This window comes from Halichoerus grypus, chromosome 5, assembly GCF_964656455.1.
Source record: "Halichoerus grypus chromosome 5, mHalGry1.hap1.1, whole genome shotgun sequence".
NCBI lineage: Eukaryota > Metazoa > Chordata > Mammalia > Carnivora > Phocidae > Halichoerus > Halichoerus grypus.
In genome coordinates this window covers 162,720,129-162,861,416 of record NC_135716.1, presented here as the reverse complement: position 1 = coordinate 162,861,416, position 141,288 = coordinate 162,720,129, and the positions used below count along the sequence as shown (strand labels likewise).

At 49.6% G+C, this 141,288-nt stretch overlaps 3 protein-coding genes, 2 long non-coding RNA genes and 1 other non-coding gene across 14 annotated transcripts in view; 3 read left to right on the top strand and 3 right to left on the bottom strand.

Moving 5' to 3' along the window:
* AK2 (adenylate kinase 2) overlaps positions 1-14,452 on the bottom strand; it is a 20,248-nt gene extending 5,796 nt beyond the window's left edge. The window contains exons 1-4 of one of the 3 annotated variants that reach the window (XM_036065249.2): positions 14,248-14,452; positions 5,920-6,045; positions 3,483-3,593; positions 3,259-3,353 (exon numbers count right to left, since the gene is read on the bottom strand). In XM_036065249.2, the coding sequence (XP_035921142.1) occupies positions 3,259-3,353; positions 3,483-3,593; positions 5,920-6,045; positions 14,248-14,346 (431 nt within the window). In that variant the 5' untranslated portion in view covers positions 14,347-14,452. The remainder of the gene's footprint in view (positions 1-3,258; positions 3,354-3,482; positions 3,594-5,919; positions 6,046-14,247) is intronic. The other 2 variants (XM_036065250.2, XM_036065252.2) reach the window with 2 other exon arrangements.
* An 11,427-nt stretch (positions 14,453-25,879) lies between these two features.
* Positions 25,880-30,616, top strand: LOC118518450 (uncharacterized). The gene is made up of 2 exons (XR_013448281.1): positions 25,880-26,754; positions 28,539-30,616. It is a non-coding gene; the product is annotated as an uncharacterized LOC118518450 (long non-coding RNA).
* Positions 30,617-36,173: 5,557 nt separating this feature from the next.
* AZIN2 (antizyme inhibitor 2) lies at positions 36,174-79,317 on the top strand. Of its 6 annotated transcripts, XM_036065244.2 has the most exons (11): positions 36,174-36,313; positions 36,437-36,580; positions 40,086-40,258; positions 41,786-41,959; positions 50,237-50,409; positions 51,363-51,497; positions 52,278-52,443; positions 53,614-53,776; positions 54,987-55,099; positions 73,631-73,845; positions 76,449-79,317. In XM_036065244.2, exons 3-11 carry the CDS (start codon positions 40,154-40,156, stop codon positions 76,585-76,587), a joined length of 1,383 nt encoding a protein of 460 aa, XP_035921137.1. In that variant the 5' UTR covers positions 36,174-36,313; positions 36,437-36,580; positions 40,086-40,153; the 3' UTR covers positions 76,588-79,317. The 6 variants fall into 6 exon arrangements, with proteins under 6 accessions (XP_035921137.1, XP_035921141.1, XP_035921140.1 ...); XM_036065247.2 differs by lacking the exons at positions 36,174-36,313; positions 36,437-36,580; positions 40,086-40,258 and adding exons at positions 39,058-39,203; positions 39,295-39,415; XM_036065242.2 differs by lacking the exons at positions 36,174-36,313; positions 36,437-36,580 and adding an exon at positions 39,079-39,415.
* On the top strand, positions 62,497-62,601 carry LOC118518487 (U6 spliceosomal RNA). The gene has a single exon (XR_004908648.1). It is a non-coding gene; the product is annotated as a U6 spliceosomal RNA (small nuclear RNA).
* On the bottom strand, positions 78,622-82,879 carry LOC118518453 (uncharacterized). The gene is made up of 2 exons (XR_013448282.1): positions 80,113-82,879; positions 78,622-79,336 (listed from the first exon to the last, which is right to left on the bottom strand). It is a non-coding gene; the product is annotated as an uncharacterized LOC118518453 (long non-coding RNA).
* A 14,971-nt stretch (positions 82,880-97,850) lies between these two features.
* Positions 97,851-126,584, bottom strand: TRIM62 (tripartite motif containing 62). Of its 2 annotated transcripts, none has more exons than XR_004908637.2 (6): positions 125,511-126,584; positions 114,319-114,414; positions 109,765-110,021; positions 108,891-109,006; positions 99,514-100,169; positions 97,851-99,033 (listed from the first exon to the last, which is right to left on the bottom strand). XR_004908637.2 is itself a non-coding variant. In XM_036065255.2 (6 exons), exons 2-6 carry the CDS (start codon positions 125,916-125,918, stop codon positions 99,619-99,621), a joined length of 1,428 nt encoding a protein of 475 aa, XP_035921148.1. In that variant the 5' UTR covers positions 125,919-125,945; positions 126,483-126,566; the 3' UTR covers positions 97,851-99,618. The 2 variants fall into 2 exon arrangements, 1 of the variants encoding a protein (XP_035921148.1); XM_036065255.2 differs by having other exon boundaries at positions 97,851-100,169; positions 125,511-125,945; positions 126,483-126,566.
* Positions 126,585-141,288: the final 14,704 nt, after the last annotated feature.

The following is a 141,288-nucleotide window of genomic DNA, read 5'->3' as shown; positions in this document are numbered from 1 at the left end:
CATGAGCCCGTGGACCATGATTCTTCACCTTCTGGAGAGCACAAGGCACACAGCAACCACAGCAACCAGGCTGCGGCAGACACGACCCTTTCCTTGCCACATCCCTACATCTCTCGCTTACTCCGATTCCCTCAGCCCTCCAGTTACATACAGCACACTGCTCCTTCCCCACTCAGACTTCATTTAAAGGCTCATTCCCTTGAAGGGAAATGAAAGTAAGTCCAAGATCCAAGTTTTCAAAGTGGGATCGGCCTCAGCACCAACCGCAATAGCTCTAAGAGCCGGACCTAGCGATGGAGGGCGTGATGTGGAGGGATCAAGGCTGGGGTTCTAGAGCCACTGCTGTCTTGAGTATCACACTTCAGATGCCTGTTTTCTCAGCTGCGAAGTGGGGATGACTTGAGACATCAGGACAGCCAACTGGTAGGATAATTAGTAGCCAACAGAGAGCCAACACTGAAAAAGTTAAAACCAACAACCGCCAACCATAGGTATTCAAAACATAAAGTAATGACTCATAATATTGTCAGAAGTGAGGTCAGAGCTAATCAAAGATATTTACAGTGGGGTTTAATCATGTCAGATTTAAATAAGATCCAACTAGTTCCTGCCTCTTTGTCTTCCAACCATCTGTAGTGGACTAGAAGGCAGAAAGTGGGCTTTCAGTGCTAGTTCTTCCACTGACCCATAGAGGGAATTTGAAAACAACTTTACCAGCCTGGCGTGTCCTGTTTCTTCCTCTGTGAGGGAGAGGGTCACACCACACCACTCACTCCCAAACCTAGACCCTGAGTCTTCTTCATCCTCTACAACAATCCTGTAGTTTGCTCTTCAGTATCTCTCTGTTCCCCACCAGCCAACCCCAGTTAAAAGCCTCCACATGGGGATCAGAATCAGCCTCCTAGGTGGGCTCTTGTCCGTTTCTCCTTTCCCCCAGTTTAGCCTGTATGCCAGGGCCAAACTAATGTTCTTAGAATGCTGTTCTTGCCATAACACCTCATGGCTTAAGAACATCCCATGACTGATATGCCTACCCTCTTCACCTTGGCGAATCTTCCCCAGTCAAGCGCCCATCCGACCTCCCAACAGCACTTGTTCTGCCACCCAGCCCTCCAGATCCTGCCTCCAACTGTGGACAGACATTCTGCCACCAGCTCCAGCTAGAGGCCCTCCCCTAACCCATACTCATTCCCGCCTCTACTCTCTTCCCGGAGAGCCTCACCGAAATCCTCTCCATCCAGGAAGGCCATGTTTGACATTGCTCCTCCCCTAGGCAGCCTTCCCTTCCTGTTCCCAGGCTCGCTCCTTAGGACTACCCACTGCGCTAACAAGCCCAGGTTTCTTGTATGGCTTGTAGACTCTGAGGTCAGAGATGGGCATATTATTCTTCTCTACCCTCTCCTGGTCCCCTACCCGAGTCTAGTACGGTGCTGCACACAGAATGGGCACTCAGGAACATGGGCCAATCGATGCAAAGGCCCCCAGGGTCAACTAGTACTGCTAACATCTGCTTTGTACATCAGGGACCCCAGCCCTGGTGATGTCCCTCCCTGTCAACCTTACCACTTCTTGGCCTGCCTCCACTTTGTCTGCTCTGCCAGTGGGGACGCAAAAATACAGACGTTCCTGTATTGAAGGTGCCTATGGAATAGCTAGAAACAGGAAACCTGGACATTTGAACAAAAAATTAATATAAGGTGGATTCACTGTATCTAATGTAGCCTCTCAGGAAAACACCTGTAACACTCACCCCGCTGTCTGTTTACATGTCTACCTCCCGCCTTGAAGATACGGACTGCAGGCACATGGAAAAAATGTGCAACCTCATGAGGAAATCAACTTAATAAAATTTACAACAAGGAAACATTTTCCCTCTAATTAAATCCAAAAGTTTACATGTACTATGATGGTCACAGCATCAAATTAACAGCAGACAACCATAAAAAAACACAACTGTACCACAATAAGGGGACAAGTAAGTAAATGATGGCTCGTCTACTGTGAAATACCAAGCAGCAATTAAAAATAATGGCCATGGGTGTCTGGTTCAAGACGGTAGGCTGACCACCTTCCTGAGACTCCATTAAAATGACTAAGGGATATAAAAGCCATAGCCCACAATAAAGATGAGAATGGGAGGAGGGTCTATTAGTGGCCGAGAGCTTCCCACATATTTCTGGAAGGCACAAGGCAGATGGCAGAGCGGACAGTGATACAGCGTAGAGGAAATTATAGCCTAAAACAGTGGACCTTCCAGAGCAAACTTGTTCAGAAACAGAAGCATGTCTGTGTTCAATGGTGACTACTACAGAGAAACAAGTACTTTAAAGATTTTATTTATTTACTGTTTTAAGTAAACTCTACACCACTTAAGGGGCTCCAACCTACAGCCTGAGATTAAGAATTGCATGCTTCACTGAGTCGGGCTGGTGCTCCAAGAAACGAGCACTTTATTTATTTATTTATTTTTAAAGATTTATTTATTTATTTTAGAGCGAGAGCGAGAGAGAGCAAGAGAAAGAAAGAGTGAGGGGGTGGGCAGAGGAAGAGGGAGAGAGAATCCGAAGCAGACTCCATGCTGAGCGCGGAGCCGGATCTCACAACTCTTGAGATCACGACCTGAGCCAAAACCAAGAGACAGACGCTTAATGGACTGAGCCACCCAGGCGCCCCGAAATAAGTATTTGAAAGTGAAACATGCAGCAAAGCAATAGTGGGTTTGGCTGAGGTGGCTGTACCATGAGCAAAATTTTCCTCCATTTTCTAAACTTTGTGTCAGTGGTCATATTATTTTCACACTACAAAACCTACAGCAAGGTATGGCAACTCCCAACCGAAACCAGATTTCAGGGCCCTGGAGATAACCATGTAAGGAATGGAATCTTTCTGAAGCACCTACCGTAAGCAAGGCTCTGAACCATGCACGTCATGGTATCTAAAATGCGCAACGGTTCCTCGAAGCAGGTCTTATTAACCCCACTCTACAGAGGAGGAACCAGCCTTGGAGAGGTTAAGAAACTTGCCTAGGGTCAGGGTTAAAAGGTGACAGGCCTGAGATGCTGTCTGACTTCAAATCCCTTGCTCTTCTTTCCACATATCCCTATCCCATGTCACCATTTCAATGGATGTCATCAAATAAGACCAACCCATGTTAAAATGGCAGTACGCTGCCTGGCTGGGATTGGGCAAGAGCAGCTCTGCTGGTCTGATAAAGCTCAGAGGAGGCAGGCCCAGGAGAGATCTTCAGAGGACAAATACCTTCCTGTGATTCTTCGGATCAGCAGAGAGTCAGGGATGCTGAATTCAATCACAGAGTCAAGATTCTCTTTCCTCTTCTCCATGAGGTCATCGAGCTGCAAGAGAGTATATGGCCCACCTAAACTACCAGAGCTTGACTGGAGCCATCTCCCTCAAAGTGATTAAGAGATAACAGGTCAAGAGTTCATTTTCATGCATCAGTGACACAAATTCAAGGCACCCACCATTTCTGCCTGCCTCACAGTCCGAGGGAAGCCATCTAGAAGAAAACCATTTTTGCATTGAGGGGTCTCCAAATTCTTCTCAATGAGCTCCACTACCATTTCATCGCTCACCTGGAAGTTAAGAACAAGACAGCCTTGGGCTTAAATCTGTTAATTAGGTGACATGAGCCTAACTCCAGGGCCACAAGTTTGTGTCTGTATAACCTGATTACCAAACAGCATGTTTTCTTGACCCCAAAGAAGCAAAAATTAGAGCAAATGTGGAGTGGCTCCACGTTCCAAAGAAAATTCAGTTTCATGATTTTTGTCGTTGCCACATGTGTTCTCTTCACTTGAGATTTTTTTTGTGTCCCAACAATCTGGGTGAGGGAAGAGGATCCCACTGCCTGTCACCTGGACAGGAGGCTTCCGTGTCTTAGGTCCTGAGGCCCTCTCTAGCCATTTGTCAGGATCCTTTCCATCAGATAATAGGTCATCAGCAAGCAGCTGTCTTCAAGGCACAAGAAAGATGAGGGCCTCTGGCTGAGAGATCACTGAGGAGGGCTCCATGGGAGAATGGGGCTCAACCAAAATGCAGAAAGGTACCAACTTTCCCTGTTTCACAATTCTGATTAGGCTAACAGTAAAGTGGTCCAGGCCATCCTGGACATGAAGTAACAGAGAAGGTCACTGAATTGGCAAGACTGGGTCAGAACCAAGGAAGTGAGGCGCTAGGCCAACACACCTCTTGGTCTCTCTAAAAGCCCCAATGAGGACCCTTCTCAGCTTCCGAAAACTGGTTTTCCTCCTGAGCTTTCATAGAAAGAGAAGTTCCCTACCAGCATGACAGTGAAGGCTGCTAACGCTCTTATCTCCTGGGACTGCCTGTGAACTTGGGGACAAAGTACAAGCTCTGTGAGGAAGTGAAGGCTGGAGATAAGCAATCTCATGGCCATAAGCCAATTTTTTCTCAGTACAAGATCTTCTCGCAAGACCCAAAGTCCAAAATATCTAGCTTTCTGGCTTAGCTCAAGGTCTCACAAACACGAAGGGAAAGCTAGAGTAAAGGGGCAGGTGGGCGGGAAGGGGTACCCCGGATACAGCTATGCAATCTCAAAGCCTGCCAGGAGGTAATTCAGAGATAAAGGCAAAGCCCAAGGCCTTCCCCAACCAACATTCGAAGATATGAGAAGACCAGAGGGCCAAGCACAAAATGACTTCTGAAGGTGATTCCCAGATAATAAATATACCTTTTTCTCCTCTCATTCCCCCAAAATGGTAAATCTGATCATCTTCATGTATGAACTTAAAAGAGGGAAATGTTGGGTGCCTGGGTGGCTCAGTCAGTTAAGTGTCTGCCTTTGGCTCCAGGTCATGATCCCAGGGTCCTGGGATCAAGTCCCACATCAGGCTCCCTGCCCAGTGGGAAGTCTGTTTCTCCCTCTCTTACTCTCTCTCTCTCTCTCTGTCAAATAAAAAAATCAAATCTTAAAAGAAACCAGGGAAAATGTTAAGGAAGCAAATGATTTGTAACTTTGTAAGTACTTGTAACACGGTGTATCTTCTTGCTCATGAATATTCTATACTATAACCATTGTTTCTGTAATTTAAATGTTTTCTTGGTGTTCTAGTTTATTAAAATGCCTGAAGGTGACTCCCAGAGGCCAAGTCCCAGAATAACTCAGTTACAACTAAGCTCTGGCACTAATCAAAGAAGATTTAGTAGATAATAGATTATAATAATCAACCCATTGGATCAACTGGACTAAAAACGTAAGAAAATGCTATTATATCCCCCAAATAGGAGGAATTACTTTTGTCAATCGCCAAGCAATCCACTGTTAGAAACACAGAACACAGAACCACAAAAATAGAGTTAAAACACTCTGTGGTTTCCATCCTCTCTCAGATACATCCTTGAGTTCTGGCCTAGGGATGGCAGTTTCATTTTTGACTCTAAAACCAGGGCGTGTTACAAAAGGCATCAGCACAAAGGGACCTCAAGAATACTGTAAACAGGGGCACCTGGCTGGCTTAGTCAGTAGAGCAAGCGACTCTTAATCTCAGGGTTGTGAGTTCAAGCCCCACATTGGGTGTAGAGCCTACTTAAAAATAAAATAAAAAATATACATATAAAAAAAGAATACTGTGAATAAAATAAATGCCACACATTCAGAATGTACCATGTAACCTGCTACTCTAGAAGTTCATGTAGTTTGTGTTTGTTAGAACAGCCCGTAGCATAAGGCTGTCCGACAGAACTTTCTACAATGATGGAAATGTTCTAAATCTGTGCTAACAAACCCTTGAAATGCGGCAAGTGAGACTGAGCAGCTGAATTTTCAATTCAATTAAATCTAAATTAATTTTCATGGTTCCACGTGGCTGGTGGCCACCAAATGAGGCAGCAGAGATGAGACTCAGGAATATCCACATTCACTGGTACCACCAAACCTACCAGTTTCCCGGCATCCATAGTGGCCTTCAGCTTTTTCCCCAGTTCTGAGCCAGACGCCACCATGGCCCTCAGCATGTCCCCAGTAGCCAAATGGCAGACACAGAAGTTTTCGGCCAATTTGGGTGCCTGTGGGGGGGGGGGGGAGATGAAAACCAAGATAGAGTTAACACTGAAGGCCCTGGCATCAGGCTGCCCAGGTGTGAACCTGGCCCTCTCACTCACTGGCTCTGTGAACTTTGGCAAATGCTGATTTCCTTACCTATAATAGAGATTAAGAGTACCTGATGTTACATTCTAACGTAGAACGACTACAGGGTTACAGTAAGATTTCTACGACCTCATACCTGTAAAACACTGAAAACTGTGCCTAGCACACAGGAAGTGGTCATAAATATTAGCTATTCTCACAACTTCCACTAGACACACACGAGTGACACAGAAGCCTCAGTTTATAAATGGGAAGAATCAAAATAGCAGTATCAGTACCTCACAGGGTTGCTGCGAAGTTTGTGGGTTTATTTATTTATTTAAGATTTTTATTTTGAAGTAATCTCTACACCCAATGTAGGGCTCAGACTTCTGACCCCGAGATCAAGAGTCACATGCTGTATTGGCGGAGCCGGCCAGGTGCCCTGGCTGCTGTGAAGCTGAAATGAGTTCACGTATGTAAAGCACTCAGCACAATGCCTGGTATATAATGTGTTAAATGAATACTTCCCAAAGGAATGAATGTGCCACTGTCAAGGACGGTGGCCACGGGCCTGGGAGGCAGCTGGGGCCGCGTGAGGAATGCGGGTTTCCCCCCAGGCACGCCTGGTTCTTCCTCTTTCCTCTCAGAGCCTCAGTTTCCTGGTCCGTTTAAAATGAAGGCAAAAAGGCTCCATCTCAGAAAGTAGCTCTGAGGATCAGATAGGATACATAAAAAGAGCATTTGGCTAACAGTATATACTTACATAGTAGTTTCAGGAGGCAGAATAGCCTTTGGTTAAGAGCATGGGCTTCAGAGTCAAAATTCTTGGGGTTCAGACACCAATCACTAGATAGGTGACTTGAGAAAAATTATATCACCTTACTACCTTTCAAATTTCCTCTAAGTCAAATGGAAACAGTAGCAGGACCTCCATCACTGGGTTGTCGGGATCAAATGGAGTTCGACATATGTACATAGGGACAGGCAGAGTAAATACTCAATGAACATTAGCTGGTACTGTAACCCCTGCCCTAACTCCATGTTCATTCATACAGAAAGAAAACACGGGTGCCTCTTCCGAGAACCCTGCTGGGAGCCAGGAAAACAAAAGACATGGACCCTGGCCTCTACAGGCTCCTAGTTTGGTGGACAACACAGCAGAATAAAGACTAGAACAGGAAGAAACTCTGGACAGTCCAACGGGGATGGCAACCCCACCCCCACCCTGCCCCGCAGAATTCACAAGGAATAGAATCAGTTCAAGAAGCTTAATACTTAGCATTCTGGTTCAACTGTTTTATAAAATAAGTAGGGTTGGATTCTTTTTTTTTTTTTAAGATTTTATTTGACACAAAGAGAGAGAGAGCACAAGTAGGCAGAGCAGTAGACAGAGGGAGAGGGAGACAGGGAGCCCGATGCGGGGCTCAATCCCAGGACTCTGGGATCATGACCTGAGCCGAAGGCAGACGCTTAACTGACTGAGCCACCCAGGCGCCCTAGGGTTGGATTCTTATTCAAACCAGTGCACTGGGAGTTTTCTTAGTTGCATACAGAAAAGGGAAATAGATGGGGCTCAGTGCAGCAAATTCTAGTTTGTGATTCATGGACTGGTTCAGTTCAAGCAAAGACATGAGTTCATAACAAAATGGAATCCAGATGAAGAAGGTGTTAAAAACTGCACTTTGGAAAACCAATGAAGATCAGGACCCCCTGGCAGTGGTGGTCCTCCAGGCTGGCATGGTGGCCACATACCCAGAGAACTGAGTTCTTCTGCCAATCTTTCTCCTTGGTTGTTGAAGTTAACTTGGGTGAACATTTTGGAGATCAGGCTTGTTCAAGGAGGAAGGCTGACCCAAACACCATAGATGAGCTCTTACCACAGAACCTAACTGTTCTAGTTTCATCACCCCCAAACTGCAGGATTCTTATGTGCTGTTCTGGATGATGGGATTCTACAGCTGTGTGGAAGAACGTTCCACTAGGGGAGACATGGCAAGGCAGAAGAATAATTCCTTCATGCTCCCGGCTGCACGGGAGTCAATGTGGTGACTTTGGAGTCAGATTTACACAGGAATCCTGGCTAAGGCACTCAACAGCTGTGTGACCTTGGGCCAGTTACTTAACGTCTTGGCATCTGTTTCCTCACCAGTCAAATGGGGATGTCTACTTCATTGGGCTGTTGTGAGGATAAAAGGAAGTAAGTACCCAAAACATTAAGACACACAGTAGGCATTTAATAAAAGACCTCCTTCCATGGTCTTTCTTTTTTGCGTTACTCTTTACTTGCAAACTGTAGAAGCAGCCTGACGAAATAACTTTATTATATTCCCCTCACACGTCAAGCTTATGCTTTAGAGCACTGCTTCTACTCCAAATCACCTGGTTCCACAGGGTGGGGCCTGAGCACCTGCGTTTTTAACAAGCTCGCAGGCCTGGCTGTGCTGTTGGCCCCTGGCCCACACTCCTGGCTGCTGAGGCCCTGAGCCACTGTGTCTCACTGACCACCGACCGAGAAATAGGCTCATCACCTCTGTGAGAACCCTGTGGGGGAAGGGGGGGCTTTTGGGGTGCACGGGTAAGAATGGCTAAAACCACCAGAGAGGCAGCATGGAGGGTTTAATGTTCTTGGTCTTCAGTGTATTATCACCATCATTTGGGGCACATGCTAAAAATACAAAACCAGGCCCGCCCTTAAAGTTTATGCCTGAGCGGTTCTCAGGCGGCACCCTGGGGATTCTAATGCACAGTTCGTGAAGCCCTGGGGCGGTGGCACAAGACTGGGTCCTTGGTGGTACAGATCTGGGTTGGAAACTGGGCCCCACAATTTACGCACTGTGCCCCCCTGAACAAGTTATGCAGCCTTCTTAAGGCCTCAGTGTCTTCATCCCTGGAGTACAGATAATGACGTCTACTTTCAGTTGTTATGGGGATTTAATAAAATTATGTATGCAAAAGCATTCAGCATAGTGCCTGGCATTTAGGGAAATAAAGGGAAACTATTAGGTGTTGAGGTCTGATTTAATCTCAAACTCATGTATTTTTTCACCTTGAAATTATTTCTCTGCCTCCAGTCTTTCCCACTCCCATGTCCCATGCTCCTGAATAGGTAGCTGGGATCATCTCCTAATACTGTCAGGCGTGGGGGCCCCCCCTGCCCGTCCCCAACACACACACACACACACACACACACACATTCAGAAGCCTTCCACGTCTCCTTAGTGCAATACGGGAGAAGTCCAAATATCTTAGTCTAGCGTTCAGTATCCTCCATAATAACTTCCTACACCTCCAAGCTCTTCAAATTTACCCCCACAGATCCCCCCCATCTATATGCCTTGCACCACTGCAAACAGCAGCTCTATGTATGATTCCCAAATACATAACATAAGTATCTCTGAGGACTTTGGCTTCTCTCCCTTCTACCCTTCCCTGTAGGCAAATTCTGAGCATATCTCTCCCCAAATACTCCCAACTCCTTCTTCCTCTGATAAGGACTCATCAACATCAGCTAACTTTGAGTGTTTGCAACATGCCAAGCAATTTTCCCATGCACTGTTTTACTGTATTTAGTATGCATGACATACAACAAACCCAAGAGGTAGGAACTATTTTTAATCTGTATTATATAAATGAAATTCAGAGGCTAAATTGCCCAAGATCACATAGCTAGTAACAGCAGAGCTGGCAAGCCCTATCTCTTATCCATATTACAGGGCCTTATTAAAAACACAGTATCGACCACAGAGCCTGAATGGCTGTCCTTGGAGAAAGGGTGTGTGTGTGTGTGTGTGTGTGTGTGCGCGCGCGCGCGCGTGTGTGCGCACGTGCGTGCGCGCGCACGCACACGTCTGTGCACACATGTGCCTGGAAGGGAGCACAAGGAGAACTTCACCACGCTGGCAACATTCTGTTTCTTGATATGGATGTAAGCTACACAGGTGTAATTGTGAAAACTGACATTGTGAAAATTCATCAAGCTGCTCACTTATGATATTTGTACCTTTCTCCACGTATCTTATACCTCAATAAAAAGCTTTTTAAAAAGCACCGAACCATGAGAGACGATGGACTCTGAAAAACAAACTGAGGGTTCTAGAGGGGAGGGGGGTGGGAGGATGGGTTAGCCTGGTGATGGGTATTAAAGAGGGCACGTTCTGCATGGAGCACTGGGTGTTATGCACAAACAATGAATCATGGAACACTATATCTAAAACTAATGATGTAATGTATGGGGATTAACATAACAATAAAAATTTTTTTAAAAAAAGCACAGAAACCTGTGTTTGAATATCAGCTCTGCCTCTTAACTTACTATGTAACCTTAGGCCAGTGATTCTTTGAGACTATTTTCTCATCTATAAATTGGGGATAATATTACCGACATTCCTGGCTGGGTAGGAGGAAGAGCGGAACACTCTTGACAAATTATAGTTCTTGTTCTAACCCTGAACTACCCTAGCATTTGTCAGAGTCACTCATCTGACACTTTGCACATGGTACTTTGCACTGGTATACACTGTGTGCATGCATATTCATTTCTGCCTCTACATCCAGACTAATATCAATAGTGTAAGATGGCGACTCTGCTCAGGAATCAGTCATGAGTTCAAATCCGACCTTTGCTACTTCTTTATGTATATCCTGGGGCTAGATCAGCTTTTGGGCCTCAGTTTATCAGTAAAAAAGGCATGGATAACAATAGGACCTACCTTCTAGGGTTGTAGGGTTAAATCAGACGACACGTGAAATCTTTGACTAGGGGCCTGTCACATAACCGAGCAAAGGGTGACTATTTTGTTCTATTTTGTTGTATTGTATCCTCTTGAGGGCAAGGGCTGCTCTCTGCATCTCTAACACCAAAACTATAGGGTAGGAGAAAAATCTAACCCAGGGTAGGAGATAGCAACAGAAAGAGCAGGGGCTTTGGAGCCATTCAGATGGAGGATCTGCCAATTACTTGCTACGTAAACTAGAGAACAGGCCCTTTGAACTTTAGTTTCTCTAACTGTAAAAAGGGGAATAAGAGTATGGGTCTCACAGAGGTGTATCGCTGCACTGACAGAGCTGATGGAGATGACCTGCAAGATGAAGAACTGGTATAAGCTGGACGCATGGAAAAAACTGTGAACAGGGCTGGCAGAGAAAGCAGGAAATACACCTTGGTCATGCTATCTGGGAGCTGCTTTAAAATAATTTGTGAAGGGAGAGTGGGTGGGGAAGCAGTGGCCACCAGCTGATGGTTGTTGGGGCTGGGTAATGGGTACATGGGGACCAGTCCTCTTTTGTATTCAAACTCGGGGCACCTGGGTGGCTCAGTCAGTTAAGTGTCTGACTCTTGATTTCGGCTCAGGTCATGATCTCAGGGTGGTGAGATCAAGCCTCGTGTTGGGCTCTGCACTGGGCATGGAGCCTGCTTAAGATTCTCTCTCTCAGGGCGCCTGGGTGGCTCAGGCATCAAGCGTCTGCCTTTGGCTCAGGTCATGATTCCAGGGTCCTGGGATCAAGCCCCACATCGGGCTCCCTGCTCAGAGGGAAGCCTACTTCTCCCTCTCCCACTCCCCCTGCTTGTGTTCCCTCTCTCGCTGTGTCTCTCTCTGTCAAATAAATAAACAAATCTTAAAAAAAAAAAAAAAAAAAGATTCTCTCTCTCCCTCTGCCCTACCCCACATGCCCCCCCATCTCTCATGTGCTTGCTCTCTCTCAAAAAAAAAAAAAAATTAAAAAAAATTAACCCCCCCCCCCACAAATTCTTCATTAAAAAAAAGTTAGGGGGTGCCTGGGTGGCTCAGTCAGTTAAGCATCTGCCTTTGGCTCATCTGCCTTTGGCTCATGATCCCAGGGTCCTGGTATCGAGCCCTGTGTTCTCCCTCTGCCCTTGGCACGCCACCCCCCCATCTTGTACTCTCACTCGCTTCCTCTCTCTCAAAATAAATAAATAAAATCATATATAATATATACATATAAAAAGTTAGGCAGTGGCGCCTGGCTGGCTCAGTTAGTGGAGCATGAGACTCTAGATCCTGAGGTTGTTGAGTTCAAGCCCCATGTTGGGCGGGGGGAGGGTAGAGCCTACTTAAAGAAAAAATAAATTAAAAAAAAAAAGTTAGGATGTGTCTGTAGACTAAATGCTTCTGGAGGCTGCCACTTTGCAACCTCTGATTTATGAACACTGCTGTTTTTTTAAAACTCCATAAAACTACAACCATTAGTATTCCTATTATCCCACTTATGAAAAGAAAGGTGTATGGAGGTTAAAAGACTTGTTTCCTCAAGTCCCAGTTACATCCCCTCCACTTCCGGAAAGCCTTCTCTGACCAATGCCTGCTGTATGCACACCCTTATAAATCAGCTCATAAGTATAATTTCCTTCAAAACTTCCTGAATACATCACCCTTTACACTGAAATACATCCGAGTTGGGGGGAGAGGAATGTGTAAGATGAGGAAGTCAATAATTATTGAACGCCTATGATGTGCCAGGTTGTCATTTAGGTACCTAGGGGTGCTCTACACATGTATATAACACAATCTTCCAATATCCTTATCAGCTTTTGGTCTACATGAGTAAGGACCTTATCAGTCTTGTTCACTGCTCTAGCTCCAATGTTTGGTACTCATGAAACGTTGAGTAAGTAAGGTAGGTATTATCACTATTTTTCAGGTGAAGACATTTAGGCTTAGAAGTTACAAAGCTTGCTAGACTATAAAACCCTTGTCTCAGCACTGGGATGGGTTGTTCATTATGCAACTAATGAAATTATTAACTTCCGTATGAACTAAGAAAAAATAATTGATGCATTTGAGCTATCCTGTTTATACTCACTCACAGCAAATGTTTGTAGAGTCTGGGATTAAACATTCCTAGGCTGCAGTTTCCCTAATAACGGAGGGTGGTAGCAACGGGAAAAAGACTTCAAAGTTACTGAGGTCAAGGGGATTAGGTAACAGTGAGTTCCGAGGAGGAATCAGCTCCAGCTATAGAAAAGGGAAAGTGGTCGTTCTTGACCTAGTGCCCAAAGCCAAAAAGCAACTATCACAGGAATGAGCTGAATCTCCCAGACTTCCCTTGTCATCACCCCCATTAATCTGTGTCCTTCATCTATTTCCAACCCCATCAAGTGCCAAGTGATGTGCTGGGTACCAGAGGGGTCCCAAGAATGAGTAAGACAAGATCTTTTCAAGTGCTAGGAAAAGTGGGCCCACAGCTGTCCTCAGAACACTATTCACTCAGGCGCTCAGACTTTCAGGAATTCCCTCTTAAGAACCTAACAACCAAAAAGAACCTGTGGCCTGGGGAGCAATGCCAGACCTTATGCAGGAAGGGGACACTGATAATCCAACCTATGGGCTTCCAAATCTTAAAATGAGATCATAAATTCCAACTCTGATCTATGAGTCCATTACAGCCCAGACACCAAGTGAGGCCCCACAGTCAGCTAAGGTAGAAGGTAACTTTAGACTCCATACTCCTGGAGTCCTATGATTCCTGAGGTTCCAGACTGCATGAAGTCATTTTCGCTATCTTGGGAAAGCAACCTGACCTCTCTGGGCCTGTTTTCTTATCTGTATATTGAGGTGCCCTCTCCCATTTCACCAACTTAACTGGCTCACGCAGGTCATACCTCATTTCTCTTAGAACTCCTAATCAGCACATACCAGCTGCCCCCCTGCCCCACGTGCCGGAGATGCTCCTCCACCTTCATCATTAATCCTAACAAGCAAGGTCCCCCTACCCCGAATGCCTGGAACATAACCCTGGACAATCCACTCCCATATCGCAGGGAATCTGGGGTCCCTGACTCCACTCAGGCTGTAATCTAGATGCCTCAACCGAAGGCTCACCCTACCACTCAAACCCTTTCTGCTTTTAATCCCTTAAGGGATCCGTCCTTTGATTTTCCCAACATGACACCTCAAGTCTAGATCCCTCCAGTACGCTAATCCTAACTCAGACTTCCCCCGATCTCCAGTTGGACTCTCTCCCAAACGCCTTAGCAGAACCCAGACGCCGGCCAGGAGCCCCCCCACACCCTCCCCAGGCCTAGGCCCACGGTCGCGCTCCAAGGCGATCCGGACCTCCGGCCGTCCTGACCTTGGAGTTCCACAAGCCCCGCCGCCAAGCCCGGCCCTGCAGCTCACCTGGGTACCCTTGCCGGCCCCGGGAGGCCCCAGCAGCACGGCCCGGATGCCTTTAGGACACTCCGGGGCCGCTTCGGTCGCGGGGACGTTGGGAGCCATGGCCGCCAAGCCTCTCTCCGCTCAACCCGCCAGCACACACCTCGCAGGTTCACCGCTTCCAGTCTAGCTCGCCGCGCACGCCACGCACGGCCCGCTCGCCGCTAACACTGGTCCGCCGCCACGTCCGTCAGGTCGCTCCGCCCGCCCCTGAGGGTGACGGACACTTCAACTTACCAACCATGCGGCGATACTGGAGAAGGCTGCTTTTGATTGGACATAATCGGAACGGGAGTAAGGAAGGGGCGGGCCATCATATTCGCCGGGAGGGGGGGTGGGGGGGTTGGGGCTCGCGGCGGGTGTGCAGAGTGGGCGGGAAAAAGTGAAGCAAGACCAAAGGCCCGGCTGGGAGTTCCAGGTTGGCTTTGACAGTTAATGACACTGGCAACTCCCGTGAACTCCTATGAAATTACCTCTGGGAGTGCAAATGGGTGAAATCAGTCTTAGAAGACAAATTGATAATATGTATCCAATATCCTTTGGCCCAACAACTGCACTTCCAGGAATTCAAGATATAATCAAAGAAAGATATGCGTGAAGATTTGTGTAACAAAGATACTACTTGTAACACTTAAGTTGGCCAAAAAGCCTCAAATAAACAAACCAAAGAACAAAACAAAAAAAAAGGCAATATCCCAAACGTTCAACAAGAGATTGGTTAAATAGATTGCAACAAATTTGTATACTGAATTCCCCCCATTGTATAAAATATTTAAACACATGGGAAAATGTTCACCAAACAGGATACAAAATTACAATTACAACAAAATCCCACCTTTGAGTTACAAGCGATGATCTCTGTACACTGTGATTATAGGAGCCTCTCCCCTTCTTTGTGCATGTTTATATTTTCGTTCTATAATAAAGTTCCATAATAAACAGATACTACTTTTATAATAAGAAAACAACCTTTTTAAGTCAGGAAAGGGTAGTTTTTCTCAAAAGAGATAAGCTTCTCTTGGATAGGAAAAGCATTTCTACAGCTTTTTGGGTGCGGGAGTTTCATCCACACCCCCTATGAAGCAATCCCTGAGAACCTGGCAAGACCAGCCCCAAGGGCCCCTTTGGACCTGTAGTCAGAGTGTGATTATGAAACAATTATGTTTCCCCACAGGCCCTTAGCAACTCATTTTCTACATCCTGGTGGTGAATTTGCTCTCCCTTCAGTGTGGTCGCTTCTATTTTACCTCACAAAAGAAATGAACATTTATTCCCCCTCTTCACACTGGACTTCTACAAGGTGCCTGACCTTGAAAGAGGCAGAGATTGTTAAACCCATTTTTCAGGGAAATATGCAGTGGTTAGCCCAGAGCCACATAGTGGCAGGGTCACAATTAAGACTGTGGATGATGAGCTGGTGCCCCAGAGAGCACAGGGTTTGTGGGGTGAGGGGGAGGGTAAGGAACAAGCACATTTTTTTCTGGTGGAAGCTCCTATGTAGCCAACATTCACTTCACTCCAAGAAAGCCAGAGTTTATCAAGGTTTGCTGTGCCCAGGGCACCAGGCAAAGGGCATAGGAGCAGTCTTCCCTTTCTACCCCCAGTCCCTACAGTGATTTCTACCAGGCACGGATCCCTCAGGAAGGAAAGCAACTGAGACGATACAGAAACAACACAGTGTAAAGTTTACTCATTCGAATTTTAATAATGTCCTAGTCTTTGGGGGCATACTAAAGACCATAAGGGGGATATTGATAGCCCTGGGGAAGGAAGGAGTACTTCATTCATTTATTCACTCAACTTAATTTGTATAATAACTGCTACCATCTACTTATTATTGGGTACTGCATGCCAGCCCTGTGCTGACACTTTACATGTATTACCTCATTTAATTTGCACATAAACTATATATGTAATTACTTTATTTTCTGCATTTGCACATAAACTATATATGTAATTACTTTATTTTCTGCATTTTTTTAATAGAGGAAATTAAGACACAGAGAGGTGAGCCTATGGCTGAGCAGATCTGAGCTCAGGTCTGTCTGACTGGCTGGTGCCCAGCAATGCCAGATAACAAGTCAGACAGTTTCTGCTGATGTGGGACTCACAGTGTAGCTGGGATCCTGGATGTTTCTGTGAAAGAGATGGACCTTGAAAGATACAGAGGATTTGGCTTTGGGGTGGAGGACATTTCAGGCTGAGAGAACATTCAAATCAAACCATCAGAGGTGTGTGTGAGAGAGAGAGAGAGGGAGAGTAGAGTGTGCTGTAGATTTTATCCAGTGCGCTTTGGGGAATTGGAAAGTTTCTTAGGTAGAACCATCATGACCAGATTCACATTTTATAAGGATCAGTTGCAGGACAGACTGGAGAGGAGAGAAAGAGATGAATGCAAGACAAGCTAAGAAATATTTCTGTTCGTGTTTTGTGGTAGGCAGAACAATCCCCTCTCCACTCCCTCCCAAAGATGTTCACGTCCTAATCCCTGAAACTTGTGACCATGTTGCCTTACATGGCAAAAGGGACTTTGCAGATGTGATTAAGTTAGGGATTTTGAGATGGAGAGGGATTATCCTGGATTATCTGGATGGACCCAATATAATCACAAAGGTCCTCATAAGGATAAGAGGGAGGCAGGAGAGCCAGAGAAGGAGGCGTGATGACACAAGCAGAGGTCAGGGTGGTGTGATTGTTGGCTGGGGACCACAAGTCAAGGAATGATGGCAGCCTCTGAAGCTGGAAAGGCAAGGAGATGGACTTTCCCCTAGGGTCTCCAGAGGAAACACACCTCCTGCTGATACCTTCATGTTAGCTCCATAGGACCCATTTTGGATTTCTGACCTCCCGAACTGTAGGATAATAAATTTGTGTTGTTCTAAGCCACCAAATTTATAGTAATTTGTTACAGCAACAATAGGAAACTAATAAATGTTCTTTGGGTACAAGGAACAGAAACAGACTCTGGCTACATCAATCAAGGAAGGAATCCGCTGGGATGATATAGTTGTACAACAGGTGGCCTCTGGAATGATAGGAGCCAGAGCTGCTTTGGGTAATCTAAGTATCAGGAATACGTGGACAAGGCGGAGGGGATATTTATTCCCTCCTCTGGCTTTTTCCATGTGGAGGGACCTCTTTTAGAGTAATATTCTTTTTTTTTTTTTTTAAGATTTTATTTATTTATTTGAGAGAGAGAGAACGAGAGAGAGAGAGCACATGAGAGGGGGGAGGGTCAGAGGGAGAAGCAGACTCCCTGCCGAGCAGGGAGCCCGATACGGGACTCGATCCAGGGACTCCAGGATCATGACCTGAGCCGAAGGCAGTTGCTTAACCAACTGAGCCACCCAGGCACCCGTAGAGTAATATTCTTGCCTCTTGCCTCTCCAGAGGAAGAGGAGGAGTGACTTATCTATCTGATTGTTGAGTTTAGGGAGAATAAACAAAGCTCAGTGCAGCTCTCCCCCCCTTTTTCTTTCAGATCTACCTGCCCACAAGAACCATGTTTATTTTTTGTTTTCTTCTTCCATGCTCTAAATTTCCCAGGATCTGACCCTCACAGGGAAGATTATGATTTCCCAGTGCTGCCTGAGACTGGGTGGAAAAGATTGTTTTCTGGGGTTCAGTATTAGTAATCCCACTTGTCTGTCAGACCTAAAGGTGCATCTCCAACAGCTCTGTCAGTAATAAAGGTGATATTTTGATCTCCTTCTGCCCTACTTCTGTAGCTACCTATCATTGGGTTCTAAACTTGGGAGAGGCTACCCTTAAACCCAACAAATGAGTTCTCCTTTTTAAAAAAATTTTTAAAGATTTTATTTATTTATTTGACAGAGAGAGACATAGTGAGAGAAGGAACACAAGCAGGGGGAGTGGGAGAGGGAGAAGCAGGCCTCCCGCTGAGCAGGGAGCCTGATGTGGGGCTCGATCCCAGGACCTGGGGATCATGACCTGAGTCGAAGGCAGACGCTCAACCAACTGAGCCACCCAGGTGCCCCAAATGAGTTCTGATGCTGTGACTGGAATGACTCAGCTTGACTGTTCCTGTGTCTGTGTCATTGTACTCAAGATTCAAAGCTCTGGCTTGGCTTGGATCTCATGTTCAGCCCTTGGCAAAGGTGGAGAGTACCTTGATTAATAGTTCCCTCAAGATGGCAGGAGCGGGAGAAGTAGTCCCCAAGCCCATGACGACAGTTTCTGAAATAAGAAGGAAGAGCCATTGGGCATGCAGAAATGACAGATGTCCACAGCAGGGAGTATTGCAAAAGTCCAGGAGAAAGGCGATGAGGGACTGGCCTATGGAGGTAGAATTAATGGGAACTGACCCCAGACCAGATAGGGATAATAATGTCCAAGTCTTGGGGCCAGGTGACTGGGGGGAGGGTGATGTCATTAATATTCATCTCATTCATTCTTTAATTGATTCATTCAACCTATATTTACTGAGCATATATTATGTGCCCAGCATTGTGCTTGGTGCCAGGGATCTGGTGCTGACCAAGGAGGGCAGGGTATCCACTCTCATAGATCTTGCAGTCAAGGGGGGAACAAAACTCAAGTAAGATGGCGATTTCAGTACAGGGATGAGGGCAAGGCTGGGGAAGGTACAGGCTACAGTGGGAAGACAACGGAGGGGCACCAGTCTCAGATTTGAGGCGGAGTGACATCTAAGAGACATGAAACCTCGAGGATGAGGAGGGTTTGCCTGGAGAAGAGGAAGGGGACACAGGGAGCAGCGTGTGCCAAGGTCCAGAGGCAAAGGAGCTGGTTGCAAGTTGAGGAGAACCATGGTACTCAGCAGAGGAATGCCTCTCCTATGTTGAAATCCTAAACTGTAAAGGGCGTGGGGGGCAGGGGACAGCCACGTCTCCTCGTCTCCTCATCTAGAAGCTGAAAGGGCAGAATCTTGCCTGCCTTTCTGACAACGGAGCAGTGAGCACATGAACTGGCTTGCCCAGTGGGAGGTCTCTCCCCAGGACTTTGACCTTTGAGGGAGAGAGGCAACGTGGCAGGGCTGTTCTTGGAGGGGACCCGGGAGTCTTGCAGCAGTGGGTGGTCAGTGGCCAGTAGTGGCTGTCTCCTGAGCCATGTCTTTGCCTGTGTTCTTAGCCTAAATGCTTTGGGTTCCATGTTTGGGACTCATGAGCAGCACACGTTCAACACAACCCTTCACTCTTTAGGTTAGCCACCAAACAGAAGGTATAGAGCAGAGAGGGGGTCAGCCTGGCCGGAGTTACAACTCGAGAGGGTGAGGGAAGAAGCAAGAGGGTGGGAGGCGGGGCTTTTCCTTCCGGTAAGAAGACAGATGCCTCAGAGGAACGGCTCCCTTCCTGCCTGCCTTTAGATGTTGAGGGGGAATGCAATGCTTAATCTAACAGCCATCCTGGGGTTGTGAGGGAAGAGCTACGAGATTCAGAGAGAAGCTGACCCAGAGGTGAACATCACTGTGCCGCTAAGTGAAACAACCTGGTATCACCTGCCTCTAGACTTCTTGTGGTGGGGGCCACGTTTATTTGTGTATTCTGATTCCTTTTGCTGAAAGTGCCTCATGTGACACCACGAGTCATCTAAGCCCTCTTGGCCTCAGTTTCTCTTTGTGAAGTGCAGATGGGGGCCCCTGGGTGGCTCAGTCGGTTAAGCATCTGCCTTTGGCTCAGGTCACGATCTCCAGGTCCTGGGATTGAGCCCCACATGGGGCTCTTTGCTCAGCGGGGAGTCTCCTTCTTCCTCTCCCTCTGCCTCTCCCCCTGCTTGTGCTCTCTCTGCTCCCCTGCACCAAATGAATAAATAAAATCTTAAAAAAAATAAAGTGGATGATGATACCCGCCTCATAGGATCAGAGTGAATATCAAATTAGATAATGATGTAGAGTATTTAGCACAGTCCTTGCTTGTGGTAAGCACTCAGGAAATGTTATCTATGACCACCGGCATCAAAACCACGGGGCAGATGGGTTTTTTCCTAGCATAGAATGGAGAGAAGAGAGAGAGAATAAAGACTAAATCTGGGGAACCGACATCTGAGGGGAGAGAGTTGACCAGCAAAGGGGTCAGAGGATAATTAGAGAGCCCAGAAGAAAACCTGAAGTTTCAGTCTACCCAACACACTCTTTTTTCATCTGGAAACTCCTACTCATCCTTCAAAGCCCAGCCTAATTATTCCCTTCTCTATGAAGCCTTCCTGTGCACTCGACCCACAGTCTTACACTCTGAGGTAGTTGTCCTGATGCTCTGGCTCCCACAGCCTACCCTTCTTTTCTTGCACTTATCACGATTTATTGTGATTTTCTGCTTTTATATCTGTCTCCTGCTCCAGACTGTGAATGAATTCCCTAAAAGCCGAGGTGTCCTGACTGTATCTTCCAACCTATCCTAGCATGGGGCTTGGCAACTGGTGGGAATAACAAAAGCTAATGTTTGATGACTGATTATTCTGTACCAGGTGCTATGCTAAGTGCTTTACATATGGTAAGTCATTTAATCCTCATGACAACTTTATGAGGTAGGTGCTACTATTAGTCTCAATTTATAGATGAAGAACTGTAAGAAGTGAGAAGTTATTCAAACTCAGATGGTCTGGCTCTCTAGCCTGTACTGTTACCTACTATGACAGGCTGTCTCATATGTAGTGGCCACTGATAAATGTTTATTGATTGAAGTGATAGAAGGAGTGTTACCAAAGCCAAGGAAAGAGTTTCAGGAGTACATTAGTCAGCTTCAGCTAAGTTATGCTGCAGTGACAAATAATCCCCAAAATATCAGCTTACAGAAAAGTTTACATGTCAGCTGCAGGTCAGCTATGGTTCTGCCACATATCAGGGGTGCTGGCTGAAGGAAAAGGCCCTATCTAGAGACTTGCTGCCCTTGGGGGAAAGAGAAAAGATAGGATGCTGGAGTGGGCTTGTACTACGGAGAGCTGATAGTACACATCTCTTTCCAGCTCCATGCTCAGTGGTACCACATTGGCAGCTTGAAATCAGTCATAATGGGGGTATTTACACTATGGAAATCAGCAAATTCTTCCCTCCCCCTCCCTCAAGAACCTGTTGTTAAGCATTTACCAGCACAGCACTAGAAAAGGACTATGAGGTTAGCCCTTAAAGCTTCTGCCCAGCTATGGCTCAGGTCATGGAAGTACCACAGGTCGCATACACTCACATTTTACTTGTCAAAGCAAGTCTCATGGCCAAGCTGCAATCAGTGGTACCAGGAATATACTTCTCCCACTGGGAGAGGCCCACTAGGAAGGGCAGTAAATTATTCATGAACGATGAATAATGCAGTCTGCCTCTATGAAGGAGTCCAAGATGAAGACTGAAAAAAGCCCCTTGGAATTGGCCTTGAGGAGTTCGTCCATGACCTTTAACAAGGGAGTAGTTTCAGTAGAAGCTGGGGTGGGGAATTGGATTGTGAGGGGGCGAGGTATGAGTTAAGATCCCTCATTCCTGAGGCTGTCAGGGGGAAGGAGCGAGGCAGGTGAGCTGGTAACCAGACGGGGTGGCCAAGTGGAAGGCAAGGGGTCTTCTAGAAAGAGACAGCCTGTTTATCAGTGGGCCTGAGTGTCATTTTTAGTAGTAACCAGTCTCTTTCTGCAATCGTTCTTCCACCTTCAATGCCAGGGATGACACTAGGGAAGGCAAAGAACAAAAGAGAAAGAGTCTCATTTTGAGGGTTCTAAAAGCACAAGAGGGAGAGGGGCAGAGGGACAGGGAGGGGGAAAGAATCTCAAGCAGACCCTGTGCTGAGTGTGGAGCACCTTGTCGATCTCATGACCCTGAGATCATGACCTGAGCAGAAACCAAGAACTGGACACTTAACCAACTGAGCCACCCAGGCCCCCAGCATCTATCACTTTTCTGGTGGTAGGGAAGGTCCAAGAAAGCACAGGATCTCAGAGCCCCACCCCCACCCCACGATGCAGGGCAAGGCCAAGGACTTGAGACACCCCCGAGGGTTCCCTCATGACTCCATGTGCTGTAGGGGGCAGCAGAATGTGTTGCATCCATTGTGGTTTGGGGGGTGGTGGGCACTGGTGGCAGGTGGCCTAGGAGAGACCTCGAGGAGGGGACAGGGAGCTCACAGCAGGGACCTCTGTGACGTGCCCGCATGCCTTCTTGGGAGGAGCCAAGTGCGGTGGTCAGCTGCTGCCACTGTTGTTACTACCGGAACAAGCCCACAGCCCTTCTCTAACACCAGAGCTCATTCAGAATTTGGAATTCTTTCGGACTTTAGACATAGGTGATCCGGGGCACGTGCAATGTGTTATGTAACACTGCTTAGTATGGTCCAGGGGCAGCCCCGTGTACTGACATAAAAGAATATTTCTGCAGCAAAGTGTATGGGATACATAAAGATTCTAGAGCCTCGTTTAAATCAGAATGTCTTTCAGGTCAGATTTTGCTGTCAAGTTACTTTTGGTGCCAAATTTTAAGAGTCTTTCCAGTTCAGTCCTGGGAGTCACCCTGGCTCCTTCCTTTCCCTCCTTGCTCTCCCCCAGATCCAAGGGGTCAGCTAATGCTCCCTATCCTATCTCCTTAACACTTCTCACGTCCGTCTCCTTCCTTCCATCCCTCCTGCTGCGTCCTGGTGCCGGCCACCTTCCACTCTCACTGGGATCCGCACACCCACCTCCTGCCCGACCTGCAGCCTCCAGTTTCTGCTCCATACTGCCCCCAGAGGAGTTGCTCTAGAATGCAAACTTTTGGCCTGGCCTGGGTGTCCCATCAGGATAGTGATGTGTTTACCTGAGAAATACCAGCAGAATTGAAGAATGTTAAACTTTCTTTTTTTTTTTTTTAAAGATTTTATTTATTTATTTGAGAGAGAGAGAACACAAGCAGGGGAGAGGCAGAGGAAGAGGGAGAAGCAGGCTCCCAGCTGAGCAGGGAGCTCGATTTGGGACTCGATCCCCAGGACCCTGGGATCATGACCTGAGCCGAAGGCAGACGCTTAACCGACTGAGCCACCCAGATGTCCGAATGCAAACTTTCTTTAATGGTCGTGGGTGTGGAAAGTTACTTTTTGGAGTCCACTAAGTAAGAAACGGTTGCCGGCTCCCGGATGGAGGTATAGGTGGCTTGCAATGTTCCACACTGAGGTGTAAGCTGCCGCTGCTTCCCAAGGAAGGAGGGTTCTTCTGGGCCCAAGAAGCTCCCCCCCCCCCATTCTCAGGAGTCTGGTTCCATTCTGGACCCTCCTGATTGCTCAGGCTGGGTATGTGCCTGCCTGCTTGTCAGGTCCAAGTAATTTGTGCAAAACATACATCCCAGTGCCAATTTCTCAGGCATAGGAGGACCAGGCTTCAGTTTGCTGAGAGTCCTCACTGCAACTCCAAAATCCAGTGCTGACCCCCAGAGAGTCTGGTTGGTCACATTCATGGCCCTGTTCCGTAGGCTACCTTGGCCACGCTGTCTAGAACGAATGCAGACCCCAACAGGCCAGCTCTCCTTCTTGTGCTCACAAAGGCCAAACAAAATCACAGGCCTTCTCAGGCCCGGGAAGCAGCCCCTGATCCCAGTGGTTGCATATATAAGAGAAAAAGGAGGGAAATGGCAGCTCCAGGTTCTTGCTGTTCGAGCTGCAATGAAAGAAGTGATCACAGGACACCTGGGTGGCTCAATCGGTTAATCGCCTGCCTTCAGCTCAGGTCATGATCCCAGGGTCCTGGGATCGAGTCCTGTGTCAGGTTCTCTGCTTGGGGAGTCTGCTTCTCCCTCTGCCTGCCGCTCCCCCTGCTCGTGCGCTTTCTCTCTCTCTCTCAAATAAATAAATAAAATAAAAAAGAAAGAAGTGACCACGAGGCTTTCCTTTTACTCTTGCCTTTCGGTGATCAAGGTTTTCCATAATTTAATGTTTAAAAAGTTACCATTTATGGAGCAAGCCTTTATAGCGGGCCTGTGTTCAGCTCTCTCTATACACTCTCACTGAGTCAGTACAATCCTCCTGCTCTGTCAGAACTGTCACGATCTCTACTTTCTGGTTGGGAAACCTGAGTCCCAACCTGGCTGGTTGGCTTGCCTGAAATCATACAGTTAGCGAAAGCTCCCATCACATAGCATTTTCTTTTGTGATGAGTTAGTGTTTTCCACAAATACTTGATGTCCCTCCCTATTGATATCCTTGCTCTCTTAAACTTAGGCCAGAGCATATGACTTGCTTTGGCCAGTGAAATATGAGCAGAAGTAACACGCATGCTGCGTCCGGGTAGAAGCTTTCGAGAGCCGGTGCAGGACTCACATACTCTCTTTTCCCTGCCTCGGCAGTTTTAGAAGCCTGTGGTGAGATGGAGCATTTATCAGCCCAGGTCTCTGACAGCCGACCTTGAGCAGAGACCACTAGTTGATTCAGATGAGCATCAACTATGAGCAAGGAATTTATTTTGTTGTTTTAAGCTCCTGGGATGTTCCCGGTTGTTTCTTACCGTAGCAAAACCTAGCCCGTCTTAACCAATCTCTCCTTCATGTGGGGTCAGAATGGAGAGGCTAGCCATGGGGGCCAAGACCCACTTACCTTAAGCTCTGAGTCCAGCTTACCTACACGGACCAAACCCCTCCCACCTGCCACAATGCACCCCTTCTTCTGCACCCTTCCTGGCTTCACAACCCCACCTGACCTGGCACCCACTTCCCAATTTGCGTAACACGCTTCCTGCTCTTGCCACTCAGACCACAACGCTGAGATGTGGTTTTCTAAAAAATTGGCTAAGCCCAAGCCATCTGAAGAGACTTTCAGCTACTGTTTTGAGGTCACTGTGGCCACATGCTGATTTCCATATAAGCTGCCAGTATTCCAAGAAGATGTTAGCGGTGACAAATACACACTTTGTTGGGAAATGCTGCACCCTGGACACTGCATGTGAGGAAATCTTTGCGGAATGAACCAGAAGTTCTGTTGGAAAACGATGATACAGAACAGAGGGCACTGGGTTGGAAGTGCTCCTAGAACAACATTTATTGAGCACCTACCATGGCTGGCAATCAGAACTCTGCTGTCCCTGTGTCAGGGAACTCAGATGAGACAGACAAGTATGAGCAGAGGGTGATGATGATACAGCACGATAAATGAGGCTGGCTGCCTCATCTAGTCATTTATTCATCTAATGCGTATGTATTGAGTTCTCCTGATATGGTAGGGACTGGGCATTAATTGCAAACCAGACAAGGACCATCTTTGCCCTCCCAAAGTTTGTAGTCTAACAGGCCAAGAGAAATAGACACAGAGTGCTAAGGGAGCATCTAGCCGAGGCAAATAACCTCCTCAGGGGTGGGGGTGTGGTTCTAGGATAACTTTATTAAGAACATGACTCCAGAAGAGAGTCCTGAAGGATGAGCAGGAAGGAGGCAGGAAAGAAGGGGGAAGGGCATTCCAGGCAGAGGGAACCCTTGAAGCAAAGGCCTGGAAGCATGAATCAGCTTAGCACATTTGCTAAGTGCAAACAGTTTAGTCTGACTAAAGCAGAGAGTTTAAACTAAAGAGGAACAACAGAGAAGGCGAGAGACCAGGCTAACAGGGGTGACATCTCAAAGGGTCTTGGATGCTGGCTTTCGGTGCTTGGACTTAACCTGAAGACAGAAGGAGCCCTTGCAAGAGTTTTGAGCTGGAGTGTTTATTAGTTAGGAAACAGGCTGAGGTACAGTAACAAAAACACTAAACTAACAGTGGCTTAAACAAGATAGACGTTTACTTCTTGCTTATGTAAAAACCCAGATAGGCAAGCCAGAGTGGGCATGGTGGCTCCACAATGGTGAGGGACCCTGGTTCCTTCTGGTTTGTTGCTTTGACATCTTATACAACACACGGCTTCCTTCTTGCGGTCCAAGAGGGCAGCTCCGGCTCCCACCATCACTTCTGCATTTCAGGCAGCAGGCAAAAGCACGAGGGATGTGGCAGACCTACCCCTTCCTTGGAAAGGCATAACCCAGGACTTGCCCACATCACTTTCATTCACATTGTACTACCCAGAATTCAGTCGCACGGCCTCGGCTAGCGGCCGGGCTGCTGGGAAATGTAGTTTCTATTCTGGGCAGACATGTGTTTGGCTAAAAGGCAGAGGCTCTATTACTAAAGGAAGGATGGAGGCTGGGAAACAACTAGCTGTCTTCAACAGGGAGCGACGATCCTCTTTGCCTTTTGGAAAGATCTCTCTGGGAAAGGGAGAAGGAGGAAGGTCTGCATGGCAAGGGACCAGGGCCAAGGAAATCATCCAAGTGAGAGCTACCAAGGCCTGAACCGAGGCAGAGACATCTGCAGTGGAGGAAGTGGACAGAGGCTTAGGAGAGAGTTGGAGGTTGAACGGACCAACTGTACTTAGACACACATCTAATTCACTGTACTTAGCACAGGGCTGTGACCAGCATATAGTAAGTGCTTATGAGAGCGTGAATGTACGAGGTGAGAGCAGGAGCCAAGGACAACAAGAGTAATAATAATGGCTCCTGGAACTAACTTGACAGAGGAATATCAACACTTAAAGGTAAATATCAAATAATTTTTTTTTTTTTTAGAAAAATAACTGCTACCCACTGGTCCTCCAGCTGGTTCCGAAACTTTCAGTCATTTTTAGTTATTAATGCAGTCTCTTGTTTTGGGCATTAACTTGGTCTTTCTAATTCCTCCCTCCTCCTTCCTTCCTTCCTTCCCTCCCTCTTCCTCCTCCTCTTCCTCCCCTTCCTCCTCCTCTTTCTTCTCTCTCACTCCTTCCTCCTTTCTTTATCCTTTTTTTGCCTATTTTCAAATATTAATCTCGTACTGGACTCCAAGTCCCAGCAGACAGGACTTGTGGTGAGAGGGGAGGTGGTCATGGTCTGCCCTCTCCTCTCTGCCCTCTGGTGGGGAGGAATAGAAGGAAAACTTAGGTGTCCCCTGCTGACCCTTGGCGGGCCCCTTCTTCACAGCTTGTAAGGGGGCTGATTTCCTGTCGTCCCAGCTGCTCAGCTCATTGTCTATAGACACGGAGTGTGGGGCTGGGCCCCGCACAGGCCATGCTGAGAAAGGACTCGGTGCCAAAGTGCTCTCCTCCGCTGGTGGCCTCAGGCTCACCGCTTTACCCCCAGCAGGCCTGCTGCGCCCATCACATCTACCCTCTGTGGCCCCAATCCCGGAGCCTATGGACAAGGTCTCTCAGAAAGCTTACTCTACAGACACTCCTTCTCACCCACTGGCCACCCAGTCACACCCTCGGCCTTCTCTTTCTTGGGTGCCCTTTGCCCTACTTCAGTTAGCACCGAGGCGGGTCAGAAGTACAGTGGCTTCAGCTGACACCCACGGGAATGTGAGGCCATTCCCCCCATGGCACCCCAAACTTGAAGAATACTTCTCTGAACTCTGCTCCACTTGTCCCGTGCTGTGTACTAGACCACCCCGAACTTCGTGGCATAAACAACCACAAATTTTACCATCCTCGCAGATTCTGTGGGCCAGGAATTTGAAAGGATGCAGGGGGCATGGCTGGACTCTGATGGAGGTAGGCAGCCTCCGAGATGCCTCCCAGGACTCATGCCCTTGTGTGTTCGTCCACTCTCGCTCTGTATCAAGGTGGGTCTCTGTGGCCAGTCGAATATGGCAGAAGGGATCATATGTCACTTTTGAGGCTAGGTTATAAAAGATATTGTGGTTTCTGCCTTTCTGTCTTTTGGATCACTTGGGGGGAAGCCAGCTGCCGTGTCATTAGGACACTCATCCATGGAGAGGCCAGTCTGGAGAGGAACAGAGGCCTCCCACCAGTGGCCATGTGAGGGAGCTTGGACGTGGTCATGGCTCCTCTGGCCCTAGGGAAAGTCTAAGACGACTGCAGCCCTTGGCTGACAGCCAGACTGCGACTCTGTGAGACAGCGTGAGCCAGAACCACCCAGGTATGCCGCTCTTGGATTCCCGGCTGTCAGAAACTGTGGCAGAGGATAACTGTTTGTTGTTTGAAGTTGTTACACTTTGGAGTCATTTGTTATGCGGCATTAGGTAGCTGATACACTGTTCTAGGATGTCTGTGCCCTGAGCTGAGAGGACTCAAATGGTGGGGAGCTGGGATCTCTTGGAGGCTGCTGCATTCGGGTGGCTGGAGCCTTAGCTGGGATGGCTCGAAGGCTCTGTCGGCCTTGTCACCTGGAGGGTTGGCATGTGGCCTGTCCACGTGGCATGGCTTCTCATGGCATAGTAGCTGGGCCATGAGAAGGAGTGTCTGTAGAGTAAGCTTTCTGAGAGAACTTTTGGCCTTGCCTCCAAGTCAAGCAGGGTAATTTCCACTGTATTCTGTTGTCACAGGTGAGTCACCAAGGCCAGTCCAGATTCCAGAGGATGGGATTTAACTGGTTCTCTTGATGGAGGAGTGATAAGGTCACATTGCAGAAGAACAAGTGGGATTGGAGATATGATGGCCATCCTTGCAAAATACAGTTGGGGCCCTGCCTCAGGGGAGGAGCCAGTCCATTGGTCTGCCTCTCAGGAGAGAGGGATACGTGGTTTTTTACTGGCAACACGCCTCCAACACCCTTGGAAGAGTGCTGGTTCTGCTGAAGTGGCGCTTCCTATCAAGCCCTGGGAGGAGCCAGTCATCCTCTGAGCTTGGAAGGTAGAGCAGTGCATGCCTTTTCTTCTCAACTCTGGATTCTGGGGCTCATTTCCCTTTCTGGATAAACAAGGAAGGTCCCAGCAGGCACCTTCTCCCACCAAGGCCCACCACCCTTTCCCTACCAGCCACAGTGCTAACCAGTTTCCCTCAGTCAGTCCTGTACTCATCTACTAGCTGAGAATTAGGACTTCCTGCTTTTGCAGAGCAGGAAGTAATCTGACCAAGGTCACATAGCCGGAAGTGGTAGAGCAGGGACTCGGCCCCCTGACCCCAAAGTCCAGGCTCTAGGGCTCTGGGATTCCAGAAAGCCTACCGGGCATCAGGCATCGGAGCCTTAGCCCTGGTCTCCTCGGAGCCCTGCTGAGGGCGAGGCCAGTGTGAGCAGTGTGAGGGGGAGGGGATGGACTCTGCCAGAGGGTTTGGGCTAGTTGTCAGGTGTGCTGTTGGGTGAAAGGGCAGGAGAAACAAGTAAAGGAATAATCCATTTTTACCTTCTTTTCAGGCCTGTCCCCAGTTAGTGAGTTTTCCAGGGGCCAGAGGGTGACCTCCAGGGTGACAGCCTTGGACTCACTACCCCTCTGCATTTGTAGGACTGAAACCCCCTCTCTGTCCTGGAGCATCTGGTCGGAGAGCCCTCTGAGCTCCTGGGACCCATGGATGCTGGGTCTCGGAGTGATTTCCGGCCCCAGGGAACATGTCTCTGGCCAGTGTCCAGCTTGCCTGGCCCCTCCTTTCCCTGTGACCCCTACTTCCCATCCTGCCGCACCTCCAGATCCCAGAATGGGACAGTTCCCAGCGCCTACTGCCTGCCAGACACTGAGCTCGTGTTGGGGATCCAGAAATAAGTGAGATACAGCCTCTGTCCTCGAGCAGGTCACAGTCTAGCGGGAGGAGAAACGTGAAGTGTTAACTGCCCGGTGTCAGGTCAAGGGCACGTTGAATAAGGGTAGGCATCACAAAGGTGAGAGGGGCAAACTCAATGATAAAAAGCAACAACATGGATGAATCTCAGGATCATCATGCAGAACAAAAGAGTCCAGACTGTATGATCCCATCTTTATAAAGCTCCAGGCCAGGTAAAACTACGGATTATAAAGAGATATAAGTAAGATCAGTAGTCGCTTGGGGGTGGGGGTGGGGTGCTGGGACGAGGCAGGAGGTGATGGATGTTCTGCAGTGTTCTGAGGATGAGGAATAGTCTGAGGTGGTGAAAATGTTCTAAACCTTGATAGGAGTGTGGGTCACATGAGAATATTTGCTTGTTAAAGCTGAGCGGTTCGCCTAAGATCTGTGAGTTTCATCATGTGTAGATTATACCTGTGGTGGGCAGCATTCAAAATAGCCCCCGGGGACCCTTGCCTCCTGGTGTGCATGCCCTAGTGCAAACCCTGTCCCCTAGATGGTGTCAGGTTGGTCTCTGTGGCCCGTAGAATATGGCAGAAGGGATGGTGAGTCCCTGCTGAGATTGGGGTATAAAAGACCTTGCTGTTCCATCTTAGTCTCTCTCTCTCTCTCATGGCTTGTTCTGGAAGAGGCCATGTGCTGAGCATCTCTATGGAGAAGGGCGTGTGGCAGAGGAATTGAGGCCTCCTGCCAAGAGCGATGTGCGCGAGCTTATGGTAAGGGGGTCCTTCCGTCCCAGTTAAAGCCTTCAGGTGTCTGCAGCCCTGGCTCGCTGCTTGACCACAAACTCATGAGAGACCCTGAACTAAGCTGCCTCCCGATTCTGCCTCTCAGAAGTTGTGGGATAATAAATGCTTATTGCTTTAAACCATGACGTTTCGGGAGTTATTTGTTCTGCAGCTATAAATGATGAATACGGTATTTCAATAAACTAAACATGTGAGGAAAACAGCTTCTAAGTGCTCTTGGCCCAGCTGGCTTTCCCGGGGACTTTCAAGCGCTTTCTGTGACTCAGACTTCTGGGCTCAGTCTCCGGAACAGGGAGATGAGCGGCCTGGAGCTCTGTCTAGACATCAGGAGTTGGCGTCTTCAACATAGCTACAGCTTCTACCCACCCACCGCACCAGCCCCGAAACACCTGCACCCAGCGCCCCGCCCCCCACACCTGCCATGGGGAGAAGACCCCAGAACTGCTCCTCCATCCCCCTCCCACACCCCAGCCTCATACCCAGGTGTACTTGCAGGAATCCACACAGGGCTCTGAAGCTAATCACAGCTACTATTTTTGGAACACTTTTTGTGTGTCAGGTGACATGCAAAGTGCCTGGCGTGCATCTTTTAATTTACTCTTCCCACCATATTAGGTATTTCTAAACCCATTTTACAGCAGAAAAAACTGAGCTTGCCACCCTGAAGCCAGCTGCCCGGGTCCTAGAGCTACTAGGGCGTGGCTGCTCTAGACTTCAATCCAGATTTATCTAGTTCCCCTCGCTGAGAGGCCGGGAAGCAGCAAACCCCAGACCTGAAAATATTTTTCTTATCTACTCCCTGTGAGAAAAAACCCACGTGCATTCTTCTGTCAGAGAAAAGGCCACAATCTCAGTCCAGATTCCCCAGGGCAATGATATAAAGAGACGGGGGCGATGGTGATATCCCGGCGCCAAGAATCTCAGAGATCACGGGAGTCACAGAGGAGGGAGCTGAGATCCAGAGAGGGAAGCGACTTTTCCAAGGACTCCAGCCCTGTGCTCTCTGTACGGCACTGTCCTGTCTCTGCCAGACAGAGGGGAATGGTCACCGTGTGGGAGAAGCATAATAGGGTAAAGGAGGGCTTTGGGGGAGGGGAATGAGAGAGAAAGGGAAGCCAAAGGTAACAATGGCAAAATTGAGGTCTGCTAACTTTGTCTTGGGTCAACCCCGCAATGGCTAGGGGCTCTGTGAACCAGCATCACAGATGGTCCCATTGAGAGCCTCGGAAGCCCCAGAGGACATCACAGAACAGCTCTGAGAACGTGCCTGGCTTGTGGCAGGACCTGCTGAAAAGCACTGTGTTACTCATTTGCTCTGACATTAGATTGCCCTATTCATTCATTCATTCCATAAATATTTGTTGACCACCTGCTATCTGCTAAGTACTGTTTTAGGAGCATGGGATATTTTAGTGAACACAAGATCCTCGTCCTTATGAAGTTCACCATACATAGACAATACATAAATTCCAATGTATCTTAGAAAGTGAAAGGTGTTGTAAAAGAAGAAAAAGTAAAGAGGGGGTAGGACCTGAGAGTGAAGTCAAAACAGTGCATATGGAGGGGGTGGGTTGACATCTTTATAAGGTGGATTGCGTCGGCCTCCCTGAGGAAGTTTCTTTTGATCGAAGACTTGAAGGAGGTGAGGTGTGCCATATCCAAGTGAGCCCCACGGACAGCTGGACAAAGCACATTCCTGGCAAAATACACACTGATATACTAGGGGTGAAGGGAAATTAGGTCTGCAACTTACTCTCACACAATTCAGAAAAAAATAAATTATACGGACACGTAGGTACAGATACACAATGTGCATGTGTATGGACACATATATAAATATACATGAGAAAAAGAATGATACAAATAGTGTTAAAATGTTAATATTTGGGGAGTCTGGGTGAAGGGTATGTACTATTTTTTAGAATTTTTCTGTATGAATTTTTAAAATAAAATATTGTTTTAAAGGATTTATATTCTTTTTTGGGGGGGATTTCATTTTATTTATTTGGGTGGCTCTGGACCCAGACCCGGCCAATCAGAGGCAGAGCCGAGGAGACAGTCCTGGGGTCCAGGGCTGGTGGTGGGGTAAGAGCCCGCCTGAGGAGGAAACCAGTCCCGAGGAAGGCAGAGCCGAGACCTGACGCGAAGTCTGCATCTGAAGTTTTACCCTCCAGTGACTTCGGTACGTGAGGCAAAAAGGAATTCCCTTTCTGCTTGAGCCAGATTTTTTCTTAGTCGCAACAAAAAATGTGTTGACTGCTCCCAAGTGTCAGGGACAGCCTCTCTGAGGAAAGGACGTTTACGCAGGGACCTGGAGGATGAGCAGCCGTGGCACAGGTGAAGAGGTGGGGAAAATGTTCCAGGCCGAGGGACCTGCGAGTGGGAAGGCCCCAGGAAAGGAAAGGGCAAAGCAGGTTGGAGGAGCTATGGGACAGTGGGCATGGTGGGGGCAGGGAGAGTGAGGAGCTGGGTCCCTCACGGAAGGCCTCACAGGCGTTTTCAAGGGTCCAGGCCTTGATCCCATTAGCAACCAGGATAGTCTGGCAGTGTTTGAAATAGGGACTGACTTAATTTGCATTTTGACATTATTTGCATTTTAATAACACTCTGGGGGCTGTGTGGGGACTAGATTGACAGGAGGGAAGAGTAGCACAGGGGATTACTTGGAAAATTATTGCAGACCTCCAGGCTAGAGATGATGGGCACGACTCAGAGTTGGGGCAGTGGGCAGGACAGAGACTGGATGGCTTTGGGGGCAGCTAGTCTCCCAAGATGGCCCCAATGAACCAGCCTCATCCCACATTGAATCTGGGTCAGCTCAGTGACCCATTTTAGCCAATAGAATGCAGAGGAAGTGACACTGTGCCTTTCAAGGGCAAGAGGCCTGGTGTCCATGTCATTAAGGACGCTGCTATGTGACCTCTGTGAAGGAGCCTGCCCAAAGGCCCCAGAGTCTCTCTCAGACTCCAGGAGGGACTAGAAGCCTCTGGCTCCCTCTAGAGTGGATTCCATTGACCCTGGCTCTGACCTATCACCTGAGCACAGTCTCTGTGTCTTTGATTGGTGCGTTCGTTGGAGGCCTAAGGCTGTGGGGATGTTTAGTCAGCAGCGGGGGGAGGGGAGCAGAGTGCCCTGAGGTACAGACATGGCCTCCTGGCTCCACTCTTCCTGGGGGTGAGTGAGCAGTTTTCCAGAGGAGAACATGACTACTACAGTAATTTAGAAAGAGGCCCAGCTTGGGTCAGGCTTGCATGACTCAGTGCTCAGCACATGGGCCTCGGTCCCAATTTCTTGGGGAATGGAATGGAATTCCACCACCCACCCCCTCACACTGGGCTGACTCTCCCTGAGCCTCTGACCGCTATTGGGCTGGGTGTCCCTCAGCCCAGGTCCCCAGACAAACCTCCCTGTGGGGCTGCTTCTCCCACTCTGCCCCAGCAATGTCCTTCTGATACATTTCTGGATTTTCTCCTCTGGCCTCCTGCACCCCTGACTCAGGGTAATAATACTAATTGCTCCCACTTAGGATGCATTTGTGAATGTATGTGCCAGGCACTAGGCAAAAGCTTTTACACGCTCGTGAATTCCTTACACCAGTTCTAGGAAGTAGGCATTCTTGTGCCCATTTCACAGATGAATAAAGGGGGTATTCACATAGGATAAGTAAGTTTGCCAAGGTCACACAGCCAGGAGATGGACGGAAGCTTATCCACCCCTGAAATGTGTTCTCTTGTTATCCAGAGATGGTACAGCCGTTCAGCCCGGGTTGGTTTTTGCCCCATCCTACCTCTCGGGATGAGAACCTGATGCTCTTCTTTCAAGAGTACTCAGCTTTGACCTCTTTGCTGGCTGTGCTTCAAGTTCGTTGAAGCAGGGGTTCTCAAAGTGTGGTCCCTGGGCCAGCAGCCTCAGCAGGCCCTGGGAACTTGTCAGAAATGCATACTGTCGAGCCCATCCCAGACTTACCGAATCTGAAACTCTGGGGCGAGGCCCAGACATTTGTTCGAACAAGGCCTCCAGGTAATCGTGATGCGCATCCATCTGAGAGCTACTGGAGAAGGCGGGGGAGGCCACAGCCTTTTCGGTCCCCTCCCAGTGGCTGCGGGGACAGCAGCTGGAGAAAGGGAGAATTTTCAGCCGAGTAGTTTTTATTTGGTTGTTATTGTTTTCCTATCACATTTGTCAGAAATGACTCAGGTCCGGCTTGAGAGAGGGTGTGTGAATTCCTTAATTGTCACACACTATTACTGTTTTTTCACATTTGTGTTCAGCCTAAAAGAGAGTGAAAATAAACGTAAAGAGATCCAAACTACCAAATTCAGCCTCTCAACACCTTGTCTGTCTAGGGAAGGGGTGTGACGATAATCCCATCTTCAGTCAACACACTCGAGCTTCTGTGTCAGGGGACACAGACACCTCACTAATAACTAGAATTCTGCGTTCCCAGGGTTGGGGTCCAAAGTCTGCTCCCACATGACCCAGGGCTACACCGTTCCAATTTCCTCACTGTACAGCCTTGAGCTGGAGTCAGGTTCTGCCATCTGTCAGCTGTGTGGTCTTGGGAAAATCACTTGGCCTCTCTGGGCCTCAGATTCCTCCATCCATGAAATGAGAGTAATAATTCTCACCTTGCAGGCTTGTGGTGAGGTTGGAGGAAATGTATGTAGCCTAGTGGTGCCACACACACGCTGTGTGACCTTGAGGAGTTTAGCGTCTCCTGCATGTCGCCTCCCCTCTACTACCAACAAGCACACACCGTATAGGGCGGCTGCGAGGTTAGGGGTTATAACCATCTTACCACAAGGCCTCGTGATGGCAAGTACTCTGGCAATGTCAGCTATTATTGTCATTAAGCGCATAATACCATGCCCGGGGCCTAGAAGATGCTCAATCCATGGCGGCTACTGGTATTATTCATTTCCATCCTCAACTTGAAGACAGCTCTGACCTTACTTCCAGCTTCTGCTTGCTTCAGAGTCTCCATCTCACTGATGCCTCCTGGGAGTTTGCAGTTCGTGCCCTTTCTGCCAGTTCATCTTGTGTCTGACTCTCAGTCCCAGCCTCTCTTGGGTCTCCTGTTGTTTGCTCTTGGCCTGGTCTTTGCCTTCTTTGTTCTGGCTTCCTGCCCCATTCCCGGGGCCAATTTCATAGGCATCAAATTTGCCAGACCAGAGTTGTTAAGTCCCAGCTCTGTTACTCACTAGCCGTGTGACCTTAGACAAAGGATTTAACCCCAATTTTCTCATCTGTAACATGGGACTAATAGGGGCGCCTGGGTGGCTCAGTCAGTTAAGCGTCTGCCTTCGGCTCAGGTCATGATCTCAGCGTCCTGGGATCCAGTCCACTTGGCTCCCTGCTCAGCGGGGAGCCTGCTTCTCCCTCTCCTTCTGCCTCTCCCCTTGCCCCTCCTCCCTGCCCGTGTTCTCTCTCTTGCTCTGCTCTCTCTCTCTTAAATAAATAAAATATTTTCTTAAAAAATATTTTATTTATTTATTTTTTCGGGAGAGAGAGAGAGAGAGGGAGAAAGAGAGCGAGAGAGCGAGTATGGGGGGAGGGGCAGAGGGAGAAGCCGACTCCCCGCTGAGCAAGGAGCCCCATGCGGGACTCGATGCCAGGACCCTGGGATCATGACCTGAGCCAAAGGCAGACGCTCAACCAACTGAGCCACCCAGGCGTCCCGCTTTGTGAGTTTTGACCTTTTATTTTCCTCAGCCAAGACTAAACTGAGCCGATGTCCAATCCCGTGAAGCACTGGGAAGCCTGAATGACATGATGAACCAGAAAGTATTTTGTAAACTCTCCAGTTCTCTACACACGTAAGGCATTTATATTTTGGCAGTGGTTGTGACCGTAATTATGATTGGTTTAGGAAGAATGGGTTGAAATTGCCTGACACGATCCTGGCCAGAGATGAGAGGCTCTTTGTTCTGCTTCAGCAGCGTGTTTCTGAGGGCTGTGCATGGGTAACAGCGGTACTGGATACTGTCGGGAGAGGAGTCACCAGCCTCTGGTCTGGATGCCAGCAGCATGACTGCGTGACTTTTGTTGAGCTGGGGCCCAAACGCTCAGGCACCGGCTGGCAGGTAAGCATAAAGGCTGAATTGGGACGGATGGGTTTAAATCCGGGCTCCCCCTTTACTTGCTATGTAACCCTGGGCAGGTTACCAAACTTCTCTGAGTTTCAGATTCGTCATCTCTAAAATGGGAACAATTATAGCCCCTATGACATAGGGTTGTCATGGAGATTCAGTGACATCACATACCCAGGAGGGAAAAAGATAAATCTGTATGCAGTGCAGGGTTACAGATTCTTCTGCTCTGACTACTAACCCTTGACAAATTACAAATGTACAGAGTAGATTCAGGCTTGTTCCTTCTTACCTTTTTTGATTCATTCAGTAAGAATACTGAATGGGCCCCACTATGCACTTAACTATGTACCAGGTGATGAAAAAAGCTAGTGAGGTGGACTTAGACCATGGCATCCAAATACAGCTAGCTCAAAGAATAATTAAAAAAAATAGAGCCAGTTTTTTTGAGTGCCCCTACTCTTCTCTTACTGTCATCTTTTTCTTGAGGGCTCCCTTTGAGGTTTCTGCCATAGCTATGTCGGTCTACCCCCTCCTAATCAGTAGATGTTTGGTCTCAGGAAGACCTCAGTCATAATTCATATTATGGTGCAAATGACTACAAATCTCTCAAAGCATGGACCTGCCAGGACCTGCAATGACCCATCCTGTAAAGCGGACTGCCCCTGAAAGGGTGCTCCAATGCATAGAAAGCAAGAAGTTTCCAGGCAGAAGGGCCTAGAGAATTCATTCAGTCTGAACCCTCTCAGTTCACAGCGGAGAAACCAAGCCAGGCAGAGGGAACCTTGGTCGAAGCAGGATGACCCAACCAAGGACACCCAGCAGTCATGTGGCCAGGCTGAGTGGGGAGCAGAAAATGGATCTTCCATACTCTCATGGTCTACACCATATATATGCTAAGCACCTTCCGATTAGGTTGCGCACAATGCCCTAGGGAGATAGTGAGGCAGGATAAGAAGTGCCTCCAGCTTCCAAGAAGCCTACAGCCCGACAGAGAACATAAACACATATGTTAGACTAAAGAGCTCTTTGGCCCCACGGATTTGAAATGCTGCCCCCATTACCTATCAAATTCTCCAATATGCATGAGACTATTCTAGATTCTGTTCTGTTTTACTGCAGTCTCTTCCTGCAGAGCACCATGATGGTTTAAAGACCATAGCTTTGGGCGCCTGGGTGGCTCAGTTGGTTAAGCGACTGCCTTCGGCTCAGGTCATGATCCCGGGGTCCTGGGATCGAGTCCCGCATCGGGCTCCCTGCTCAGCGGGGAGCCTGCTTCTCCCTCTGACCCTATCCCCTCTCATGCTGTTTCTCTCTCTCTCTCTCTCTCTCAAAAAAAAAAAAAAAAAAAAATCTTAAAGACCATAGCTTTATAAAATATTTTGATATCTGGTCGAAGAAATCCTCTTTCTTTCTTCTTCTTCTTTTTTTTTTTTTCTAAGATGTCTTAGCTATTCATGTACAATCACTGTTTCAGATGAACTTTTGGATTAGCTTTTGAGTAACACACATACTGAATCTTCTTCAGCCAGGCACTGGGCACTCTGAGGAGTCAGGCACTCAGTTCCTGCCCTTGGGAGCTCACAAAATAGCTGGGAAGTGTAACCAAACAAGAGGTGTAAAGCAACAACAGGAATCTCCTGCTCTGGGTAACAAGAGCCAAATGAGTGAGGAGTCCACACAGATATAACCGCTGTGAGTTCCATTGTCCCTCCAGGCTAGGAAAGTCATGGGACGCTCGACAGGGAAGGTGACATTATACTGTACTTTGATAGGTGAGCAGGAGGAGTTTGTCAGGTGTAGAAGAGAAAAAATGCTTTGAGTTGAGGAAGTCAGAGAATGCACCTTGGAGGAGACATTTTATTTGAAGGTGAGTAGGAGTTTGCCCCATTCAGAAGGTGGGATGAAGGGAAAGATTGCCCTGAGCTGGGAAAGTCACATCTCTGAAGACATTTTAGCTGGGTTTTGAGTTGGAGGAATCAGAGAAGATGCTGGGAGAGGTAATTAAATAAGAAGGATTTTATTAGAAAAGTAACAGAAGGAGATGACATTTGACATGGGCTTTGAGGGATGGAATGAGCAGATCACCAGAGTAGAGGTGAGAGGCACCCGGGAGAGGAGGTAGTCAGAGAAGATTTCCCAGAGCAAACAGGAAACCTCCTGGCTTCCTGCCCGCTCGCTAAGATGCAAGATCCAGGAGCTGAGCTTCCCAGCGTGTAGGCGCTCGGGATTCTGAGGCGGCGGCTCTGCAGGTCCCACTTCACGGTGTGGGGTAGCGGTGGAGCCCGCCGGGCTGGGAAGATTGAAGCTTACTCAGGTTTGCCGAGCAGGGTGGCAGAGCTGAATGCTTTATGTCGGAATCGACCAATGGGGTGGCGGCACCCGGTTGCCAGGGCTACGGAGCGGGGCGGGGCCTGGGCGCCAGGGGCGGGGCCTGGGCGGGGCTTATATAAGCGGGCGGCAGGCGGCAGGCGGGGCGTGGGGTCGGTGGCTGCTGGGCGGGCGGGGCGCAGGCCGCGGGGCCCGAGCCAGGGGGAGCGGGCGAGCGGAGGCGCCGAGGATCCGGTTCACTCGCTGGGGAGACCTATGGGCCGAAGCCGTGTAAATGCGTTTTAAGGCGAGTGCGGGGAGTGGCTCGGGGAGCCTCCGGGGGCAGGCGCCCTCGGCTCCAGTGCTGACCTGCCCCCGGCCCCCTTGCCTCCTCTCAGCAGGAGCCTCGGCTCCGCAACTGCCACTCCTCCTTGGGGTGTTGCACAAGTTTCGAGGTCACCGGCGACCCCCCCTAGCAGCGCGCCTGGCTCTGGCCCCCGCGAAGGAGGACGGGGCTTGGTAAGGGGGTGTGGGGGGCGGGTCCTCGGCCCTGCACTCGGGAAGGCTCACCCCGGCAGAACCTCAGCCTTCGGTTCCCGCCCGGGAGCCCACAACCCCTACCCACCATGTGGCCCCATGCACGCTTAGAATCCTAGCACGTCAGGACCTGCCCCCCCCATTTACAAATGGTGAAACTGAGGCTCGGAGAGGGGACAGGGCGTACCCAAGGTCACGGAGCGGGGGCGGACTCGAACCTAAACTCCTGCTCTGGGGCTGAGACTCCTTGGTGGGGCCACTCCCAGCCTCTTTAGTTGGGCGTGGTCAAGACTGAGGGTCCCCTGAAAACTTCCCCACCCGAGCTTCTTGGCTTTCCTGCTCCCTCTCGTTCTTTCCCTTTTTGCTAAAACCCGAATTTCATAACTGGAAAGGATCTCCAAAATAATCCATCCATTTTATAGATGGGGAAACTGAGGCTCGGAGAGGCAGTGACATCTTAGGCATGTTATGCCTTGTCCCAGTCAAGATTCCTGGTCGTCCCCACCCTTCCCAGGGGACCTAAACTCCCCAGGCTTGTGCTGGCGGCGGGGTGTGTCAGGACTGGGCGCCCCGGCTTGGGGAGGTCAGAGGGGCAGCGGAGGGCAGCCCCCCCAGCCGGCCCCCTCACTTTACCCACCCCCTTCCCCCGCAGTGTGTTGCATACTTTCTAAGGCGGCCTGGCGGCGGCTTCATCCAGCCCATCGGCTCCTCCTCCTCGGCATGGCTGGCTACTTGAGCAAAACAGACTTTGTGATGGTGGAGGAGGGCTTCAGCACCCGAGACCTGTTGGAGGAGCTCACTCTGGGGGCCTCACAGGCCACGGCGGTGAGGGACTGGGAGTGGGGGTGGGTCTCTTGTTCCCTGTGCAGGCCCAGCTGCCTTCTCTGGAAGGACCCCTGTGGCCCTCATCTTCTTTCATATTTGGCGTTCAGTCCTTGCTGTTGGCCAGAGATGGGCTCATTTGACCCCCATTTCCTTGTTTTTGCCCCAAACTTTGTCCTTCCTGCCTGCCCTGCCCTGATGAACTGCACCACCACTATCTACCCAGCCCTCTAGGTCAGAAACCTGGGAGTCCGGCTTCCCCCTGTCATCAGGGCACCACCAAGCTCCTTACACCACCTGCCGGGGTGCTCTGCCCAGCCCTGGCTTTGTAGTTCAGACCTCATCTCTCGAGGGGCCCACTGACCTCCTCCCTGCCTCATCCCACCGGCTCCGACTCCATCACAGCCATGCTCAAGCTCAGAATTGTCTGGCGGTCCCCCACCGCCTGCAGGGTCAAGCCCGAGCTCTGCCTTCACAGCCCCGCTCCCGGCTTTGCCCACAGCGGACCATGCTCCGTGGGAGCCGACCAAACGACCGCTCTGTTTCCCGATGACACCATGTGCTGTTATCACCCCTCTGCCCAGGCTGTTCCCTCTGCCTGGAATGCCCTTCTGCCGGCCTCTCTCGCCCTTACCTATTTCTGTCCTTCCTCATTACTCATCAGTGTCACTTTGTCCTAATCTCCCAGGCTGATTTTGTATTTCCTTTTCTCTGTGGCCTCCACTGCCTTGTGGAGGAACTCCCGCGGAGCATTTATTGAATGGGCCTGTCATTGCTCAAAGCGTTGGCTGTCTTCAAGACCCAAGCCCCTTCAGGGCTGGAGCCCTCTCTGGTCAGCTCTGTCCCTTAGCATCATGTCAGACACCAAGTGGGCTTCAGTAAAAAGAAGTGTAGCATAAAAGGGAAACAGTTCCAGCGAGGGTTGAAGTAATGCTGTCTCACCCAGAGCCTCGTACATGTTTTGCCCTGAGCAAATCTGTGATGACCGGTTGCTCACGGGCATGGGTCGCAGTGGCGGTGGGACTCACGCAAGGCTTCAGCGAGCGCCTACGTGTGGAAGGCCGTGGGCGGCAGGCCATAGCTTTGGCCTGCAAGGAATCTATCTTTTTCTGGAGAAGATGAATGTATATAAAGTTCCGATTCTTTGAAAGCATGTGCAAAATGCAGTGAGAGCATTAAAGGCAGAGTTAACGGCCTTATTGTTTGGGGGAGGTGAAACTTGAAGGTAGACTGGGAATTTGCCAGACCCGAGTGGGGGCAAGGGGATTCTGCGCGAAGGGCATGGTGGCAGTAAGAGCTTGGAGGGGGGGAAACGCAGCAGTGTGGGGCTGGAGCTGGAGCTGCGGTGAGGGGAGGAGGGGCGGAGCCAGATCACAGAACCCCGAATGCAGGCCTTCTGTGCAGAGGATTGTGGAGCCGGGTGGCTTGGCGGCCAGAGCCGGGCCTGGGGCAGGTTTGCCGGGAGGACGGCGGATGGCACGCACCAGGAGGGAGCCGAGCGGGGGTCTCACATTCACTCTTCTCGCGCAGGGTGACGTCGCTGCCTTCTTCGTGGCCGACCTGGGTGCTGTGGTGAGGAAGCACTTCTGCTTTCTGAAGTGCCTGCCTCGAGTCCGGCCCTTCTACACCGTCAAGTGCAACAGCAGCCCCGGTGTGCTGAAGGTCCTGGCCGAGCTGGGGCTTGGCTTCAGCTGTGCCAACAAGGTGAGCCCCTGCCCCCGCCGGCACACTGGCCCTCGCTGCCTGCTCAGCACGCACGAGGTTGGGGTGCTGCCCGCGGGCCCTGGGGAAGCAGGGGTGACATGCCATTGGCCCCTGCCCCCTGGGACGGGCCACCCACTTGGGAGGGGGGTTGAAGGGATGAGGGAGGGAGAAACAAGCATGGAAGTTCTAAACGGGAAGCCGTGTGTGTCTCTGGGTAGGTGGGTCACCTTTTTAATGGAGATTTTCAAGCTTCTTGGCATAGAGCTATACATGGTATTCTTCTAATTAAAACAAGACAAAACAAAACAAAAATACCTTCTTATCATTGTTTTTTTTTCTTTTATAGTCTTAGTAATGTGCGACAGTACATTTTCTCAACTAATCCTTTGAGAATTCTGTTGTGTTGCCAATTTTTCTGCCTTTCTAATGAGATTAATGCTGTTGACTTAATTCCCCTCCTGCTCTCTCTAGATTTACTTTGCTTATTTACTGTCGTTCTCTAGTCGTTGAACTCCAGCGTGCGGGTCAGTGTGTAACTAGGTTGACAATACAGTGTTGAGTAAGACAGCCTCTGCCGTCTTGGAGTTGAATGCTTCGCTCATCTATTTTCTTCCTGTTCTTAGTTGATGAAAGGCTTCAAGCTTACAAAGTTTCCTCAGAGTACCGCTTTGGACATATTTATTCATTCAGCAAACCTTTTTTGAGCACCTACCAGGGGACACGTTCTATTCTAGGTGGGGATTTAGCAAGTGAACAAACCAAACCAAGTCAAACAAAAAAGGCTCTTCTTTCAGGGAACTTGCTTTCTAAAAACCAAATAAGTTAAACAATGAAAATCTATATTATTTTAGATGGTCAATGGTAGGGAGAAAGTTAAAGTGGGGAAGGGAAGTAGGAAATGTTGGGAAGGAGGATTGTACTTTTATGTAGTTTGGCCAGGGAAGGCTTTGCTGAAATTTGAATACAGACCCGAAGGAAGCAAAGGATCAAGCCAGGTGGATAACTAGGGGAAGAGCTTCCAGGCAGAGGGCACAGCAAGTGCAAAGGCCCTGAGGTGAGAACAAACCTGGTGGGCGTTGCTTTGTGATATTGTCATTACTGTTATTTTTTTTAATGGTTAGTAATGATTGTTTTGAGGGGAACTCCTTTCAAATCCTGGTCAACAGCATGGTTGAGTGTTGTGAGGAGGATTCTAGAAAGGGACCCTGGAGGAGAAAGGAGGAGAGCTAGCCTGGGCAGGATGACAGGGGTGGAGGGATTCTGGGTGGGAAAGAGGTGTGCACCATGGTGGGATGGTGAGAACAAGCAGGTTAACCTTTCTCAAAGACTACGTTAACGCTCTTAGTGATAGGTGAGTCTCTCCCCATTGTCACCTCAAAACCCCCTTGCATTAGCCCTTGCTTTGCACACCTAGATTCATGTGTGTCTCACATCTAGCCCGTGAGGTGCGTAGGGAGAGAGATGGCCATTTTACAGTCGAGGAGACTGGGGGCCAACCGCACGCAGCTCGCTGGTAGCAGAGCCTGGACGTCCCCCCGCGGGCATGCCGGGGCTCGGCTCTGGGAGAGGAGGGAGGGGCTCCTTTTCCAGCCTTCTTGGTCTAGGGGTGAAGAACAGGACCCAAACCCCCTGACTAGTCCTGTGTGTCTGGAAACCCAGAGGTGGGGCCTTGTGCGTGGCCGTCTGGCCTCAGGGCTGGCCTCCAAAGAGCAGAGTTAGAGGGTGTTAAGGGCTTAGACCTTGAAGTCCGCAGGGATGTTAAAAGCACGTACTGTTGCTGAGTGCTTCTGTCCTGCCAGGCACTTTGCCGATCGTTTTCTGTATATGATCTCATTTTATTCTCGCAACAACCCTGTGAGGTAATTATTACTACCCTGATTCTGACAACAGCCCAGTGAGGAAGCATTTAACAGACTGGCAAGGGGGCGCAGGGGGAGAGCGACTCGCTGGGAAGTGGCCACGTGAGTAGGGCCAGCGGCAGTGGGGTCTCCAACTCTCTCGCTGCATCTTTCCCTTGGGGAGGGCAGGGCAGAGCTCAGCCCCAGCTGGTGACGATTGCCTTCCTAACCCCCAGGGCCGACAGAGGCCACGCCCCCTCCCCGCAGGTGGGAGGAGCCGGCTTACTGAGAGGTGGATCGAGATGCACAGCTTCTCTTGAAAGGCCGACGCTGCCCTCTTCTGGTTGGCCATCACTAGTGGCTCCGCTTAACATTGGCCGACATTGACCCAGGGCCGGTGTGAGCGGGGCGGTAGTTATGCCATGGACAGGTCAAGGGCACAAGCCACACCTTACGTGGGGCTCTGGTCCACCCACCCACCTTCCCAAGGACTTAATGTCACCTCCCCTGCCCCCATCTTGCCTTCTCTTGCTGTCTCTATCAGCATCCTCCCATCCCCTAGCCCAGTCCCATGCTCCCTCTTTGGGGCCAGAGTTGTCTAGACTCGCCTGTATGTGTGCACCTGGCTCTTTCCCTTAGCCCCAGCATCTGAGCCATGCGTCCCCATTTCCACTGTCACTACTCCAAGGAATCTCTTACTAACATCCCAGCGATCTCCAAGATTCAGTAAGTACTTGATTTTAAACATGCATTTTGAATTATTCAAAGAATGCATTGATTCATTCACACACACATGTAGGCCTTCAGCTTTCTGTTTCCAGAGATAATCACCGTTATGAGTTTGAGTTTGGTGGGTATATGGTGTTTAAAAACTAGGTACAACTATGATCCATAGAAAATGTATTAAATGTAAAAGATGTTTATGTGGTGGGTACTGTGTCGCAATAGCTTTAAACTCAGCAGGTGTTGAAGATCTGTCCATCGTGTCCATGCATTTAGACCTTGTCAGGGACACTCCTTGGTCCTCTTATTTTCCGGACTCTCAGTAACGTTCAACACAGCGACTGTTGTTGTAGTAAGAACATTTAATGTGAGGGGCGCCTGGGTGGCTCAGTCATTAAGCGTCTGCCTTCAGCTCAGGTCATGATCCCAGGTCCTGGGATCGAGCCCCACGTTGGGCTCCCTGCTCAGCGGGGAGTCTGCTTCTCCCTCTCCCTCTGCCCCTCCCCCTGCTTGTACGTGCACATGCACCCTCTCTCTCTCTCTCAAACAAAATCTTAAAAAAAAAAGGAACACTTACCTTGAGATCTACCCTCTTAACACATTTTTGTGTGTACAGCACAGTATTGTTGACTATAAACACGGTTCTGCAGATCTCTAGGACTTCCTTCATCTTGCAGGACAGGAACTTTATACCCACTGAAAAGCAACTCCCCATTTGTGACAGAGTCTTTTTAAAGACACTCAACAATAACCTATGCTGCTAGTTTTAAAGACTTCAGACGTCAATCAGCTGAATGGGAGTGCTGCTCTGTACATGCCCCCCGACCCCCGGCACCTGGGAGAGTCGACACCTTCCCTCTGTACAGACACGGGTTGCCAGACAAGGTTTGCCATGACAAGAATATATATATATATATAATTTATTTTTTTTATTAACATATAATGTATTATTTGTTTCAGGGGTACAGGTCTGTGATTCATCAGTCTTACACAATTCACAACGCTCACCATAGCACATACCCTCCCCAATGTCTATCACCCAGCCACCCCATCCCTCCCACCCCCCTCCACTCCAACAACCCTCAGTTTGTTTCCTGAGATTAAGAGCCTCTTACAGTTTGTCTCCCTCTCCGGTTTTGTCTTGTTTCATTTTTCCCTCCCTTCCCCTGTGATCCTCTGTCTTGTTTCTCAAATTCCTCCTATCAGTGAGATCATATAATACTTGTCTTTCTCTAATTGACTTATTTCTTTTTTTTTTTTTTTTTAAAGATTTTATTTATTTATTTGACAGCGAGAGACACAGCGAGAGAAGGAACACAAGCAGGGGGAGTGGGAGAGGGAGAAGCAGGCTTCCTGCAGAGCAAGGAGCCCCATGCGGGGCTCGATCCCAGGACCCCGGGATCATGACCTGAGCCGAAGGCAGATGCTTAACAACTGAGCCACCCAGGCGCCCCTGATTGACTTATTTCACTTAGCATAATACCCTCTAGTTCCATCCACGTCGTTGCAAATGGCAAGATTTCATTTTTTTGATGGCTGCATAATATTCCATTGTATATATATACCACCTCTTCTTTATCCATTCATCTGTTGATGGACATCTAAGCTCTTTCCACAGTTTGGCTATTGTGGACCTTGCTGCTATAAACATCGGGGTGCATGTGCCCCTTCGGATCCCTACATTTGTATCTTTGGGGTAAATACCCAGTAGTGCAATTGCTGGGTTGTAGGGTAGCTCTATTTTCAACTTTTTGAGGAACCTCCATACTGTTTTCCAGAGTGGCTGCACCAGCTTGCATTCCCACCAACAGTGTAGGAGGGTTCCCTTTTCTCCGCATCCCCGCCAACATCTGTCGTTTCCTGACTTGTCAATTTTAGCCATTCTGACTGGTGTGAGGTGGTATCTCATTGTGGTTTTGACTTGTATTTGCCTGATGCTGAGTGATGTTGAGCACTTTTCCATGTGTCTGTTGGCCATTTGGATGTCTTCTTTGCAGAAATGTCTGTTCATGTCTTCTGCCCATTTCTTGATTGGGTTATTTGTTCTTTGGGTGTTGAGTTTGATAAGTTCTTTATAGATTTTGGATACTAGCCCTTTATCTGATATGTCATTTGCAAATATCTTCTCCCATTCTGTTGGTTGTGCCGTGACAAGAATATATAATCTATGTGCTGTTCCCCCTCTTCTGGACGTGTCCTTCTTCCTCCCCTCTCTGCAGGTCCTGGGTACCCGACTTCCCTCTCTCTCAATGAGAGAGCTCCTCTGGATTCTGTCTCAGGCTCCCTTTCTCTTGTAAACTCTCCCTCCTCTTAGGGAATTTCATCTCCTCCCACCACTGTAAATACCATCAGTATGCCGCCACCTCCCACATTTTGATCTCCAGCCCAGACCTTATATCTCCAGCAGCTGCCGGGATCCCACAGGACGCCTGGAACCCGGTGTGTTCCAACACGCTCACCATCTTCCCCTTGGAGAAGGGCTGCTTGGCCTGCTGGGCATGGAGTCAGACAGCCCCACAAGCCAGCCACCACCAGGCTTGCCGGCCCTGGCCCCAGATCACCTCTCCCCCGTCTGTTCCCTCACCCCAGACGATTGCGACCAGTCCCCCCAGAATCTTCTCGGCCCTTCCTGAGTCCGTGTTCACATGGTAGCCAGAGTGATGTGCGTTTAAACCTTGCAGTTAAAGTGCAAATCTGACTGTGCCATTTCCCTCCTTGAAACCCTTCCAACGGATTCCCTTGACTCGCAGGATGAAATATAAATCCACATCAGCCATCTTGGTCTCCCTGTTGGCTCTGCCCACCTCCCTGCAACCTTATCTTCCCCCGTGGTGCTCCCTCTGCCCAGGTCACTCCAGTGTTCCCTGTTCCTTGACCAGGCTGAGCACATTCTGCCTCAGCCCCTCAGCCCAGACTGCTTCCTGCTACCAGAACCATTCTTTCCTTACCTCTGGGCCTGGACGAGGCCTCCTGTGGAGCTCAGCTTAACTTTCTGACCCTCAGAAAGGCTGTCCTTGGCTCCTCACATCCGGGTCCCCCATCCGGTTCTCTAGTATCCTGTGCTTTTTCCTCAGGGCTCTGCGTTTGTAACTCCTTCATTATTTATCGCTCATTTGTTCTTACCTATTTTCCCCACTGCCTGAAAGTTCCACAGGGTCAGAAATTTGTCTACTTTACTCAGCATTTGTTTTCTTTAGCACCAGGACAGAGCCTGGCATCTCAATGGATGCTCAAGAAACACTTGTCAGCTCAGCTTCGAGGTTGAATTCTCCATCACAGTACTGTGGTTAAGAGCTCGTGTGCTGAAGTCTGACAGTCCTGGGTTAGAATCCCAGCTGGGCCACTTACAAGCTGTGTGACTTTGGACAAGTCACTTCACCTCTGAGCCTCTGCTTCCTGCCTCATAAAATTATCATGAGGATTAAATAAAGATGTACATAAAATATTTAATGCTATGGCTGGCATATGGAAATCCTTCAGTGAATAACACTAGTTATCGTGTAAGTGTTTCTAATCAGAGCTAAATCACAAGCCCCAGATTGCTACCGTGGCTTCCTCCTCTTACCTCATATGGTGAAGCCGGGAGCAAAAGCGCATTTGCACATCCACTCAGACTCAGGGACTTTGGAAGCCAGCTGTGGGGGCAGCAACTCCAGCTTCGTCCCACTCTGCTGCTTGCTGGCTGTGTCTCTGCAGGCAGGTGGACTTCTCTGAACTCAGTGTGGTCCTCTGTAACGTGTGGCCAATGCATACCTCACGGGGCAGTTCAGGCATCACGTGAGAATGCATGTAAGTAGCCCGTGCTGAGAAGTTGCAAAATTAAAATTAGTCTTATTAGAAACTCAGGATGGCTAAAGATGGCCCTGTGTCTCCCATGGTGTTTCAGAACAGGCTTCCTCTTGACTTCCTGCCCTCCATCATCTCAGACTTGACTTTGCAAGCTGGGTCTGCCTCCTCCCTGCTGTGTCGTCTCGCTGAGTACCAGGTTCCTTCTCTCTAGAGCGGAGCCAGGACCCCTCTGACGGGGTTACTGTAAGGAGTAGATAAAGCAGTGAATCCAAAGCAAGAGTTCGCAGACGATGGATGGTCACCAGATCCAGGCCACTGCGTGATTCTGTCAAGTTCTATCGGATCACAGCCATGCTCGTTCACTCATGCACCCTGTCTGGCTGCCTTAGTGTTGAATAGATGTCATGGAACCTATATGGCCAGGGCGTCTGGGTGGCTCAGTCCGTTGAGTGTCTGGCTCTTGGTTTTGGCTCAGGTCATGATCTCACGGTTGTGAGATCAAGCTCCACGCTGGGCTCTCTGCCTGGCATGGAGTCTGCTTTGGATTCTCTCTTCCTGTCCCTACCCCTCTGCCCCTCTGCCTCCCCCTCTGCCCCTCTCCCTCCCCCTCTGCCCCTTTGCCTCCCCCTCTGCCCCTCTGCCTCTCTCCCTGCTTGTGGCTTGCTCATAAGCTCAGAGGTGCTCTCTCTCTCCCTCTCTCTAAAAATAAATAAATAAAATCTTAAAAAAAAAAAAATAAAAGAACTTATATGGCCCACCAAGCCTAAATAAACTACTTGCTCTCTGGCCCTTTATAGAAGAAGTTTACTGACATCTCATTCAGTGCCTGCTTGTGGTAGGTGCTCAGGGACAATGGTTGCTCTCATCATCATCCTTGTCTGTACCATTAATGCAGCAATCAGGTGGGACGGTGTTCTGTAAAGGTGAGGAAGAGGAGGCCCTGGGGGCGGAGGGGCTGGCCAGAGTCACCCAGTGCAGCGCCACGCGCACAGCAGGCCTTGGGATGTGGGATGACCTGTGTCAAAGACTCTTGGTCTGGTGAACTTTACAATACATCAAGGAATATTCTTTTTTTTTTTTTTTTAAGATTTTATTTATTTATTTGAGAGAGAGAGAGAGCATGTGCAGGTGGGGGGAGGGGCAGACAGAGAGGGAGAAGCAGACTCCCTGATGTGCAGGGACCCTGAGATCATGACTTGAGCTGAAGGCAGATTCTTAACTGACAGAGCCACCCAGGTGTCCCCAACAGGGAATAGTCTTTATTTATTTATTTTTTAAAGATTTATTTATTTATTTATTTGACAGAGACAGAGCGAGAGAGGGAACACAAGCAGGGGGAATGGGGGAGGGAGAAGCAGGCTTCCCGCTGAGCAGGGAGCCCAATGTGGGACTCGATCCCAAGACCCCGGGATCACGACCTGAGCCGAAGGCAGATGCTTAATGACTGAGCCACCCAGGCGCCCCAGGAATATTCTTTAAACATTAAATCTGTCAGGAAAATGTGTCAGGTGCCTATTGTTAGGGCTATCATGACTCCATGTAATGTCTTTGAGTGAATTAGAAAATGTACCCATCCTTGAGGCACTTATTATAATGAATATACTGAATTTGTGAGACTGAGATGCTTTACTGCCAGGAAGTTGTAACAAATATATAAATCTATAGTGGATCCTCTATGAATGGGACCTCCCTCCTCTCAATTGTACAGTGCGCCACCTGCACAGCTGTCTACGGCAGACTTGTCTGTCAAAGAATGGTGAACCGGCGTGAGTCCTGATTTTCACATATCTGTTGTGTACAAATGAGGCCCACTTCTTAGGGACCTCCCCCTGCATAGCTATGACTCTGCCCCTCATTTGTGCTTCCTCGACTTCCGTGGGCCTGGTAGGCCCTGAGCCTCCTCACCATCACCTTTGGGACCCCACAGGGAGAGATGGAGTTGGTCCAGCGTATTGGCGTCCCTGCCAGTAAGATCATCTACGCCAACCCCTGTAAGCAAATCGCACAGATCAAGTATGCTGCCAAGCATGGGGTCCAGCTGCTGAGCTTTGACAACGAGGTGGAGCTGGCCAAGGTGGCAAAGAGCCACCCCAGTGCCAAGTAAGCAGAGAACCACTCGTGGGGAGGGCTGCGCTGAGTGTGAGGGCAGAGGGGGAGGGAGGAGTGGCGCTGGAGCAGAGGACCCTGCCCTGGACCCGGCCACAGTCCCAGGAGTCTGGGGCGGGCGCTCCTGGACTGGACCCAGTGAGCCGGGGCCTGATGAGGGCCAAGGCAGAGATTCTGGGGGTCAAAGTCACAGGCTGAGGGAGCAAGAGGAGGGTGGTCAGGAAAGCTGCATGGAGGAGGTGGCCTTCAAGGTGGGCCTGAGGAGGGAGTGGAATTAGCGGAGCACATCAAAGCACAGAATGCGAGGAGGTCGGAAGCGGCCGGGGGCGTGTGAGGGATGAGCAGAAATTTGGTGTGGCCGGAACAGACCCTGTGCGAGGGGTGAGGGCAACCGTGATGGCTGGTGGGTCACGGTCCCAGGGCAGGGACCTGATGCACAGGGGCTTTGGCGGGGGTCAGGGCTGGACGTTTTGCTCTGGCTGAGGCTTTCACGTGGTCGCCTGATGCCGTCGGGGGCTCCAGGGAGGGCCTCCTCGGGGTGATGGGGAGGCCGGGGGGGCCACTCTGGTTCACCCAAAGCAACTTCCATTTTGTCGGTTTTACGTGATATTGGGGTTCTCAATAAGACTGTGTTTAAAAAATGGTTCCCCTCATACAAGAAAAGTTGGAAAAGCCTGGCCGGTGTAGAGGCTGATTCGGAGGAAGTGGAGCTGCCGGGGAGAGCTGGTGAGGTCGGGACCAGGGCAGGGGCCGCGGGATGGGCCCAGAGACGTTTAGGGAATGGAAGGGACGGGCCTCGGAGGCTGACTGGCAGTGCAGGGACAGGAAGGGGTGAGGGCCCCGTGGGGTGGGCGGCTCTGAGTTTATACCCCTGTTCTCCGAGAGGACATGGTTGGGGTCGGGGGGGTGGGGTCCACGCGGCAGAAGTGCGCTGTGTATCTCCTCAGGATGGTTCTGTGCATTGCTACCGATGAATCTCACTCCCTGAGCCCCCTGAGCTTCAAGTTTGGAGCGTCGCTGAAATCCTGCAGACACCTGCTGGAAAATGCCAAGAGGAGCCACGTGGAGGTGGTGGGGGTGAGGTGAGTGCCCGGAAGCCCCACCATCCCTGTCAGGCCCACTGCCTCTTTCCCAGGAGTGAATCCATTCTCTATGAGACCTCCCTCAGGGCCTCCAAGGAAGGCCTGTCCCTGGGCCTAGAATCCTGCCATTGGAGAGTTTCCTCTCTTTGGAAAGAAAGTTTGGAGTGTCCCATTGCCTCAACCCCATGGTTCCCCAGAAGATCTTGTCCCAGGAGGCCCCAGGAGGTACCTGGATTTGCAGGAGTTATACCAACTTATTATAGGCTAAAGGTTGTGCAGCCAGATCTTTGCTGCGCTTCTTCGCTTGCAGGGATAGGGACGAAGTCGTGATAATGACCTAATAGTATAGCTTTCATTTATTCTGTGCTTAGGATATGCCAGGCACTGTGCTAAACGATTCAGGAACATTATCGCACAGCCTTGTGGGACCTTATCCCTACTTTATAGATGGGGAAATGAAAGCACAGCGCTGACTGAGAGGAACGTACGGACCTGGCTGACTCGGGCCCTGCTCCTCATCCCAGAAGGCTTAGCCCCAGTGGCAGCATGAGGGGATGGGAGGGACACCAAGTGCTAAGGGACCTCGGATCTAGTCTCTTGTCCACCCCTCACTTGCCCCGTGACCCTTGGCAATGCATTTACCCTCTGGGGCCCTCAGTCACTATATCTGCAGAATGGGCATGCTGCCCATTGTGCCTGTCCAAGGCTGCTCCTGGCGGGGGCTGAGGCGGTGGCACCTGGGGCCCAGCATGTAAGCCGAGGGTCTTCCTCCCTTCCCAGTTTGCACGTCGGCAGCGGCTGTCCTGACCTTCATGCCTACACTCAGTCCATCGCAGACGCCCGGCTTGTGTTTGAAATGGGCGCTGAGCTGGGCCACGGGATGCACATCCTGGACCTTGGCGGTGGCTTCCCTGGATTGGAGGCGGCCAAAGTGAGATTCGAAGAGGTAACCCGGGGTCAGAAGTGTGGTACTGGGCTCTGCGGGAGGTGGGGTGGGCATACCTGGCACTGTTGAGTGGGTCCCAGGCACGGCATGCTGTGCTTGATGCTTTACCCGGATCATCTTATTATTAGCCCCATGTTACAGCTGAGCAAACTGAGGCTCCTTGAGGTTATGTCACTTTCTGAGTCTACGGCAGAGCTGGCCACACATCCAACACTCTCTGACTCTAGTCCATGCACATATTTGAAGCTTAACCAGGCCTATTTGCATAAGTCCTGAAACTCTCTGAGGGCCTGGCATGCTCTATTCTCCCTCAGGTGAGCTGATGAGAAATCAAACGGGAGGGCAGGGAAAGGAAAAGCCCACCTTCTGTCTGCTTCTTTCTATCTGAGATGAAATCAAGAAAAATGTGCCCCCGCAATTCCCATTCCAACCACTAGGGGCCGCCTCTCCCTAATAAGAGCCAAGTCCTGGGACATCCGCATCTCAGGACTGACCCTAAGAAAATAATCCCCCACAGACGCAAAGAGTTAGCCCCAAAGATGAGCATCGTAGCAGTGTTCATAACAAAAACCCAGTGGACTTTCCTGGTCCGTCTAACACTCGGGAAGTGGTTAAATTATGGTACATTCGTATGACTCCCATGTGAGATCATTCACGGAGTCTGTTGAGTAAAACATGTATAGCCTTATCATGTTTATAATAAAAAACAGTGTTTGTATAGAAAAAGAATTAAAGGAACTACTCCAAAAAGTTAACAGTGATTAACAATCTGGATGATAGAATTGCGGGTGATTTTGATTTTCATTCTTCTCTGTATTTTCTGTGAAAAATGTGTCATTTAACACATTGGTCATTTATGAAAGATCTATATCAGGGCTTCTGGAACCCGAGTACAAAGTATTATGTTAAGAACACCTCTTCCCATTGTGGGGGCGTTGAGGAAGGTGATTTACACAAGCATAAGGGTCTTGACCCAGCTCCGTCTGCCTCCTACGTCAGGAAGCCTGACCAACTGTCTCTAGTCCCCAGTCTGGGGCCTTAGTAGCTGCCAAGTGCTTCTTTCTGAAATCAAAGAAGCTTTCAAGAAATAGAGTTGCAGCTATAGCAAGTCCTCAGTATGTAAACCCTCCATTTCACATATGTCATTGTCCCCCATCCCTGTCCCACCAGATTGCTTCTGTGATCAACTCAGCCTTGGACCTGTACTTCCCGGAGGGCTGTGGCGTGGACATCCTTGCCAGGCTGGGGCGTTACTATGTGACTTCGGCCTTCACCTTGGCAGTCAGCATCATTGCCAAGAAGGAGGTTCTTCTGGACCAGCCTGGAAGGGAGGGTAGGTGCCAGGTGGGCAGCAGAGCCCCGTTTTTTCCCGAAGCTAGGGACAGTGGCTGGCTGAGCAAGGTCTGGTTTTAGGGGATGGGAATCTGGAGGATGGATCCTTTCTTTAGGGAAACTTACAACCAAGTCCCCTTACCCCCAAGACACTTATTTAGTGTTAGTTTTTCCTATGCATGTTTACATTTTATGAAGATTGAGATCAAAACAACCTTAGGGAGAACAGATACTTTATTAACCCATTGTACAGATGAGAAAATTGAGAGCCAAAGAGAATACAAGTGAATTGCTTAATAGTAAAAAGTACAGCCTGCATTTGACCCCATGTCTGTCTCCTCTCCAAAGTATAGGCTCATACTCATCCTACTGCTGCTCATAACATAATGAAAATAATTAATGACAACTTATATTTGTCTAAGCCTACTTTATAGATGACAGAACATAGTTGAGTCACTAGCCCAAAGTCACATAGCTGGTGAGGGGCAATGCCTGGATTCAAGTTCAGGCCGGGCTGACTCAGGGTTCTCTGCCCACATTGCAGCATCAGCACTCATCCCCGCCCTTCCAGAGAGATCAGTCCTTCCAGCAGCCCCTTGAGTGAGTGGGGTCTGGGGCTCTGATCTTGGAGCCTTCTGCTCCAGGGTCCCAGGCAGGAGAGCTGAGGTGTGTCTTCCCCTGAGAATCCATTTGGAGGGGTGGTGGGCTCCAGGTAGAATGTCTTGTGTGTGTGTGTGTGTGTGTGTAGAGATGACATTCTTCTGGCTTCCTTTATAAACCTGGGTAATTACCGTATTAGTCCAGCCGGGAGACCTGGTTTCTCATTTCAGCTCATGCATTGCCCCGTGAGGGAGCTGTGAGGGGGGTTTACATACTGAGGACTTGCTATAGCTGCAAGTCTGAGCGAGCGGCTTAACCTCTTGGGGTATCGAATTTGGGTGGGCTGCTCTTTGGCCTTTGCTGGGGCATCCAGGGGCTGAGATGCAGGCAGGAAGTATGTCCTGTGCAGGGGTGCTCACCTGCAAGGGTGAGTGCACCACGTGAACCTCATGTCATAGGAGGCAGCAGGACCCATCCCATAGCTGAGGAAGGGGCAGCCTTTTTGCTTCAGTTACCCATCATCCTTGCTGAGCCTCCCATTGTGCCAGCACCCCGCTCCCACCCCTTCACACTGCTGCTTGTGCTGCCCCTGACCCCTCCCCTCCCCACAGAGGAAAATGGTTCCACCCCCAAGACCATCGTGTACCACCTCAGTGAGGGCGTGTATGGAATATTCAACTCGGTCCTGTTTGACAACACGTGCCCTACCCCCATCCTGCAGAAGGTGAGCCTACCCCACGTGGGCCTCTTTTCAATCGTGTGTGTGTGTGTGTTTAAATAACATTCTGGGGGTGTTTTTATCTCATTTTAAACAAGTAAAACATATTCATTGTAGAAAATGGCGGGATGATGAAGATCACCCATAATCCCACCATGTAGAGATAGACTCTTTGAACATTAGATTTCTTTTTAGTCTTTAAAAAAACGTATTCTATTTTTAAAAATAAAGTTGGATTGTATTGTTTTGTAACTGCTTTTTTCCACTCAGTATGGGTATAGCTCTTTCCATGCCGTCAGTTAACCTTTGACAACATGCTTTTTGAAGACTACATAGTATTTTAATCCATCTAACCTAGTAGTTGGTTTGCTATTTTCGAGCGTTGTGAGTATATCTATCTTGACGTCCATGTCTGATCAAGCCCTGGAGTGAATTTCTAGAAGCAAACAGAAACAGTTCATCTTTAATGGGTTTTTCCAGGGTGACAAGGGAACAGGAATGGACAAAGAGGGGAAAGAAAATCAGACACACCATTGTAGTTTCGCATCTCCAGGCCTTTGTTGTGTGGCCCCTTTTCTGGAAGGGAACTTCAGTGCCTAACGGGCACCCAGATCATCATGAGCGCTCAGTGTGTTTTTGTTTTTCTCTCTTTTTCCACCCTGTCTAGTTTTTTAAGACCCACTCAAATGTCAGCTCCTCTTTGTAGCTCTTCCTGCCCCTTATCTATCACAGGCAGAAGGAGCCCCCCCCTCCACCTCCACCTCCACCTGCCCATGCCATGACTTGGTTATGTCCTCGTTCCATAGCTGGGTTGTTCAATGTGGTTTCCTCCAGCTAGTCTGACTAAGCCTCCCTGATGTGCTCAGAAGTTCAGTTTTCCGCTGTGATGCACCGGTCCTGCCTGCATTCTTGTGGTTTCCCACATCCGACCGCACTGAGAAAGGACCAGGTTGGCCTAGGCCAGCCGAGCCCCAGGTCACACAGCAGGCGGCAGCTGCTCCCCAGGTCCTGTCCCCCTCCAGACCCCCTCCACCTTCCAGTGCCTCTTTTCCTGTCACATGCCGTCCCTGACCCACTCCGCATTCCCTTCATCAGCAACTCAGATGAGCAGGACTGTGGGCCCAGCTCATTACCACACCCCCCATTCAGGGTCTCCATTTTGATTAATCTCCAGTTGGTATTCCTGCCTTGGACACCAGGATGTTACTGACCCTCTTTGTGATCAGTCCTGTTCCTCCTCTGGACGCTGTTGAAGTTTCATACTTTGGGCTGTCAACCACTTACCAGGTCCAGCCATGTGACCAGATCCAGGGTGGGGCCCCTGTCTAGTGGTGGAGGCAGTTGACGACACACACAGTAAATTAGCTGCAGTTGTGTTGGGTGTGTGTTAGAGGGACCCAGCCTGGCTGGGGGTATCTGCATCTTCTTCTCCAAGGAAGGTCCCCTTCACGAGTCATGGTGGCAGCTTTGCATCCCTGCTCTTCGTTCCCCAGGACTTTGTGTTTGGACCTCAGGCACAGAAAGTCCTATTAAACATAATCAATTCTTGGTTCAAAGTATACTTCTTATCGCTGGAGCCTTCCTGGCTCTTTTTTGTTTTCTTTCTTTCTTTTTAAAAATTTAATAAACATTTGAGTACGCTCAGTATGCAAAGCCCTATCCTGAGGCATGCACAGGCCAGTAGGTGAGACAGAATTGTCTACGCTCTGGAAATGCAGTCCTGCTGGGTAGGGGTGTGTGTGTGTGTGCGTGTGCGCGTGTGCGTGTGGTGAGCAGTACGCAGGCTACAACAGTGTCATGAAAAAGCACAGAAAACTACAGAAGAAGTGTTGCTGGAATTTTTTCAAAAATATTTTAATATATTTAAAAGGAAAGGACTTGAGAAAAATCATAATACCATTATCAAATTAAAAATGAACAATTCCATAGTATCCCCCGTCATCCTCCTCATCAATGGTTTTTCTAGTTGATTTGCTGAAATCAGCAGCCAAAAAAGGTCCACATACTACATTTGGTCGATTGTCTGTCTCTTAACCTATTGGTTTCCCCAAACTCACTCTTTTTTTTTTTTTTCATTATTTGTTGATGAAACTGAGTTGTTGGTCCTGAAGTTTCCTGCATTCTGGATATTCCTGATTGGTGGATTCCCTGGATTTCCCTTCGGTGTTATCAAATATATTATTCCATGCCCTGTATTTCTTTGAAACTAGATAGTTAGATTTCATGGTTTCAGTAGATTCCTAATCAGTTTTGGGGTAATTTCATGGGAGGACTTGTCTTTGTTTTCTTTTTTTTAGTAAAATAAGCATTCTTATCATTTTACTGCCTCATTCCTTTGTCTCTTCCCATGCAAAGTACCCACGATTTAGACTCATCTGTTACCATTTTTTTCATATAGGTTTTTTCTTTTTTTTTTAAATATAGTTTTTTTTTTCTATTGCGGTAAGAATACTTAACATTAAGATCTACTCTTGTAACAGATGGTTAAGTGTATGATCCTGTACTATTAGCTACAGGGTGGGCTATAGCAGATCTCTAGAACTTGTTCATCTTGTAGAGTGGAAACTTTATGTCCTTTGATTATCAACTTCCCATTTCGCCCTCCCATCAACCCCCAGCACCCATACTTCTATTCTTTGTTCCATGAGTTTGACTATTAGATACCTCATATAAATGCAAGCATGCAGTGTGTGTCCTTCTGTGACTAGCTCATTTCAGTTAGCATAATGTCCTCAACGTTCATTCATGCTGCTGCATGTTGCAGGATTTCCTTCTTTGATAAGGCTGATCATGTTCCATGATACAGATATGCTGCATTTTTTTAATCCATTCATCCATCCATGGACATTTAGGTCTTGGCAGCTGTTAATAGTGCTGCGATGAACACGGGAGTGCTTATCCCTCTTAGAGATCTTGATTTCAATTCTTTTGGGGGAATACCCAGAAGTAGAATTGCTGGATCACGCTGAATTTTTTGAGGAAGTACCATCCTGTTTTCCACAGCGTCCGCATCATGCTGCATTCCCTCCGGCAGCATACCGGGGTTCCAGTTCCTCCACGACCTTGTCAACACCGGTCGTCTTTTGTTTTTTTTTGCTAACAGCCATCCTAACAGGTGTGAGGTGACATTTCACTGTGGTTTTGACTTGTATTTCTTTTATGATTAATGATGTTGAGCCTCTTTTCATGTGCCTTTTTGCCATTTGTATGGCTTCTTTCATGTAGTTTTGTCACATCAAAGTTTATTCCTCAATGTATTTATAATTTGTTTTTTTTTTTTTTTTAACTTTACAAAAAGGCTGTTCTAATGATGTAACCTTTTTGGACTTCTTTTTTTAAATTTTTTTTTTAAGATTTTTATTTATTTATTTATTTATTTATTTATTTATTTATTTTAACGATTTTATTTATTTATTTGACAGAGAGAGACACAGTGAGAGAGGGAACACAAGCAGGGGGAGTGGGAGAGGGGGAAGCAGGCTTCCTGCTGAGCAGGGAGCCTGATGCGGGGCTCAATCCCAGGACCCTGGGATCATGACCTGAGCCGAAGGCAGACACTTAACAACTGAGCCACCCAAGTGCCCCTGTTTATTTATTTATTTGATAGAGAGACAGCAAGAGAGGGAACACAAGCAGGGGGAGTGGGAGAGGGAGAAGCAGGCTCCCCGCTGATCAGGACTCGATCCCAGGACCCTGGGATCATGACCTGAGCTGAAGGCAGACGCTTAACGACTGAGCCACCCAGGCGCCCCCCTTTTTGGACTTCTTAAAAATCGTGCTGTCACAGTCTAAGATGCACCACCGCTGCTGTGTGTACCTGAGGCCCATCCTTGGACTGCTGTTTCACCCTGTCGGTGAGCATGCTGTGGCCGGCCGTCCACTTTCCTCTCCAGGTGCTGGGCTGTTTCTAGGTCTTCACTACTGTGAGATCTGCCGCTCTGAATATTCTCGTTTGTGACTCTGTGGAGTCGCTGGGCATAGACAGAGCACATGATTGTTCCGCCTCATGAGACAGTGCCAGACAGTTTTCCAAAGTGGTTGTACCACTTGGGGTTCCCCCGGGAGAGGCTGGGTAGATCCACGTTTTCCCCAACGCTTGGCATTGTCAGACTTCAAACATTCTCCCGATTGAATGGATGTGAGATGGTTTCTCCTGTCTTGATGTGCATGTCCCTGATTACTAATGAAGTCGGATATCTTTGTACATTTATTGGACATACATATTTTCTCTTCTGTCAGAGACTTTGTAACCTTCCCTTCAGTTACTGCCCTTCGCGTCCAACGCTCTCCAGCCAGCGGCCTGCGCTCGCTGCCCTTGCTCCCTCAGCTCTCGTTCCTTCTTGGAACTTTTCCAGTGGGATATCGATCGCACAACCGCACAGAAGATGCTCTTGAAGGTTCCTTGTGTGTGGCCAGCCCAGAAGGGGCACTTCTGTCTTCAGCAACTGATCTTCCTCCACCTTCATGCTCTTGGCCTTGCCTCCTCCTCTGTCATTCTTACCTTGCCTCTCTGGCACGTCCCCCGTGGCTTCACCCCCTGAATGTTGACTCTCAGGCCTCCATTCGTGATCCTCTTCTCTGCCTGCACGCATTTCCTAGGTGAGCTCTTCCAGGCTGAGGCTTTCAATATCTCCTACAGTCTCAATCATTTTCAAATTTATTTCTCTGGTCTGGACCGTTCCCCTGAGCTCCAGACTCGTGTATCCACCTACCCACTTGCCATTTCTACTGGATGTCTCACAGGCACTCAAATTTAACTTGTTCAGAAATGAACTCTTGATTTCCAACCCAAACTTTTTCCTTCGCGCAGTTTTCTCTCAGCAAACAGCACAGCCAGCCAGCCAGCTGTTCAAGCTGTAACACTTTGGCATTATTCTCGATTCTTGCTTTCTTCTCTTCCCACACGCAGTTCACCTGCAATTTTTCAGTCTAATTCCAAAATACACTTGGAATCCATCTAATTTCTTTTTTTTTTTTAAAGATTTTATTTATTTATTTGACAGAGAGAGAGAGAGCAAGAGCAGGAACACAAGCAGGGGAAGTGGGAGAGGGAGAAGCAGGCTTCCCGCCGAGCAGGGAGCCCGATGCGGGGCTCGATCCCAGGACTCTGGGATCATGACCTGAGCCGAAGGCAGACGCTTAACGACTGAGCCACCCAGGCGCCCGGAATCCATCTAATTTCTTCCCTGCCACCATGGCAGGGCACAAGATGCCATCACCCCTTCCTGGGCTAGTGTGGCAATCACTCACTGGTCTTCTCGCCCCGACTCCTGCCTTCCTACTGTCTATTTTCTACACTGTAGACACAGTGATTTTTTTAAATACCCAAAGATCATATCTCTCCTCTGCTTAAAACTTTCGGTGGCTCCCTGTTACTCTCAGAATAGAATCCAGACCCCTCACCCTGGCTGGCAAGGCTCCTGCCCATATCTTTAGCTGCATCTGTCCCCACTGAGCCCCTCACTCACCTGCTCCAGTCCCAGTGGCCTCCTTTCTGCTCCTGGAACACCTGAGCTCCTTCAGCCCTACGGACCATTGTATTCACCTGCCCGAAGGCTCTTCCCCTTGCTCCTGAGTTGATTTCCTTATTCTTTTCTGATATGTCTTAGGTCAGATGTCACCTCTTTGGGGAAACCTTTCCTGACTGCTCTCTCTCAAGAGGGCTTGCTTCTCCCCATCAGATAATATTGTCACCCTGTTGATTTTCTTCATAATGTGTCAGAATCTGTGATTATTCTTATTTGGTTTTGTTTCCTTGCTTATCATCTGCCTTCCCCACTAGCACACAGGCTCTGTGGGGGCGGCCACTTTGTCTACTCATTACCTCTGCATTCCCAGCACCTGGCGCAGCGCCTCGTCCATAAGTAGGTGCTCGATAACTACTTGTTGAATGAATGATGAATGAATGGATCACCCACTATACTGTGAGCCCCTTGAAGGCAGAAGCTGTTTCCCCAGTACAGGACCTGGCACATAGTAGGTGCTCTATGTTGGAATGGAATCAATCTTTAAAAATTATGGGAGCAACCTAAAATTTTAGAGGAACAAAGGAGGGAGAAGTTCTGCAGTCTTCTACCCTAATTTATCCATAATGTCACCCCTCTTTCACCAGACACACCGAGTGGTGCATGGCTGCAAGCCTCATGCTCAGTGGTGGCGGCTGAAGCCACCGTGTACTTACTGTAGCACATGCTGTATGAAGCACTTCACATGGCATTACTCATGTAATCTTTATAATAATCCTATACGGTGGATGCTGTTATCAGACCCATTTTACAGATGAGAAAACTGAGGCATGGGGTGGTGAAGCAACTTGCTCAAAGTCGCACGCTAATGAAGGGTACAATTTTTAAACTGCAGCCTGGGAGCTGCTTGGGGGTATGGTGCATGGCTTATTTGCCTTCAATTATCTGGGTGTCACTGGAGAACAAGCTCTTAACTACTTTCCTATAAAATTATTGCCTCCAGATAAAATCTTCCCATCACTGGGCATTTGGATATTGCTAATGGAGAGAGAGGGGGGAGGGACGACGGGAGAGGGAGAGGGGAAGCAGACTCCCTGCTAAGCACAGAGCCTGATGCAGGACTCGATCCCTCGACCCTGAGATCATGACCTGTGCCCAAACCAAGAGTTGGACGCTTAACCAACTGAGTCACCCAGGCGCCCTGAACATCGCTAATTTTTGGTTATGTTCATTCATGTATCCATGAGTATTACCTCCGCCTAGGATGTGCTTTGTGAGTCTCTTTGCATGGCTGGCTCAAGTTACAGACTGAAAGTGGGTTCCCTTTAAAAAACTCTTTTCTTATAATGAGTCCCTAGAATAGGATTACCAGGTAAAAAGATATGAGCACTTTTAGGTCTCTTGATACATATTGCCAGATTGTTTTCCTCAAAGCTTGGCCCAGTCTATACTGTTAGCAGCTGTGCTCATTTCGTAGTAAGCTCACTAGCAGTGCACGCTGTGACTTTTTCTTGTTGGCTAATTTATCTGAAATGGTATATACCTCAGTATTTCTTTCATTTCTGTCTTCTTGACAAGGATAAAGCATTTTGTTTATTGTTTTATTTCCTTTGATGTCAATATCTTTTTATATTCTCCATTTACCTAATTTAGAGTTTTTTCTTACAAATGAAGATAAGCTTGCATATGGATATGTGTGTGTATTTCATATAGTATTTGATACAAATAGTTTTTTTTGGTCAATCGGTTGGTTTTATTCTAGTTTTGTGATTCTTTGTTATTCTTTCATAGAAGTTTCAACATACTATCATGTGTCTTCACTAAGTGCTCTGCAATTAATAGTGAGGGAATTTGTCCCTCTTTACCTTTTGTGCTCTGCAAGTTATAGATTGCCTTTATTTTATACATATTTTTTCTATTGTAGAAATAGAATGTGTAGTGCTTGCTTCGGCAGCACATATACTAAAATTGGAACGAAACAGAAGATTAGCATGGCCCCTGTGCAAGGATGATATGCAAATTTGTGAAGTGTCCTATAAATTAAAAAAGAGAGAGAGGGAATGTTAATTGGGGAAAATCTAGTACAAACAGCCATATAAAGTGATCCCTTAATCCCACCATACAGAGATGATTATTGTTAAAATTTACTTTGATTCCTTTTTTTTTAAAGTGTCATAGTACACATTGTTTTTAACTTTTAAAAAAACATATTGGGAGATGTGGTTTTCTTTAAATACGGATATTTAGGTGAACTTTTTAATATATAAACACTTTAAATGTTGATTGAGTGGTCTAAAATGACATATATTTAGGGTTAAAGATACAATTTAGTAACTGTGTAATGGCACTTTATAAATGCAAGGTAGAGTTGGGTGTGGGGAGGGACCCAGATGGGGCAAGTACCCCAGGAGTTTTATAAGAATCTTGGGAACCAAATTTCAGAGTACAAGCTTCCATCACTCCACTCTGTCCAGAGCCTCTCTCTCTGTTGACAGGATTGGGCTTTCTTACTTGCTATTGTATTTTATTCTAGTGATTTGTGGTTACAAAGTGTGACTCTGTTTTGAGTATACTGCAATAGCATTTGTCAAGCGTGGATCTGGTTAGTTCTTGTCTTAAGAATTCTTAAGTAATGATCTCTAATGCTTTTTTGTTTTATTACTGCTTTGCCATAATGTACACTGGTTTTATTTTTTTCATCTCTTGTCTTTATCCTGTCCTTTTGATATTTTTTTTTTCTTTGTTTGGCATATTCCGTAGCATTTTGGCAATAGCTTTGTGCTGTGTTTAGAAAACCGGTAGGGTGCCTTCTATTTCCAGCAATGTGGCAGTCTAGATACTCTGAACAGCCTCCCCACTGACAACAAAGAAGACTGTATCCTGCCTTACAAGAAAGGGGGGGATCCTTCAGAGGTCAAAATTAAGTGAAAGCAGGCATCTCCACTTAGAGTAAAAGGCAGCCTATTCTCCACCCACTAGCCAGAGGGATTCTTTTAAAATGTAAGTCAAATCATGTCTAGTTTTATTAAAACTGCCTAAAACCCTGTGCTGGCTCCCGTCTCACTCCAAATTAAAGCCAAAGTCCTCCGAGGGCTTCTAAGGCCCTTTGTGATCTGCCCCGTCTCCTCTCTGATTCCCTCCCTCCCCACTCTCCCTCCTGCTCATCCCATCAGTCATGGCAGCCTCCCTGCAGTTCCTCGAGCTCCCCCAGGCACTGTCCTGCCTTTGCATCTTTGCACCAGCTTTTCCTTCTGCCTGGATCATCTTTCTTCCAGGTACCACCCAGGCTCACTCCTTGACCTCCTTTGCATCTTTGCCTGAAGGTCATCTTCTCAGTGAGGCCTATGCTTTATTTAATCCTGCCACCTGCCCCTCCCCCCGCTCTGTTCTTTCTTTTATGCAGTGCCACTTATTATCTCCTAATTTACTTCTTTATTTTGTTGTTCGCCTCCCTCCTGCTGCACTGTAAACACTATGAAGACAAGGACTTTGTCTACTTGGTTCACTAGTGTGTTGCAAGCATGTAAAATCGTGACTATTCAAATATGTGGTAAATGAATTCATTAACCCAGAGAGAAAACCTAACTCTGAAACTGGCTTTCTCTCTGGGAGTGTATGCTGAACCTTTGTGGCATTGATCTTCAGCTTTGATAGCTGCATGGGTTCCTAGGGGCTCAGTCAGGATGGGGAGTCTGATACGATCCCTAGCATAAAGCTAGGAACCTCCCAAAAGGACATCATCATTAGTGTAAGGGGAAACCAGAAAAACACCTATCCCACAGAGGAGGACAGCAAACAAACAAACAAACAAACAAACAAAAACCCCACAAAACCCATGTCTTTTAGATCTTGGTAGTGGTTGGAAGAGGGCATAAAATTGAGACTTTACAGCCATAAGCTAGCCTTTTCTCGGGTTTGTTGTCTAAATTCATATTAACTGTGTTGTCTGAAAAACCTCAAGGCTAGAATTTATTTTATCTTGCAGAAGCAAACACAACATCTCTCTGGAGTGGAAATCTTCAGCCTAGACTTCTAAGAATTCTCACAAGTAAAGTGCCAAAGTACATGGGCTTACAGTCAAAAATCACAAAACACAAAGAACCAGGTCACCATGAGGGCAAACCTGCAGAAGTAAGAAACAGCAGAACCAGACCTGCAATTATTTCATGTATTAGAATTATCAGATGTTAAAGATAAAACAATGTTTACAATGTTTAAAGAAATAAGAAATTGAAAATGTGACCAAGGGGTACCTGGGTAGCTTAGTTGGTTAAGCCTCCAACTCTTGATTTTGGTTCAGGTCATGATCTCAGGGTCATGAGATCAGGTCCACATTGAACTCCGCATCGGGCTCCATGCTGGACCTGGAGCCTGCTTAAAATTCTCTCTCCCTCTCCTTCTGCCCCTCCTCCCCAACTTGTGTGCTCTCGCTTAAAAAAAAAAAAAAGAAAATGTGGTCAAAGAATAAACAAATATAAAAATATGTTCTAGCAGATTTTTTTTGAAGTAGGCTCCACGCCAAGCATGGAGCCCAACTCGGGGCTTGAACTTATGACCCTGAGATCAAGACCTGAGTTGAGATCAAGAGTCGGCTGATTAACCAGCTGAACCACCCAGGCACCTCTCCAGCAGATTTTTAAAAGGATTAAATAGAGCTTCTAAAAATAAAAAAATATGAAAATTGAAAGAGTGCACAGAGTAAGCAAGCTATTAGAGACAGTTGAAGAGAAAATTAGAGAGTGGGAAGATAGACCCAAAGAACTGATGCCAATGTAGCACAAAGACAGGGAGATAAAAAATAAGAAAGGCACGGGAAATGGCAGACAGAATGAGCACACATCAGACACAATGTCTAATTAGAGTTTCAGGAAGAGATTGCATGAGGATACAGAAACCATACCAGTAATTTGAGCAGGCAAATTTTAATATAAAGAATTGTCAACTTTAAAGGTGGTTGATTACTAAAAGGGGCAAAAGCAGTTACTACTGCTGGTAATGGAGAGTGAACAAGGAAGTAACTTAGAGGAGAGCTCCTCCCTGCAAGGCTGAGGTTGAAACCTTTGACGAAAGGCTGTGACTGTCACAGAGACATGCAGCCTGCCAGTGGCAAAGTAACTTGTCAGAGGGTGCCCAGCACAACTGGATCATAGGAGCAGCCTGCTGCTGAGTGGAAGGGAAGCTTGCTGGAGGGTGTGGGCCAAGGCTGAACTGTGTGGACTGCTGAGGTGAAGGCTACCAGACCCTCATATGCTGAGCCATAGAAGCCACACGGGAAACAGCACACTGAAAGAGGGAAGTCTCTTCTTCCTGATATGTCTTTCTAGCAACTTCTGTTGACAAAGCCTAACATAGAGCTACCTGGCAAAGAAGGAATGTCTATAGGGTTCAGCTCCAGTACCACAAAGCAAGACAAAGAAGGGTGGATTGGGACTGAGAGGCAAAAAGTTAATAACTGGCAGAGAGTCAATAGATGGGAGAGAGGAAGACCTATCTTCAGATTTAGGAAATCCAACAAATCCCACACTTAGACAACATATTAGTGAAACTGAACACCAAAGAAAAAGAGAAGATCTTAAAACTAGTGAGACTAATGAGACAGATAGAAGACTACCTGTAGAAGAATGACAGACTTAGAGCTTTTCTCCCATAACAATGGAAGGTAGGAGATACTGGAATAGCAGCTTTAATATATCAACCTAGAATTTTGTCTCCAGCAAAATGTTTTTCAAGAATGAGTATGAAATGTAGGCATTTTCAGACAAGCAAATACTGAGAGACAGAGCTTCCTTAACAGAAAATCTAAAGGATATATTTCGGGTATAAGGAAAATGATTCCAGAGGAATGGTCTGTGTTGCAAGAAGGAATGGTGACCAAAGATAGCTAAATATGTGGGTACATCCAAAGGATCACTGACTGTCACCACCACCACCACCAATAACATTTAATTCATGGGGTTAAAAACAATTTTCAGGGGAATCTGGGTGACTCATTTGGTGAAGCGTCTGCCTTCAGCTCAGGTCATGATCCTGGGGTCCTGGGATCGAGCCCCACATCAGGTTCCTTGCTCAGCAGGAAGCCTGCTTCTCCCTCTCCCTCTGTCTGCCACTCCCCCAGCTTGTGCTCCCTTTCTCTCTCTCTCTGTCAAATAAATAAATAAAATCTTAAAAAAAAGTTTTCAATTATGATTAGGTTCAGCTGTGAGTAGCAGATCCCAAATACATGACTTGAGCAAGATATCGAGGCTTATTTCTTTTTTTTTTTTTTTTTAAGATTTTATTTATTTATTTGACAGAGAAAGACACAGTGAGAGAGGGAACACAAGCAGCGGGAGTGGGAGAGGGAGAAGCAGGCTTCCCGCTGAGCAGGGAGCCCGATGCGGGGCTCGATCCCAGAACCCTGGGATCATGACCTGAGCCGAAGGCAGACACTTAACGACTGAGCCACCCAGGCGCCCCTATCGAGGCTTATTTCACTCTTATGTAAATGTCTCAATACAGGCAATTCTGAGCTGGTATAGTGGTTTAAAGTCACGTGGAACCACATTGCTTGCAGTTGTACCTAGCAAGATGAGTCAGCCTCATCGTGCTAGGTACAACACGAAGTGCCAGTCATTATAGGAAGGAAGGAAGAGGTGAAGCCCATGTGCCAGTTGTCTTTTAAGGAAACTTCCTGAAAGTAGCCACATAATACTTATGTTCTTATCCCATAGCCATTGGGCTAAGATCTTAGTCCCATGGCCATAACTACCTGCAAGGAAAGTTAGCAAACATGGTCTTTATTCTAGGTGGTCATGTGCCTAGCAAAAATGGAGGGTTGGAATTGCTGGGGTAGGCAATTAGCAGCCTCTGCCACAAATAAGATCAACTAAAACACTGGACAGCAATAGAATATAAATTGGGAGGTAAAGGAACCAAGCTGGTGTTGTCAGTTTTTTAACTGAGAGGAAGATATTGATTAATTTTAGACTTAAAGTTAGGCATGCATGTTAAAATGTATATGTTTAGAGTAACCATAAGATAATAAATATAGATAATATAATGGATAATAGATTATATGTAATAGAAATATGTATCTATATAAGTAGATAATATAATTGCCAACATTGAAGGTAATTAAAATGGTTTATTTTAGATACCAGCATAAAAAAATAGACAAAGAACATAGTTGAGAGCACAGGAAAAACCCATATATATCTAGAAACTTGATTTTCAACAGGGCTTGCAAAGCAGATCACTGGGGATTGTTTAATATATGATCCTGGGACACCTGATTGTCCACATGCAAAAAATGAAGTTGAATCCCTATCTCAATGCACATGTGAATATAAATCCCAGACACCCATATAGGAGAATATCTGTTTGACCTTAAAACAGGGAAGAACAGTAAAGAATCTCTTACAAACCAAAAAAGGAAAAGACTGATGTCTGTCTACATTAAAATGAAGAGCCTCTGTTCATCTGTTAGCAAAAGGAAAGAGGCAATCACACCCTGGGAGAAAATATGGAAACACATATACAACTGGATAAGGGATCAGTACACAGAGTTTATGAAGGATTCTTTTTTTTTTTTTTTTAGTATTTTATTTATTTGAGAGAGAGAGAGAGAGAGCACACTGAAGGAGAGTGAGAGGGAGAAGCAGACTCCCCGCTGAGCAGAGAGCCTGATGTGGGACTCGATCCTAGGACCCCGAGATCATGACCCGATATAAAGGATTCTTACACAACAATCTTAAGAAAATAAGAAGAAAAGCAGTAAAAAATAGAAAGCAATAGAAATATAGACATAAGACTTTAATAGGCAGTTCACAGGAGAGGAAATCCAAATAGAAAATGAAAAAGTTGGGGTGCCTGGGTGGCTGAGTCGTTAAGCATCTGCCTTTGGCTCAGGTCATGCATGATCCCAGGGTCCTGGGATTGAGCCCCGCATTGGGCTCCCTGCTCAGCGGGAAGCCTGCTTCTCCCTCTCCCGCTCCCCCTACTTGTGCTCCCTCTCTTGCTGTCTCTCCCTCTCTCTGTCAAATAAATAAATAAAATCTTAAAAAAAAGAAAAAAAGAAAATGAAAAAGTGCTCAACCTTGTTGGTAATCAAGGAAACATAAATTCAAATGAAAAGGAGACACCATTTTCTACTGACTAGATTAGAAAAAAATTAAAGGCATGACAATATCAAGAGTTGGTGAGGGTATAGAGTAGTTGGATCTCTTAGACACTGGCAGGTAGGAGTTGCTATTTCTATTTTGGGAAACAAGTTGGCATTACTCATAAAGTTAGACATGTGTATACCCTACCTTCCAGCAAGTTCTTAGATATATATTGAAAAGAAACTCTTGGCATGTGTATTTGAGGATATATATAAGAATGTTCACAGGAGCTATTTTTAGAATATAAAACATTGGAAACAACATTAACATTTGTTGGCAGGGTAATAAATAAATTACGGTGTGTTCCATATAATGAATTCGATGCAGCATATTGTGAATTATGGCTACATATATTGGATGAATCTTGGGAATGTGGGTTTCAACAACAAAAAAAGCAAGTTGCAGAGATTACGTACTCTATAATTTCATTTTACACAAATTTCAAAAGTGTACTAAATATTGTGCCAAACAGAGCAGGAGAATAATGAAAACAAAATTCAGGATAATAGGTACCTCTGGAGGGGTTAGGGAAGCAGCATGTCATTGGGGTAGACCACATGGGAGTTCCAAAGATCTTGGAAATTTTATATTTATTTAGCCAGTGGTGGGTACACAGATATTCATTTTATTGTTATTCTTTATATCTTACATGTGGTACAAATATTTTTGTAGGAATTAAATATTTGACAAAAATTGAGTCTGTCATTATTGCTTATTAGTATTCTTTGATAGGCTCACATTTATTCTTTTTTTTTTTTTAAGATTTTATTTATTTATTTGACAGAGAGAGACAGCCAGAGAGAGAACACAAGCAGGATAAGTGGGAGAGAGAGAAGCAGGCTTCCCGCTGAGCAGGGAGCCCGATGTGGGGCTCGATCCCAGGACCCTGGGATCATGACCTGAGCCGAAGGCAGACACTCAATGACTGAGCCACCCAGGCGCCCCTCACATTTATTCTTTTATCATGCCACTTCTAACATTCAGAAAAATATCTTGAGGATTTTAATTAGTAATAGCCTACTTAATCTATTTATTAAATTGGGGAGAATTCTTTTTGCTTTATTAAGTTTTTCCAGCTAGAGGTAGAGTTCTTGTATTTTATTTCTCTCATTAAGGTTTTCTTATTTTCTTTGAATAAGTTATTGTGGCTCAAGTACATCCAAGAATTTAATAACATAATGCTTTCATTACTATCGTGAGTGGAAACATTTCCCTGTGTTTCTGAGCTGAGACAATGGCTTGCATGTTGAGACTCACTGATTTCCCCCCAAAACTACCCCTTCCCTTTGGATTTTTCAGGTAGGCGAACATGTCATCTGCAATGTATATTTTTTTCATTTTCTATATATTATACCTTTTTGTTTCTTCCCCCCCCCCCAATAGCTATTGACCACATTTCTCATGATATATAAAATAGGAATGGTGACAGAAATCTTCAGACTTGGTAATCAGAAGACATGGGTTAGAGTCCTGACTTTACCATATAGTAGCTGATGAGTAACTTTAGGCAAGTTAACTTAATCTCTCGGACCCTGTCTCTCCCGTTTCTTCATCTGGAAAATGAAGGGCTGAACTTAATTACTAAGGTTAGTTCTGGTTCTGAAATGAGGCCATTCTAACGTATTTCCATTAAGTTAGAGTTGCCTCTTTATTTTAAATAGTCTCTCTGCATTGCAGGGTTTGACTTTGTTTTGTCTGTAGTTTTAATCAGGAATAGATGCTATAGGCTATTGAATGCCATATTGACATGTACTGGGAAAATTAGATTTGAATTGTAGACTTATATTTTCCATATTATGATGAAGCCAGGGGTCACCTTGCTCATATTGTTCCTGTCTTCCAAAGGGGTAAATTGTCCATATTGTTCCATATAGAGGTAAATCACTGAAGGTGAATCTTTGGCTAGGAGTGCAGATTTGGTTAGTTACGGTTTCATTTCAGATTTTCCTGTATGTTCACAAGTTAAATTCTGTCCATATGTTTTTGTTCTTTTTTCTTTCCTTTTTATGTGCTGCCCTGGTTCACTCCATTTTTTTCTTTTTAAAATATTTTTGTGCTCCTTATGTAGAATAGGGATTATTGACTTATTCTTTAAAAGTTGGGGAATTATTTAAGGACTCCATCAGGGCCAGAAGATATTTTAAATGTTTGACCTTGTTTCTTGTGTGGATCCACTCACTTATTGGGCCTGTTTGAGGAGGGCAGCCAGTTGGTGCAGCGAGGAGGCCCCTTGTCTGGGACCACTCGGGAGTTCTGCTACTAACTCCCTCCAGAACCTAGAGCTGGTCACTTCCATTCTCTGACTTTTCTCATCTGTAAAATGGGATCTGCAGCTGCCTCCCAGATGTGGTGTGAGGCAATGGTGGGCATGCTCTGTAAACTCCCTGCCCTCTCTCAGGGAGAGGGCCTGGTAGCAGATTGGGCAGCTTGTATTTTTACAGAGGCTTGTCCGCTTCCACTCAGTTTTCACACTCATTAAAAAGAGCTAAGACTTAATAAGCCTGTTGCCACATGCTTTTGGAATATTTATTTTGCAGATTTTTTTTGTTTACTTTTTTCTTAAAGAAGGGGGGGCTTTATTTTTTTTAAGATTGATTGATCAGAGAGAGAGAGAACTCAAGCAGGGGAAGCTGCAGGCAGAGGGAGAAGCAGGCTCCCCGCTGAGCAAGGAGCCCAATGTGGGGCTCGATCCCAGGACCCTGGGACCATGACCTGAGCGGAAGGCAGACGCTTAACTGACTGAGTCACCCAGGCATCCCGGGGTGGGGGGGCACTTTAAATAGCAAAAGGGTAGCTTTGCATTATTTCCTGAGAAGTTAAAATTTTTTTCCACTGATTTTTATTTATGCCACTAATAAGAAGTAAGAGAACTCTTATTATAATGCAAGGGTGTCTTTTCTTTCTACTTTATTGTGGAAAAACTTTGGAAGCTCTTTTCTCAGGATCCTCATGGATTCATTTATATAGCATTTCCCCCCAAAAGCTTTAAAAGTTAGCTTAATGCTTTTTAAGAAGTGGAGCTAAGGGGAATAATTCAGAGCAACTGAGAGTAATTTTATTTATTAACAGAAAGCTCATAAACAAGAACATTAAGTTATATGAACAAGGATATATTTGTCTCCCTTTTCCAGAATATATACTTCCCAGCTCCTAGATTGAAGCCTGGTACATAGTAGGTGCTCAATAAGTATTTGTTGAATGACTCAATTAATGAATATGGATAGCTTTAATATTTTACTTTAATATGTGCATGTTTTTCTTTATTGAGACTAATGGCTTATTAGCTTTTTATCATATACATGAATATTATTTCTGCTTATGCAATCTGTGGCTTTTCTTTCTCAATTTTACTCATCCCTGCTGCTGGCTATGGTGTTATAACACTTTCTTTTTCCCCTGTTGGTCTTCTCCACTACCTCCTTCTAGACTCTTTAGATGGCTTCTATTAATCTCTTCTTCCTTTCTTCCTCCCTCCCTCTCTTTTTTTTCTTTCTTTCCTTTCTTTCTTCTGGTTCTTTCTCTATCACTCATGTATTTCCTATTCATTCATTCATTCACTTAAAAGATATTATTCAAAAAAGCACCTACTCTATGCCAGACTGTTAGGCATGGGGGAGACAGGGGTGAACAAGATGGTCATGATCTCTGGGGTCATGGAATTTAGAGTCTGACAGGGAAGACAGGCCTGAGCAGGTACATTTCACAAATACTTAATTATAAATTATGACAAATGCTATGAAGGCTAAGCTTGTTGGGGGGAGCATGGAGCTTTAGGAAAGGTTTTCACGAAGCTGTTGTAGCTGAGATCTAAAGGGAAATTAGGAGTTGGTGGGGTTGGGGCCTCAGGGAAGAGTGGGGGGGGCTGGGGTTGGGGGAAGGGAAGCGAGGTTTCCCTGGGAGCCCAGAGCAATGGCAGTGACTGGAACACAGTAGCACAGCGGGGATGGACAAGGGGACTAAAGGGCAGTCAGGGTTCCTTCATATCCATCTTTCAGTCAGGACTCCCCCTCTAGGACCTGCCTGGCAGAATCCCACACTGTGACAAATTGCACTGGTTGTCAGCAAATGGTCTGTGTTACAGATTCCTTTTCTGCATTTTTAAGTCATTTAAGAAAAAAATTTTAATTTTATGTAATTGGTAGTTGTGTCTTTGGGCAAGTCACATAACTTCTCAGAGCCTCAGTTTTCCTGAAATGGAAAGAATTTTGTCTACCCCATGGGTTCCTCTGTGACCTCTGCCAGGTCACCCTGTGATTATCTGTTGGAGGCCCATCTTTCTCCCCAGACTGAGAGCCGAGGGCGGGAGGGTCTAACTCACCTGTGTACTCCTGGCTCCTATGATGGGGCCTGGCATGGAATGAGAGGGCATCTGGGAGGCCTTCACAGAAGAGGAAGCCCCAGGGCTGGGCCCAGAGGCCAAGCTGGATTTGAGGGAGGGGGAAGGGCTGGAGAGGTATGGACAGACCCAGGGTCTGGAAAGTGGCAGATAGGCCAGTGAAGACAGAGAGGTAGTAACAATAACAACAATAATGATAGCGCTATCTTACTGGGCCCTTGTCATGTGCCAGACGCTGGTCTAAATGCCCTACATACACTCATTTATCCTTTCAGTGACCCTACGAGGTAGATACTACAGTTATTCCCATTTTACAAACGAGCAAATGGAGGTTCAGAGGGATTAAGTACCTTGCCCAAGGTCACGTATCTAGTAAGTGTTGGAGCCTGGATTGAAGACCAGGCATTGTGGCTTCAGAATGTACAAGGCAATGAATGCAGAGAAGCAGGAGGGGCTTAGATGCCAGGCTAGAAGGCCCCTCCCGTCTTTATTGTACTGGTTACGGGAGCCATGGAAAGCTTTTGAGGGAGGGAGTGCTAAGGCTGCGCTCAGTGTGCCCAGGAAAGCTGAATGTGACTGTGCCTCTCTCCTGCAGAGATCATCCGCGGAGCAGTCCCTGTACAGCAGCAGCCTGTGGGGCCCTGTGGCCGATGGCCGTGACCGCGTGGCTGAGGGCCTGTGGCTGCCGCAACTACACGTAGGGGACTGGCTGGTCTTTGAGAACATGGGCGCCTACACCGTGGGCATGGCTTCCCCCCTCGGGGAGACCCAGACCTGCCGAGTCACCTATGCCATGTCCCGGGTGGCCTGGTAAGGGGGCCCTGCTGAGAAGGGAGTGGGGGAGGAGAAGGGAGCAGGCAGGGAACAAGAGAAATCTGAGATTTGAGACTGGTTTCCGTGTAACCCAGTTTGACAAGGAGCTCTTGGCTATCGATTACAAGTGAGGCCTGCGCTTGGCACCTGGCCGTGGCCGTGAATGAGATGGAGCTTCCCTTGAGAAGCTCAGCACCCTGTGAGAGACAGAGGAGCAGACAGTCACTCCTGATAATACGGGGGAGGGGGCGGTGAGGGCGGGCTGTGGAACCTGAGGGCCCAGACTGACCTCCCAGAGGAAGGAAGATGGTAGATGAGTGGGAGTTAACCAGCAAGAGGCAGCCCGGAGTTCCAGGCAGAAAGAACAGGGAGCGAGCATGCTGTCTTCAAGAAACTACCTGAGGCTGGTTGTGGCTAGAGAGGGAGCAGGGCTGGAGCTGGGAAGGGCCTTGAAGGCCAAGTGAAGGGCTCTGAGCAGTGGGAAGCATGGACTGATTTGAAGCAGGGGAGTGACGTGGTCTGGTTTGGATTTTAGAAAGACCACTCTGGCTACTGGGGACAATAAGGGAGGACAAGGGCAGATGTGGATTGAGCTCTGTGGCCTGGGAAAGACTTGCCTGCTGGCTGAGCTTCCTTAGGAAATGCACACAACACTCGCCCCACTTGCCTCACCGGGCCAGTGCTGGGATCCAGTGAGGCAAGAGGGGCACGAGACAGACAGAAGTCACTTTTGTTGAGCCCTCCTGTCTGGCCTTCTGTCAGGCATCTCCTATCACCTGCACAGAATCGTGCTATCACAAAGAGAGAGGTTTGGTCAGTGGAGACGAGCCCCTCTGGGGGCTGGGAGACGCCCTGCAGGGGCAGCAGCAGTTGATGGGACTTCTGTGCTGGGCCTCAGGAGTGAGTGCAGCCTGTGTTCTGGGGGACATGCTGGGTGCTTGAGCACCCCGCTCCCCAACAATGCTACCAACCCCCAGCCTGATGGGGCTCAGTCTCAAAGTCGCATTTCATTCATCCAGTCAACAGACCTTTGTTGTGTCTACTCCCCGCGGGGGCACAGGATTGGGCTGATGCAGCCACTGTGACATCAGGGGTGTTGTGACAAGGCCTGAACCAAACTTAAAAAGCCAACCACACAGGCCTCCTTATACCATCCCTGCTCCATCATAAGCAAACGCTGGCACAGGAGGTGCAGGGAGTCCGTTTATTCATTGCTAGAAACAAAACATTTTGATGTATTAAAATGGCTGTGCCAGAAATTCCCCATATCAAAGGCGTCCCGCCCAAACACCCTGCTTTAGAGCCTGGCTCTGGGCCGGGTCCCAGGGGGACAAGGGAATCCGAGATGGCGTGGTGACCTGCACACACAGACTCTGGCGCAGAGAGCAGAAAGGTCACTGGGGAGCGAGGGACAGCGGGGTGCGGAGGGGTGGTCAGGGCCAGGAGGTGTTAGCCAGCCACAGGAAGGCTGACGGGGGTGGTCCAGGCTGAGGGAGGTGGGGTTTGAGTCCCGTTCATTCGAAGAACTGCAAATAGTTGCATCTGGCTGGAGTGGCCTGTGCAGAAGACTGGATGGAGAAGCACCCTGGAGGCCCAGGTTGGACTTGATCTCGAAGGCAGTGGGAAGTCTGTCACTGATGCTTTTTTAAGAAATTGGACCAACCCATTTTGAGAGAGAAGGAGATAGACAGACGGTGCAGGGTGCCTGGCCTGGGGAGCTTCCCGCCAGAAAGAATAGCCTGACCACTGACTTGCTGTTGAAGTGTACACGTCAGCAAGGAGGGAGGCCTTGCTGCAGGTGGGAGCCCGGGCTGGGCAGGGCCTGAGAGCAGACGGAAGCTGCTGGCGGCTCAAGCGCAGGAATTCGCCTCCTGGAAAAATGAACCTGGGCCAGAATTGTCTGGAGGAGGCAGGAGCAGAGCAGGGAGACTGTGTAGCCCTGGCTAGAGATGGTGGTGGCCCTGGGAATGGAGAGAGGAGTAAGGAAGTTCAGGAGCTGGGCTCGGCAGGGATGGACTGGGCACGGGAACAAGATTCCAGACTTGTGGCTGAGCAGCTGGTCAGACGGTGGGGCCATTTATCAACCTGGGTAGGTAGGTTTGTAGGATTTTTGAGGGGAGCAGGAGAGGATTTTTTTTAAAGTCCTAAGCCTGGGATATAAAGAATGTGGGCTTTGGACTGAGAGAGTTGTGTTGAATCCTAGTTCTGCCACCTTCTAGGGATGTGACCTTATGCAGGTCACTTCTCTCTCGGCCTCAATTTCCTCATTGGTAAAATGGGGATAATAATGCCCTTACATGGTTTGGGCGAGGACACAATGAGATGCTGTAAGTAAGGTGCCTGGCACAATGTGTGGCCTGTCGTAAGTACTCAATAAATGTGGGTTCTTTTTCCCTTGTTGTAGAGGCGGGCCACAGGGGAGAAGAGAGCGGTGGGGGAAGAGGTCAGCAGACCCACCCCTGCTCCTGCCCTAGGCTGTGCTCTGGGGCCAGGTGGGAACCGTACAGAGCGGGCTGGCTCTTCTGGTGCAGGGGCCTTCAGGAGCCCCTGGCCTGTGGGCTCCATGCTAGCCGCCTCCAGTGCCCCTCTCTCGCCCGCAGGGAAGCGCTTCGAGGGCAGCTGCTGCCTGCAGAACAGGACGAGGACACTGAGGGCATGTGCAAGCCTCTGTCCTGTGGCTGGGAGATCACAGACACCTTGTGCGTGGGCCCTGTCTTCACCCCGGCGAGCATCATGTGAGCGGACCCCGTTTCCCCCTGGAGAACTCCAGCGGGGCCGCAGAGATGCCTCTGGGAGACGTGGGGAAGGCAGCAAGCAGGGGCACCCTTCGGCCAGGACTCCAGTGCTCACTCTGCTGCCCCCCACGCTCCACCTGTAGTGTTTCTGCCCTCTAAATAGGACCAGTCTTACACTCGCTGTAGTTCAAGTATGCAACATAAATCCTGTCCCTTCCAGCTGTGTCTGCCTCCTCTGCAGCGCAAGGGGCCTGGTCAGCCAGGTGTGGGGGTGTTCTTGGGGTCTCCCTTGGTCTCCTTCCCACCTTTGTAAATATGAAGCAAATAAATATTTAGGTTTTTTTTTTAATACTCCAGTGGAATCTAGCAGTTCAATTCACAAAGCAGCCTGGGCTAGGCCAGGGCCGAGACTTTCCCACCCCGCACTGATGACCCCATGCCCTCTGCTTCAGTCCTGACCCAGCTGCAGCGTGGACATCTCCCACCGGCCCCCGGCTCTCTGACTCATCTCTGTCCTCTGCACGGGCCGCTATGCCTGGTGTCATGAGGAAGAGTGAGCTGTTAGGGGTTGAGGCAGGGGTCAGAGTTGCCGTCCTTCAGCCCTGGAGCTGCAGCTCCCGACTGGTGGGGGGCCTCTATGTGAACCCAACACCCTGCCTAAGGCCTGGCCCAACGTGAGGGCGACTGAGTACCTGACACAGCTTTGGAAATTCATACCAAAGATAAAGAGCAAAGAGATGGGTGTCAGAGACGTTCTGAAGAGACCCTGCACCCTTACTGTTCTTGCAGGTCTGCAAGGCAGTAAGAGTAATGCAGATATGGGTGATTGGTTTCGCTTATTCAGGCAGTAACTGCCAAAGCAGGGCTGGCCACAGAGCACCGCCACGTCCAGTGCCAAGGGCCCTGACACTGATGTCCCCTCAGCTGGAAGTTCATTGTCACTGCTATGGTCCCAGGCGATGCACTGGAGGCGGGGGGGTGAGCTGCTTAGCAAAGGAGATCAGATGTTAGAGTTCCCCCAGCTGCTACAGGGGACCTGAAAGACTTTTTTCTTCTGCAATTAAAAAAAATTGAAATATAAAATTCACATACCTTAAAACCTACCCTTTCCAAGTACAGAATTCAGTGGTTTTTAGTATATTCACAGAGTCTGCACAACCATCACTACTGTCCAATCCCAGAACATGTTCATTACCTCGAAGAGGAACCCTGTGCCCATTAGCATTCACGCCCCATTTCCCCCTTCCTCCAGCCCCTGGCAGTCACTAGTCTACTGCCCATCCCTGTGGCCTGGCCTGTTCTGGACATATCATTATGAATGTTTTTATACCTTCACTTGAGCTTCTCTCTGGGTAAGCCTGGTACATGGGTTTTTTTCCCCACACTGCCAAGCAGTCCTCTGACACAAGCTGGGTGTCCCGCAATTCAACTCGATTCTGACACTGTCTACCCAGAGATAGCTTCAGATCCCACAGGTTAAGGACTCAGTCCTACAAAACTACCCCACTCTCCCCCCACTTCAGACACCGATCTCCAAGTCCAGGTCGTGACCTGTGTTTGGACCAACCGGCTATAGATTGGAGCTTCCAATAACCCCCTTCCTTGGGTTCAATCAATATGCTAGACTGGCTCACGGAACTCAGGGCAACACTTTACTTACTCTGTTACTGGTTTATTATGAAAGGAAATAGCCAGAGAAAGAGCTGCACAGGGCAAGCTCTGGAGAAAGGGTGCAGAGCTCCCGTGCCCCCTAGGCATCACTCTCCTAGCACTCCCATGTGTTCACTGGCCTGGAAGCTCCCCGAACCCTGTCCTGTGGGCTTTTATGGAGGGTTCATTACCTAGGCAGGACTGATTAAATCACTGGCATCAGTGACTGAACTTAATCTCCAGCCTCCTCCCCTCCCCAGGGTTTGAGGGTAGGAAATAACAAAAGACACCTTTGTCGCTCTTGTCACTTAGGAAATTTTAGGATCTCTGTGCCAGGAATGGGGATGAAAACAAAACACGTCTGTTATTGTAAGTCACAATATCATACCTGGTAGCCAGTTTCAGCATCTCAGCCAATCCTGACTCCTGCATGTGGCTCTGAGGTCACCTCATGAGGCAACGTGTTCTGAGTGAACTGGGCGCTTGTCAAAAGCAGAGATGCCTTTTCCAGGCTAGGCCTAGTTTGTGGTACTTCAACAATAAACAGGCTGAAAGGTCAGGGCCCCAAGAGACTCGGGGACCAAGGAGAGAGGGTCACTGTACTGCCCGCTGGTTCTCTACCCACCACCAGGTTTTTCATCTTCCCGTGCCGGGCTCTGCCCTCATGCGTGAGGCTGTTTCTGAGACTTCTTCCGTTTTGATGCCCGAGCAGATCTGGACCCGCTCATGCTCCTCCTTTGGAGGAGAGGGAAGGAGGGCAAACACAGGTTCTGCTGGAACCGGCCATCTGCTTCCAAAGGCAGCAGATGCACTGCTAAGACCGCTGGCTGCAGGGAGATCCAGGCGTAGCCCATCGCCTAGGCCCCGTCCGAGGCTGCTTCAGGCAGGTTCGCTGGGGAGACGCTTCTGTGGCTTTTAAAGTGACAGCGGCTGGCACGGAGTTTGAACGGATTTCTCACTGGAGCCTTTCAAATGTTTCATGTTCCATTTGCTGCAAGAGTGTGAAATTTATACTTTTCTGAGAAAGATATACACAGAAGTTGCTGTGATTTGCTTGAGAATAATAAACAGTCATTTCAGTTGTTTTCGTCTGTCATTTCCATCTTTTTGTGAAGAGAAGAGTATTAAACAGGTGGAGGATGTGAAGGCCCTCAGGCCTCTCCAGGGGAATCTGACCTGAGTCTCCAGGAGCCCGGGCTGCACAGGCATTTGCCTCTTTGAGCGCCTCCCTAAGCAGGCCACTGGCAGTGAACTTGCATGCCATGCTGGCTGCCCCGGAGGTCACTTTCCTGTTGGCCTCTGCCAGACCCATCCTGCCCTGGGACCTCACCTAAGGGACACCCTCCTCTCAACAACTCCCCACAACCCATCTGTGCCTCCCGAGGCTTCTCCTGTGGGCTCACTCGCTCGCTCACTCATTCTGGGAGGCTCACGGACCTGCTCCTGCCACTCCCAGACCAAGCTGCCACCCCTCTCACTCAGGGACTGGCCCCCTCCTGCCATTCCACTGTCCACTCTGCTCAGCACTGGAGCCAGTTGCCGCCGCGATTCCCATTTCATTGAGAATAACCTTTAAAATCCTCATCCAGCTACTTCTCTGGCTCCCTCTCCTCCTCCCTTACTTCTCCGCAGACACACTGGCCCCTCCATTCCTCAAACACTCCATACATCGCACCCATGCTGGGCCTGCACTTGCTGTCCCCGCTCTCTGAAATGAACTTCCCGGGTTATCTGTGGGGCTCACTCACTTCCGGTTCTATTCAAATCTTTTCTCCAGGCAAAGGCTTCTCTGATCAGTCTTTAGAAAACAGCACTTTGCATTCTTTCTCTCCTCCCTCAACTGGTTTTCTTTTTCTTCACAGTACCTATCAGCACTCACCACACTCCATTACATGTTCTTCTGTGCATCATCTGTCAGCGCCTCCAGAATGTGAGCTTGGCAGCAGGAACTTTACTTTTTTCACTGCTAGGTCTTCACTACTCAGAACAAAGTAAGTGCTCAAAAAGTGGGTATCAAATGGACAAGTGAATAAACCTAGCATCAGACCTGTCTGAATCTGTTTCCTCCTTTGTAAAATGGAGCTGCTAAATATATTTCCCTCAGAGGGCTATTGGTATAAAGTACTCAGCTCAGAGCCTGGCACATCATTAGGTGCTAAGTAAAAGATGCTGAAAGGTATTCCTTGAGCATTTACTGTGGTCATGCCCTGTAGTAGACGCTGGTGATGCAGAGATGAGTCCTCAAGGAACTCACAGTGCAGTGGGGTCATAAAGGACCCTGAATGAGAGTAAGGAGTCTGACCTTAATTCTGTAGGCAGTAGGGAGCCCCATGTGCTTCTGGAACAGAAACATGACAGGATCTTTGAGAAGATAATTGAAAGTATATTCAAAAGGGGCAGAAGGAGAAGAGCTGGTGGGCTGGTGGTCGCCAGGGAACCTTATGGAGGTCCCAGGGATACAAGTTGTCCTCTCTGTCTATGCCTGTTCTGGAGGGAGACTGTGCCTCTCTGGGTGTCATCCCTCCCTTTGGAGGCTCAGGCCAGCTCATTCAGTTGTACAGGGACCACAGGGAAGGCCACAGGATGGGACTTCCCTCTCAACACTTTGCTCCATTTTAAATCCTCTTCTTGGCACCTCTGGGACGAGCAGCTAAACTTTTGTAAATTCAACCAGCAAAATTATCCAATACAGCCTTCTAGCAGTCAGAGGGATCATACTGAAATCTGAACCTGATCTTGTCAGTCCTCTGCTGAAAGCCCTTCAGTTGATTCCCACTGTGATGCCAATAAAAGCGAAATTGCCTGAGGCCTCTGCCCACCTCTCCCTTCTCATGCCACTCTGCTCTCACCATGCTCCAGCCTACTGGCCTCTTTTCAGTTCCTCACATTTACAGAGTTCTTTCCTGCCTCCAGGCCTCTGCCCTTGCTGTTCCCTCTGCTGTTCCTGGGCGAACTCATTCTCATTTTAAAGGGTCACCTTAAATGTCACCTTCTTGGGAAAGCCTTTTCTGAATACCATACAAAGTGGTCCCCCATCTATGTTAGGTGGAGTCACATTTTATAGGAATTAGATCCTTGAAAACGTTATTTAAGGTAAGAAACACATCAAGATTATCCCTGAAAATCCTTAGAGCCCTTAACAGCTCCACGATCTCTCTCCCTCACCCTTTCAGGTCTTTGCTCAAATGTCACCTTCTCAGTGAAGCCTTCCTGACCACCACTCTTTAAAACGAACATTCCCACCCCAGCATTTTGTAACCCATTGGTACCCTTACTCTCCCCCCCCCATAGCTCACCATCTGACATACTATATATTTTATTTGGAATTAAGCTCTTAAAGGTAGAGATTTGTTCACTGCCTGTCCCCAGTGCCTAGACTCTGCTCTATACATAGCTGTTCCATAAATAACGGTTGAAGGAAGGACTCTCTCAGGTCTCAGCTTAGGGGTCTCTCCCTTTTTGCTAGGTAATGCTTAAGCATTCACAGTATCCTGTATATCTACCAGTATTAAAGAACAGTTGATCACAAGGTAATTTTTCTTTACATTTGTTAATCTCACAAAGACGGGGAGCTTCTCCTAACTGCCAATGTCACCTGGAGCCTGGGTTTGAGCCTGGTAGAGTAGATGCTTAGCGTCTTTTGAATAAACTAGGCTTGGAGGGCGAGGGGAGGCGGGTGGGCATCCGGCCCCTTCGGCTCAGCTCCCGAACAGCAGCCTGGATCCCGCAGAGGGCCGACCGCAGACCGGCACGGGCTGGGGGCCCTGCAGGCCACCTCAGCAGTACACGCAGGCAGTGAGGTCGACGCACCGGTGAGCCTTAGCAGGGAAGGCATACAGGGTGCCTCAATAGCTCTTTCTGCTCTTCCACTCAGCGGGGTGAGCTTGGCCTAGGCCTGCCGGATAGATCTGCATTCAGACAAACGACGGACATTTTTTTTTTAAGGAAACGTTATGTCTCGGAAAATACGTGGGATATTCTTACAGACGGACGTTTCTTGTGGAGGGAGGACACCGAAATTCAGCTCTACTGGGCGTCCTGCATTGTATTTACTAACGCTAGTAACCTTACTCTGTCTCTCTCTGGGTTTCGCCTTCCCCCGTCTGTGAAACGGAGATACGTCTGCAAGACCGGCCTCGGGGGCCCCAAAGGCGGAGCAACTGGCCCCCCCCCCCCGGCCCCGGGGCGGTCCCTCTGCTAAGTCGTGTGCGATCGCGCTGGTCTCGGGAGAGTTTCACGCCGAGTGAATACGTGCAAGGAGCTCGGTTTTCTCACTGAACAAACGAGACCGCCGAGGGCGGAAACGATTCCCTCCGCCACCGCCTCACGGAACCTCAAACGCCCGGCTTCCAGCCGCGGCGGCCGCGGACTTCCGGTAGCGTGACGTCCCTTCCGTGCCAGAGAGCCTCCTAGGCTTCGAGCCCTGCGCTCTCGCGCTCTCTGCCGGCCCGGAGGAGGAGCTGACCTTACCAAACGGAAGAGAGAGCGCAGTCCATTGGTTGAAAGACCGACGCAGCTACCAGCCTCCACCAATGGAAAACCGAACCTTCGCCGCGGGCGAGGCTCCCACGGGAAAGGGGTCAGCGCGGGACGAAAGCGGCGTGGGAAGGCGGCTACCTGGTCTCCGCCGGGCGTGAAAGGCTCGAAGTAACACCGGAAGTGGGTTTGTTTCCACCAGCTACTTCCGCCTCACTTACAAAGTGGGAGGATCCTAGAGGAAAAGGACCCGGTTGCCGTAGGGTGCTTGGAGGCTCGTCTCAGGTGTCCTCCCCGCCCGCCCGTTTCATACCCGGGAGAGACACCTGATGAGTTCACGCGGAAAATCAGGGACTTTGAACGAATTCTTGACCTGGAGGCCAAGCTGTTTTTACGTTTTAAAATAATAAAGAGTACTAACTGTGTGCCTTGCCTCTCACTCGCTTTATTTCATTTAATCCGCACAAGCCTGTGAAGTTATTTTGACAGATGCCGACCCCTCACTGCCTGTGTTGGAATCCTGGTTCTGTCATGATTGCCTGTTTCCTGGGGCAAGTTCACATTTTGTGCCACAGTTTCCGCGTCTGTGAAATGGAATAATTGTACTTACCTCATACCATTGTTCTAAGGATTAAATTAACGAACATTTAAAGCACTTAAAACGGCACCTGACTTGCTAACATAGCAACTACTTAAGTTATTTCCATTTACAAATTAGGAGACTAAGGCTTCCATAGGAAGTAGCTTGGCTAAAACAGAAGGCAGGCTGGGAAGCATCTTGACCAGCTCTGGAGGAACCTCTCAATCGTATCCACTCAGCCCTATAGAAGTCTGCGGGGACCATAATTGCCTTTACAGTAGCATATGTATCTATTTAGTAGGACCCTATTACCAAATGGCTGCTCTCTGGGCATTTTAATAACGTCAATTAAGATGGTGAAGTTCAGTAACTTGTTCTGTACGTCTCCAATTAAGAGGGTGAGGCTCCAAGATCCATCTGCTAAATCCCATCAATATGAAAATCAGCAGAAATGAACTTTTGGGGGCACCTGGGTGGCTCAATCGGCTAAGGGTCTGCCTTTGGATCAGGTCATGATCTTGGGTTCCTGGGATCAAGCCCCGCAGCGGGCTCCCTGCTCAGCTGGGAGTCTGCTTCTCCCTCTCCCTCTGTCCCTCCCTCTGCTTGTTCTCTCTCTCTCAAATAAATAAATAAATAAAATCTTAAAAAAAGAAAGAAATGAACTTCTGAACATGTTAAGTTTAAGATCATGTGAGATCTACGAGTGGGGATAATAATGATTAGGTGTGGTAAGTGGTGTTAGTGGAAAGCACAGGGTGCCAAGGGAGGTCTGATTAGGGATAGATGTAACTGCCTGCTAGGGTTAGGACAGAAGCAGTGGGCTTTGATGGATGGGTAGGAGTTGGCCAGGTAGAAAAGTCAGGGGAGGTGGAGGGGAAATGGTCTGTACAAAGGAATAATAGTGTGATAATTTAGAATCCTTTCTTGGGAACTGGAGTACTGGATGGAGGATGAGAATGAAATGGAGGTTGGGGAATATTATGAATGTTTCATCCTTGAGGTATCAGCAGGTCAACAGAAGTTTCTGCGCAGAAAAGAGAAAGGGTCAGCTATGCCCTTTACATGGCTCCCTAGGAGGCAGTGAAGAGGATGTGGTAGGCAGTCTCTTAAGATGTCACCAATGATCCTGAACTCCAGTATTCATAGCCTGGTGAGATTCCTTCCCCTTTAAGTATGGACTGTGTTTATTGATTCCATGACTGTGTTTATTGATTCTATTCCATTCTAATGAATAGAACGTGTTAGAAGTGATGGATTATTATTTCTGAGGTTAGATTACAAAAACTATGGCTTTTGTCTTGGGTACCCTCTCTTTCTCTTGCTTTCATTTGTTCTTAGGGAAGACATATGCCATGGTATGAGCTGCTCTATGGAGAGGACTATGTGTCAAAGAACTGATGTCTTTGTCCAATAGCTAGCAAAGAATTGAGGACTTCTAATAGTCATGTGAGTGAGCTTGGAGGTGGATCCTCCCCAGGCAGTCCTTGGAATGATTTTGGCCATGGCCAACTCCTGATGGCATCCATGTGACAGACCCTGAGCCAGAGCTACCCAGTTAAGCCACTACCACGTTTCTGACCAAAAGAAAGTGTGGGATAATATGTTTGTGGTTTTAAGTTTTAATGAAATTTTTAAGTACTTTGTTATGCAGCAATAGCTAACTAGATAATATAGAGAGATGAGAAGCAAAGAGAGAAAGCAGGGAGATTAGGAGGAGACTGTTGTTGTAGGCCAGGGGAGAGATGATGAGAATCGGAACCAGGACAGTGGCTGTGAGGTGGAAGAGCAGGGGACGAATTTGAGATATGTCTGGAAATAAAATGAAGACATTTGCTAAAGGAGTTGGGTGTGGGAATGAGGGAGAAAGCAGAGGAGAGAACAGTGTCACTGTTTGGTAATAATGTGGGGGATGGTATTAGCTAGAGTTGCTAGCATGCAGGCCATGGGGATAAGTAGTTCCTTAAGACTTCTGGCCACAACAAGGTAGGTCAACAAGCAGACTCTAGGATGGACAAAGAGAAAACAACTACTGTGGTCTTGGGAAGAAGTGCTACAGTAAAATAGAGTCAAGGAAGCGAGAACTGGAGGGAACTCTCTTCCTTGAGTTAGATTTAGTTGTCAGAGTATATGGGGTGCTACTCTCCTCTTCATCTAGTCATTCATTCAGCAAATATTTAGTAAGTGCCTTCTCTGTGCTGGGCACTGTTCCAGGCACTGGGGACACAAAAATGAGCACAAAAGTCCCCGCCCTCATGGCATTCATGTCTTGCTTGTGGGAAGAGAAACAATACCATATTTAGCATCTGGCTGTCACTCTCTTCAACACTGCTTCTGTTTCATTCTTTAATGATTTCAGTATACACAGAGATGGTCCTTCCAACATTCTGTCCTCTCCATTTCTTGCTTCAAAGATCTTGTCTTCTTTTCATCTCAGCCACTCACTCATAGTCATCCATTGACCTCGCCATGAATCTGACTTTCTAAGGAACACCTCATACCTTTCCAGTTATTCTCTCTCCTATTCTGACTCCATCAATCCTTTAATACCAGGAACTGAAATCTAGTAATCCTATATTTTGCGTTTCCTCTCTCTGTTAATGTTCTCTCTTCCAGCTATATCAGTCAAGATAGGCTAAGTGGTAATGGAGTAACAATCCCAAAATTTTAGGCTTACATTTAAGGTTTACATTTTAAGCTTTAACACAATAAGGTTTTATTTCTTGCTCATACAACTTGAACCTTGTGGGTTTACAGGGGGCTCTGCTTATTGTAGTCAGAAACCCAGGCTGACAGAAAAGCCAACATCTCAAGTCATGGTGGTCACTATGTCAGAGGGAAAAGAGAACTCTGAGGGTTTTGTTGTCAATTATATGCTCCAGGTAGGATCTGTTACTAGCTGGCCAATATTAGTCACATGGCCATGCCTAACGTCAAGTGAATAGGAAAGTGCATTTTTACCCAAAGTCCAGAAGTTTGAGGTGGAGGGGTGAGGTTGGAGAATTGGAATACTTATGAATAGCACTTAAAGATTCCCATGCCAGCTTAAATTCCATGGTCAAACTTTAGCATCATTCTCTCACGATCACCCTCAACAATCTTGTCTCTTTTCTATTTGTTGTATTCTCTTGGCAAAACCATAACCCTGATTCAATACAACTCTCCACCTTCACTCATGCAGCTGAAATCACTGCACCTCTCAGAGTTGCCAACAACTTCCCAGAACAGGACCTTTAGCCTACCTCGTTGCGGGGGGGGGGGCACCAATATTCCCAGTTTTCATATTTCAGGTTTGGGGGTTAGGTGTGGGCAGGAGCATTCAGAGAAGACTTTCTTTCTTTTTTTCTTTTTTCAGTTTTTTTTTTTTAATTTTATTTATTTGACAGAGAGAGACACAGTGAGAAAGGGAACACAAGCAGTGGGAGTGGGAGAGGGAGAAGCAGGTCTCCCACCAAGCAGGGAGCCGATGCGGGGCTCGATCCCAGGACCCTGGGATCATGACCTGAGCCGAAGGCAGACGCTTAACGACTGAGCCACCAGGCGCCCCTCAGTTGTTTGTTTGTTTTAAGTGAGCCAAACGTGGGGCTTGAACTCATGAACCTGAGATCAAGAGTCTCATGCTCTATGGACTGAGTCATTCAGGCACCCTTGGAAAAGACTTTCTTGAGGGAGGAAGGAAACATTTGTTAATTGATCCCCTGCTGTGAACTATTCTGCATGCGTAGCTACCATGGACTACAGCCTTAAAAATTGGGAGGATTTGCTTCTTTGGTTGCCAGAGAGAAAAGAAGATATTTGGGATGGGGTGGTGGGGAGGAGATACACAAAGGTGTGTGGGGAGGAGATACACAAAGGTGTGCAGGTAGGATATAGCACTCATGTTTCAGGGCAACAGTGATGATGAGGCATGTTGCGTCTGTCTCCTAAGCATCTCTTGAATTCAATTGTATCTCAGTATTCCTGCTGCCATTGCCAAATCCTGCCATCATCATCTCTCATCTCTCATCTGGATGACTTTAACTCCTCCCAGCTGATCTCACCAACGCTAGCCTTAACTTCTGTCCAGTCTATTCTTTAAGGGGAAGTCAGAATGATCTTTCTAAAATGAATCTTTTTTAATCATGTTACTTCCTGGCTTGAATCTCTTTGGGGGATGCCCACTGCTTTCAGAATGAAGCCCTGACTTTTTAGCTGCCCCTCCAAGGCCCTGAGGATCTAAATCTGCGCTGTCCATTATGTTAACCACCAACTTCATGTGGCTATGGAGTGCTCAAAATGTGGCCAGTCTGATTTGAGATGTGCTATAAATGTAAGATACAACCCAGATTTCAAAGATTTGTTTATTTATTTATTTACTTATTTATTTATTTATCAGAGAGAAAGAGAGAGGGCACAAGCAGGGGGAAACGGCAGGCAGAGGGAGAAGCAGGATCCCTGCTGAGCAAGGAGTCCCGTATGGGACTCGATCCCAGGACCCTGGGATCATGACCTGAGCCAAAGGCAGACGCTTAACCAACTGAGCCACCCAGGCATCCCCACCCCAGATTTCAAAGATGTAATTCAAAGAGAATATAAAATATCTCATTAACAGTTTTTAAATATTGCCTACATACTGAAATATTTATATATATTGGGTGAAGTAAAATATGTTATTAAAATTAATTTCACTCATTTTTTTACCTTCCTCAGTGTGCGTACTAGAAAATGTGAAATTGCATATGTGGTTCATATTATACTTACATTGGACTGTGCTGATTAAACCTACATACCCTTTCAGCTTCTTCTTTCTCTACTCCCTGAATTTTAAAGTTATTAAAAATAGCAGAAACTGACTTTGAAAGGAAATGAAAATTCAAAGTTTGGGGAATTGATTGCAAGAGGCTTCTGACTCAAAGGAATTGTTGATTAACCAGTCTGGGGGCCCATCAGCAGAGGTTCACAGATGTTATTGTAACTCAGCTCCATTTCTGGGTCTTATATTCCACATTTCAAATTCCTAGGAAGAGAGAATCTGATTAGATCAGTTTATTTTTTAAAAGATCTGTTTATTCATTTGAGAGAGAGACAAAGAGAGAGAGAGCAAGCACGAGTGGGGGGAGGGGCAAAGGGAGAGGGAGGGAGAATCTCAAGCACAGCTCCCCCACTGAGCGTGGAGGCTGATGTGGGGCTGATCTCAGGACCCCAGCTGAAATCAAGAGTTGGAGGCTTAATAGACTGAGCCACGCAGGTGCTCCTGATTAGATCAGTTTAAATCAGATGTGTCTATTTCTGGGTCAATCCATTAAGGACTCACTGTGAGCTGCCTACTGCACATTTCCTCCCTCTACCCTCCAGCCATTATGTTCCTAAAGGGCAGCATGAGTTCTGTCACCTCTAGGAGTCACCAAACTTTTTCTGTTAAGGGACACGTAGTAAATATTTTATGTTTTGCAAGCCATAGTATCTCTGTCACAACTATTTCACTCTGCTGTGTACAGCAAAAGCACTCAGAGACAAATACATAAGTGAATGGATATGACTATGTTCCAATAAAACTTTATTTATAAAACCAGGAAGTGGGCCTTATTTTGCCAACCCCTACACTGCATTTCCTGTTCCCTCTACCTTTTCCACCTTCCTTCTAACAAGTTGCTAGTCATTCTTCAGTTCTTGGTTTAGATGCCTCTTCTTGGAAATCTCCTTAACTCTCCTTCCCTGGCTGGTTAATGGTCTCTTCTCTATGCTTCCACAAACTCCTGTACCCCATCCAAGCACTTCTCATTATCATTGTTCTGTTCCAAGCACAGATTACTAGTCTGGGTCTCATTTGTCATTATGAACCCAGCACCCAACATACTTGGTTATCATTGGATGGGTGGAAGAAGCCATGAACCTGTGGCTGGCAGATAGTCAGGACAGACGTCTGAGATCTTGGGCACCAGTGAGAATTCTGGGCTTTTGTATTAGCTGTGTGATACCCATTTCCTCCCTTTGTTGCCCCTCTGAATCCCAGAGATCAGGCAGTGGATAGAGTAGAGGGGAGGCTTCAGGCTGGGCAGGGGTTCAGGGCCTCGGCAATTTTCATGCCATCCAAGCCTTGCCTGTCAGGGGCTTAGGGTCATGTTCTCCAGAAAAACCATGTAATAAGCGGAAACTCCATGACCTCAGGAAAGCACAAGTGATGTGTGTTTTAAGACATGACAAATGGTGGGGACACTTGGGTGGCTCCCTTGGTTAAGCCTCTGCCTTCGGCTCAGGTCATGATCCCAGGGTCCTGAGATCGAGCCCCGCGTCAGGCTCCCTGCTCAGCGGGGAGCCTGCTTCTCCCTCTCCCACTCCCACTGCTTGTGCTCTCTCCTTCTCTCTCTGTCAAATAAATAAATAAAATCTTTAAAAAATATATATGACAGGTGGAAAATTCTAAGGACAGCAAGCCTTGGATAATGTGATAAGGCACGCCCCAACTGGGGTGAACCCTCATGCTCTCATTCAGTCCCTGGAGCAGGACTTCCTGTTCCTTGGTGAGGTTCCCTGTGGAGGTCCCACCAGCTCAGGAAGGGGGGTTTTCAGGGTGATAGGGGGGCAGTGTGTGGCCAAGGGCAGCCTTGGTCTCATAGTCACCCAGAGCCACAGTTACAGGGGCTGCAGAATGGGCTTCCTTAACCCAAGGTTTTGTGAGTCATGTCCAACAGAACCTGGACAAGGGTTCAGAGACTATGAGACCACATAGGTTGTGCTCTCTGCATGGCTTTATCTAGCTCAGCACATTATTGCTTATTGCCTCAAGAGAGTAAAGGGGTTTCTTCTCTTGACGTAAGAGTCACATGTCACACCTTTGGGCAATACAGATGTTATAGGGCTTTTCCCCAGTGTTAAGCACGAGGAGATGGAGAATAAACAGAAATGGAAACTTCCCAGTCTTTCAGTCCTTGAGTGGCTTACCTGGGCTCCTGATGGGGACGCCAGGCTGGAGTGGGGGACGCGAGACCGCCAGTAGCATGTCTTCCATAGCATGCAGCTGAGGATCAGCAGAGTGGATGAGGACAATAGGGGTAGAATGATGATCACCGCAGCCTGCAAGCCACCCACATCTGGCCAGAGACTGAAGCGTCAAGGCAGGGGTAGCAGACTGCTCCCCAGGGGCAGGTTGTTCCCCTGCCCTTATAGCTGTGCCCACACGAGGTTGGGATCCCAGGTCTGGAGGAGGCAAGGAACAGGGCAAAAACAGACTTGGAGGCAAAGATTGAGTGACCTTGGGCAAGTAGCCAATAGTTCTTTCCCCCACCCCCACCCCCCACTGTTGGCGCTTAGAAGTACATTGTACTCGGTCCAATTTTGTGGACTCAAGTGAGAGAAGTGATATTAATAACACCAGGTGCTTTATATGCCTTGTCTTATCCAACCTGGCAAGCTGCCTGTGATATTACCCTCTACCAGATGGAGAAGCTGAGATGCAAAGGCTGGCTTGTCTGAGGTTAAAAAGTTAGTAAGGGGCAGAGGTAGGATTTGAACTTAGGTCTGCATGCTGCCGGGTCTCCATGTTGTCCACGTGATTCCCAACCAGAATGGGCCAGGCATGTGGGCCAGCCCAGCAAGACAACACCTGGTGCATGATAGTCCCTCAACAAATTCCAGCTCTCATTAGGTATTAATATCAGTTTGACTCATTGGGTCCTCACAGTAAGGATAGATATTATTATTCCTATTTCTCAGACAGGAAGATGGAGGCTAGGGAGGTGAAGTGTCTTGCCTAAGATCACCCAGCTGGGAAGTGGCAAGCCCAAGAGTCAAACCCAGGCTGACTCCCCTTTTCTCATGTCCACTAAGGTGCTTAGGTCGTAGAGGAATCCAGGACTCCTGCCTCAGTTTATGCAGCTGAAGAATAGGAAGGTGTCCTTGGAAAAGCAGTAACAGAGGGATCTTTAAAGGGCCATCCTATGAGAAGGAGGCCAGTCTTGTCTGGGGGACGCAGAGGACAGAGCTAGGACCAGTGGGGACGCAAGGGGACCCACATAAGGAAGGACCTCCTAATGATTATGGTCCAGTAGTGGGATGGGCTGTGGTAGAGCTAGTGAGCTCCCTGCCACCAGACTTGTTTACCCAGGGATGCATGGTGTGGGAGACAGCAGGAATCACATTCTACGGGTTCTGTTGGTGTGGGAACAATGTGGGAACTGCCAGCTTGCTGTACCTGTCCTCTCTGGGGCTCTTGAAATGAGGGAGTGAGGCTGAGCACTATGGCTCCAAAACAGCCCCCAGTGCTCCCGGGAGACTTCTCCCTTCTTCCGTCTTTCTCTCCAGCCCATGCTGCAGCTTTGCCAGCCTTCTCCTTGCCTCCAGTTTTGCTCTACCGCATGCAAATATGACCTCACCCCTGCCCTGCATAAAACCTTGTCATGGCTCCACAGTGCCCTCAGATGTCTCACAGCATGGTGTGGCCCAGCCCTGCTTTCCTCTCCAGCTGCATTGCTCTGCCTTCTGTGTCACATTCAACCCTCTGTCGCATAACCCCATTTCTGGCCTCCTAACCCTTGCACATGCTGTTCCCTCTTCCTGGAACACTCTGCCAAGTTCTGACTCTTCCTGCAGGCCTCAGCTTCAGCAGAACCTCCTCCCGCAGCCTCTTCTCTAGCCTTGCCTCTGTACATGAGCTGTGACTGCCTAGTCACTGTCAACGCTTGGATAGAGACCTGGTATGCACCTGTCATTGCTTATCTCGGTGGTAGCACATAGTAGGCACTCTCTACGGGTTTGTTGGGTGAGTGATTGAATGAGAGAGAGAGAGTGGAGAGCACAGTGGGGAGAATGGAGAAGGATGGGGGGCGGTCCTCTGGCCCTGCCCTCCCCCACTTCACAGGTAATGTCACCTTTTCTCCCTTTAAGACTTGCACAAAGTCAACACTTCTCTGGACTGAGCTTGGGGAGGGAGGACCCAGGCAGGGCTGAACAAACATGACCTTCCTCACCTGACAACCCCACCCCCATTCAGTTCTGGGCATTTGACTCCAACTCAAGGGCTGTGTCTGGTTCATCAGCTTCCCTCTTTGAAAATTAGCCAGTGCTGGGATGTCTGGGTGGCTCAGTCGTTAAGCATTTGCCTTCAGCTAGGGTCGTGATCCCAGGGTCCTGGGATCGAGCCCCGCGTCGGGGTTCCTGCTCAGCGGGAGGCCTGCTTCTCCCTCTCCCACTCCCTCTGCTTGTGTTCCCTCTCTCGCTCTCTCTCTGTCAAATAAATAAATAAAATCTTTATTAAGAAAAAAAAAGAAAATTAGCCAGTGCTGGGCAGGAGGTGAGGGTAAGCTGGGAGGCACAAAGCCTGGATTTACCCAGCTCTGCCATGAACTTGCTGTTCGACCTTGAGGACTTTACCTCCCTTCTCTGGCCTCAGTTTCCCCAATTATAGCAAGGGAAGTTGATCCCTACACACATCACAGGGTGGTATGGGAATGGCAAGATAATAAGGAGTCACACAGCCCTAAATCTGAACTCTAATTGGAAAATCATCTTAACTTTCTGGACTTAGTGTTCTTATCTGTAAAATGGGGATAAAAGTAGTACCTCCTCTCAGGCTTGTACTAAGGATTAATTGAGATGACAGCTAATAATAATTACTAGGTTAATGATGTCTCAAACAAGGCCTGGTGCACAATTAGATTCAATACATCATAAGGTGTGCAGGGACTTGGAGTGAAAAGAGAGCATTTGGAAACATGGCTTCAAATTTAATTATAGAATTCCAGAGTTGGGAAGGTGCCTGAGGAACCACATGGTATGTGAGTGAGGACACTGAGACTCCTTGGAGTGGAGAAGGGTCTTGCCTATGATCACACTCAAGTCCACAGTATTTGGCTGGAAAATTCCTGGGGCAGAGCATGGGCCTGGGCAGGAAGCTGGGTATTTGCTTTGGGAACCGTAAAATGTTCGAGTGGCTCAGTTCCGTCCCCACCACTGCTGGCACGGGCTTGCAGCTGTTCCTTCCCCATCCCATAAGCCTGAGGAAAAGCTGGCTGAAGAGCTAGCTGAAGTACAAGGGTAAGTGGCACTTTTCTCCAACTCCCTCCGACCCCTTGAGCCCAGAGGCCCTCCTCTGCCTCAAAATCAGGACCACCCAAGCCCTCCATACCCCGTGATCAGAGGAGCCCAGTGTTCAAGAAAGTGGCAGAGGAAAGGGGTAGAGTTCTACTTACTGCACCAGTGGGCAGTGCTGGAGAAGTTGCAGGCAGGCTCTGTGCCCATGAGTGGGCTATCGGGGCCTCAGCTCAGGAGGGGTGGAAGTGGCAGGTGCTCAAGGCCTTCCCAGGGCCTTCCCTTTCTGAAAGGCAAGGCGCAGACCCAGGTTACTTCCTGGAGCAACTGTGGCAGCAGGCTCCCTACTCAGAATGGGGGTCAGGGAAAGCAGGCTGCCAGGGGCTCTGAGATCAAACATCCCTTAAGGTGTTAAACTGATGCTGCAGAAGACTATTTGACAACATGGAAAAATAAACACAGTCTGTTATTAAGGGGGAAAAATAGGCTATGGCGCAATAAGAGATTGTGTTCTGACTTTTGTAAATAAACACACTCACATGGGAACAAAGACTGTAAATGTTATCACCAAAGCACCATCAGTGGTTATCTCTGAACAGTGGCTGATGGATGATTTTTACTTTGTATATCTTGACTGTATTTTCTCAATTTTCTATAATAAGCACATTATAAGAAAAAAAATTACTCAAGAAAGCAACACACTTTAAGCGAGCAAGCCTTTCACCAACAATTCCATTTGTAGGAATTTACTCCACGGAACACATAGAAACATGAAGAATGATCTTATTTTCATAAAAGAAAATTCTATTTTTGTTTATGCATAAGCAAAAATGCCTGGAAGGATCTGAACCAAACTGTTAACAGCTGTTGACTTCTGGGAGCCAGATGAGGGAGTTTTCTGCTTTATAGTCTCACATTTATTTGAATTTTTAAACAATGAGCAGAAGTTATTTTATAATTTTTTAAAAAGGCAAACAAACAACATTCCTAGTCTTCCCTGGCTCTCTCTTGTTCTCCCTGTGCAGAATCTGGCTGAGAGTGGTGGGGTAGTCAGTGGGCTCACTCTGGGGGCTCAATTTCCATCCAAGCATCTTTAGGAAGGAGCTTTCTCTGGTCTCTAAGATTGCCCCCAAACTTAGAGCCGGGTGGCCTCGTGATTCCAGCTTTGACACCAGCCAGTTGCAGCCAGCAAACATTTCTCGAGGCTCTCTCTGCACCCAGTGGGCAGAACTGGGGAACATGATGCCTGCCTCAAGATGTTCGTGGTAGTGGGAGACCCATAGTGTTGCAGGGGCCCAGAGCACTGAGTTCTGCTGGGTCAGAAAGACTGGGACAGCTGCACCTTGAGTGGGACATGAAGGGTGGACAAACAGAATATCAATAGGAAGAAAAAGGAGGGCAAGGGCTTTCTAGGCAGGGGGATAAGTATCACAAAAGCAGAGGTGTTAAGGACCAAAATATGCTTAACATGCTCCATTTGGAATCCTAATATTCTGAGTGCTCTCCTTCTACCATTATATGCAGTCTTTTCCTCCTCTACAAGTAGTAGCCCCTGGAAACAGAAAAGCCATGTCGTGTCACCAGCAGCCTGTGTCGGGCTGTTGGGGGCGGGGGGGGGGGGGAATGAGGGCTGAAGGCTGGGCCAGAGCGACAATTGCATTGGCCAGGTACACGGGAGCCACCGCCACGTCTAGTTGGGTCTGTGCCCACACAGTAACAGCTGCTCGTGCTGCCCAAATGTCATAAGAACACCCCTCCTTCTTCCTGTCCCCCCTATAAACTTTCACCTTCCTGCTTGGTGTGGTGCCTGAAATCCCACCACTAGTCACTCTTTTGGGAATGGCTCCTATTATGAATGTGCATACGGTGGGAAGGGGACGGCATCTCAGGTGATAAGCCAGTTACCCTGAGGGACACAGGAGGGTGTGTTTTGATGGAGGAAGGAAAGGGACAGAGGAGGACATTTCAGGAGTGTAACAGAGGAAGAGGGAGGGTGAAGGGGGTGGGCTGTGCCTCCTGACTGTATTTCTCTTTCTTTCTGTATCTGTTTCTGCTCTGCTTCCCATCACCCCGTCTTTGGGGGTGGTTCAGGATTCCCGGAGAGACAGAGTAGAATCATGGGTGTCCCAGAGTAAGGAGAAATAACCACGCCCTGGTGGGCAATTATGATTCAGCACCTTGGCCAGCACCCACCACCCCCCACCACGCCTCTTCAAGCCCCCTTCATTTAAGCCTCTGACATGGCCCTTTGCAACTGACCTCTTGGTGGAGTGTTTCGGGACGGTGAACAGAGTCAGGACCCCGGCAGGATGAGAGGAAGCCAGGAATATTGCCCAGGTGGGAGCGGTCAGCCTCCTGGAACGACCTCTCCAGCTGAGCTCTGTGCTGCCGAGAGACCTTATCTCTGTTGTTTTCTATTCCTGCCGCCACCCCAGAGAGAAAGACCCAGAGCTAATGGCCTTGTTAGGTTCTGAGCAGGACAAACCCTGCATTAGACTTACAGAATCCTGGACAATCAGAGCCAGAACCTTGGCAATCAATTAACTGAATCCCTAGCCCCTCCCCAAAAGAGATGGGGACACTGAGGCCCAGGGAGAGAAAGGCACCTGCTTAGGGTCACATAGTACCTTCTTGAGTCTACCCCTGACCCTGAGAGACACATGAGTCTTGGCTCGAAGTTGAGACTTGACTCACAGTTGCACAAATGCACAATGGTGTGGAGGGAGGGTTAAGGTCCCACTTTGAATCCCAGGGGGACCCAGTTCTGGTTTCTGCTGCCTGTCACTGAAGTAGTCCTCAAAGTTGAGAAGCATTCCCAGGGAGGTCCAGTGAAGAGTTTGGCTTTAGCTTTGGATGGGCCTGGGTCTGATTTCCAGCTCTGTTGAGTACTGTTTGCGGGTCCCCTGGGAGGTGATGTTTCTCCACTCAAACACTGAGAAAATGATACCAACCTCCCAGGCTTGTCTTGATGTTAGATAAGTACCAGCACTTTGTCTGCTGACCGCAAACTGGGATCCAAATAGGGATACAGTTCTCTCCTGCTCTGGGTAAGGTCTTTGCTGATCCCTCTTCCTCCCCCAGACTGTAATGCCTTTGCCTCCCCTCTTTGCTTGCCTGTGTTAAACAGGGGATTCCTGGTATCAGCCTGACAACCCCAGATTCTTCCATTCAGGAATTTTTTGGAAACTTCATGCCTTTGGAGATGCCCTGATTTCCCAGAGTCCTGAGTTGGGTGTGCAAATTTGGCCCCTATAGTTACTCCCAGACACTGGGAAATGGGAAGTGGATACTGGAATGTGGCCAGCACTTCTTGGACCTCGTGCTGAGGCTGAGTGGGGGAAGGGTAGGAAGGACTGTGGAGGGGGTGCTTCTCCCCCAGAAGAGAGATCCATTGAGCAAAGATGGAGGGGCATGGCTTTGGGGGAGCCACAGAGATTTGAGAGCCTCAGGTGGGGTAGGGGGCTTGGGGATACTCTAGTCTCAAAATCACCTCCCCCCAAACTGGGTGCTCTCCATCAACCAATCAGAGACCTTTCCCTCTTTTCCTGCTAATTTCCCCAATCTTTGTTCATGCCCCTCTTTCTAGAACCTCAAACAATTCAGTGACTATGGTGACTCCCTCTCTGCTCTCCCTAGTTCCAGGTATAAGTGAAGAGGTCTGAGGCCTCGGGGGGCATTCAGTGTGACCTCCCTCATTTGCAGGTAAGGAGATGAGGAGAGGGGCTTCAGGGTACAGAAAGAGTCAACACAGAACTAAGACGAGGCTCAGGACTCCTGTTTCCCAGGTTGCTGTGCTGTGCAGCTGTGGGGCCCCAGGGCCTTGCCACTTACAGTGTGCACGGCTCATCTGTCCATATTCAGGCCCCCGCCTGACTCCTGGCCAGACTCCTTCCCCACCAGTCAGAGGTAGGATGGACCGCCTTCTCTACAGCAGACCTGGGGACATTACTGGCCGAGGTGGTCCCACTCTCCACACAAGGTCTAAGGACGAAGATAGACTCCTTAGGGTCAGACTCCTTAGGGCACTGACTCTGGGAGGCAGCTGGAGTGAGAGGCAGGACTTCCCTAAGTGCACTGCACTTTGCAGCTTACCAATAGATCATGAGATGGGTGTTATTATCCCCATTTTCCTTGTGGAAAACTGAGGCCCAGAGAGGTTAAGTCATTTCTCTAAAGTCATACAGTAACGGAGCCTGGGTTCAAGCCCAGGTTTGTGGAATTCAGGAGACCATGACACTGTCTCGTGAGCTCCCCTTTGCTCCCAAGGCTACCACTCACCCCTCTTCCAGGCAGACTGCCAGTCTTCCCTGACTAGTAAGTTGTAATGTAAGTGCTGGCTTTAGAACTTAGTTCTAATCCAAGCTTTGCCCCTTACCGGCGTGGGACATGGGACTGTGGGTATGTCACATCTTCTCTCTGAGCCTCATTTTCTACCTCTGTAAAATGGGCATAATATTACGTACTCAGTAGGGCTGCTTTGTGGATTAGCCATGTTAATATACGTATACTGCCTGGGAGAGAAAAGGTGGGCCTTTTTCAAAATAAATGGAACTGACCACTGACATTCTGTAACTTTAATTTAATACAAATTCATCATAACTCATAAAATGGGCAACATTTAAAATAAAAATACTGCTGGGGGTGGCCCAGATTCTGGTAGATGTAGGGGCGGGGTGAGATTGAGGATTCCTCCCGCCTGAGAGGGATGCCAATGGGCAGCAGTTGCGAGGGGAGCCCCCCAAGTTCAGCGAGTCTGGCTCCTTTGGGATGAGTGTGGTCAGGGACCCCATGAGCTCCAAATCTAGGCTCTGGCTGAGAAAGCAAAGCTGAGGCTTGAGACATTTCGGCCACGCCTGCAGATCCACCTCCTGGGGCTGTCACCCCTGGGCAGGGCCAGAGCCAGGGAGCAGGACAGCTGGAGGCTCTGCTGCTTCAAGGCCAAGACCTGGAGGTGAACCCCTGTGCACCGGCTTGTGCGGCATCTGCTCTCACTTCCCTCTGCGCCCTTTTTGTGTGGCTGGGCCTGGAAAGAAGAATCCATTTCCCAGACACCCTTGCTGCCAAAGTTCTGGGCCGGGTTTGTGTTTCCCCAACAGTGCCCCTCATCCAGATTGGGATTTGGGAATTAAATTGAGTGGGAGAGAGGCGGGCCTCATGACATCCATTTGCTGGCATGGCCAGAAGGGGAGGGAGCACAGCTCTGTGGTCCTCGGCTTCCTGATTCGGTGGCTTCCTGCAGATGGGAGCAGCGTTTCTGATCAGGACAGGCATGATGAATCTGGCGGCTGGGAGTTATTCCTGGAAATCTAGCAGAGTCTGCTCCTCCAGTCCTTCCAATGATTCTGCAAAGCCATCAAGGATGTGATAATAAATCCTGTCTAATTAAACCAGCTAAAACAGCTCTTGTTATCTGCAACAGGATCCGAATGGAGACAGATGCCAAGCCTGATGGGAGGTCCCAGCCAACAGCCTGTCCCAGTGCTCAGGTCCTGAACGAGACGCCGCTCCCTGCACCCTAGTCTGGTCACAGAGGCCTGGTTGGACCCTTATCCAAGCTTCTGGGGACCTCCATCACCCAGTGATGCTTGGCCTGCAGCTGCCTTTAGGCTACTGGTCTCTGCGTCGGGCCCGGGGCGTGCCGTCATCCTGCTTTTCCACCCGTGGGCTGGAAGGTGGTGCCACAGTGACTGTAACGTGGGCTCATTGACTGGTGCCTCCCACAGGTCACAACATCATCTCTACCTGCAGGTCAGTGGGAAAAACAGGAACCATAAAGCTCTTGGTCTGGAGGTAGAAGGGTTCTCGGGCAACCCCTAGGACCAGCTACTGCCTGGGTCCACTGTGGGCTGGGGTCAAGGGTAACATGGCCCATGGCTTAGCGAGGGGCAAGTCTTAGACGTGGGAGCATGAGAGGGTTCCTGTGTATCTTTCGGGCTGCCGAATGCTGGCAACACTCTGACACATCCTGAGATCAGGGCGCGTGGGCAGGAGGGAGACATAGGGAGGTGGTCCCCCTGCCCCCCACCCCCAGAGGATGGGGATGAGGGCTGGGCAGAGGCTGCCCCGAGGAGAAGCCACATCACATCCTTGGACCAAAGCTGCCTCCCCATCAAGGTCAGAACTACAGGACATCAATGCTGATAGAGTTTACGAATCATGGAGCACGACCTCCATTTTATAGACGGGAAACGGAGGCTGAAGGGTAAACAAGCAGTTTGAGACCTCACGGTGGCCACGCTGGACCGGAGTCCAGGCCTCTCCTCCCCTGGGCCGCGCTCCTGTGGGTGGCCGCGGCGCAGGCGGCGTCTGGGGGCTCCCCCCGCCGCCCTAGATGCGCACGGTATTGATCCTCAACGGCTGCACGTTCTTGCCATTGGCATGGCTCTGCCCGGGGCTGAAGTAGGAGCAGAGCTTGCCCGGGAACTTCTCGCGGAAAGTGTAGAGCCAGGACATGTCGTCGGCGTTGTAGAAGATGAGCAGGCCCTGATCGTAGTCCAGGAACACGCCCACCTTGTCAAGCTTGTCGCGGACGTTGAGCCGGGTCCAGGGCTCGGTGCAGGCGCTGTACTGGTTGCCGTCGTGCATGACGATGCAGTAGAAGCCGCGGCTGGGCTGGATCTGGATGCTGCCCTTGCGGCTGGCCGCCTCGTGGGCCAGCCCGATCACCCACTGGGTCTTCTCCGCCACCACCACCTCCCAGTAGTGGACGCCGCTGCTGAAGGCCTCGGAGCCCAGCACCGACACCTCCACGTCGAAGCGCTTCGGCGAGTCCTGCAGCGGCTGTGGGTGCAGGTTGCCATAGGCCACGATGGTGCAGTCGTCGGACAGGATCAGGCGCTGGTGGGCAGTGCCCGGGTCCAAGGTCAGGGCGGCGGGCACTGCAGGGGACGGAGGAGGGAGAGGAGGTGAGTGGAGAGAAGGCTGTGGACCCACTCTGCCGTCCTCCCTGAGGGCCGCGTTCTGGTTGGTCCCCAGGAGGCTGTGTGATGCTGAATGCTAGCCTGCCCTCTCTGGTCCTCAGCTCCCTCCTCTGTAAAATGGAAGGGTGATGCCCAAGGTCCTTCCAGATTTAAACCTGGCTGCAGCAGAGCAGGGACTGTGACTGCCTGGGGTACGGAACATAGTGGGTGCCCCACAAAAGTTTGTTTGGTAAACCGCAATGAAATCCAGAATTAGGGAACTTCAAAGCTGAGAGAGCTTGAAGATTATCCAAGTGCTGGTAATCACCCTGGTGGGGATAAGGACACGTGTGGGGGTGTTTGGGTTTCTCAATAGATGGGATCCGTGCATCTAAACGCCCTGAATGAAATGCACAGGGCAGTCCCGCGACCCCCTTGCCACCCAGAAATTTCCAAATGCTCAACCAGACATTCATTTCATTCATGAAAAACTTTTTTACAATGACCTAAAATTACATCTTAACTCCATTTTATGTACGAACAGGATATAATTTTTGTACAGTTTTAATACACTGAGTAGTTTGGAACACTACTACCATGGAAACTGAGGGGAGACTGAATTTGTGTTGTTTAGAACTTCATTGAGAATTGTTCACTTTTGGGGAAAATACATCTGTTAAGAAAAATGCCACTGACTCATAAAATCTACCTGTTTGGGGCCACATTTGAGGCAGAATGGTGTTTTACCTATGGTGTGAACACCTGACTACTTCATTATGTTTGCCAGTGTGGCTATATTGAGCACCAAAGATTGATATGTGCAATATTTTCTTATAAATCATTTCCATGTATTTTTCCTTTATATTATCATCAGAATGTGGATATATACAATTTCAAGTACATATATATATATATATATATATATATATACACACACACACACACATATATATAATATTATCTTTCAGACATTACAAATTATTTGTTAGGAAATGTAGGTGACAGGTCTGAAAGAGCCGTAAACCATTAATTCTGAGCCAACTCTTCCATTTGACAGATGGGGAAAATGAGACCCAGAGAGGACAGGGGACTAATCTCAGGTCACCCAGCACCTAGTGGCAGAGTGAGGACTAATCAAGGCCATGTGCAATCTGGCCCCAGCCCTCTCCTCCAACCTCCCTGTCACATGCCGCCCAACCTCACTCAGCCCCAAAGCCTCCACTCAGACTGTTCCTCCATTGACTCCTGTCTGCTTGCTGTAATCACCCCTGCATGTGGCTCGGCCCATCCTCTGGGAAGCCTTCTTAGTTGCCCAGCAGGTGTGCTCACTCTTTCTTCTGAGCTTCCTTAACTTCGTGTCCTCTCCTGATTCTATAAGGGGTACAGTCTCCTGCGCCCACATCTTACGCCCATTTGCACCAGGAGGGCAAGGGCTGTGTACCATCCAACTAGGCTCTCCTTCGTGTGCCTGGTGCCCAGCACAGAGCCAGGCATGGTGAAGGTTTCCAGAAAGGCTCACCAAATTACACTGACCCTGTTTGTGTTGCTCTCGGGCAGGCAGCACAGCTGGGTCATCCTGCTCTGGGCTGGCCACGCTGGCTTAGCAGGTCTGGCTCTCAGAGTCTCTGTTTACTCTTTCCTCCGTGAGGGAGCGAATGTTCAGCCAGAAGATGAGAGAACCTGGAAGTGGCCCTCCTGAGCCTGGATGACCATTTCCAGGCCAGAGCGAGACAGAGGCGAAGAAGGGTGAGGAGAAGGAATCCTGCCTGAAGAAGCAAAGGATTTCTTCATGCTGCTCTCTGGCCCTTCCCTTATCTGGGGGAGCAGAAGCATGATTCCACTTGGCTGCAGCATTACCCCCTACCTCTGTCACCCCTGTTGGCTGCATGCGTGCACAGAAATAAAGCACCTCAGCGGTGGCAACTGGCCCCAACAGGGAGCAGGAACCAGTTTCTGCACTGCGCTCCTGTTCACACACCCACTAACAACGCTCACCGTTGACTTATATCAGGCTCCTTCCACGAGCTCTGTTAGGAGTCAATTTAGTTTTGCATTTTACATTCTCCTTTCCTGTTCTCAGAACTCAGAGGGCTGAATGGGAAAAATTAGGCCTATGAATAGAGGGGTCAATGGAAACACAGCTCTCTATCCAGAGACACTGAAGAGGGGGAGCAATGAGAAGGAAGACACTGGATCAGTGGCTGAATGTTCCACCCTGTTGTCCGAGTGGTCACAGTGCAGCCTGCCGGAACCAGAAGCTCCTGCCACATGGAATGTGGGAATCCCCACAGTGGCGTCGGGAGGTGAGAGCTGGAGGGAAGTGTAGGAAGTGTGTGTGAAGCGGAGGCTAGGGAAGCAAGAAGAATCTAATTAGATACAGACGGGCCACTCCTACTGGCTGTGGAATATGGGTCACACTCAGGCGTCTGTGGCAGGGGGCAGAGCAGGCACAAAGCCAAGGTGTGGGCAGCGCCGTCCTGAGTGCCACGCGGGAACCCGGGGTGCTCAGGATGACTGAGGAGGTCAGCAACAGGCAGAAACTGCAGCGCGGGGCAGAAGGACAGGGGCTGGAGGGTGGGGTCGGGGTGCTCAGCCCCAGACTCTTAAGCCTCATGGAGGGCCACGTGGCCACTTCCAGTGCCACCGATGAGTGGGGAGGGCGCTCGAGGAGGCAGCCAAGTGGGATCTCAGTGGCTCTGAGATTGGGCCCACAGAGATGAGGCTGCAGTACAGAGGAAATCCTGACCGCACTAAGAGCCAGCTCCTGGGCGTGGACCCTCACTGCTTTGAAGCGCAGGGGACTGGGTAAGGGGAGGGCCCGCCACTCATTGGGTGGGCCTGGGGGCGGAGTCTGCTGGTCATTGGACAGCGCTGGCAGCGGAGGCGGGACCAGGGGGTGGGGCCCGGTAACTGGGTTCTGGGCCCAACCTCCCAGGGGCAGGGCTAGGGGAGGGGCCCGGTGTTCTTATTAGGCACAGGGTGTGGCCTGCTTCTTAAGAGGCTTTGATACCCCCAAAGGGTAGGCTGGGGTCCACCTCCAGGGTCTCCCATCTCATCATAAATAGAGGTTCTGTCTTCCCAGGCCCCCTTCCCACCCTTCGTGAGGCTAGGGGTGGCAGAAGTAACAGTCTTCAGACCAGAGAGAGACCCAGAAGGAGACATGGCAACACCTTTTCCCCCTCTGAGATGTCAGTCGCTGGATGGGGACTGGCAGTCCCTCTACCCAGCCTTTATCCGTGGGAGAGCTGCCAAACCCCAGCGAAACAAACCAGTCCCCTGGGGCTCACTATGTTACAGCTCAGAGCTCTTTTCTAGGTCCAGAGACACTGTTATATAAAAACAAAAAGCAGCTGTTGAAGCAGCCCGTCTGGTCTCCAGGTGTTTTCTCTGTCCATTTAAGCCTGAGACCTCGAGGTCAAAGGCATTGAGGGAGGGACATGGACAGTCTGCTGGCCATCGTCAACCCACCCCACATGGCCCAGGTAGCAGAGAAACCCCCTAGTCCAGCACCATCGCTTGGCAGTCGGTGGCTGGTGCCTCTCTGTTTCCAAGGACAGTGGCTCAACCCTTCAAAGCCTGACAGGACAGGAGATACTACCAGCTCTTACAAAATCTGCTGCCTCAGGCTTCCCACCTATTTAGGCCCTCCGGGTCATCGTGCTCACACCCACTAGCTCTTGGGAACGCTGCAGCAGCCCCAGGAGTGCAAATCACCGTACCATTTGTCAGAAGAGGAAACTGAGGCTCCAGGGACACTTCTTGGAGTTAAGTGGCCTGCCCGAGCTGCCACTCGGGGTGGAAGTACAGTTGGAACTTGAGCTAAGGTCTTTTCACACCACATTCTTTCCTTAATGTGGCCCCAGAAAGCCTGCTCAGCAAGACTGAGGAACCATCTGATGAGTCATGACCATCATCATCATAAGCAGGTATCACGTACTTACTAAGTTCCAGGATTATTATTACAAATAGATCATTTTATTTCATTCTTTATACCTACCCTGGGAGATCAATCACATCTTCCCCATCCCTGTTTTACAGAGGAGAAAACTGGCTCAGAGAGGGCAGTGATTTGCCCTGGGGTACACAGCTAGGAGGCGAACACCCTGGAAGCCGAAATGATTGGAATGAGGCGAGTAGGGGGAAGGAGCGAGCAGCCCAGGGGAGGGAGGTGGCAGAAGCACAGAAGGCAGTGTCTGGTGTCCTCAGGTCTGGCTGAGGAGGAAGTTTGTGCTGGGGGGCTGGAACAATCTGGCCGGGCGGTTGGGGGAGGGTTTCCAATGTCAGCTGAAGGGTGGGACAGGAGGTGGGTGGTGGCAGAGACTGGAGGTTCGGAAGCAAGGGGAGTGACCAGTGCTAAATGGAGTTCTCAGGTGACCCAATAGGAAGCCCTTGCTGGAAGCCCGGCAGGCAGGAAGCGGCTAGAATCCAGGGGCTAGGTCCCTGGGGGCGCCTGCCCCTCCCATCTGGACATAAAGGGCCTTGGTGCCAGAGTGACTTCACAGGCCCTACAGACAAAGGAAGGGGCCTGGCTAAGCAGGTCACTGTTCTCTGAACTCCCCAGGGACCTGTGTCCTTGGCCGGGGAGGTTCAGGGCACACACTACTGCTCCCTCAGCCCCTCTTCCACAGACAGTTTTCTCTGGGCCAGTGGTTCTCAACTGGGGCAATTTGCCTCGCAGGGGTCATTGGGCGATGTCTGGAGACATTTTGGGGTGTCAGAACTGGGGAGGGGGGCATCTAGTTGGGTAAAGACCAGGAATGCTGCTACACACCCTACCATGCACAGGACAGCCCCCTACAACAAGGAATTATCCAGCCTCAAAGGTCAATAGAAACCCTGCCCTGGAGCAACCAGCAAGTTCCCACATCCATGAGCTCACTTGCAAGGGACTTGAGAAGGGACTAGCATCCTGATTTTACAGAGGAGGAAACTGAGGCTCAGAGGAGAAAATGACTTGTTCAAGGATGTGTGGCAAGTTCCATTCAAAACTATTTACTGAGTACTTACTTTATGACACTATTCCAGTATCAGAACTGAGCCTAGCACTCATTCATTTCTTTATTTACTTATCAACAAACATTTGCTGTGTGGGCTTCTAGGGATATAGAGTGATGAATTAGACCCAGCCCTGACCTCTCAGAGCTCATGGCCTAGTGAGACAGACAGCTACACAGACATTGACAAAACAGTGAGACCAGGAAAGCCCAGGGCTACCTAAAGAAATCCTGGAAGGCTTCTCAGAGGAGGTGTTTGTAAACTAGGATGTGAAGGGGAGTAGGCGTTTGTCATCAAAGACTGAGGTTTGTGGAGAGGGTTGTAGGCAAAGGGAGCAGCATGTGTGCAAGTGGAGGAGGAAGAATACGGCTCATTTAAGACCTGGAGATGGATCAATGTCGCTGAGTATTATGGGGGCGGGGGAGGGGGAGGATGAGAGAAGGGCAGGGCCCAGGTCTTGTAGGACCTTGACTGTCAGACTGAGGCACCTGGAGTGCCTCTCTGAGCTGTGACAAGGATCCAGCTGGTGGCAGCTGAGACAAAGAGAGCTCCTGAGACCATCTGCCTGAGGGGCTTCCCTGGGTCAGCAGCTGGGGACGTGCTTCTTGCCTCCTTGAGTTATTCTGCTTCACCCACATGTGGCCTTCCCCCTGCTGGGCCCCAGGGTGGCGGTCCCTCCAAGTCTAGGAGCACAGAGAGGCGAGGAGTACCCCAAGAGGACAGCCCAGAGTCCCACCCAGTCTGCTGGAAAACGGGTCCTTCCCCAAACTGCTGCCCCTTTTGGCAACGAGGGCACAGATCCAGATTTAAGAGTACTAGGCGCTGTCCCTTCGCTTCTGGGAAATTGGTAATGATGTATCAGATGGGGCCTTCAGTCACCTACGGGGGAGCCCCATCTCTGTCCAGCATTCACGCCCCCAGTGATGTCTTCTGCCCTCTCCATCCCTCCCTGGAAGGCCCCATCATGAACATCCTGGGATCCCTCACACTCCTGCCCTCCCCATGACCTTTGCCCATGCAGTTCCCCACACCAGGGACAATCTGGAGGCCCCACCAGGCCCCACCCTTCCCCAAGTTGCAAAAGCCTCAGCCTTCAGTGCTCAGTTCAAACATCATCTGTTGAGGGCTTCTCCTGGTCCCTGCCCTGCCCCGCCCCATCCAGAGCCTCCTGTTTCCCCCTCGGGGTTTCCACAGCCCTGTGTGAGTCCCTCGTCATAGCTTGTCCCACTGGGCTGTCAAGGTCTGGGAGGGTCTGTTTGCCCATCTGTTTCTCCTGACCCCTGAAAATGCTTGGAGGGACTTTCAGTGTCTGTGGGTCGAAAGAATGAATCCAGGCACGGGGACAGAGCTCTGACTGCTGTGTGACTATGGGAAATCAGTGAGCCTCTCTGAGCCTCAGTCTCCCACGCTGTCTTCTTGGGTTGGCGTGAGGACAGAGGATGCCTGGTTGGCTTAGTAGGTAAGGGCCCAGGCTCTGGGCTCTGAGAGGTCTGAGTGCAAATCCTGGCTGTAGCACTTTCAGGTTGTGATCATGGACAAGTTCCTAACGGTTCTGTGCCTCTTTCCTCAACTGAAGAAATGAGGATAATAGTGCCTACCTCTTAGGGAGAATTCCCCTTTATAGCCTTGTCTCACCTTTAAAGGACATGGTGCCTTTGTAGGTTGTATGATTTCGGGTCCCAGGGTCTACTCCCTCCACTAGAAACCTGTTCAGACCTTCTCCTCTCTCTGCAAACCGCCCATCAACTCCTCTTGCCCATCCTCATCTCAGTCGGCAACCTTGCTTCCTACCTCACTGGGAAAGGGGAGGCCATCAGAAGAGAATCCTCTCAAGCTCCCACCCCTGCCCATTTACTCCCCCTCCTCTGGGCTCCCAAAGATGAGCTGTCTGGGCTCCCAGCAGAGGCCGCAGCAGACCCCCCTCCTGGCCGTCTCCCCGGCCACTCTCTCTGCCCTTCGCCCTCAGCTCTACCCTCCTTCCACTGGGTCTTTCCCATCACCCACAAATAGACTGTTACTTCTTTCACCTTCAACGGCCTCTGCCACCTTCTCTCTCCGTCCCTTAAATCAAACGCCTGCCTTAGAAATAGAAAGCACTGTCTCCACTCACTGTCTCCACTCGCTCTCCTCCCACTTGCTCTTGGCTGGCCTCCTATCCAGCTTACGCCCCTGCGGCTCCACTAAGCTCTTGTCACCGAAGACCTGCATGTTGCTGGAGAACAGTCAGTTCGGGTTCTCCCACCTGGCCTAGTGGCCTTTGCTGCCCTCAGCCACTCTCCCTACTTGGCTTCCGGGACATACCCGGGTTCCCCGCCCCACTTCTCTGGCTGCTCCTTCTCGGTCCCCTTGGCTGGGTCTCCCTCCTGTCCCTACGATCTGGGAGTGCCCCAGGGCTTCAAAGTTGAGAGCAGCCCTGTCTCTCTTCTTTCACTTCCTAGGTGATGTCATCCAGGCTCATTAAATACAGTCTACACGCTGACATCGCCGGCCCTGACACTTGTCCTCCACAGTACTAGTCATCCCATCTGCCTCACTTAGACATCTCATCCGTATGGCAGACCTCACGTGCTTACAGTTCTGCCCTTCCGGGCACCTCGGCCTGCATCATTGTAGTTTCCTTGTCTTCTTTCTCTCACACTCGAGAACTGATTCATTAGCAAATCCTGTTGGCTCTCCCTTCAAAGTATATCCTAAATCTGATCACTTCTCTCTACCTCCACTGCCATCACCCTACTCCAAGCCACCATCGCTCGCCTGGAGTATTGTGGAAACCTCCTAACCAGTGTCCCAGCCTCCACCCTTCATCCACTTCGGTCTGTTCTCAACCTGGCAGCGAGAGGGAGCCTCGAGGAACTTAAGCGCATGCCACTGCATGTCCCCAAGCCCTCCAATGGCTCCCATCTCACTCAGCATGAAATCTGAGTGAAACTTGATTTCAAGTTCTCACACTGGCCCGTAGGCCCTCAGGGTCTGGCCACTGCCACCTCCATGACCTCCTCACCTTCTACTCTCTTCCACTCTAGCCACACCAGCCTCCTCCCTGTTCCTTGAATATGCCAGGCTTGCTCCTGCCTCAGGGCCTTTGCACTTGCTATCCCCACTGCGAGGGACACTCTTCCCTCAGAAACCTGCATGGATCACTCTCCTTCTTCCTTCAGGCCTTTACTTCTATGCTTCCTTACCGGTGAGATCCTTTAACTGGGCCTTCTACCTAAAATCACTCTCTGACCTAACATCCCCTAGCTCCCTTCCTTATCTTTTATCTTTCTCTAATCAACTATGGATTTCACTTATTAATTTCATTTTCTCTCTCCCTATGATGTAAGATCCATGAGGGCAGGGACTTTTGCCTGTTTTGCTCACTGCTATATCTCCAATACCTAGAATAGTGCATGCTGTGATATGTGTTGTAGGATGGATGAATGAACTGCCCAAGGCCTCAGTCTCTTCATCTGGAGAATGGACATACTAATGGCCTTATGATGGCTGTATGAGGATTCACTGAGCTGAGTGATCATGCGGGTGCCCAGCACAGGTCCTAGAAGACAGCAGGTGCTCAGCAAGAAACTCTCCTCCTCCCTCTGCCCTGCCCCCATGCTGTATTCAGAGCAGGCAGCTGGGTGGGGACATAGCCCCCTAGCTCCTGCCCATGTTAACCCTTGCCTCTTCCTGGGTGCTCTCAGGGATGGGCAGGAAGGGCCTTACCTGGGTGGATGTCCTGGAACAGGGACTTCCAGATGGTGTACTGCAAGGGGCCCGTGTACTTGGAGGTTGGGAAGTCTTCATAAGTCAGATTGGTCTCATGGATTTTCCCTTTAAGCCTGGAAGGAAAGCAGGACAGCAGGTTGCATTGGGGGCTGGAGTTTGGTCCCAACACTGGGGGCCCTACAGCCACCTTCGGGGCAGCTGACGAAGGGCGAGGTCACGTATGTCGAGTCTGCCAGCCCCAGAGTCAAGTGTCTGCTTATGCCACTTCCTCCATCTCTAGCCTCATTTTCCTCAACTTTAAAATGGGTACTGAGATAGCACCTGCCTTCCAGGCTTGTTGTGAGGATGACACGGCGTCATGTACGTAAAACGCTTACCACAGTGCTTGGCTCACGGTCAACGCCGAATACATGATGTTAGCTATCAGGCTTGATCATCAACAGACCAATAATGAAGGGTTATTATGAAAGGTGGCTCTGGGACCAGAGAGACATGCAGCTGAATCCTGGCTCTGCCAAACACTAGATGAGGGGCCTTGGCCAAGTGATCTAGCTTCTCTGTGCCTGTTCCTACAGGTGTGAAATGGGGATGGCGGCAGTAACTTGTCTCCAAGGGCGCTAAGAAGATTATAATAATGTAAATATTATTTACTACCTACAATATCAATGTTATAAACAATATATGTTTGAAATATAAATAACGTTGCCCTCTAAGTAATATTCTATATGATTCTGCTTATTATACAGAGAACAACTCTAAAGCAGAAAGCCTCGTTAGCCCAGACTCTGGCACACGGCCCATGTCCCAGAACTGTGTGACGAGGATGGGGCTGACTGCGTCCTCCGCGAGCCACCCCCCGCGCCTCACTTACCGCTCCGACAGCGAGGCCACCCCGGCCAGGAAGGTGTGGCGGTCGGTCTCGGCCAGCCGCTCCTGCAGGATCTGGGCCCCCTCCTGCACCTTGCGCAGCTGCTGGCTGTAACGCTGGACTTTCTGCTCGATGTCCGTGAGCGTGCGCGCCGTGTCGGCCTCCAACTCCTCCAGCATCGCTTTCTGCCGCTCACGCAGCAGCCGGTGCAGCCGCTCGAACGCCTCCCCAATGGTGGTCCGCAAGCTTTTGGTGGAAGACTGCGGGGACAGTCATCAGGGGTTAGGCCAGGGGGAGCGGATGGGGGAGAGAGGAAAGGTGGGGGAGGGGCACATGGAAGAGCTCGGTGGCAGGACCGGCTGGCATCGCCCCGGACAGCACATGATTCCAGGCGCCCTTTAGGAAACCCACTGAGGCTTGAACTAGAGGGGCTGTGGCTTGAAAGACATCTGGGGGCAGCCTCTTCAGCCCTGGTGCCCGACGGGCTGGCTGGAGGGACAGAGCAGACAAAGGTGTGAGGATGATGCCCAGCTTTCTGGCTTGGGGGTGGGAGGGACAGGGAAGCTGGGGGAGACGGGGTGGGCGGGGAGAAGAGGCTGAGGTCAGTCCAGGATACAGTGAGGTCTTTATTTGTAAAAAAAGAAAAAAATCACTCGTGGGGCTCAAGCAAAGACGACAAGGAGATCACAGATATCAGAGAGCTTTATAAACCGCAAGGTGCTGGGCAAACCTTGGTGGTCACCCGCCCTGTCCTGCCGCCCTTGAGACCCTCCCCAAGCCCAGAAATCAGAGCTGGATGTTAAAGCCATGATCACAGGAGACAAGACTGGACTTGCCTACTTGCGGGCACTGCCGGGCCCAGGAGGGGCCTGCGTGGCGAAGGGCACAGGCTTCAGTGAGAATCCTGGCTCTGGGTCTCTAGCTGTGGCAACCTCAGTCGCCTAATGTCTCTGAGCCTGTTTTCTTATCTGTGAGAGGAGTAGCACAACCACGGCGCAGGGGTCTGGGGAAGATTAAGCGGGGGCGTGTTCGCAAAAGGCATGGCATTGTTTGAGGTGCGGAGAAAGAGCCTGATTACTGAGAGATGGCTTCTGAGCTGGGGCCTGCAGGACAGGCAGCAAGTCAACGGGGGATGCGGGGAGCAGCGCACGGCGGGACAAGACGGGGTACAGAAGTGTGGCCAGGCTGCAGCAGTGTGCGGGACCTGCCTCTGTAATTTTACTTTGTGGGATTCTGGCTGGGAGTTCACAGAGTCAGAGACCCCGCTGTGTTCAGTGCCCAGGGCTCTGTGGGAGGCTTGACAAAGGCTCAATTAGGGCCAGTTCCCTCCTGTCGCCGCGGCAGGAAGAACTGCTGGCAGCGGGCCAGCCTCCCCGCGCATGCCCACCCAGAGCGCCAGGCAGACAAAGGGGGTGGAGGAGAGGCTGGGGATGAAGAGCCAGGCTGCCTGTGGCCTCCCCGAGCCCCTCCCCGATCCCTCAGGTTTCCGTGCGGGTCACAGGTGGAGAAGATGGGGCCTGCCCTCCCTGCACCATCTGCCGCTGCCTTCCAAGGACGCCCAAATCCCACAGCCACCCCTTCCGGCTCCTTCTCGACCCCTCCATGGCAGTGTTTGGCGCACCGGCCACCCTCTACCAGCTGCATGTTCTGGTTTGCCTCCCACCTCTGTGGCCGCTCCCTCTGGGCCAGCTCCTTCCGTTCTCACCTACATGCCCTCCTAGATGTTCCACCCCCACTGCTTTGAGGATGGCTCGCATGTCCTTATCCGTGGCCTTGCGTGTCTCCTGAGCACCACATTCATCTTTCCACCTGCCTCAACCACAGACTCCTGGGATCCCACAGGCCATCCAGCTCTCTTGGTCCATAAGTCAACTCTGTGTCTTTGGCAACAAACTCAACGCCACAGTGACCCTTCTAATGTGCAAAGTGGGTCAAAGCTAATGCTGTTTAGGAACCTTTCTTGGCTCCTTGGTAACTAGAAAAAGACTAAATTCCTTAGCCCGGCATTCAAAGTCCTCAGTCTGATCCCAGTTTACCTCTCTAGTGCCATTGTGCTGCTATTCCACCTGCCTAGAATGGACCACCCCCAAAACAAACTCTATTCAACAGGCAAACTCCTACTCAACCTGCAAGACCCAGATTGAAAGCTACCTCCTCTGTGTCATCCTCCCTAACTTTTTCAGGCAGTGAAATAGTTAAATGTCTCCAGAGTATTTTGTAAATATTCCTAATACACAGTCTCACATTTTATGTGGCTCCAGCTAGTGGACAAACCCCCAGGGGTAAGAATGATGTCTTTCCCAGCCTTGCACTTCCCGTGCCCATCCCAGGGCCTGGCACAAAGCTGGCAGTCAGAATCTGCTTGAGAGGTGAAGGAGGGAAGAGTCTTGCCAAAAACTGCTCTACAGAGGTGGGTGCAGACTCCATCTTCTTTTTAGGATGGGGGTCTAGTGTCTCCAGGACAAAAGAGGATGGGTAGGAAAAGGGGGAGAGGCAGGGAGAGGGTAGCTCAAAAGTGGAACATCAGAGTGACAGGCAATCACGGGGGCTTCAAGTATGTCCCTGAAAGGTCTTCCCAACCTACCTGTCTTGCTGACCACAAAGCCATAGATCTGGATGAGGACCTCCCAGCTTGGGGCAGGAATATGCACTAGGTTCTGACAAAATTGGACAGTAAGCTCCCAATTAACCACTCATTACCTGTGGGGCCTTAGGCTGGCTCCTCAACATCTCTGTGCCTCAGTTTCCTTGCCAATAAAATAGAGATAACATTCCTGCCTCAGAAGGTGTCCCCCTCACATCACACATACACTCGTCTGTTCTACAACTATTTATTGTGTGGGAGGCACTGTGCTAGGTTCTGGGGAGTCCTGCTGTCACAGAGGTGACATTCTGTGGGGTTCAGTGAGACAATGAACAGGAAACACAGTTACCAGCTCAACTGGCGTGCCCCATTTATTCTAGTTTTTTCTAGGGCAGAGCCACTCCCACCCTACCCCCAACCCCTTTGGTGCTGTGGCTGGGAAAGCAGCCCCTACCCCAGCCCACCACATCCCTGGGAATACACCGGGGCTCGGAGGATCTGGGGCCAGTTCAGAAAAACACCCTGCCAAGAAAGCGTCACTTGGTCAGCACCGACCAAGGAAAACATTGGGCCCAGGGAGGGAGATCAGACAGGCCCTCAGGCCGGGCCATTGGACGGACAGGCGCTGCAGGAAAGCCGAGTCAGGCACCAGGTGAAATATGACCTCCAAAGCATCCATAGGCATTTCTTGTATAAACACCCCAGTCCAGACAGGAAGCAGGGCTGGGGGAACTGGAGGGGGAGGTGGCCCCACAGGACCCCCCAGAGGTAGACAGATGGACAGGAAAGCAGGGGAGGAAAAGGTCAGTGGAGAAAAACAATGGGGAGCGGAGAGAAGAGAACGCTGGGGAAAAACTAGACCATAATATTCGCTCTCATTCACATAGAGGCTTCCATTTGCTTCTCTTCACCTGAGGGTGCAGAATCACCAAGCAGATAGGGAAACTGAGGCTGTGGAAGGCAAATAGGCTAGCGTCCTCTGTTTCTCATCTATGGCCTGCTGAGGGTCCTGCCTGCAGGCATTCCAGAACGTTCTCTAACGAAATGTTTGTCATGACCTCCCTGAGACCCCACACGGGTTGGTGGCCGAGCTGGGGCACAGATCTGGATCTCCAATGGCCTCTCCAGGCCCCAGGTGACCCCCAGAGGTCCAGAGCATTCCTAAGGCTCTAGTTCAGCTGCTGCTGGCAGTTGCACCTCTGCTAGTGAGCGGGGCCAGACTGAAATCAACGTAGAGCTTAGCAGCTGGGCCTGGGTCCCCAGCTCCTGGTCCCAGAAAGGGCAGAAATCAAAGCAAGCCTTGTCCAGTTGGTGAGACATCAGTGGGGGGAACTCAGAGGAAGGCCCTGGGATCCAGAATTTCAGGGCTAGAAGGAGCCTGGCAGGGTCTCCGGTGGACAGATGGGAAGAGTGGGGGGCCAGAAAAGGATGCAGTTTACCCAAAGTCACACAGCCAGTTAGTGGCTGGATCAGAATCCAGGGCCTCCCTCTCAGGTCCAGAAAAAGCCTTTCGTTTCAAACCATTGCAGCCAGAGACTACAGGGATTGGCCCTACTTTGCAGTAGAGTCCATATCCCCACCGTCTGCCTAGTGATACCAAGGCTGGGCCACAAATCATCAGGAGGGCTTCCAGGGAACAGGCTCAGGGTTGGCTCCTGCGGATTGCTCCCTGGTCCCACCTCACCTTCCACTCAGAGCAGGAAGGGAGAAAGGGCCCCACCCTTAAACCCGGGCACCAGCCCAGATCCTTTCCCTCAGTCCTAGGAGTGGGTCTCATTTACCTTCATGGAAGCTCCAGCCTCTGTTCCACTGCCCCCAGCCCCGCCTCTCTCATAATGGGTCTGGTACCTTTAAGCCCCGCCCCCTCCCCAGGCCCCGCCCCGGACAGATTTGGCACCTTTAAGCCCCGCCCCTCCCCTCCCCAGAGGGCCCCGCCCCCCGCAGGCCCCGCCCCCGCGCCGGGCCGGGCTCACCTTGGTCTCGGCCAGCTGTCGCTTCAGCAGCTGCAGCGCCTCGGTGTGCTCCCGCTCGCTGTCCTGAAGGGCCTGAAGCTGCTCCTTCAGCTCCCTCTGGAACAACACAAGGCCTGGGTGCGGGGCCCGGGCCAGACCGCCGCCGCGCTGCCGCGCCCCGGCCCAACACCGTCCTCCCCGCACAGTTCAACAACCCCCCAGTCTCCCAGATACCCGGGCTGCCTTCATCTTTCCATCTTTTATCTGGAGGTTTGCGACAGCCTCCTCTCTAGGAGCTTACGGTCTCCCTGTCTCCAACCGCCCTCACACACATTCGGCCCCAGCCTGATTTGCGGGCGGGGACTCCCGGCTTAGCCTCCTCTGGTGGGTACCAAGGCCGTACCACTGTGCTCCGCTTCGACTCACGCGTCCAGTGGGCTGGGCGCCGTTCTCAGGCCTGTGCTTGTATTGGGTCATTTAATCCTCTCAATAACACAGAGGAAGGCACTATTAAGACCTCCATTTTCCAATGGAAAAATCGGTACAGAGAGGTCATGAAACTGGCCCAAAAGCATGCAGCCAAGCAAGTAAGGGTAAAACCATAAGTGGACCATGATCTTGACGTCAGGTGGGTGACATGGTTTCTACAGTGATGACACTCATGACAAACAGTGACAAAAACCCATACTATACAACATATGGAAACCTTAAGTAAGGCCACGAGCAGTATTACTGATTTTTCCTTTGCCTCAGGTTCCAGTAGGGCTCAGCATGACGCTGCTAGTGATTTTGTTTTTATTTAAAAATTTGATATTTTGTTCATCATGGGTTTTTTTTTTTTTTGCTTTAATATTGATATTTTAAAATTGCATTAAGTATTATCCATCTCAATCACTGAGTTTTGGGGTGCCTGCTTCAATGCTGCGCCTCACCCTCGTGCCACACCTGTCTCCACCATCCCTCTCCCCTCACTCCCATGCAGCCAAAGCGGCCTTCGTCCTGTTGCTCTGACACGGGCTTGTCTCTGCCTCGTGATTCTGCCCTTGCTGCTTCCTCCGGCCAGTGCACTCCACTCAGATTTTCTCCCGGTGATTCCTTTGTGTCATTGACATATCAGCTCAGATGCCACCTCCTCAGGGAGGTCTCGCCGGACCACCCCATGTACAGCATCATCCCCTACACCCTCTGTCCCACATCCTGCTTCGAGGTCCTCCTAGCGCCTTCTGCTGTCCGAGATGCTCTTGCTCACTTGTTAGTGTGTTTACCGCTCGTCTCCTCCACCAGACTGTGAATATCATGAGGGCAGGAGTCCTGTCTGGCTTGTTCATTGTTGGATCCCCAGTGTTTAGAACAGTGCCCAGCACACAGTAGGGCCTCAATGATTATTTGTCAAATGAATGAATGTGGTGTTGAGGTGGGTACACCCGTGACAGGGCCAGCTGTCTGCACGTACTGGGCAGTTAGCTCAATGTATCATTACTAGTTCTCCTGTCTGTCCCTAGTGCCCTTCCCCCCCATGAGCCCATGAGTCCTGCGGGGCGGGCCCTTACCAGTCACTGCTCTCTATCCCCCGTACCCATCAACGGCCTGACACTAAGATGGGGCTCAAGGAAGTTTGCTCTGTGGAAACAGCCTCTGAGCAGGACCTGGGTTTTCCAGTCAGCCTGGGCTGTGAGAGATGCCAGGGAGCTGACTTACCCGTTCACCCTCACCTCCCTCCTACTCACTGAGCTTATCAGAGCAGGGAGCACCCTTGGAAAACATCTGGTCCAACTAATTTTACAGATGAGGTAGCGACACGGGAAGATGGTCATGATGACACGCTAAGGGAAGCATGCAGAAATTACCTTTGCTTACTATCCCTTAGTCATGCAACAAATATTTACCGAGCAACTCCTCTGTGCTAGGCACTGCTGAGGCTCTGGGGATATAGCAGAGAGTGAGACAGACAGTCCCTACCCACAGGAACCGTCCAGTGTGGTGGGGAAGAGAGATAACGAGCAAGGAAAATAACAAAAGAACCAGGTGACTCCGGGTTATGGTCTGTGCTCTAGAGAAGATAAAGCAGTGCGGGATGGGGGCGAGTTTGGGGGAAGGTGGTCAGGGAAGGCCCCTCTTCTCTGAGCTGTCACCTGAGATGACACAGCGGCAGGATGAGGAGGAGCCAGCCTTGGAAACAGGAGTTAGATGGGACACTGGGGGCAGCTCGTGCTGTGACAGCAGAGAGCTCCCACGGACAGGACCCCTGCAACCGCGGGAGTCGCCTCGGGCCATGAGGTAGCTGCACAGATGGAAGTCACAAGCTGAAGCCAGAGGGGCAGGAGGAGGAAGGAACCTGGGTCCCTGGTGACTGATCGAGGAGGCAGGCTTCCTCTTCCTCCTGGACCCTGGGAGCAACAGAACACTCCTTTGCCCATTCCACAAACACGCGCGGAGGTCTCCTTGGGCCCACACGGTGCTGTGTCAGCAACAGGCAGAGGGATGCCTCAGGAGGGGTGCAGATGAGTTGGGGGGCAAGACAGGGACACATGCGTTAATATGACAGAGAATGCTGGAATAGGGTTAAGGGACACCAGACTTGCTGCTCTTCCCAGGTCCCCATCTCAGCGAAGGCCACCCCCACCCCTACTGCCATCCAAGTGAGAAAGCTGGGAGTTATCCTTGCCACTGCCCACCCGCCAGGGCAACGGGTCATCAGGTTTGTCTTGCCAGTTGTCTCCTGTCTACACCCACTGCCCCTGGTTTGGTTTTCACCCCTGCTTTTCTGGACTGTGACCCTAGGCTCCCCTCTGCCCCTGCGCGTTCCAAGTGCCCCACAGAGCAGCTGGAGGGACTTCTATGGGACAGATCTGTCCACGCTTCTTCCCTGTGCCCCACTGCAGCATTCCCATGGTGTCTGGGAAGACGGCCACGAAGCTTGAGCGTGGCACTCAAGGCCTTCACCCCTGGCCCCAAACTTCTTCTCCAGCCTTGTCTCTTGGTCCAGACCCGCACTGTCCAACAAAGCAGCCACCAACCACATGCGGCTACTAAAGTTAACATGATTTGAAATGAAATAAAACTGAAACTCAGTTCCGCAGCCGCACCGAGGTGTTGGGTTACACATTGCAAGTGCTCAAGGGCCACATGGGACCGGTGGCTAGTGTCTCAGACAGCACAGATGCGGAGCACCAGGAACCGTCTGGTCAAACCCTCTGGAACTCTCTAACAGGAAACTGAGGTCCACGAAAAGGGACTGACTGGTCCGGGGCCGCACAGCTTGACAGAGGAGAGCCAACCGGAAAATGCACGGCCGGCAGAAGGGAGACACAAAACAGGAAGCTCTACGGGGCAGAGCTAGCTCTGAAGAAGGGCCGTGCTGAGGTTTGGGTTCACAGGTGCATGTCACGCAATTCTCACAACCACCTCATGAGGTGAGTGCCTTTATCACCTCCATCTCACGGAGGGGGAAACAGAGGCTCAGAAAGGTCAGACAGCTTGCCTCAGGTCACACAGCTCTGTTTCCAAATCTGTAAAGTGCAGCTAATATCAGTGTTGGCTCCGTGGTTGTGAGGATCCGATGACTTAATTCATGCCCTTACACGACGCCCAGGGTACACTCAGTCACTCTTGGCTGCTGTCACGGTCATCATCATCATCCCGATGACATGTGAGACAGGGAGTCAGAACTGGCAGAGCGTCCAGGAGAGACTTTATTTCTGATGGAAAGCCCAGGGAAGATGGATGGATGCGCAGGGTTCCTTCGGGTCTCCTGGGTGGGGCCAGAGCATCCCAGGTGGACAGACTAGTCGGGCAGGGGCACACCTGGTGTGTGCAGGAAGTGGGGGGCAGGTGGGGATGACGGGAGCCAGGTCTGGACAGGTGGGTGGAGTCCCAAGCTGGAAAGGCCGGTGGGGCTAGCTGGGGTGAGAGCAGGGGGTGGAGGAGGCCTTGAAGGTCAACTTGGGGGAGCTGGACTCTGCCGGCCCCATCAGAGCAGGAGCATGTCAGGAGGGGGGGAGTCGGGAGGGACAAACCTCAGAGGGCAGAGCCGCAGCTCTGTGCCCCTTCCTTTGGGGACGAGCACAGTTAGGGCTGGCGCAGACCTGAGTAGCAATTATGCAAATGTCAGCTGAGAGGCTCCGGGGCTCCCATAGGTTTGGAGAGGCCAGGACTGGGGCAGCAGCTCGGGGTGGGGGGGAGGACAGAGAGCCAGGGTTCCTATGCTCCCCAGGCCAGACCGCCCCTCCTGTGGGGCCACCCCTCTCCCAGCCTAGAGGGCAAAGCTGCTGCAGGAAGCCATCTCCTGAAGGCTTCAGGGACCCTTCTCACCCCCGACACCAAGCAGTGCTGCCCAGGGCAGATAGCGTGAACTCTGGGTTCGAGTCCCGGCTGGATGACCTTGGGCGGATCACCTCTTCCCCTCTCAGGGCCCACCTCTCAGAGCCTTATCTGTAAAATGGGCATCAGAGTCACCCATGGGGTTGGGGTGGGACTAAATAAGATGACCCCGTGAAAGGGCCACGTAGGTGCCCAGGCCCCCTCCCCTTCTCCGCGCTCCGATACCGCTCTCTCCTGCTCTGACCCAAGGACACCAGAAATCTCAACCTGGCCAACTGAACTTGCCCCACCTTCTTCCTCTCCCCCATCCCTCTCCCACGCCCAGAACCCTTGATGCTCCTGCTCCCCCCGACAGGCCTGAACTCTTGCATGTCCTCTCTCTCTTTGAACCCCACCCCTCCCAGACCTTCCCGGACCACCCGCAGTCTCTTGCAAGGCCTCCTCGCTGCTCCCCTTGCCCCCAGGCTCTCCCAGCCCTCCAGCTGCCCACTGCCCATCCTGCAGGCCTGACCAGGCCCTGCTTGCCGGCTCAAACCAGGTCCTGGCTCCCCAGAGTCTCCAGGAATGAATCCAAGCTCCTTGGGGTGGGGATTTGAGAGTGGGCCCGTGCAACCTCACTCTCCCATTCCTGCCAGGCCCCAGACGCCCTCCCCTCCAGCCACAATTACCCACCCACTCATCTCCAGGCCTGTCCCTGGGCTGACAACCTGAGTTCCAGTTCCAGCAACACTTACTGGTGCCGTGGCAGTGGGCACAGTTTCTGAACCTCAGCTTCCTCAAAACAGGGCAATGCAACTCACCGCACAGGTGTGCGTGAGGATTATCAGCCATAGTGCTGCCCCTGCCCCTGCCCCTGCCCCCGGGCAATGGGGGCCGTAGATGGCTTTACCCCTGGTGTCCGCAATGTCTTCTCTCTCTGCCCTCAGCTCAACCGTCAGCCCCACGGAGGCCTGGACGACTCTCAGTTACAGCCAGAGGAGCCGGGGCCATGACGCCGCGGTCGATGGGCCTGGCTCCCCCCCAACAGGCACTCACCGGGGCCCAGTGAACGGCCTGGCCCCCAGCGGCCGCAGCAGGAGTGCTGACTGAAGAAATTACTGAGTGAATTCCTAATTCCAGATGGACCCCACCTCCAAATCCTCCACACCCACCCCAGTGTCCAAGCAGAGCTCAGGGTCCGCAAAGTAAATGAGGCTGTGCCACGGTTTCTGAGGCCCCTCCGCCGCCGGATGCTGCAGGAGGCAGTCAGGATGTCGGTGAGGAGGGTGAGTTCTGGGTCAGACAGACCGGAGTCTGAGCTCCCAGCTCTGGCTCCTGCCTGCACCCGTCTTGCACCCTCCCACACCCACTCCATCTTGGGCAAGTTACTGAACCTCTCAGCCTCAACGTCTTCATCTGCGAAATGGGGCTGGTGCAAGCCCCACACAAGGAACTGGGAAGGGAGAAAGGATTTCATGGCCGTCCCAGCACCCAGGTCATAGCCAGTGCTTGATGAGCGCTGGCTAGTGTTTTCTTAGAGTTGTTCTTCTGTTGTTGTCACTGCCCACCCGATCCTCTGCCTTCTGTGAAATAAACGTCCCGAGGCGGCCCAAATTCAAGTTCCTACACTGCGGCCCGTGCCTAGCCAAGGTGTCCTGGATGAACATTCCCGGCAGCCCACGGACACCTGTGAGGAGGGAAGTGGGGATGCCAACAGCAAGCCCGAGTTTGACTCACTGCCAGCCTCCACGGGCCCTTTCGTGGAGGCTGCTCTTTTGCACGTAAATCCTGTCCTCTGCTGGGAGAAGGGACAGCAGAGGCTGCCTCCTTGGAACAAACAACCCGGCTGCTTCCCTGTCCGTGGCGCCAAATAAAGCAGCTTCACAGCCGTTAGCCGTCTGGACCGGCAGCGAGTGTCTCTCCCTCTTTATGCAGCAAGGGGACAGTCTTGTTGTTACTTGGATCTTCCAGGCTGGGAAAGGCTGAGAGGACGCAGTGCCTTCGAATCAGCTGGAAGAAGCTGGAGCCGGGATTTGAACCCAGTCCCCTCACCCCGCCCTTTCCCCCATGTGGCTGTCTCTTGGAGGCTCTGGGTCACCACGTCCAGCTCGTCGGGGCTCCCACCCAAGGCTAGTGCGGCACCGTCTCCCCTGGCAGGACAGAGGCCTTGGGAAAGGCTCCAGTGGTCACATAAGGCCTGGAGGGGGTAGCTGGGACTGACTGTGATCCCTCCTCTGGAGGCATGGAAGCTGAGGTCTCAGGCCAGAGAGCCGGATGCATGTCTGACCAAGATGACATCCAGCACCTGCCCTCAGGGCATCAGCTAGCACAGACAGTGTCCTTAGCCTGACCCTGTGTTGAGTTCTTGAAATACAAAGACAGGCAGCGTGGGGGAGGTGGGGAAAGGTGGGGGGGGGGGTACTACCTGGCCCTCAGAGGTAGCTGGGAGGCTGAGTGGCCCAGTCAGACTGGCTTCTAATCCTGCCCCTGCTGCCTCCCAGCTGGGTGACTGAACAAGGCACTCAATTCCTCTGAGCCTGTTTCTTTATCTGGAAAAGGAGTAAATGACAGGACCCACTCAACAGGGTTTTATGAAGATTAAATGAGGTAATACAAGAAAAGTGCTTAGTCTAGTCCCAGGCAATGCGCCAGGGCCCAATAGGTATTGGCTGAGAAGCTCCAAACCCTTCTGAGATGGGGCTCCCTCCCTCCCTTTGGCTCTGCGGTCCAATGCTCAGCAGTGAAAGAACAAGGTGAGGGGGGGAGGCACGCACACACGCATACACCCGCTCACGTGCTTTTACACAATAAAAATTTGAAGAATCACAAAGCAGTTCTAACCATGTTTTTCTATGGGGTGAGATTATGGGGGGGGACTTTAACTTTTATATTACATAGCTCTGTTGATGATGTTAATTTTATAATCAGAAAACAATCCCTTAAAAATTGTTGTGTGCTCCTCAGTGGCAGGCACCATATCAGGCACTTCTGATACAGCATCCCTAACCCTTAGAACATCCTTCCCAGGGAGGTCATCTCATCCCCATGGTATAGATGAGCAGGCGGGAGGCTCAGAGAAGTGAAGTGACCTGACCAAGGACACACAGCTCATCAATGATGATGTTAGGATCTGACCCCAGTATTGGAATCAAGTTCAAAGCAATTCTGCTTTGGCAGGTCGGGGAAAGCTTCATGGAGGAGGTGACATTTGAGCTGAGCCTGGAAAGCTGATTAGAGCTTCTCTAGGCCAAGGTTCTCAACCAGGGATGACTTTGACCCCAGGAGACATTTGATGAAGTCTGGAGACGTTTTTGGTTGTCACAGCTTGGTGGGGTGGGAGGGTGGAGGGGGTGAGGGGAGTGGGAAGCGCTGCTGGTTAGCGCTAGTGGTCAGAGGCCAGGGATGCTCCTAAACATTCTACAATGCACAAGATCGCCTTGCACACAAAGACTTACCTGGCCCCAAATGTCAATAGCGCGCAGTATGATAACACACTACAGCTGTCATTTACTGAGTGCTTACTATGTGCCGAGTGCAGTACTAAGTTCTTGCAAATGCCATCTCATTTCATCCGCCCCCATTTGCTGTCAATGAGGGACTCGAAGCTCAGAGGTGGAAGTAACTCTTCTAAGGCCACACTGCCAGAAAATGGTCGCACCAGGACTGAAGCTGCCCAGTACAAAGCCAGAGTTCTTCACCTTTCTGCTCTGCTGCCTCCAGGATTTATAATAAATGTAAAAGCTGCAGGCCAACCGCTAGGTGGGATGTGAGGAGACTCCAGCTGAGCCCAGGCACAGCGTCCTCTTGGCCTCGGGCCTGGGGCAAGGTCCGCTCCCTCCTCCTCTGCCACTGCCCCATCTGTCAAGTGAGGGTTGCACCAAAACATCTCCAAGGCCCTGCAGCTCTGAGTCTGTTATTCTCCAGGAAAGGGGCCCAAGCCCAGGCTCTAGGAGCCCTGGGGACGGAACCACCAGCAGCCGGGAGAGGAGGGGGTGTGCCGGGCAGGCTCAGCCTCATTCCCAGTGCACACGTAGCGAATGAGCCCTGCTCTGTTGATTATGTTACCCCACAAGGTGAGAGAGGCAGGTGGGGTGGGGAGCGGCTTGACCCTCACCCAGGAGTTCCCCACTCCAGGGCGGAAGGCATGTTTCTCTGCCACCTTCTTGCCAAGCCCAAAGGAGGAGCCAAAGCAAGGTCTCCTCTCAGGCAAGAGAGGCTGGGCTGGGCATTTGTCCAGCTGGGCACGTGAGGTCTCACAGGTAGAAGGAGAAAGGATGGGAGGGGGCATGCTGACCCAGCCCCTCCCCTGTGCCAACCATCTCAAACAGCAGTTCACCTCAGGTCAGCCTCCTGAAATCCTGGTAGGAAAGAACCATTGTGACCCCAGTCTACAGACCAGAGCATCAAGGCTTACATGAAGGGACCTGCCGAGTCATACAGACAGGGCTGAAGGAAGGTTTGGAGCCCAAGTCTATCTGACCGCAGGATAGTGCACTAGAAGGTAGGTAAGTGGCCGTCTTGTTCTTTTCACTGAGGAGTAAAAGTGTTTCAGTAACATTTAGAGAAAATACACATTTAATTTCTCCTGCATTCCCCAGGACATGGAATGGATTGCAAAAAACCGAAAACACAATTGTTCTGATTTCCTGGTTTGCATTCAGGGGAACCCAGGCTCAGAAGGCAGAGGCCTCTCTAGCTAGAAAGTAGACAGGGAGAGGAGGAGCTAAGCGGCAGAGGAGGGATCTGGCCTGGGGCAGGCGGAGCTTTCTAGCCTGGCTCTCTCACTGTCTGGTAGTGTAGCTTTGGGCAAGTCCCATCACCTCTCTGGACCTCAGTCTCCACATCTATATTAGGAAGAGGTTGGACAGATGGTTTCAGACAGAGTCCCTTCAAACCCTCACCACCTGTACCCAGCCGTGTCAAAGGTTCTCCCCTTCCTGTTTATGTGACTTCACAGATGGAGAGATGGGGATACCAGGGCCCGGCACAAAATGCTCTGGGGATGGAGGGCCGATGCCAGCCTGTGCAAGCTCCCAGAGCCCCCAGTTCTTGCTCTCCATCCTCAAAAAGCCAGACTGGGAGGAAGTCAGCCATGGTTTGGGGATGAAAAGGGCAGGGAGGGAGAGATGGTGAACATGGGGCCATTTCTCCTGGGCCAAGGGTCATCCACAGACATCTGCTAAGTGCAGGCTGACCTGCAGAGACTCATGTTGGTTGGGGGGGCGGTGCGGGGAGGACACCTCCTACAATGTAGGGGAAAGTAGTTATTTAGCTCCTGCTTAAGCATCTCAAGGGCCAGGGAGCTCACTGCCTGCCAAGTTAGTCCACTGCATATTAAGAAAAATGAGTGAAAGATCTGCTTCCAAAGGCTCCAGTCTGGGACTGCTCAGGCCAGAATTGGTCATTCACTCATTCATTATTCAAACTTTACTGATGAGTACTGACGTGCCAGGCTTTTGGGCCATAGATATGATGAATCACAGACTGTCTCTGCTCTTTGGGAACTGTGTGCTAGACTGGTATCCCAAGACCAAAGATACAGGACTGGTGGATTGAAATGGTTTAGGTGGAGGTAAAGATTCTAGACTTCCAGGCTGAAATAAGCTTGGGTGCCATTCTAGTAAACACATTAAATGGATTTCTTTGCTACAAGATTTCTCCAAACCTTTAATATGCAAAATGTACATGGAGAATCCTCCAAGGGGGTATCGAGAATATACTATATTCCCCAATAAAGCTGATCTTGGAACAGTACTTTTTAAAACAGCACACTTATTAACAGAGGATATTTGAGGAAATGCAGCTCTAATGCCTTTTTTTTTTTTTTTTTTTTTGCCAGGGGAGCTTGGGGAAGCCTTACACTGAGAGGACATTCGAGCAGGGCTTTGAGAACTGAGTAGGAGTTGGTCAGTGAAGATGGGAATGTTTAAGGGAGATCATTTATAGTCCTGGGCTGACTATGCTCAGGTTACCCTGCATATACTGTTCCATTTAGTCTTCAAAGGTCTTGATAAGGGTGACAGAGCCAAGGAGGTCATCAAAAGCCTCTGGAGACTCCCAGAGATCCACCCCCTTCCCTTTTCTTGAATCACCCCACTTCAGGTCCTTATTCTCCAAATCTTGAGTCTTAAGTCCTGTTCCCACTGTCAACCTGGCCTCTCCTCTGGTTTAAACCCAAAATAGTTTCTTACAGTACCTGGACTTGATCCCAGCTTTAATCCCTCACACACCCTGGCCTAGGCCTTGGCACCCAAACTCACCCTCTCTGCAGTTTAGATGGCCATAACTTAGACCCTCTCTCAGATTTCACCCTGCCTGCCCAGCGCAATCTAGCCCTGGTACTGCCCCCTAGGTCCTGATGCACACCTGATTGAGACCCGCCCCATGGTGCCCCAAGCCTGCCCCTCAGCTACCCCAAACAGTCCTGACCCATTCCCGGACGGCGGCCCCGCCCCCTGTCTAGACTTGATAGTGTTCCCATTCCCATCTGCGTCTTTGTCCCAACTCTGTCCTGAACCATTCATTTGTGGACCCTGCCTTCAGGTCCAGGCCCCTGACCCCAGACAGTGGCCCTCCAGCTCTGATTCGTCCCCGTCCCCAACCCTGCCCCAAGCCCGTACCTGGGCCAGCTCTGATCTCACTGGTGCCGGCCATGCCACTCCATGGGTGACCCCTCCCCAACCAAGGACCCACCCCCACTTCGGGTCTGTCTCAGACGCCGCCAGACGCTGAAGGCCCTAGGCCCCGCCCCCTCTCCGCGGCCCCGCCCCGTCCCCGTCCCGTAGTAATTCTGATAGGGCCCTGACCCTGCCGGCGGCCCCGCCCCGTGACAATTTTGACTAGGCCCAGCCCACGGTCCAGCGCTGACCCCGCCCCCGGCCCCGGCCCCGCCCCCGGCCGGCCGGGCAGCTCACCTGCAACTCCTCGAAGGCATCGTCGATGCCGGTGACCTGGTGCTGCTCGTGCAGCGCCGGCTCATCGCAGAAGAAGCAGAGCAGCGCGCGGTCCGTGAGGCAGAAGAGCTTGACCTTGTCGTGCGCCTGGCAGGGTCGCGCCGCGCGGCGCGCGTTGAGGATGGCGTCCAGCGGGAAGGCGCTGTAGCGCTCCACGATGTTGGCTAGCTTGAGGCTGGGCGCGAGCGCGGGCTCGGCGAACGTGCGCCGGCACTCGGGGCAGTCGCGGGCGCCCTGCGCCTCCTGCCTCACCCAATGCTCAGTAATGCAGCGGCGGCAGAAGTAGTGCTCGCAGCCCAGGCTCACCGGGTCCTGGTAGATGCTCAGACAGATGGAGCAGAGCAGCTCGTCCTTGAGGCTGCACGCCATGGCGCTCGGGGCGGCGGAGAGGGGGCCCTGAGATGCAGGGGGGCGGCTGAGCGAGCGCGGCGCTGTCGGGGGCCGCACCGAGGGATGGGTGCGGGGAGGAGGCGGGGAGAGGCAAGAGTAGGAGCTACAGAAGGAAGGGGGGCTGTCCGGGAGGGAAGGGGGGGACGCGAGGAAGAGGTGCAGGGTAGAGACTAGTCGGGATGCGAGTCCAGGAAGGTGGTCTCGAGGTAGTGGGTGACTCGAAGCGACGGGTGCTGGAGGGAGGGAGCCTTGGTGTCTGAGGGAAGGGGCTCCTGGCAAGGAGGTTCTAGAGTAAGGGACAGTCTGAAGGGATGGGTGCTGGGAGAAGAGGATCCAGGAGGGGGGCGGAGGCCTTAGGGGGTGCTGAAACCCCGGGATGGGTGCAGTGGGGGGAGGGGGAGAAGCTGGGGATGGGGAATTCTGGGGAAGGGGGAAGCCAGGCGGAGCTGCGCCGCGGCTGTGCGTGGCAGAGGAGAGGAGGGGTGCGAGCAAGCTCAGCTGCCCGATCCCGGCCCCAAGACCCCGCCTGGCGTGGCCCCTTACCCCTGCCGGCTCAGCGGCCACTGCTCAGGTCCGAGCGCAGCCTCTCAACCCGGAACCAGCCGAGCGCGAGCTCCCGGCGGCAGTGACTCCCTCCCCGCCCCCGCGGGCCGGGCCCTGGCGACTCCGCCCCTACGGCGGGCGGGGGAGAGGAGAGGCGGGGCCAGGCCTCCAGCCTGCGGACCCCCTCTCCGCCCCCACCGTTCCCCTACTCCCCCGGGACCGAAACCCAGCTGTTCCTTCAGGATCTGCACACAGAACAACGTGCGCGTCTCGTTTAGGGTCCCTGCGGCGGGTGAGGACAGCTAATTTAAGAGGATAACGAGTAAACAAGGAGCATCTTTCTGGATCATCGACTTGAAGATTTTGGAAAAATAATATTTTTTAATAAAACAAGAAAGGATATGTCCTGTAATCTGTATAGAATACATCCTTTGCATAAAATGTAAAGATAAACTCGAGAGAATGCCCTGCTTGCTTAGGGCAAGTTCAAGATTTCCTCTTCACTTTCTTAAGGAGTGCTTGGGGGAGAAGTTTAGAAAGCCCAGACCGGCTACTGTGTGACCCAAGGTAGCCTCCATTCAGTAAACATTTCCGGAGTTTTTATATTTTGTGTGTGTGTGTGTGTGTGTGTGTGTGTGTCTGCCCGCGCGTGCGTATGTGTTTGGCGGGTGGGGAGGGTGGAGCAGGAGAGAAGGAGAGAGTAATAGGAGACCTTATCTTGTATGCCAGATGGAGAGGGGATAAGGGATTTCTAGATAGAGGGGACAGCCGGTGCAAAAGCACAGAGGCGTGAAAGGGGAGGGCACTTTGAGGGAAGTGCAAGTAGTTCTATACTGTCGGGGGTGGGGTGGGGAAGGCAAGGAGTGGAGGGTGTTGTGGGTCACAGTAAAAGATTTCCTGGAGGCACTGGGCTTTCAAGCGGAGGAATGACTTGGTCTGGTGTGGGTTTCAGGGAGTCAGGGAGATGCTCCTTATTCCATCAGCAGGGTGAAGGCAGGGATCCTTTCTGATATGTCTGCATATGCGCAGTGCTTGGTACTCATTACAGCTGTGTAGCTGAGTAACGGCAACAAAGATGGAGACTGCGAAAGAAAGACTGGCCTCAGTTAGATCACTGTTGTCACAGTGCCTGCAGGGGACCTGTGCTGGGGCTGAGACACTGGGGAAGGAGAGATGGCAAGGGTATTGAAAGTATAGACACTATGGAATTTAGTAATGGATTGGATATGGGCGTGAGAGAGAAAGAGACATTGAACATGGCTCCCCAGTTTCTGCCTTCTCCAGACATGCCTTCCCTGGAGTTAAACTTTATTGAGGTACAATTTAAGAAACAGTTCAAAGTTTACTCCTCTGGGCTGTTTACGTACCCTCCAGATCCTCACCTGGTCCCGTGCCACCATCATTGCCAGAAACGAGTTGGTAACTCATGCCAAACCATTCCTCCACTTTTCCTTGCAGTCAGAGTCTGATTTTGTTCAGGTGAGTCCCTTCCCCAGGTGACCAAGGGAAGGCTGGCCTCAGCCCAGTCTAGGAGGAAGTCCCCTTTTGGCTCAAGTCCATTGTGATGGTTGCATTCTTCTTGCCAGTGATAGTTTGGGCTTGGACATGTGACACAGGTCCAGCCTGAAAAACCTAGAGGCCAAGCCTCTGGTGGGGAGGCGACTTCTGCTAAGGATCTCTTCCCTTTCAAAAACTCTGCCCCCTTTCCTGATCGTGGATGTGTTTGGTGGTGATGGTTGGAGCTGCAGCAGCGAACTTGCTCCCAGTCTGAGGATGCAGCCAACACATGACTGAGGCTGGGAGAAGGGAAGAAGGGCTGGTGCTTTGACGCAGGCCTAGACTTTTGGATATATGAGGTGGCCCACCTTATTGATTAAGCAAGTTGAATAGGGCTGTGCTGTCCGTTGGCAACCAGAAGAATCCCATATAACACACCAATATGCATCCCAATATATTTTTTTTTGTAAGGAGGGGAGCATCTAAATTATTGAAGTATTTGAAGAGAAATGTAAAAAGGCTTGATGATGGATGGACAGGCTTCATTTATTCAACATATAATCTATCCTCTTCTATGGCAATGGAGCAGCCGGCCAAATGGCTGGTCTGCTAGAGACCGCACTTTCTAGTCGCTCTTACTGCTGACTGTGGCTTTGTGACTAAGTCCTTTCTAATAGAACGTAAATAGAAACAGTCCTTAGGCATTGGGCTTTTGCTCTGCCATGCTCCATTTCCTCTTCCTTCGAGCTGGAACACAGATGTGCCAGGCACCGAGCTTCAATAATGCTTCAAAGGGGCTGACAGAGCAAAGATAAGGAACCTGAGCTCTGAATGACGACATGGAGTGGAATCACCCACCCACGCGGACTAGAGAAAGAGAAATAAGCGTGCATTTTCGGTAAGCCATTGTATTTTGGGTCTCTTTCTTGCAGCAGCTTGGCCTACCCCATGCCATCCCACTGCTGTTTTTAGAAGAAGCTCTGTTACTATGTGATGCTATTGTCTGAATCCTTTCAAATAGCTAAGCTCCCCTTGCTCTGTAGCTCCAACCCCTTCCCAAGTGTATGGAATATGGTTTTCTCTGGCTGTAAGTCAGTCTCTTGATGCTTTGCAGTGTTTTCTGCTTTTAGTCTTTTTACCCTTCCAGCAGTCTTTCTGCTGGCCTTACACCATCTCGGCTAAGATGCGGAGCATACACTCACTCAAACTGCTGGTGATAGTTAAGTTTGGCAAGCCATTGCTCTTCCTGGATCATTGTTTCCCCAACTTGATGTGGTCAAGGGGTCTGAACTGAGACGGGGTGGTCCTCACCGCAGTGCATGCTGACTGCTTCCATCCATACTCTAAAAAATAACTTCAGGAATTTTTCTTTTTAAAAATTATCCGAGAGATCTTGTTGAGTGGAAAACACACACACACAGATACTCAGACACAGACACACAGTCACACATAGGCACACAGCCATTATCTGCCTAGCAGAGATCTGCGGAACTCCATAGCAGTTCCAACGGTGTTTATCTGTGATCTAGGATTATGGAGGGGACATTGTGCATATAGCACTGTTTATTATTTAATTTTATAATCAGAAAAAATAAAGACACAAACGTCATTATTCATGGATTCCATATTTGCAAATTCACCTACTTATAATTTTTTTTCTCTTTAGAGAGGAGAAGAAAGAGAGAGAGAGCAGGGGGAGGGGGAGAGGGAGAGAGAACCTTAAGCAAGTTCTGTACCCAGCTTGGAGCCAGACCCGGGGCTCGAAATCACAACCGTGAGATCATGACCTGAACCGAAACCAAGAGTGGGATGCTTAACCCACTGAGCCACCCAAGCGCCCTTCACCTATTTGTAAATCTATTTGTAACCCCAAATCAATACTCGAGGAACTTCTGCAGTCACGCAAGGATCCACGCATGCACGGAGTCGTGAGAATTTAGAGTTGCCTGATGTACCTGTTCCCAGCTGAGGTCCAACGAGGTGACACTCTACCTTGTTTCAGCCCTCATACTGTAAACAAGTGTCTTTTTCATAGTCTACTCAGTGCCACATTTTTCTTATTTGGGGGCTTTTTTTTGGTGCTATTGCTGTTTAAACGGGCCCCCAAGGGTAGCACTGAAGAGCTGTCTAGTTCCTAAGCGGAGGGAGGCTGGGATGAGCCTCAGGGAGAAAACACATGAGGTAGATGAGCTTCGTTCTGGAATGACTTATGGTGCTCTTGGCCGTGAGTTCAGTGCTAATGAATCAACAATATATATTAGATAAGGTGTCTTTAAACAGAAACACACATAAAACAAGGTTATGTATTGATTGGTTGATGAAAGTGTGGCCAGAAGAACGCTGTATTTCCTCAAGGGGCAATGATTCAGTATTTCTTATTTCAGTCTTTGTGGCAACTTTACAGAACACAGCTACTGTGAGTAATGAGTGGACTGTATTTAAAATTGTTGTTGTATCCAATAGCATCCACCACGACAAGGTACCAACAGCCATGTTCTTCTCCATCCAGGGTCCACGGGCTCAGGTTTGCTCCAAAGGGGAGGGGCAGGAGAAGGAGTACTGACTGAGCCTGTCCTGTGTACCAGGCACTGTGCTAGGTGCTTGGCGGCGTGGTTTAATTTAATCCTCACAACCACCCTCCAGACTTGCTACTTTTCTCCCCACTTGCAGATAAGGACCCTGTAGCTCAGCGGGGTGAATGACTTGCCTAGCACCAGACCAAAGAGGAGGCACAGGCTTCTACACCCTGGGCTGATGGAGAAGATTACACAGTGTGCAGCCTGGAACTGGGCCAGATCTGCGCCCTCAGCTCTAGCCAATGGTCTCCGTCCCTCCCCATTCCAAACCTTCGCCTGTCTCCTCAAGCCCCATGGACACACCCCTGCTCCTTTCTCTGTGGGGGACCTTGCCTCCCCCTCCATGAAGAAAGGAGACGCCCTTCTCCGGGGGCTTCTCAACTTCCAGTCCCCTTCAACCTATCAACTTTGCTGTAGAAAGACTTCAAGCCCTTTGTGAAATGAGGCAGAGTGTAATATAAACAAATGGATGAAGTCAACGCATTTATAACTTTATTCATCCTCACTTCCTTTCCTCGAGCCCGAGGGTGAGGTGTGCCTTCTGTTCAGAATGAATTCCTCCACCTGGGCCCGTCTAATCCCCTCAGAACTCCCCTGGGACCCAAGTCCTTCAAAGGTCTCCCTCTCCAGTGTCTTTGTGTTTCCCCTCTCAGCATTGGCTCCTTTCCCTCAGCTGTGAGCATGCTCACCCTTCTGTGAACAGCCCCTCTCCTCTGGCTCCCACCTCATCTCTTGCCTCTCCCCACCCCAGCCTTTTGAAAGCATCCCCTGCATACCCTCATCAACCCCGGCAGCCTGGCTCTACTCCCTGCCACTCGCTGAGGTCGCTAATAATCTCCTAATTGCCAATTAAAGAGAGCTGCTAATACACAGTCGCTGCGGCAGAAAAACAAAATACAGAGAAAAATTAAAAGGAAACTTGAAATATTCATGACTGCACCACCCAGAAAGAACTATTGACAATACTTGTTTATATCCTTGTAGACCTTTGCACATTATACATGCTTGTGCGCATGCACACACACACACACACACACAAGGGAGGAGGAGGCAGAGAGAGAAAGGGAGAGGGAGAGAGATTTTTTAAAAAAATACAAATGAGTTCACTCTCTAAATCATTGCTACTCAAAACGTGGTCCTTGAACCACATGTGTCTTAGCACAGGTTATTCCAAGAGCTGATCTTGAGATAAGGAGCGGAGTGAAAATAGTTTATTTGGGAAGTGTAAGCAACACTACTGAGTAGGACAGTGACCCAGGGAGGGGGAGGCACGCCATAAGGCTGCACTGTTAAGCCGGCTAGCACAGAGGGCAACTGAAGACGTACTGTGCCCTCTGGTAGAAGTGATCTCCTCCTACCCTCTGAGAACTAGGATCTCTAGTCTAACAGAGCCTGAGGGTTTGGGGTAGAAAGCATAAATTTACCAAGCGGGACCCCGAGAGCCACTTCCTTTGTTCCCAGACCTGTATATCCCACGGAGCAGGGATGGATATAGCATATATATAATGGCTGTTGGCTCAAGGTATAGAAATATATCTTCAGGCAGCACATGAACACTATCTTCAAGCTGATGCCTTAGTTATACTTTCAGGTGATTATTCTGACATCTTTTAGTATGGTTGCTTCCGGTTGATAATGGTATATAGTAGGACCAGTGGATAATACGGTCATGTGCCCACTTCCTCCAAGGTCAAGGGGGGAATCCCGTGATGGTAAATTAGACACTCTGGGAGCCCTCAGAGCATAATGCTAGCCATGACATTGGGGATGAAGAAGGCAGACCTATATAAATCTCATGAAGACATAGAAGAATCATGGCCCCTCTGTGATGGTTGGGTTCACTGTCATGAACCTGATACCATGTGGCTAGGCGCTCTCCTCGAGGGGTGGCACCACATTGAGAGCTCCCGTCAATTTCTCTCTAACAGGCTGGACACTTAGTAGAAGTAACACCTCGATCCGCTTTAGTGAGAGAGAGCCCATGCTGTTGGGCCATGCGTGGCTTTCATCCTTGCCACCATGGCTTCTCAGTTCACAGATCCATCGTGCATGCTCTGAGGTGGCTGAGGTAAGATAACCGCTCATTTCGATCATGGCCGAATCATCATACCCACCTGGTTGAACAGGGCCTCCTCTACAATGGGCACTCTCCGGTAGACATTGAAATGAGAGACCCATACATTTTGTCAATACACAGGGTTCTTCTCCAGACTTCATGAATTTCAATTTTTCAGTGTTGCCCTTTGTAGTTTCCCGATGAATCAGCCGAACTGTTCACCACTGCCTGGAGTCCTTTCCTCAGGCCACTACGCCTTTTGAACCAAGCCGATGCACTTCTTGAGGTTTTGCCTCCTGGGACAATCTCTCCTTTCCACTATCCTGCAGCATCCCCCTGAGCAGGGCTGCAGTGCAGCAAAAGTTTTGTTTTGTTTTGTTTTTGTCTACTACCAGCCTATTGTGCTAACCTGTCCATAAACCAGGCTCAAGCTTTATCCTCCTCAGCAGTTGGTCATAAGGAATCCCCCATGAGGCATAGCTGTGAGTGGAGGGAGAGGCTTCAGTGAAAATATGGCGACAGCACGGGGGCTGGCCTGCTTGTGGAATTCATGTGTGACTTCCGGGCCTGCTCAAGCCTGGTCTCGAATGTCGCATTTCCACCCCATGACGGACGGCTTGCTGCTGCAGCTGTCTGACTTCACGACACGGTGGATCTGACAGCACACAGCTTAAAATGGGAAGCTCCGGCCGCGTGGTCAGTTGGTCTACCATGGTCATTGCTCAGTCTCTATTAGAACCCAGTAGCAGGGGCTCCTGGGTGGCTCAGTCGGTTAAGCATCTGCCTTGGGCTCAGGCCATGACCCTAGGGTCCTGGGATCGAGCCCTGCTTCAGGCTTCCTGCTCAGCGGGGGCATCTGCTTCTCCATCTCCCTCTGCCCCTTCCCCCTGCTTGTGCTCTCTTAAATAAATAAATAAATTAATTAAAAAACCCAGTAGCCTGCCAGTGTTGGTTTTCAAATTCCGAAGAAAGCATATTCTTGCTCCAGATTCCTAGAGGTCTGCACTGAGGCCTCCTATGGGCCTTGCCAAGGCTCCGTACGTGGCCTTACCTAACTATGAACACCTCTATCAGCATGGCATCTGATAAATGGTTTGCAGCAGTAGTCCCACATGAGATACATGTTGTCTCCAAAATCCGGAGGTCCACCGAGTGCCTCTTTCTTGGTGGTAAGAAATACAAGGTACAATTACTTGTCTATTACTTTGGAGGGGATGTCTCCGCATGTCCTAGATCACTGACCCCCTAAAACTTTTACTGTCGTATCCAATCCCTGAATCTTGGTACTTTCCACCCTCTTGCACATGTATCTTGGAGGGCATCCAGGGGACTTACCATCTCCTCTTTCCCTGGGTCTGATTAATATGATCTCATCAACGTAGCACTTCTCAGAACCAGTATGAGGCTCTGAGGAAGGGCGGGTACTATATTGTGACAGAGTAGGAGAGTTAACATAGCCCTGGGGCACAACCATGAATGTATACGGCTGTCATTCCAAGTGAATGCAAATTGTCTCTGATCTTCCTTCCTGAAAATGACTGGGGTGGGGAAGGAAAATGCTTTTGCCAGGACAGTTGCTCCATACCAAGTGCAGGAGGTTACCTTGGTCTATTTTAGTAAAGTTAGCACATCTGGCCCCAAAACTACAATTGAGTCTACTGTGGAGTCTATGGCAGTACATCATCCCCCACAATGATTTGTTGGTTTTGTTTTAATTTTTATTTTTGCGGTGGCCAGTCTGAATTAAATGGGAATACTATGGGGACTACTACTCTTCATTCTTTAAATCTTTGAGGGCAGTGTTAATCTCTGCCATTCACCACAGAGTGCAAATTAACTATCTTGTCTGGGGGTACATATGCAATTTCAGATGCTTCCTCTTAACCTTCCTGGATCTTTCTGTACAGATTAAGAAACCAATGTGAGGTTTCTACCAGCTACTAAGTGTATTCTTCCCAATTTTCAGGAATGGGGAAATGATCACAGGAGGGTCTGCAGACCCAATGGACCCACCGTGAGATGGGCTCCACCGTGAGATGGGCTTTGGCCAAGACTCCATTTGTCCTCTTGCTTCCAAATCCCTATTTTAACAGGAGGGCCACAGTGGCATTTTGGATGTCCTGGTATTAGCGTCAGCCCAGACCCTGTATCCCAAAACCATAGAAACATCTGGGTATTCTTCACTCCCCAGTATACAGTTACTTTGGATAAATGGTCATAGGGCCCTTTTGGGGAAAGAGTGGGGAAATCAGTTCTGCATATACTTACTTGGCAGTGCACGGTCCTTTCTCAGTGGAACCAAGCCTTTCCTTAAAACAATGGGCCCTTCCTTGGTCTAAGGACCAGCCTTAGCATGGGAAGTGGGTGAGAGATAGCAATTTTTCATTGTGATGGCTCACGTCAGCCTTCAGATCACAGGGTCTGGATATGTTTTGATTATATGGGTCAATAATACCATAGTTGGTTGTCCATTGATCTCACCCTTTGGAACTCCAGGGTCTAATAGCTAGCTATCCCTCAGATCCCTGTGGGTAAGCGTCCCTTGGTAGACTTTCCTTCCACCTTGCCTCTGATGGTTAAGGGCTGCCAACTGGCCTCTGCTCTTCTGGAATCCTGTCGTCACCATGAACACACACCGAGGAGTCCAGTCACATAGCAGCCTCCCCTACTGTCCACTTAGCTTAGAAAGGACCACCACCACTGAGCGGCTCCATGATGCTGACGCCCCTTTCACAGCTCCTTTCTTATTGCTCTAATGAAAGGAGAGTACTGGGAACAGACTCAGCTGGAGGGTCCTTTGGTTTTTGAGAATACATTTCTTCTAGTGGGCGCCTCCTCTGTGAACCATTCTGCTGCTTCTCCACTTCTAGCAGTTGACACATTTCTGCATTGTTCACTGCAGCTGTTCTTTTTGTCACTTGTTAAGCTAGTGCCTCTTAGCACCACAACCACCCTTCCTACCCTGTTGTTTAGTGCTAGAGCCGGGACTCAGAAAATCACATTTCAGGATCACCAGTCGCTCCCCGTTAGGCCCCACCCACAAGGTGCGCAGGAGGGAGTTGACAAGGCTGAAGCAGGCAGGAGGGTCATGCTCTTCCTCTTGGCTTCCTGGGGGCCTCCTGCTTCTGCAGGCATCCCCGCCGCCCCGCAATCCCCCCCTCCCCTGCATCAGCAATGCCTTGCCTTAGCAGCAGCTGAATCCCCTCTGCAGGTTTTCCCAGCGCTCTGGTGCCCCTCCTCAGAGGTCTGAGTTTCAGTTTCTTGGAACCCCTTCTTGAAACTTTTCAGTTTTGGTAACTTTACCCTCTTACCTTATTTCACCAGCCCTGGGCATGTCATCTGCTCCAGTAATTGCTACCTTTGTGACAACTTAGTGCTCTCTCTGTTTACCTTTTCACTTACCTAGTTAATAGCATTATACCTACTTCATGATACTATACACTCCATTCACTCTATTTGAATTAGTGCTGTGGTTTCTGTCTCCTGATTGGACCCTGATCTTTTTTTTCCCCCCCTGTAAGTTTCAGGGAGCTGTCCCAGCTCCAGGTGCCCTTCCCGGGAGGACAGATCCAGAGGCCCAGGAGATGCCTCCATGTCAGCAAACGCTTCCCCAGCGCAGCCCCAGATTCCCTTTCCCCTCCCAAGTTAACACCCTTAATCCATCCCCAGGCATGTTCTCCAGATTTCTTTTGGCACCTCTTAGCTAGATCCTGCGGTTCTTTTCGTAAAAATTCCATTTCTCCAGGGAGAGTGGTGCTGTGCTGACACCTGGCCCTAGTGATTGGCCTAGAAGTCACAAGAGAACGTGGGAGCAGGTCTTGAAAAGGGCAAGTGTGCTCTTGCACGTTGTCTGTCTCAGGTGCTGCTTTGGTCATAGAGGTTTTCTGGCTTTCATGCCATGCCCTAGACTGGTAGTTGGCTTGTTTGAGCTCATCATTTTCTTTTTTCATCACATCCCGGGACTTACCAACCAACTCCACAAGTTCTTTTAATTCCCATTGCCCCCACACCTCCCAAATGCTGCAGAGCCTGTAGAAACAATTATATCCTCTTACACTGGCAGCCCAGCCCCCAAGTCACCATGAGTGAGAGTTCTTGTAATGGGGCTCCTACATGGCAAGGTCTACCAACAACGGGGGTCTTGTTGCCATGGACCGGCAAGGGATCCAGTTCTAGAATTCTGTCCTAAGGACCTGCTTCCAAACACCACTTCTGGTACAAGCTGTCCTGGCTCAGGAGACCTTGTGACAAGGATTCGAGCTAACTTCGCTTATTTGGGGAAGCATCCACTACACTGAGAGAGAAGTGGGAAGTGGGGAGAGAAAGCAAAGCATCCAAGTAGAGCACACTGTTAAGCCCAGCTACCGCAGTTGGTTCTCAGAGCTTGCTTATCCCAGCAGGGGAACTCCAGACGATGGTACAAAACGTATAACCCATGCGAGGGGTGAGGGAGCTGGGGTGGGAGTCACTGCTTAGGGGCGGATGCTAGCAGCTGGTGGTTGGCAGGAAAGGTCCAGGGGATATGGTGGGGAGCTGACAGCCCCTGCAACAACCTGCATCTACCTCTGACTACTTGCTGAAAACACAGACTCCCGGTTGGGAGAAAGTGAGAAGGGGACGTGAGACTTCTCTGCAGCTTCCTGAGGATCTATACGTATTTCAAAATCAGAAGTCAAAAAATTAGGTAGGATGACCAAGGAAACCAATCATACGGAAATATAGTCAACAGAATACATATCCTTAATGTGAGTTCTTGGGCTTCTTCCAGCAAGCACGGAGTACCACAGTGAAGACAGAAGTCCCTTTCAGCTACCACTCTTAAATGGAAATGATGGATAAACTATAACAAGTGTATACTTAAATATCGACCCGAGCACAAAATCTGTAAGTCGGAGTAACTGCAGTCCCAGCCTGTACTAATGTGGGTGCGAGGACTCAGTTTGCACTAACGATACAACGGGGGTGGTGGTAGCTGGGGGAAACCCTGCCAAGAAATGGAAATCACATTTGTCAGTGGGACTCGTTAAACTAATGGAGCTTCTCGTGATGCTCCCCCTGGCACTTCTCCGCGATCTGGGGCACAAGGGACTTCCATAGAAAACAACTCCCATGAGCAAAACATTACAAAGTCTGAGAAGAGAGAGACTTCCAGGAGGCAAGGTCAGAAGACGAAACAGCTTGGGGGAATTCACATACCTTATTAGTGAGGCAGAGACATCAAAGTAGGGGTGGAGCTGGGAGTGCAAGGGGTTCGCTGAGGGGTGATGCCTGCCAGGAGAAAGGGGGTGGGCAGGGAGAACCTCAGCTGAGACACAGGTCTGACAAAGTTTTGGCTCATTTGTCATTTGGCAATGACAGAGCAAAGTGTGCCGCTTAGAAGAGTTCCAGGCTGAGTAGAAATGGCAAGAGGGGCGCCTGGCTGGCTCCGTTGGTTGAGCATCTGACTGTTGATTTCCACTCAGGTCATGATCTTGGGGTCATGAGATCCAGCCCTGCGTCAGGCTCCATGCTCAGCAGGGAGTCTGCTTCTCTCTCCCTCTCCCTCTGCCCCTCCCCTCATCTGTGCTCTCTCTCTAAAATAAATAAATAAATCTTAAAAAAAAGAGAAAGAAATGCCAAGACTCTAGCACCCTAGTCATCATCGGTCACCGCTTGGGGTCTACCAAGGAAGAGCGTGGCCTCCACCCCGGAAAGCACCCAGCCCAAGGTCATCAGCTAGCTGCACTCCTTGTGGCCGAGTGGCAAGTTTGTATCGAAGGGTGATGTGAGTGGTGCACAGGCCAAAAACTCGGGTGGTAGAACAATTGGAAAGTATGCTTCAAAAGGATACACTGGAGACCAGAAGGCATAGGGCAGGAAGAGGGGCTGGTGGCAAAAGAAGCAAACGGAGTGGAAATGAACTATCAGAAACACAACCTGTGTTTGGAAAAGTAGGCAAGACACGGGCGGGAGAAGGAGTCGGTCAAGTCAAATTGATTGAAAGGAACCACCCAGAATGCAGCCCAGGAAGCAGCACAAAAGGATGAAAGCAGGATGGACGGTGTGGAATATGAGCGGAGCAGCAAATATCAGCTAATATGAGAGAGGAATGGAAAATATGAAAGATAAATTAAAAGTCAGGATGGAGAAAATGAGAGAGGTTCCAACATTTATCTAAGAGTAGGTCCAGAAGGAGAAAATAGGAAAGAAGCAGCATTTGGAAGAACGAATGATGGAGAATTTTCTATACGTGGAGAAGAATGAGCCCCTAAACCGAAAAACACTGAGCCCTGAGGAGGATTGAAAAATTCCATTCCTGGACATGTTGCAGAGAAATTAAAACACAATAAAGAAGAAAATCTGAAAAGCTACCAGAGAGGAAACAGATTATCTACAAATGGATGACATTCTGCCTGAAGCCAATTTCTCATCGGCACCAGTAGATGCCAATGGAATAATAGCTTCAGAGTGATCAGAAAAACAATTAGAATCCTCCATTCAGCTAACCCGCATTTAAGGGTGAATGTGAAACAGAGAGATTTTCAGATACACACGGACTGAGAGATAAGGCAATCTGATCTCAGACTTTTGTTCAAAGAATTTATGTAGGATGAACTTCGGCAGGAAGAAAATCAAACTGGGAAGGGAAAGGCCTCTTTCAGCTGAGCTGAAATAAGAAGAACCAGATGCACCCTCCTATCTGGAACAACTGAAACCTGGACAAAATATATGGGACGGTGGTTCCCAAGGTGGTTCCCATCAGACAGCCGGCAACAAAGGGCAGTGATCCCTCGAGTTGGGAAACAGAGGAGGTGAGCCCTACAATTTTTCCAGCTTACCACCTAGAGAAGGTTTACAGGCCATAGAGCAGAGAGGGGGGAACCTAGGCAGACCCAGAGGACTTCCTAAAATAAGGAGACAGCTGGGAGTCCAAGCAGGCCAAGAAGTGAAAGTTTGCAGGACAAAGTACCAGAGGAGAGAGCCAGACAGTACTGGGTACTGATCAGCGCACGCACAAGGGGATATGATCCAAGGCTGGGAAAAGCACCTCCCAGAAGGATTAGAGGGAAATATTCTCAGTTCACATGTAGCCAGAAATAATGCCATTCTCACTAGCTAGAGTGGAAAATATAATTCTTGGAGCATTGAGTAGAGTATTTCTTTATACTGGCAACAGATCATCAGAAACTAAAAACATCATTTGCAGTAGCATAAAATGTATGAAATACCTGGGGATAAATCAGACAGAAGATGTGCAAGACCTGCACCCTGAACACTACAAAGCCTTGCTAAGAGAAATGAAAGAAGGACCTAAAGAAATGGGAAGAAGTGTTCTTAGATTAGAGGATCAATATTGTTATGATGTCAATTCTCCAAAAATTTGTCCATGGATTCAACAGAATCCTAATGAAGTCCCCAGCAGGCTTGTGCATGCGTGCGTGCGTGTGTAGAAATTGACAAGCTAATTCTAAAATTTATATAAAAATTCAGAGAAACTAAAATGGCAAAAACAACTTTGAAAAAAGAAAAAAAGGAGATTTGAAGGACTTCTACTTGACTTCAAGACTTAAGATAAAACTCCAGTAAGCAGGAGAGTTTGGCATTGGCTGCAAGAGAGACAGATCAATGGACAGAATAGAGATTCCAGAAATAGATCCACACTTAGTCGATTGATTTTTGAAAAGATGTGACGGCGATTCAGTTGAGAAAGAATAAACTTTTTAAGAAATAGTACTGGAGCAATTAGATATCCACAGGCAAAACACGAAACCAAAGATAGGACTTGAAATGAATCATAGGCTTAAATGTACAACAGAGAACTATAAAACTTTCAGCAGAAAACATAGAAGAAATTCTTTGCTGGCTTTGCGTTAGGCAAAGATTTCTTGGCTACAACACAGAAATTTTAAAAAATTGGACACAATGCAGAAGAGAAAAATGGATAAATTGGATTTCATCAAAATTAAGAGAAATCTATTCTTTGAAAGACGCTGTTACAGAAATGGAAAGACAAGCCACAGACTGGCAGAAAATATTTGCAAATCACATATATCCAGAATTTAAAGAACCCTGAAAACTCAGTAATAAGAAAACACGCAGCTCCCCCTCCCCCACAAATGGGCAAAAGATTTGCACAGACCCTTTACCAAAGAAGATATGTGGATGGCAAATAAGCATATAAAAGGACGTTCGGCATCATTAGTCATCATTAAAATGCAAATGAAAACCACAGGAAGATACTACTTGCCCCTAAGGTATGGCTAAGACCCTGCCAAGTGTTGACAAGGATGTGGAGCAACGAAACCTTTCTCACGTTGCTGGTGGAGATGTCAAGCGTGCAACCATTCTGGAAAAGCAGTTTAGCAGTTTCTCATAAAGTTAAACATATACCCACTGTACAACGCAGCCATTCCACTCCCAGGTGCCCAAGAGAAAAGAAAGCATTTGTTGTACACAAATTTGTACGCGCATGTTCATTCCTGCTTTATTTATAATATAGCCCAAACTGGAAATAACTCAAATGTCCCCAGTCGACAGGTAAATGGATAAATAAAAGGTGATATATCCGTACAACGGAATTACAACGCAACAAGAAGAATTAACTATGTATGCAACCACATGGCTGAATCTCAAAATAATTGTGCTGAGTGAAAGAAGACAGACAAAAAAATAGCACATACTGTGTGAGTCTCTTCAT

Bases quoted from the DNA above. Each gene is read 5' to 3' on its own strand.
- TRIM62 (XM_036065255.2), bottom strand. From the start codon at position 125,918: ATGGCGTGCAGCCTCAAGGACGAGCTGCTCTGCTCCATCTGTCTGAGC. The intron at 114,415-125,510 runs GTGAGCTGCCCG...GTGTTGTTCCAG, and splicing joins ATGCCTTCGAGGAGTTGCAG to AGGGAGCTGAAGGAGCAGCT. The intron at 100,170-108,890 runs GTAAGGCCCTTC...CGTCCCCTGCAG, and splicing joins GTTCCAGGACATCCACCCAG to TGCCCGCCGCCCTGACCTTG.
- AZIN2 (XM_036065244.2), top strand. From the start codon at position 40,154: ATGGCTGGCTACTTGAGCAAAACAGACTTTGTGATGGTGGAGGAGGGC. The intron at 51,498-52,277 runs GTGAGTGCCCGG...CTCCCTTCCCAG, and splicing joins GTGGAGGTGGTGGGGGTGAG to TTTGCACGTCGGCAGCGGCT. The intron at 73,846-76,448 runs GTAAGGGGGCCC...TCTCGCCCGCAG, and splicing joins GCCATGTCCCGGGTGGCCTG to GGAAGCGCTTCGAGGGCAGC.